At 42.8% G+C, this 108,709-nt stretch overlaps 3 protein-coding genes across 15 annotated transcripts; 2 read left to right on the top strand and 1 right to left on the bottom strand.

Moving 5' to 3' along the window:
* The first annotated feature begins 34,293 nt into the window (after nt 1–34,293).
* Nucleotides 34,294–80,099, top strand: UBE2E1 (ubiquitin conjugating enzyme E2 E1). 8 transcript variants are annotated; one of them, XM_061362688.1, is made up of 7 exons: nt 34,294–34,761; nt 34,859–35,041; nt 37,105–37,283; nt 39,339–39,389; nt 71,629–71,761; nt 78,034–78,181; nt 79,176–80,099. In XM_061362688.1, the coding sequence occupies exons 1-7, from the start codon at nt 34,612–34,614 to the stop codon at nt 79,271–79,273; spliced, it is 942 nt and encodes a 313-aa protein (XP_061218672.1). In that variant the 5' UTR covers nt 34,294–34,611; the 3' UTR covers nt 79,274–80,099. The 8 variants fall into 8 exon arrangements, with proteins under 8 accessions (XP_061218672.1, XP_061218670.1, XP_061218671.1 ...); XM_061362686.1 differs by having other exon boundaries at nt 34,597–34,761; nt 37,195–37,283; XM_061362687.1 differs by lacking the exon at nt 39,339–39,389 and having other exon boundaries at nt 34,597–34,761; nt 37,195–37,283.
* Nucleotides 80,100–84,129: 4,030 nt separating this feature from the next.
* On the bottom strand, nt 84,130–97,910 carry NKIRAS1 (NFKB inhibitor interacting Ras like 1). Of its 6 annotated transcripts, none has more exons than XM_061362695.1 (5): nt 97,797–97,910; nt 97,247–97,326; nt 96,488–96,614; nt 87,240–87,481; nt 84,130–84,475 (listed from the first exon to the last, which is right to left on the bottom strand). In XM_061362695.1, exons 3-5 carry the CDS (start codon nt 96,579–96,581, stop codon nt 84,236–84,238), a joined length of 576 nt encoding a protein of 191 aa, XP_061218679.1. In that variant the 5' UTR covers nt 96,582–96,614; nt 97,247–97,326; nt 97,797–97,910; the 3' UTR covers nt 84,130–84,235. The 6 variants fall into 6 exon arrangements, with proteins under 6 accessions (XP_061218679.1, XP_061218678.1, XP_061218680.1 ...); XM_061362694.1 differs by having other exon boundaries at nt 97,812–97,910; XM_061362696.1 differs by lacking the exon at nt 96,488–96,614 and adding an exon at nt 96,229–96,448 and having other exon boundaries at nt 97,812–97,910.
* A 38-nt stretch (nt 97,911–97,948) lies between these two features.
* On the top strand, nt 97,949–102,826 carry RPL15 (ribosomal protein L15). The gene is made up of 4 exons (XM_061362684.1): nt 97,949–98,062; nt 98,963–99,144; nt 100,361–100,497; nt 102,467–102,826. The coding sequence occupies exons 2-4, from the start codon at nt 98,973–98,975 to the stop codon at nt 102,770–102,772; spliced, it is 615 nt and encodes a 204-aa protein (XP_061218668.1). The 5' UTR covers nt 97,949–98,062; nt 98,963–98,972; the 3' UTR covers nt 102,773–102,826.
* The last annotated feature ends 5,883 nt before the right edge of the window (nt 102,827–108,709 follow it).

Here is a 108,709-nt window from a genome sequence, read left to right as displayed (position 1 = left end):
AAGACAACTCTAGACGCATGGAGACTACTTAAAATGAGAAAGGAAGTTTCTTCTCTTCACTGATTCAGAGGATTGTGTGTAACTGGCTGATATTTCTTGAACATCCTGATTAGTGCCAGGCTGGTCACAGCTATGACAGGGAAGATAAGTTAGGTGGGCTTTGAAAATCACTCTAAGTGACATGAGTTAGCACAGCTCCAAAGTGCTCTCAGCTGTGCAGGAGAGCAAGTAGAGGAACAGCGAAGAAGAGCCTACAGACATATTCAAGCTAGTTGCTGTTTTGCTAGGCATAGCTCGACTGAAGCTGTATGAACTCAGTGAGCCGTCTTCACTGTCTTTACTTATGTGGTATTGCTGTATGTAAATCATCAGGCTGAAGGAAAAGAGAAGAAGCTGCTCTCAAGAGAGTGACTTCCTCACTGATAAAGCACAAAAAGGAGTGAGTCACTGGGCACCCTTTACAGAGCAGTAAATAAATATAGTGCAGTCACCTGTTACTTAGTTTTGGTATCAAAAGCAAGAATTAAAGCTCTTCTCTGTCCCAGTCTGGTTTCTCCCTTGGGCATGCAGCACCAGCTACCTCACAGGCAGGAAGGCAGGGAGGCAGGCTCCCCTTCCGTTCCTACCACTCTGGGACTTGCATGATTGCTGCCTTACATATATGACTCTGCACAAACAACATTCTGCTTGTGGGCCAGGGCCTGCCTCCCCCTGCTCTCTAGGAACGTCACTAAATCAGTGCCAGCCTTGGCATGAAGCCTGGCTCCAACTGTGTCGTCTCAGTCTGTGTCATGAGCCGCTGGGGCAGTGGTGAGGTCGGGGACTTTGGAAATGGAAGAAGAAATGTTTTTCTAAAAGGAAAACCGAACCCAAGAAAAGGAGATCCTTCCTCCTCCAGCCAGATTTTCAGTGCTCTGCCACCTCGCATGGGGCAGTAAGCAATTTCCTCCCCTTTCAGCTGCTGCTGACACATGGCTGGGTGGTTTCCAGCCTCCTCTGTGCACATTGTTCTGCAAGTGTTTGTCTTAGCAAAGTGCAGAGCCAGCCGCACCTTGCAATTAATAAATATGTGTCAACACTCAGTGCAAGCCTGATTATTATCATTACCCTAGAATTAGAGGGTTGGCACAGCCATGGAGCCGCCCGAGGGCCTGATCCTGCCAGGTGCTCAGTGCTTTTCTTTTCCATTGGCAGCAAGGAGAGTGGAGGCCAGGAGGGAATTACAGGATTCAGCCATCCAAGGGGTGATTTTTTTATTTAGTCTCAAATTCTAAAAGAGATTATTCCTGTCAAGAGAGAGGAGCAAAGCAAAATTAATAGCTAGGGGCCATCCCCTCAACTGCTATGAAGTAATGCCACTCACTTAACTGCAATGGATCACTGCTGACTTACATCAGCTGAGAATGTGTTGCTGTGTTGGTAAACATGAAACAGAGATTGTAAAAGGAAATTAATAATAGTGAAAGCTAACCCAAAAACTGAACACGTACGCAGGGATTCCTCTGTTGACTACAGTGCAGCTGTGCGCGATTTGAGCTGAGTTTCTAATCCAGCTGGATCCTGGCAGATCTGAGAACTCCCCATTTTATGCTTGGAGCTGTGCCACTCTGGAGCCGGGGTCACACCCACATATCCAGAGGGAGGATCTGAACCCTCGGGTCTGGCTATGATTTGCACTAATGCCTCTTTTCACTGGAAACACTGCGACATTTACCTAAGGACCTAGGAACTGCTAGAACATTAAGGGAACAATGGAGGCAGATCGTGAAAGGCAGTTACCTTCCTGAAAATGCAGACAGCAGATATTTTTAAGACATCTCCACTCCAAAAGTATCTCTTCAGTCTAAGTGCTTAACTCTCCTTGATTTCATCAACATTGTTTCTGCACCAATACTTTGCAGAATGTGTACACTTGCTTATCTGGTTTTCAGGTACTTTTGTAACTTGATGCATTGGTTTTGACTGAGATAATTTTCTGCATAGTGGCTAGTATGGGTCTCTGCTTTGGATTTGTGCTGGAAACAGTGTTGATAACAGGAATGCTTTAGTTATTGAGCAGTGCTTGCACAGAGTCAAGGCCTTTTCTTCTCACCCCACCTCACCAGCAAGTGGGCTGGGGGTGCACAAGAAGATGGGAGGGGACGCAACTGGAACAGTTGAACCAAGGGATACTGCAAACCATATGGTGTGATGCTCAGCATATGAAGCTGGGGGAAGAAGGAGGAAGGAGGGGATGTTGTAAGTGATGGCATTTGTCTTCCCAAGTAACCATTACATGTGATGGAGCCCCGCTTTCATGGAGGTGGATGAATACCTGCCTGCCCATGGGAAGTGGTGAATGAATTCCTTGTTTTGCTTTCCTTGTGTGTGCAGCATTTGCCTTGCCCATTAAGCTGTCCTTACCTTAGCCCACAAGTTTTCTCACCTTTACTCTTCTGAATCTTTCCCCCATCCCACTGGGGAGGAGTAGCTGTGGGGGACTCAGTTGCTGGCTGAGGTTAAAACACAACACTTAAGAAAACCTACCTCCCCAGCAAGCAGGGGATTGAGCCGTCCAGCAGAACTTGGTTACATGCTAAGGAATAGGTGGTTCTTTATCAAAGCTGCTGCATCAAGGGGTTGAGGATTGAGCTAGAAGGATGGAATTGAGCATGTCCTTGACAGAGTGGTAGCCTGGAGTACTGTCAGATGTAGTGGTGTCTCCATAGGAGTGCAGGAAAATGTGCTCGCTGCCATTTTCCATCTCTGTTGGTCTGAGCATCTTTGCATTATTTAGAGCAAGAGAAATGCTGTAGTGGGTACTGGTGTGCTGACTTAAATGGAGAACATTCTAAGAACTCTGCACAGTCCTAGGCCTGGGGACTGCTACTTGAATAAAACAGAAATGTCAGATCCTCCAAGAACTACCATTAGCAGAGAGGTCTTTACCCCAACTACCTCTGCTCCTTTCTAATCTATACTGCACACGCCGCTATAATATCAAGGCCATTCCTATGAGATAAACACAAAAGCAGGTGAACTGTGCCCCATACTGAGCTAAAGTGAAGCATGTTCAGATACAGCAGGCAATGCTGGAAGGCGTTGTTATGGTTAGAAATGGCAGGTCTGTTGTATCATGTAATGCTGCAGTTCTTATCCAGTTTCTACAGTCCAGACCTGTCTGAGGAGCATGGAGAAGCATCAGACCTCTTTGCCAGCTGTGGACCTGACTCTTTGCCTCCATTCATATCTCCAGCTTGCTTGACTCACCTTGGCTAACTAGTACTATCATCAAGGTCCTCCATGTCTCCTGTCTTGATTATTGTAGCTCCTGCATAAGACATTGTTAATCCACCTCTTCATTTTCCAAGCTCACACACTTAGTATCAGTGGTCCCTTCTATGTAATAACACCAAGAAATTGCTTTTCTCAGCTTACCTCACAGTGGTAATTGTCATGATGGTCCGGTACTATTAGGCATGGACCCACAGTTTCTCATCCCTACAGCACTGTTAATAAAAGTTCCTGAGATCCATCAAACAATCCAAAGGTGATTAAATACTCTGAATGATATAAAATTTCTGTTTCTCATATGATCAAAACCCACGTTCTCTGTGAAAGGCATTGAGGACTACCTCATGTTTTTATAATACCTGTTTGCATTTCAGCACAACAACCAAAGCATAGGTCCTGTGCGTATGGCTGTGTCAGACATTCTGAGCAAGGTAACAGCTAAGTGACCTCCTGGAAATGCTGGGTGCTGCCCTGCATGGCTGTGTCCTTGTGTTCAGCTGCCATTTTCTCAGGACAGCAGAACCCTTACAGAGCCCTGGGGCTGGCACTGCCACAGTACATAGCATGGCACTGTTTAGCCTTCATCATCTATGTCTCCTTGCCCATAAACTACGGAAAAAACAATCTTGTTATTTTCCTCATGAAATTTCTCCCTGACAGGTCTCTTCTTATGACGTTTCCAAAAAAACCACAGCCTGAACTCATTTATGGTTGAGCTGTTACACAACCAATACTGCTCCTTGCTGCTTATGAGACCTCATATTCTTCTTACAAACTTCTCCAGCCAAAATACATCCTTTTCTCCTTTTTTGTTTTGATCTCTGCTCATTGAGTAGGATTGGTGTGCAAGCTTTATGCTAATGAGAATAGCATTATATTTAGAGGGAGCTTCCTTTTCATTCTGTGGTAAGGCAGCAAGAGCAGTTACAGCTAGGGGTTCCCTCTTTTCTCTATGTTAAGCAGCTTGTGATTGAAGTTAGTTGATTTGTTACTTGTGTTCTTTAATAGAAAGAGGTGTGATCTCCAAAAATGCATTGGCATAGCTGAAATTTTCTGTGGTGCCTTCTTGCTTTTGGATCACCTGGCCTTCCATGAGAAATCAAATTCTTTCAGAAACTAGGGGAAGGAGGGACTGCCTTACAGGGAATGCAGAAAGCAGGTCTTCAGCAAATACTGCATGGCTCTTTCTTGATCACTGCTACATCACCTGAGCAGATACATCATTACCCGGGGAGCATGACACCTCTCTCCATCTCAACACTGCTTTCTGGGACTTAGCCTGACCCTTTGCTTTGGTGCCTGCAGTTGGAGGGCCTGTTCTGCACTGGATCTCAGAGCCACTGGCTTTAAGACCTTGTTTGTTCATTTTAACTATAGGAGCTCATTAAATGAGCTGCTTAAAGCCTAGATCCTCAAAGGTGTTTAGGCACCTAAATCTGGTTAAGCCTATTGGGTCCAAGGAGCTGGGTGTAGTGTCCTGGTTTTGGGAAGGGGAGGAAGGGAGGGAAAGGAGCAAGAGGCAAAATGTGCATAAAAAGACCAAATACTGGAAACGAAGGATGTTAGCTCTGAATTACAGATCTGAAGGAATGGAAAGAAAATTAATGTATCCCACATTTCTTCCAGTTTCTCAAAATATACTGGGACAAACTACTCCCTCCCCAGTGCTCACATGCCTTTGTTTTCTGTCCTAGTTGTTTCTTTTCCTCAATGCTAGTGTGCCTCTGACCATCAGCCCTTCAGGCAAGGACTGTGCTCTCCTTCATGTCCAGAAAGTGCTTAGCAGACCCTCAGTAAGTGAGAATGTGCCTTTCAACACCGGCCAGGTAGTGCAAGGATTTACTGCCCTGAAGCACCACACAATAGGAAGAGCACAGTGTGCAGGCTTTGGTTATTGTTGGTCTTATGTGCTCGTAGACTGGTCTCGGCTCCTTTTCCTCATGACAGCTGCAGAATAATGCAGCTTTAGCCGTGGTAGTCCCTGATGAGCACTTGAATTTCAGGGGGACTGCTGTGGTTGTGCATAGGCATGATTTCTACCCCAGAGATAATGACTTCATGCGTGAACCAGGCTACTTCCTGGCCCAGTCACATGTTGGAAAACTGGTTCTCTTGTTCAGGAAAGAGTTGAACCTCTAACAGTGGTGGTTCATCTCCGGGGCCCTTTGCTGCAGCTCAAGAGGCTGCTGGTGCTAGCCCACATTGAAGGATGCAGTGGGGTGTGGGATTGTGCTGCATGGCTGGGCACCTATATAGCCACACCATGCAATCTCTGACAAAGCTCGGCACTTAAGAAGGGGCATATTGTATCTTTGGCAGGCATAAATATGTGCTGGTGCTTATCATTTATGAAAATAAATGAATGAACAGAGATATCTGTTGTTGCAGCCCCTGAGAGTGCATGGAGGTGAGGTCGGCAGGCAGAAACAACAGCTTCTAGCTCCCTGTTTTCTCCTTGTACCAGGCTGTGTCTGACCAAAACCAGCCTCTCCCCCTCCATGACGAGAAAGCAAGTCAGTGCCCATAGAGCCCGTTGAACTGGAGCTGGGAGGAAAGATTGATTGAGACGTGACAAAGGAAGCTCTGCGTGAGGCATTCCCAACTGGGGTGCCAGCAGGACATCTGCCCATGAGCCCTGTGGCAGCAGCCGCCTTCCCCGGACCTCTGGAGACACTGGGAGAATTTCTTCCTCCGCTATTTTTGGGCGGCATCTGCGTCTCTCACCAGCCGTGGATGCCATGGGGCATGGTGCCAAAGAATCAGCAGCTTGGCAGCTTCTCTATGTGGACTCAGGAAATATATTCTGGATTATCTGTACCATCTGCCTCTCACAGGTGTTCATCTGGGAGGAGGAGGGAGGAGAAGGGCACCTCAGGGCACCAGAATCGATCAGAATGTGTTTTATAGGGCTATACTCATTGTGGCAGCTGAAGGAGGAGGAAGAAGGAAGAAGATGGGTAGTAATTTCTACATTGGAAAGATTAATAAAGTTTACTGTGTGGTTTCACTGAAACTGGGCAAATCTGAGTCCTTACCCCTTGATCTGCTGGGGGACAAAAAACCTGGTTTCCTTCTGGGTAAGTTTGGCGAGGAACCATGCGATGTGTGCCTTGTTCATAGGTAAGTGGAAGTTTGGATTAAGCATCCATAAGCTGTGGGTTTGAGTTTTTGTCAGCTATGTCAGAATGCTGCTGTCTCTCATCAGATACCACAAAGGTCTCATCCTCCCTTACTTATTCATGGTTAATCATTAATATTTTCCTGAAAGTGGGACTCTACTGGTTCTCATAGGACTACAAAGACACATTCATAAACAAAGATCTCATTTGTGAGGAGATGGAACCCTGACGGCAGTGAATGGTTTGCTTTCCAGCGTGCTACAGAAACACCAGTTCCTGCCCCTCCCATGAAAAGAATTTGCTGTGGCAGTGCTGGCATAGACTGCACACCTACATAAACCATGGGCTGCCCACACCGGCAGCACCAGCACCCACTGCCTGCCTCACATCTGGGGACAGCAGAAGCTGGGGCCGCTATACCTGCAAGGCTCCAGGTACTGCCTACTGAAAGAGGGCAACTGGCCTGTGTTACAGCTTTGGTTTAATCTGTTGCAAGGAACTGATTTGTCTCCGCACTAAAGCAGAGAAAGAGAGGCAGGAAGGTATTTCTGTTTGGAGTAACCTAGGTAAGTCTGGCCCACATCTTGCCTAGTAGGTGCTGCTGCTGTCATTGTTACTGTGGGTGTTGGAAAAATGAAAGAACTGGGGAAGGCCATCATCACTCCTTTCTCTGCCCCCTGTGTAATTGCTGGTCCAGCATCTCCTTTAAAGCCTGCAGAACTTGTAGGGATGGTTGAGCTTCCCACAGTGGCACCTCCACTCCCATTGCCTCCAGAACTTTTCATGGGAATGGACCAACTTTACAGGTACTTTTTAAGTCATAGAGCTGTGCAAGTCATGAAAGATTTGCATGGAGGAGAAGAAAAAATCACTCTCAGCTCCTCATCTGCAAGCTGTTGCTACACAAGAAGGTAGTGCAGAGCTGGTGTGAGGAAAGAGATTGTTGTTTCATGTGGTTTCCAGATAACTGCCTATAATACATATGATTGCAGCTGACTTTGTGATAACATATTGCTACTTGTATTTTCTTTAAAGTGCAAAAAGCTGTGTTGTCTAATGCAAATGAGACTGGTAGTGGAGAAACAAGCTCACAGCACCTCCAGTAGCAAGGCTGATGACTAAGAGTATCACCTTTCAGCTACAGCTCTCCTGTTGTATCTATCATGTCTGGAGCATAAACTATGTCCTTGAACAGTAAAATACGGCCCTTCATCATTAGCCACACAGTTTTCTAATCCCCAGGCCTGAAACACTGGGCTTTCTTTTCATACATACAGCATTTTTCAACACTCCTGTTTCCACACAGGCTCTCAGGAGGTATATGATGCCCACCTTTTTGGTTGTTCCCTACCACCGTGTTTCAGGTCTAATTGAAAGTTAGAGCTTCTCCACTAGCAGCATCATGAACAAAACAGAGTCCTGACCCAAGCAATTTTATCTGAATACTCATGGCAATAAAGATAAGTAATAAGAAAAAGCAGCTTTGCTCTTTCCAACTAGACCAGGAAAACCAGGATAGAGCTCAGGGAGGCTCATAATGTATTCTTAGTATATCATCTATCTGTATTGTACAGGTTTCCAACAAGCCCTAGTTTTATTCAGTATATTAAATAATATAAGTGTTTATTTCCTAGTGTGGATTTTCTATTTTTAGCACTACATTTTTGTTCTCAAGAACAGAATAAAAATACTCCATACCCTAATGGCTGTTTATAGGGAATGTAGAAAGCACAGAAACTGAGACTCAGAAATAAAATTACAACCATTTATAGATAGGACAAGGTAAAACAAATTGCCATATGAGTACTGCTTATATGTCTTCTGATGTAAATAAAGTTTTATAAAGGCAATAATGTCTTTAGACACTTTGTCATTTTTAATGCTTTTTGTGTCACTTCTTTTGGGGATAAAGGAAAGAGAGCAAATATCATGCTACTCCTTGTGAAAAGTGCAGACTGACAGTATTGAAAATAAGTAATACATATCTGTGTCAAGCAGTATAGAGGCAGAAAAGCCTACCCAGGGTGTATTGAGTGGAGCTGCACAATGGGAGGAGAGAGAGCTACCTGAATGCTCCCCTGCTCTTGCCTGCTTCTGATGCTAGAGGAGATCCTAGTGTAACATGGGACAGCATCTGCCTCAGTTGCAGCATGGTTCTGTGCTAGCTACCACAAGCATCCCAAGACCATATAAGCTACAGTCGTGTCTGACTCCCCAAACGTTTGCATCCTTACCTTGTGTCCTCAAGCTGTGCCTGATCTTCAAGAGCACCTGTAAGTTCAGTTGCTACAGAGCTGAACTTTACAGAAGTTTAATGAATGCATTTTATAAATGAGATTTGCCCATATTACGTTTGCATATCACAACAATAAATTGCATAACTGTAGTGCTGGTCATTAACAGATGTCTCCCCAAGGTTCCAGGGTCACCAGATGATGTACAGGCTGACTGGGCTGATTTTAATCCCAGGGGAAAAAAAAAAGATAAAAAGAAAACAATGACACAAGGCTCAATTAATAATGAACTGGAGGACTGAAATATAATTATTGTCAATCAACAGTTGTGGAACATGGATCAAACAAACTGAATATACATATATACATATATATATCTATGTAGCTATTTTTACCAGTTGATATGTTTGACATAATACTTCGTGCCATTCTGTTTAAGTTTAGCACTATAAAATTTCCACAGACTATGCCTACAGTGGACTGGGAAATACACTATTAAGCTTTCAAAAAGTAGTAGTAGCTGTATGACACAGTATTGGGGAGCTCCTACCAGGTTTCTGTAAGCATCAACATAAGATTGAGGGCATTCGGCATCTTAAATGCCCTGGTAATGAATATAAATTCATTGATAATAATATTTGCAGATGAGATAAAGACAATGATGAGGACAGAGCACTCATACAGGCTGACCAGGAGTTTAGCAATCCTCGATCATTCTATCAAAATATGGGATTATGCAGTGAAATATAAAGTAATTAATTTAGCAGCATGCAATCAAGCCGAAGTTACAGACTTGGATCTGAATGGATCTGAAAAAGATTATGGCAGTAAAGCAACTGAACACGTACTCCAAAGGTGATCCTGTGATAGAGCATGAGCAGTTTTACCATGCGACTTCTAAACTGATGATTAGTGAGTAGGACTAAAAAAGTGATTGTACTGGGTGGAACACTGGGACAAGTAATATTGGAATACAACATCTGGTTTTGGTGTCCACATTTTTAAAGGATATTTGAAAAAGGACAGAGCCTCTAAAAGGAAAGAAATATTTGCAGCAAGAGATGCAAGAACTTAGCGCTTTAGCTTATTGAAAAGCATATTGAAGAGACTGAATTGTAGCACAGAAGTATCTTTGTTATAGGCAGAAAATAAAAGGGTTCCCCAGTGTAGTGGAGAAGACTGTAATAAGAAATAGAAAATTGGCTTGAAACTAAGGCCAGGAAAATTCAAATTAGAAAATTGGTTGGTTTTCTTTATTTTTGTTGCGATCAACCACTGAAACACACAACGAAAGGAACAAGTCATTCTCAATCTCATGGCATCTTCAAATCAGGCTATGCCTTAGCCATATGCAAATTATTGGCTTCATGTAATACAAACACAACTGCAAGAAATTTAATGGCCTGTGATGCATAGGAGGCTATACCAGATACCTAATCATCCTTTTTCACCTTAACCTCTATGCATCAGTGAATAAAAGCAATGAATTCTGCTAACATAGAGAGACACTGCCAAACGGTAAAGGATAAATGTGGTACTTTGGGAACCAGAGAGTACTGGAGGGTACTTCTAACAACCAGGAGCTTGTTACTTTAGTTATAACTTTACTTTTCAGTAATAATTTTAGAGGGCAAGAAATTAATTTATTTTTGTGGGGATTCCCATTGCTAAATTCTCCTACCAGCAAGCTTGGAAGACAAAATTTCTTTATTTCCTTCCTTCAAAATTTATGTTTTCAATACATTCATTTCAGCAAATGAATATCTTCATTTACTAAGCAAATTAAACAAATCATCTGGAGGTTTCTATTATCTGTGATAAATAGATAATACTAATCCCAGTCCAAAGACCATTGAAATTAAAGGGAGTACCTACATAGCTTTCGCAGTGGAAGTTTTATCAGGTTCACTGACATTCAGACAGTCATTATGCAGTTTTATGGTATCCACATCCAGTTACTAGCATAGACTTCAGCTATATCAGCCTAGGTCTGGATGCACACCTTGGGAACCAATCTGCATCACTGATTCAAACTCTGCACACTGTAGGCTTTATTTGGGGGGTGTTGTTTGTTTGTTTGTGTGTTTTTCACAAACCACCCAGAAGCTTTTTAAAATGACATTAAAAATTCTGTTACCCATTTGTGGAGCAAATTGTATTTTACCAATAGCCAGGTTATTCTGTAGATACAGTATCTCTTCCACAATGACAAGAGTGCTGACTTGCATCATAAGGTTTAGTTTCACAATATCTGTATCAAATAGTTTGGGGATTGATCTTCCCAGTTTTCACCAAAAGCAAGGGACAATATTCTAGAAGACGGGAAGGGAATTCATCCTAATAGTCTTCATTTAACTCCCACAATAAAAATGTCCTTTTCTGAAATGTTCATTTTTGTCTGTCATACTTGCCTCTCTGCTTCATCAAACCTTGAAAACTCAGCCTTTAGGTGTACCTGAAAAAAATGCATTTAAATAAAGATCTTGGATGTGGAATGTTAAAGCCAGCTTTACTTCTGCTGATTTCACTGTTAAGTCAGATTTTCTCATTTCTCAGCAGCAATACTGAATATTGTACATTAAATGCATTAGGAAACATATAATAAGGCCCCTATTCTTCAGCAGCTGTTTTCTATTACCTGGCTGGTTATAAAACCAGCAAGAACATTATAATAATACAATGTTCTTGCCTCTAGCTGATATGTAAAAAGACATATCCACTGTTCTACGTACATTACCCCAGCACACCTCTCATAGCCAGCACAGCATCAATAATAAGAACAATAATAATAATAACAACAATAATAGTAGTATCACACTAATAATAATACTTTATATACTCCACAGGCAGAAGAATATGCACCAGTATTATGATGAAGAAGGGATTTACCTAATAGGAGATTAACTGGATGACAAGACAAGAGAATAAGATAGGAACATGTGAATCCAAGACACTTGGAGACTCTATATTATAATAAAGTCTCTAAATAAAAATGCTTTATGTATTTAACTGATTTATGAAATTATATGCACCTGTATATATATTTAATACACATGGAACCTTTGCCTATTCAGAAAGCCTGACAGTACTTATTTTATTCTGTGATTAAGTAAACCCTGTAATATTGCTGTGTTCAGGTCCATTCGAAGTAGACCAGCCATGCTTTTGCTCTGTCAAGGGAAAAAGATAAAACAAAACCAAACCCCCAGACCTATAGAAATACATCACTGATGCATTAACTCCTACTGGGGATATTTTGTCTGCTGAGAATGACAAACTATCAGTAGAAAGTAGGCACTTTTTTTTTTTTTTGGGGGGGGGGGGTAGGGAGGAAAGAGATGCTGCAGAAAGGAAGGAGAATTCACAAAGCTTGAAGCTTGTCATAAATTAGAAAACCTGTGCTGAGTTCTCCATCCTGTACTGATACCTCTGTGCCTTGAGGCCACACAGAGCATGTCTAGTGTTTCTGGCCCCTCTCCAGTAGCTCTTCACCACGCAGCCATGTTGTGAGTCTCTCAGATCTGATTGTAATGAGGAACCATATCGAGAGCGAGCTGAGTGAGATGTGAGAGACAGCAGGATAATATCTGCCTTTATTAGGGGACAGATACTGCCTTGAAAAACCAGGACATGGATCCCTGCCGTTAGGATATGAACAGAAGGATTATTAAATGAATGGGTGTCATAACAGAAATAATAACGCTAACCTTTAGTTTTCATCAGTCTTAATGTTGTTCCCTCATTATAATAAACTATTTACCCTTTGGCCTCATTTTATGCACATGGGAATCAGATTATTGCCTCATAAAACAAAGGAGCAGTGAGATTATTACTTAAGTAATGGCCCCAAACATACTGTTAGCACAGTGTCATGGACTGTTGCTATACAGCAGAATAGTATCACTCCTTTCATTAAGGCACAGTCCCAGTAACGTGGGTAGTGGAGCAGGTAGACATGTCATGGTGCGAGTGAGCACAGCTTCCCATTCACCCTTGGAGCAGTCAATCCCCAGAATTTTATTCCCGCAACTTGTTAAACCCCAGAAAGCTCATACCCATTTAGAAGTGATAGCTGCTGCCTCCGTGCCAAATTGCCTTATCAGTTTTAGATAGCTGATCTTACTCCCCCACCCCCCTTGTATTTGCTGATAAAATGTTTGCACACTGTTACATGGTGAAATACAGAGCACTTGAGGAAAGAAAAGAGAAAAAAAAAGGGACCTTGATAATTTAAGAGTTGGCATTTCAGAAGGAGAATGTCAAGTAGTTTAGATCTTGTTAATGTTGAAACCTCGGGCTCTTCCACCCTCCTTTTTCTCAGGTTTAAAGCAGGCAGAGTGATCTCATGTTAGGGGTGCGTAGTCAGATATCTCAGTTGGGGATTCTTCTGGTCGGCTTCAAGCACACAACAGTGACTGAAGTCCACGGAGACAAGGATCTGTGGATGTAATTCTGGCATTGTCTATGCTTTCATTTCTGCCATATGCTGGCTCCTCTCCTCCTCTGCATTCATCGTTGCTATTACATTTATCTTGGGAGAAAGGCCATTGTAGGCTGCATATTTATTAATCATTCTTACCTGCTTCTCTTTTTGTTCTTTGCTCTCATTCTTTTCAGTATAGGGGCACAGAAAGACAGTAGCATATCATAGCCGTATACTTGCACAGCACTTTTTTTACCCACAGATCTCAGTATGCTCTACAAAGATAATTGCTAATACAACAATTATCATCCCTGTTTCTCAAATCAGAGAGTCAAGGTTAAGAAAGAAACCCAAGAGCACACAGCAGGCCAGTGATACAGAGTGGAAGAGGCCTTAACAGCTTCCATGCAGTGTGTTGTGTCTTACACTATGTGCTTCTTAAGCCAAGTAGCCTGATGGAAAGGCCTCTCTTGCACTTAATTAGAGACATTTGGACCAGCGGAACATATCCCTTTAAGTGTCAGTTCTGAGAGCTGCAACACTGCATGTTTTAGTGGTGCAGTGTAATATTATCCACACTGTAGCTATAGGGTTAATTTCTTCTCAGGACGCTGCAAACCTCCTTCCCAACCATGACTTCCCACAGAAATGACTAGGCTGGCTGGGTAAGCAGGCTCCAAAAGGGATCAGTAAATTAATAGATTTGCATCAAGAGGTTTAGGAGAGGTGACTAACCCCCTGATTATTAGCAACTACCTCTAAACACCCCTGCCTCCCAAAGCTGAGGTCCAGCCACCCTGGGTAGGCGGAGATTTCCCCCTAATACACAGACACAGCAGCAAAATTCTGTTTTCCCTGGAAGTGGTGGTGTCTGCATAGTATCCCACTGCTGATTTTCATATCTCCATTTCAGCTTTGTTTATCTTCTAAGAACAGCTCTAAGAATAAGATCCAGATATTTTTTTTTTTTTTATATTAAGTGCTGATGAGGATGGGAGTCTGGATGTCTCAGGGATTAGGTAATGGGAGAGAGAGTCTTTGGCTTGAAGTCACTCATTCAGCTGTGGCCAGGTCAGTCGCATGCTAGCATTTATGTTGCCTGCTATCCCAAGTACTGAGGAGTTGGTGGTCCTATTCTGATGTGTAGTTTAAAAGGAACATTTTACTTGCAATGTCAAGAAGATTTACTAGCAACAAGGCTGAGGGGTACATGAGCATGGAAAATTAAGCAGACCTGAAACTTCTGGGCTGTGCCAAGATTTCAGTACACTGGAAGATGCTGTGGATAATGATGACCATGCTCCACATCTCTTGCAGGTAATGGATCTAGGGAAAAGCCTTCAGTGCAATCAATTCAGCACCTTTTTAAAGGTGGCATCATCACTTTAAAAGAGGCTGAACATTAGTATTTTTTGCCTTTGGCAATTGAAAGTTTCAGTCAAGATTTAACAGACCCCTTTTTGGCTCAGACCAGCATATGAACTCCATGTAATTTGGTATATTATTGTCTCTACTGGAAATATTCTGTGATTTCTTTTCCCTCCCAGTATAAATACAATATCTGTAACGCAGTATTCACTGCCACTGCCAGGGCCTTGGACAGTTGTGAGAGGAAATGTGAATTAGAAGTGGATTTGAAAAAAAAAAAATCCTTTCCTTAATGGTACCTTTGTAACTGATTAGATTTGGTAATGGACTTGCAAATGATGTTTAAACATTAATCTAAAAGCTCAATTAGGTAAGGTATTATGGCACAGCAGAGATTTCCTCCACTCCCCCAGCAAGTGAAAAAAACCTTGGAAGTGAAGACAAAATCAACTTCTTTCTTGTCTTTTGAGAGGTTTAGTAGAGATTGTTACTGAATTAATGAAATACTATTGATTCAGATATCCTTTCTAATAAGTAAAATGGAAGGGGAAATGTGTTTCCCACAGCAGTTTCATACTGCAACCTGCGACACCATTTAACCCCCATAGGCCTGAAAATCCCCAAGCAAATAAGACCTCTCTGGAGGTCATCTGCTGACTGGAGATACCTTAGCAAGACATCCGACTTTTTGGAATTAAATCTTAAGATTTCACTTTGTACTAGGAGTCATAAAGTACACTTTTCAGTATGACCAAGTTAATGGTCTCCACAGTGTTTGCTCACAAAGATGCAAACTCAAAGTTGCACTTAACCACATGTTTAAATGAGGATTAAGCATATTATTAAAGTTAAGTGTATGCTTAAGTACTGCTCAAAATAGAAATGCTTTCCTGAATCTGGAATAGCAGTGAGGAGTAATTCCTTCCACTGCAGGCCTTGCAGGGTGGAATGCCGTAACCTACATTATGCAGGAGGTCAGACAGGATGGTTGACTGCAGTCATCCTGTTTGGACCTCCAGCCTGTGAACAGGACACGTTGTTGACCAAACAGTAACTTTCCAACTGGACTATGTCCAGCACATGTTTAGAATCATAAGAAGGAAATAAAGACAGGCTGGTGTAATTAAACACAGGGGAGATTTTTTTCCCATTTACAAGCTCCAGCCATCAGTGTTTTGGATAACTTGTTCTATTAAAAAGCTATCTTGCTGCAATGTATTTGAACAATCACTTATTCTGCTTGTTCTATTAAGGTTGCTCTAAAATTATTCCACCGAGTATTGCCAGCAGCTTTCAGACCTTTAGCACACAGCATTAAGTAGAAATGAATAAAGACTTGGCTAAAATAACACACGGCGACTCATTCAAAAGGCACTGTCAGTACATTTTATACACCTTTCCTGCCACTCTGCTTTGTTTATCATATTCCTCTGAGAAGCCTGAAAATACTCAATTCTTCCCACTGGCATTTGGTCCCTTACACTGTGCAAATAGAGGTGGTCTTTCATGGCAGTGAAAAGGAAGAGCCTGGCTCTTTCCTTTTAAAGAGTCTCAGCTTGCATAGTCCATGGCTCTGTTAGACCATCTTCTGTGTAGATCAGCAGTACAGATGTCCCAGTAATTGCTCCTATGCTCCATCGCATGTGTTAGAGGGAGCATCTTACATGCAGAATTGGTAGTCCATATAAACTAATGATTGTGAGACTTTTAAATATTGGCTTTTTGGGAAGTAATTCTTAATATTTGCTTTCAGGCATGAGAATGTCCTCATAGTACACAAACCCAGGAGATGTTTGTTAAAGAACTCAACTACCCATGTCTGTTTCCTGCACAAGAGCCATGTTCAGTGAGAGACACTCTCCCCACATGTACCTAGTGATGCCTTACAACAAAAGACATCCTTCAGCTACTGCAGGAGGACCATTTTGCTGGCTGGGACTATTCATCAGTGGAATGACAGCACTGACAATACCTCAGGTATACAAGTGACTAGCATCAGCTCATGTGGTGGGGCGAGCACTGAAAAACTCAGTGTTAGCCATCCAAATAACCTCCTTTACATGTGGGCTGACAGCCTGAGCTGCACCACTTGGTGTGACCTGGAAGGCTTCTCTGGGTAGTGCTTTGAATTAGAGAATTGCTTGCCTCTTTCCCCATCTTCTTGCACTCTGGTGTTTTTACAACACATTCATCAGAGCTCGCCCTTCCCCTCTCACTGTCATTTAGCTGCCTCCGGAGCAGCAGGAATGTGGAGCCAAGGAATTATGTACCGATTCAGTCCTCTCTGAGGTAGCACCAACACTCTGCCAGCTTTAATTACACACACACACACACACACACACACACAGAAAGAAAGAAGTTTAGAAATGTGGGGGCTTTTTGTAAGCCCTAAAGTCAGATTCTCTTCTCATTTATGCTGGCATCCATCAGGAGGATGTCAAAAAAAGCTACTGAGATCTGGTTTAACATACAGTCTTAATTCCTTTCCAGGTCTCCTAACAGAGTGTAGATGCCACTACAGAACTGTTGCCTGGAAGTAGTTGGTAGGACCAGCTTCCATCAGCCTAAGGGCTATCTCGTTTCCCACTGTCCTCTTTCCTGTTTCTCCACTTCTGCCTCACCCAGACATGGAACCATCCAGAGTGACAATTGTTGGCAGCACCAATCTCTGCAAGAAATATGTTAAAACCTAGCCCAGGAACATTGCAGGAAACAAAGTTGGAATTTCTTGAATTCAGGAAGAAAAACCATCCAGGGCAACTAAGATTCCACAGTACTGTGAGGTGGAGGTTAGAGGGATTTCACAGATCTACTGAGAGCAAGGCTCTCTACCAGCATTACTTCAACCATCTTTAAGGAGAAAAGTAACAGCTGGTTAATAGCATTGCGTAACACTTCCTGACAGTGTTTGACAAAATGGGAAGTGGAAATTGGACGTTTTCTCAAAGATCATTGCCACTATTTTACCCACCAATTCTCTCTAATGAATTGTGTGATACAGCCCCAAGAGACCTTGCTTGAAGAACAGTTCTCCCAAAGAAAGCTTCTGTGAAAGCAGTTTTTGACAGGTTTTTTTCTGGGTTTGACAATTTCCTTGGCATGAGACACCCTCCTCCACCCTCTCACAAACCCATGCATGAGTGCTGTTCACTCTCTACTTTCACCATCTTTATGTGAGAAGAATTAAAATCCCCCTGGAAGTTTTGTGCCTCAAACACAGTCCTACTAAGATGAATATTTGGGGAAAGCCTGAAGTGCTTTTGCAGTCTTTGTCCCTCAGTTTCATGGTAAATCTGACCTGTATATTTGAAGAGACACCCTGTTTCACTAAGGCTCTGGGTTCTCAGAGTACATCAGCCCTCATCTTGAGCTGATGCAGATTTCCGCTTTGATATACTTACAGTGATTTGGCTCCACCAGGGTCTTGCCCTTTATGTTTCCTTTGAATTAGTTTTGTGTCAGCTCTTTCCCTCAGAAACAGAGCTCGGACTCCTCCCTGCGTTATGAGGCCCAACAAATAGCCAACAATGAGAGAGGAGATTGTGTCCATCCCTTGGCCCATTTTAAAAGGGAGGTAGCAAGACTGACGATTCATATACTTTGGGTGAAGTATTACAGAGTAACATGCATGGTACCTTGCTGTTGGGGTCCAATGTGTCTGAGCACTATTCTATTTATGTGGCACTTTAGAGACAACGTATTTGAGAATGATTTTAGCATACTTGTTGCAGGGCATACTTAAGGAGTTGAATTTTGTCTCCATACTGTACTACTTATGCATGTGTGCCTGTGTCTATTTTTATATGTGTATATATACTGCAGGCACATTGCTTTGGTTGGCTGCTCTTCAGATTCAGGACACAAAAAATTAACAGTTTCATAATTCACTACCATCATTCATAGACCTTTCCAACCTCCTAAACGATAACTGCTGTCTGTTTTGTAAGACCACACGACAAGGACCACTGCTTCGTAATGGTGCCTCATAACAGTGAGTACTGAAGTTGGACATTGCATTAAACGGCAAAATTGCAGCCAATAATCATGGCTCAAAGCATATCTCTGACATAAGCATAAATATTTCTCATTAAGTATTATGGGAGAGGAATATAAAAATCTTACTTGGTCTCCCATTGAAGCAGTAAACAGCACAGCCAAAGCACCTACTACAAACAGCTCTGTAAATCTTTCTATAACGTATGGCATCCAGCACAGAAGAATTAGTTCATCATCATGTACATCTATGTTTTGAGGAAAAAAATAGGTTCCTGAGGAACCAACTCTAAACGTTTCTGGAGGTGCTCAGCCATGGGAATCTCAGCACCCTATCTAAGACCTCAATTATTCTGCATATGACTGGAAAACACAGCTGCTTCCAGCAGCCAATGCAGTGATATAAAACATGACACCTTAATCCTTCCCAAGGCAGATCTCCTTCAATAAGAATTTGGAGTCTGTATCAGCAACCAGTTTGGCCCTTCAAAATAAGATGTCAGCATGCAATTTTCAAGGCAGTGCCCATTAGGGATTTGATTCTGTGGGATATTACAGATAATTAATCCAGATGTCCCTGGATTGCAAAAAAATAAATAAAAAAAAATAAAAATCATGTTAGCACTTCTGTTAGTTACATCAGTACAAAATCTGTGTACAACCCAAGCCAAAGGTTTAGGATTCAAAGTATTCCTATTGGATGGTGTTAGTACATGAGAAATTAATGTATTCAAAACTCTATTCCAGGCAAGATAAACCATAGTTTAGCACTCACTAAGCCAGGCTTCAGTTCTGTGTTGGTCACCATGAAAGAGGGCAGAGAGTCATGTGTGGCTCTGCCTGCACTCCAGGCCAGACAGATGTGAGGCAGCCAAGAAGTCCAAGTGAATTGTGTGTATTGGATCCAGTGTGCTGTATTGCACTCCTGATGAGTTTTCCACTTCCAGTCTTGGAAGACATCCTTATCCATATGGGGATTAATTATGCATCACATGCTCCTTTTGCGATCAAGAAGTAATATCAGCATTTTCCTGCAGCTACAGAAACATTGATAGTCTTGTGGGTTGACATCTTTTCCTACAGCTAAGTTGAAGAGGTAAGGGGAAGGGATAGGAGACATAACTTGCTAGAAATGTTTCTTAGATTTAATTTCCTTAATGCGAGCTATGGACTTGCATTCAAGATAATTAAGTCAAAAATATCACATAAGTAGCTCACATAGGCCTCCTAAATTTATACCGATCACATAAAAATGACCAGTTGATTAGGGATGCTAACTATCTACTATAGCTTCAGTACTCAGCACTTTTGAAAATCAGGCCACTTGATTTAAGCAGCTAAACAGGCACATTGGAATGTTTTGCCTTAATTAGTTCCCCAAAGCTACATAGATTATTAGAAAAATAACTAAAGAAGCACTTTTATTCAGGAGCCAAAATACAATGCAGTGTTAAACTATTAAGGGTAATTTGCATGAAACGTGATATGTACACACGACTCCTGCCATTTGAACTTTACAGCCTTGTTATAAAATATGGCTAGTAATAATTTTCCCCTTGTAATACTCGGTAGGTTTCTCTTGCTTTGGTGGATATTAGGTGAACTCTGTAGGTAAAATGAAAACTGCAAATGAAGGGTAAGGTTGTGTAGTGAGTGGATAAAATACTTCCGATTATGGCGCTATGATAAAGACACAGCTGCAAAGGTTGCAAATCATTTTTCATTTTAAGGTCAGTGTTCATGATTCCACTTACATTTTTAGATAGGTTTAAGAACGAGGTTCATTCTGTTTGAATGTATCACAGGAGTGTATCTGTAGAAAGCTTTCTGTGCCTGCAGAGAACTCTGCTCCTGTGCTATAGCAAGGGAAGATACAACCCACTATCTGGGAGAACTGCTCGGGAAACTTTTTAATTTGGCACTAAATATTTTTAATCCAATCTAGATTCTTTCTCCTCCAGCTGAAGTGGGAGGTGCTTTTTTTTCTAATCAAAGGCCCAGCTAGCACGCCTAATGAAGATCATGAGCTTAAATGAGGGGAAAGGTATTTTACCTTAGAAAGATATCTTGTGAGAGAGCGCTGGATTTCAAATTTGGGAATTTTCATGGAATTTATACAGGAGACTTACGCCAGCACTTAGAAGACTGTAAAATAAATCTCTCTTAAATGTATCACTACAGTATTAGGAGATTAACTTCCTACAGGGCTGCCTGCACTGGGAAAAATAACATCCATTTTAAAGACTAAGATCAGCTTCAGTACTGGTAGGCTGTGTGCAAGGGTAGACAGGACTTGGTCTTATCCTTCCGTCAGGAAAACCTGCTCGCACTACTGCTGCTAAACCAGTGCTAGGTTTCCTCGTGGCTTAGCTCCAAAATAGCTGATGTTACTTTGGTGTTGATGAATGCAATCTGAAAGCTACAATTTCCTCTGCATCCTTAGCAAGGACTGACTTCAGAAAGGTGCTTTGTAGGTTGGGAGTTTTTCCAGATTCAGCCCTCAGCTGACTTCTCACAGAAAAGCGTAAAAAAAGAAAAGGGGCGGTGGGGAAAGGGGTAGTGCCTCCAAGTCCAAGAGGAATTCTTTAGGAAAGCATCCCAAGTCCATGAAGCTTGATGTTAACTTGGGCTGAGCCTTGCCTCAGGCCTAGAGGTATGAAAGTTTGCACATGAGACCAAACCGTGTCCCCAGTGTTCCATGTAATAACACACACTTGAATATTCTTCTCCTGAATCTATACTGAAGAAAAGAGCTCAATCCTGTGATCTTGTGATTTTATGATGAGGCCAGTAGTTGATGTTTTTCTGTCTCACTTTCAAAAACAAAGGCTTTCCCTCTGTCATGGCATTGCTTCTGGGTTGCCTAGCAGATATACAGCTAAATTCAGTGCTGGTGTAAGCGGGCACAGCCTTTTACACCTCAGCTGATTTGAGAAGCCTACATCGGCAGTGAACGTGCCTCAGTCTATCAGAGTGAAGGTGTTACCTTCAGTGGAAGAATCTTATTCATCACTGCTAGCTCTTCAAACACATACGAAGATCCACCCGCTCCACTGTTTTCTGGCAGCCTCATCGCCTCTCAACTCCGCTTTAATTTAGATTAATGCTCCGTTCTAGCCTCAAACCCAAAATACCCCTCTCCCCATTTTTCCCTTTGGGGAGGGACTCGTGAAGGGCCCCCGGGGCCCTCATCCGCAGCGGTGGTTTTGCAGCGTTGCTGAAGTCCCCGATTAAAGCCGGCGCGCTGCGAGCTCCCCCTTCTGTCGCCGTACAGCTTCGCTTGGCTCGGCTAGGCTCCGGTGGTACTTGCAGGAGAGCAGAAGGATGCTGGAGGGGATGGTGGGGCTAATTTTGAACGAAGAAATCTCCGGAAAGGAATGGAACACTGCCAAGGGAGACCTGGCATTGAAAAACTGGCATGTCAGAAAGCAAAGCAGCTTTATGTTGCGCTCTAGAGCCTTCATGGGCTGGGATGATAAAATTGTCTGGCACAGTGTAACTAGCCTTTGCCAGAACATCACTTATTTTAAACAATTGCATCTTTAAGAAGGAAATGAATGCTAAAATTACAAGAAAATCCCTTGTTCCTCTGCTATCTCTGCATCTTCGCTTGTAATGGTTTAACTCAAAGGGCTTGGGATCTAAGAAGGAGAGAACAAAATTTTTTGAAGACTGTAAGCTTGCCCCTGAGGCACAGAGGAAGAGAGCACAGAGTAGTGCTGAGAGAGGGCCCCGCATGCATTGTAGTCAGAACAGTTTTCCTCAGGCTCCCTCCATCTATGTTTTATAGCTGCAGCATGTATTTATACAGCAGCAGGATGGGCAGAACCCTGCATACTGTATACCAGGCATGAGGGATTGGAGACCCACATCCAGAAGCATTTTTGCTGTGGATGCTACTGAAGCTTATATTCATGCACAACATCTTGAGAGCATTTTAAGAAGGAATGGGTTTTCCAAGTGAAAACTCTGCTGAGAAATCCTCAATAGTGAGTATTGCAAGACATGAGGCAATCACTGAAGGTCTGTCCTTTGGTCTGACATTGTTTAGAGCCCAATCACATGGTGAAGCTGAGCAGAACAAGTCCAGGAGTTTCCTCTCACTCCTTTTCAGACATAGGATGAACTGTGAACCAACTGTTTCAAGTGCTCAGCTGTTTCCTTGTTTACAAATCAGAGGCAACAGTCATTTGGAGGGAGGGGGAAAGGGAGAAATTGCATTCAGGCTCCTCTTGAATGTGAGCTGAGAGCTGTAGCTAAAATGGAACAAGAGGAGCATCAGTTGGGGTGAAAGTGAACCTAAGCACAGGACAATTTCACCTGTGTCCTTCTGCAGCGTCCCACTCCTGGAAGCACCCAGAGGATGATCTAAGCCATGGTGGTAGGGTGAGGAGGAAGGAGGAGGCAGGGGTGTTGACACACAGGGGAGGAGGCTTATCCCTGAAGCTAAAGTCATTCATTAAATCTATACATAGGGTACAATGAATCAAGAAGCTATTCATTTAAGACTGGAGGTAGGAGTAAAGAATTCAGTACATTACTTGTGGGCTTTCACCAAAGCTTAAGCCAAAGTCTGAGAGAGAGCAATGTGTTTGCAGTTTGCAGCCCAGACAGGGAAACCTGGCACAGCTGAAGTAGCACAGGGTAGAAGTTCTCAAAAAAATCCTTCTTCTGTCCTCTCCTGTCCCGTCTCTAGAATCCATCAAGGCCATTCATAGGGCCCTATAGACTGTGAAGCACGTTTAGACTGTAGGACAAAACACAGTTGTTCCTCTGAGCAAAGACTGTGTGAGTATGTCTGGATGCAAAGCATTGTGGGCTGGAGTTGTGAGATGAGAGATGCATATATGAGGGAGGGCAGAAGGAGAGTATCACACAGGCAGAGAGGAAGACAGCTTTATACCTGGTGTAAAAGTTTTAACTCTCCAGACCAGGGGTATGAGTGGTGCAGTTTAGAACAGCCATAACCTCCATTGGGCAGTTGTGGGTACTCCATATACCTTCTTCTACTCCCCAGTCTTTCCATGCATGCTGCAAGCACATCCCCTATAATAGGGTCCAAGAGGGACTCACAGATTAAAATCTCACCCCTGTGAGCTGCTTCAAAAGACCTTTGAAGGTGTAAGTACCTTCAAAACAAGTCTATTGAGAAGTATTTACAGTGAGAGCCAGACCCTTCCTCTTAGTCAGAACTCTACATTAGACTTGGTGGTTTCAGTTGGACACTCATGTTACTTATTACAGTTTCTGAAAGTAAATCAGAGTTTTAATCTTAGAAATAAGTGGTGGGGAAGCCTTCCAGCCAACAAAGCGAGGTTTGACTCATAAAGGAAGAAAGAACCCTGTTGTTCACAGGCAGACTCGGAAATCAAAGAAGCCAGAATCCCCACTTCCCCAGCCACCACCTTCGCCAGCGCTGCCTTGGCACCAGGCTCCAGTCCTGAAAATGTGAGTGGGTGGAGTTGTATTTGCAGGCTGGAAGGAGTTCCTGAGCTGACATGCTGCCAGGTCCAGCCTTTGTTAACTGTTGCTTGTGCTGTCAGATGCTGTGATCCTAACGGGAGCATTTCTAATGCAAAAATTAAGAAGAGGCCATTAGATGAAGCAGGAGCCCTGGGACAGTTTGTAAGTCACAGTTAAGAGAGAGAGATCTGGAGGATTTGCCAAGTTCAAAGGTGTTCATTATTAATATTCCAGTAGCTGACTTGATGGATTGTCTCTAGACTGTATCCCCTTATTCTTTCTACCTTCTCTCTTAAAGACAAATGCTTAAGACAAATCTCTAGATAGAGGGAAAGACTCTGTAATAGATTATTTCTTATTACTTAGAAATTGGTTAATAATTTACTAATTCAATTTCAGTGTTTCATCCCCCGCTTCAATTAATCTTTAGAATATAAAGTAAATGCTGTTCTTTGTTCTTCCAATGCTAATGAAGAAAGAAACTAATGAGGAGACCTGGCCTTGATACCTTTCTTAAGATGATTTAACAGCATAGGAGTTAATTTTCATTTTTTAGTCTCGTATTTACTTCTTAAACACAAAATCCACCCATAAAAATGAAAGCTGTACAAGCTGGTTATGAGCCCAATTTCAAGCATGTTAGGCAACTCTTACTCTAGTAAAATTCTATTTATTGGCAGAGTATTACAAAAATCATGCATACCTATAACTCTTCCCTTCTGCAGATAAATATTTCATACAGATACTTCTTACATATTAAAATAAAATAAGATATAGGAACTTTTGTATAGCGATTCAAACTGCTGTCTACCGCTCTGGAATGGTGCTTTCAGATTTAACAGATATAGAATGATTTGTTTCTAACAAATTGTATGTGTGGCTCTGTGGTCATAATGCGTTTCAAAGAGATTTTTTTTAATCGCATCTGTCAGGAATTACACAAGTATAGTCAGTCCAGCCTCCTGACATCCCTTCCAGCCCTGTTTTCTGTAATTCTATTACCTTTTGTTTATTTCTTTTCTTCTGTTGTCTTTTCCTTACCCTATTCCTCTCATCAGCACTCTGAGAACTGCTTCCAGCTCTGCCTATAGCACTGTACTCAGTCACAGACTGGAGTCTGTGATTGATGGCTGCTTGTCTGCCAATGCACAGGTGCAAATTAGGAAACCAGTTCATATTCCAGCCAACAGACTTTTGTTCATGCAGTGTGTTGTGTCATCAGTGGCAGGGGTTTGGACATAAACACTTAGGGCATTAAATGACACGTTCTAGTGTTTAGATACTTCTTGCCAAGTGTGATTTCACACCTTGGGAAGGACAAAAATATCTGTCAACAAAGCTCCAAGCAGCAATATTTCTCTATTTTCACTTACCACAAAGTCCTTTTCCTCAGAAGAAAAATTATCATAGTAGCATGTGGTCAAAGTTGATAAGCTTACTTAATGTAATTGCCACTGATAACGGCAAGAAAACAGTCATTTCCCCCATACATACATGCTTGCTTAAGCCTGTTTTATTACAGAACAAGGGTAGTATATTAAGCCATTTTACTAGCAGAACCAAGATCCTTTCCTGCAATGAAGGAAAAGTGCTGTGCAGCATGGGCTCTGCTATGAGGAATCCTGTCAGTCAGGACAGGATTCCTCACAGCATGCTGTTGGCATTCCCCATGAACAAGAAGAGCACTCAGATCTGTGTCTAACTAGAGTTTGCTTCTGAGGGCTGTGTAAGCTCTGCTACAGGTCAGCACTCATGAGCTTTTTGTCTTTTGTCTTTGCACAGGGGCAGGAAATTCCCTATGCATCTTATTCTCTACTTTGCTTCTGAGCACAAGGGAAGGCAAGGCTTGCTGTATGTTTTACTTTACAGATTCCTAATTCTATGAAGCAAACGCATGTACACAACACAGAGCAGATCCCCAAATCTATTAGAATTGTGAATTGTCACAGATCTTTGGCAGTAGGGGAGAAAGATTTTCCAAGTGACTGAGTAAATTGGTGCCTCCAAAAGCATTGTAAACTGATCCATTAGGCTTGACTTTGAACTACCTTTATTCCAGCATAAATCTGCAGTAAGCCTGCTGAACTCAATAGAGTTATGCCAAGGCAAAATCAGAATTCCTCTCTTCACTTTTTTTCTTTCACTGTGCTAGCTAATCCCATAGCTGTAACGAAACCAAAAAATCTATATATACAAACTCCATTGGCCAGGCTATCTTATTGTGAAACCTCCAATATATCCCAACCTTATAAAAAATCACTGAAGTGTGACACTGTCCTCTCTCTTGCTTTTCTGATAAGCAGAAAGGAAGGGCTGCCAGTAGCACAGAAACTAGAAGACAGGAAAATAATATTTCACAGCAGGGGAAAAAACATAACTGAATGGAGATGAAGGCAGCTAAATTAAAGAAATCCGCAATACACGGGTAACAGGGCCACAATACAACACAAGGCTGCTGCAGAGACATTAAGGCAACTAAAAGATTCTCCTGATGACCATCTTGGAGTTGCAGAAAGCAGCATCATCACCACTAACGAGTTCCTTCCAAAAATATGCTCCTATTCAATAGCTTGGTTTAAAACAGATTAAACTAGAATCTTATTGACTTCATCAGTCAGTGCATGGGGCCTGATGAGTTTAAATAAAAGGTAAACTGGTGAAATACTGTCATGATCAATGAACCCACTGTTTCCCACACTGCAGATGACTGTACTGCGTTGTTTGTCATGTGTCACACTGTATATTTAGGAGGGTATCATCTTTCTATGACATCAACAAGAAATAAATGGGCATCTTTTGAGATTAGCAGATGTTTAAAACAAAACTAATGGCAGAATTTAGAAGTGGTGTCAAAAAGGTGTTAGTCCTGTCTCTGCTATTTGAAAAATGTCCAATTTCCTTGCCAACAAATTCCTAGGGGAAAAAAAAAAAAAGGTAATATTCCATTTCATTATTAGCTGTTTTTAACAAATGAGATGAATATGCCTTCCATATTGGCCTATCCTGTAAAGACTGATGGTAGTTTGTAGTTGCAATAGACAAATTCTGAGATTTGCAGTGCAAATCTCATTTCTGGGGACACAGCAACTTGTGTGTAATTATTCAAAGAGCAAGAGGATTTGTCTCTGTCCCCCTGACTATACCTGGTAGATAAAACACTCCTGACATCTGTTGTTCGGCGTCTTTTTTCAGCCTCAGTTTGTAAACCAACCCTCCCAGGGTGTGGTATGATTTCCACTCAAAGAGCCACAGAGCTGTGCAGTTTTACTGATACCTTGAACATTGTATTTGGTGTGGGAGGCATGTCCTTATGACATGCTTTACGCATATACACATGACTGCATTCTTACCGGCCATGTGTCTCTAGGCTGGGCAAATGTCTTACTAAATCAGGTTCCATGATGTTGATTTTTGGTTTTTATTTGACTTGGGGTATTGTTCAAAAAAAAGAAGTTAAAACTCTTGAAACACAAATTAAATTTATGCAGTTATGTTATTGTGTCATGTTCATATCATGGTAATGCCTAAATACCAGTTATGCTGTAAGAAGGAAAAGTTGATGTCCAGAGGGCTCCTGTATTTATCGTGCTAACTGATGCAATAGGGAGTGTCTCTCAAACCACAGGCCACTGTGGACCAGTGAGGCTGTAGAGCATTTGCTGTGTTACTGGTCCCTTGAGAGAAAACTGCCTCCATGGTCATTTGCAAGGCACTTCAAGGAGCAGCCTGTAAGCCTAGAAGAAGCCAGAAATAAGAAGAAGGAATTAACATAATGACATTTGCTACAGAAGTAACCACCATACCACCTGGAAAGAAGGGTAAGAAGGAACTGATTGTCCGTTTTGTATGCCTTCCAGATGGGAAGATGGGAGGGAAAAAAAAAAAAAAGCTTGGCTGATAGGACACACCGGCCAGAATTCAGGGAATCACTTGCAAGAAGTTAAGAAAAGCCAGAAACAAGGAAGCTTATAAAGAAGAAAAAGTGGAAAAGGCAAAAAAGCAGATAGCCAGGCAAACATGGAGAAAGCCAGTGCTTCAGGCTACGGGGAAAGGGAAAGAAAAGGAAAAGCCAAAGGGAGAGAAAAGGTGCAATAAATTCTTTGAGAAAGGATTGCAAACAAAGCACCAAAGCCAAGGTCCTCCTGTTTCAGTCCTAACTCAATGGAAATGTCAAGCAAAAGGATTGACAGAGCAACTTTGTTACACCACGGATAAAGTTTCCCAAAGCATGTCTGTGCAGCAAAAGAGGTGACTGTATCATGTAATGTTATATGATTACACCAGTATAGCTCCTCATGTGAACACTCTAGAAGTGAGTCTTTCTCCAGTTTTGACTTTTATGCTCTGGAAATGGTTTCAATTGAACTGGAGATGGCATTTTTTAGTTGGGACAGGAGTTCACATGTAGACTTATGCTTGTTTAACTACACCTGCATAATTGCATTGATGTGAAATGTGCCTCTGTGAACAAAGCCTGAAATATCTAGCTGCCCTTCAGCCCATGACATTCTTCATAGCAAGAAGCCACATTTCCAATGTTCAGATCTTTTATGATTGTATGGGAAGAAAGCATAACAACACAAGGGTACTTAACAACAACAAAAAAAGAAGTCTTTTACAGATGTTCAGAATTGTTTAAGATTCCTAAGCTTGTACTTCATGCAAGCAGTTGCTGAAGATGCTACATGGAAGTCTTGTGATCATGAATATGAGAAGAGATAATGAGAAAATATTACGTATGAAGTTTTAGTCCATGCTGTGAATACTTCTATAACCTTTGGCATAATCTGAGAGTTGCCACGGGCCTGTATCAGGAAGAAAAAAAGTAGACAATGGCATTTATGATACCTTGAAACGAAGGGGTTTTTTTTAATGCTGGAGTTTTAATAGCATACGTCTTTTTGTCTTAACTATGGATTTTACGTGGCAAATGAAGATTGTATTATCTCCCAATATATATGAAAAATATATAATTCAAGCATTAAATGCTAGTAATGGTTAACAATCAGATGTATGTTCTATTCTTTGCTTCCATGTGCTGGTCAGACAAAATAGAAGAAAAGAAATGCTATATACTGGTTTCTCAAGAACACAGCATCAGGGATCTGTAAAAGTCTGAGTGATTCTATTGCTTCCTTTTGAAGGGCTCTAATAATAAGGAGGCCTAGGGAGAAAAATTGCAGTTGAAGACCATTGAAGTCTTGAACTGTAGTCAAGCCACAGAGTGAAATTACTGAGCCCTGAACACCTTTCCTGATCTTTCTCTGTTGAGAAGAACCTTTGTTAGATTAGGAGGCAGAGGTTGAAAGACTCAATTGAAATCCTCACTAAATATATTTTCTGAGAAGTTAGGACATGTGGATTTTTTCCCCACATGGATTTACAAATCCACAGAATTGGAGCAGACAGGGAATCACTCAATTTTTCAGTAGAAAGAATAAACTAGAATATTACCAATTCAGCATATGAGCAAGCAAAGCAGATTTTCTTGCACTAGCTCATCTGAGCCAGAGTGACCCATGCTGTGACGCTGAAAAATATTTGAAAGGGCAGAAAGAAAGTACTGTAGGTGTAAGTATTATTTATATGGTGAGAAAGCTTTTGTCTTGGATACTAGAAAAATAACTTTGTCCACTTATTGCTGAGTTCTTAAAGAGCCCATGCAGTGCAATAGACTGACATTTTATTTGTCTTATTGCAGATATGCATCTCCACAATATGTGATTTTCCAGGGTACATCTTCAGAGTCTATGGTCAACCTGTAACATTCTGGTGATGGTATGAAAAACACTGTCCTTTTCATCTGAATTTATCAAAGCACCCTACAAAGGCAGAGGCATAAACTGAGTGTACACTATTAATAAGCCATACCTAGCAGCTTTCCACTCTAATTATTCTGTTGCAAGTCAGAGACACTCTGAAGTTAAGCTTACACCAGAAAAATATTTATTAGGATAGCTGTGCAGGCAAGACAGTTGTACAGGCAAAATGCAATATCAGGAGGTGGAGTTTGTGCTGGTCAAACAGTATTTTACACCAGCTTTTCCTGGGCCACACCTGGTATTATGCCAGCATAGGAATGTCACAACCTAACCATCTACTATTGTAGTGGAAAGCTTCAACTAGGGATTTAGTCCAGCAGTAGCAGTTACCATTGGCCATATAGTGGTGACAAATAAAGAGCAAAGACAAGTTTAAATCATAGAATGATAGAATGGTTTGGGTTGGAGAGGACAGGGATCACCCAGTTCCAATCCCCCTCCCATGAGCTGGGACACCTCACATTACACCATGTTGCCGCAGGCTCTGTCCAACCTGGCCTTGGGCACTACCAGGGATGGGGCATTCACAGCTTCCTTGGGCAGCCTGTGCCAGTGCCTCACCACTCCCACAGGAATTTCCTGAAAATTAGCATAAGAACGGCAAAACTGCATATTTGCTCATTACCATTGCCTCCAGGAGTCCTTTTGACTGAGTCCTGTTGGCCAACACCTTTCACCTCTCCCAGGCTCTTGCCAACAAGGAGGCAATTGCCGTGAGCAGGAGTGATTGATGGTAGTCCATCTACTACTTAATCAAATATAGCCATTCCACTTTCTGAGTTTCTTCTGGACCTGAGTACTGCTGCCAAGGAAAAGTGATATGTAGAAATGGAAAGCTGATCATGATCAATAAAGCAGCAGTTTCTGTAAACTGAAAAAGAGGCAGAAATAAGAAAACACTCTGAACTAGGGAAGCATGCAGTGCCAGAAAGGAGTATGGAATATAGTAATCCAGGGAGCCTGTGTGCTGCAGAGACAGAGTAGAAAAACAGAGACAGCTACTGCAAGGGACCACTAGGTAGGCAGCATTCTGAAGAAAATCAGATCCATCAGGTGCAGAAGGAAGAGAAAGGCCTAATGAGTGGCTAAGAGTGAAGTCTGTATGTGCACCTCTATTGACACTTTCAGTCTAACTCCTGATTAACATCGTTCTCTTCTTTTACAGGAGGGAAAATGAGGATCAGAAATATGGAGTCACTGCTAGAGACATAGACAGGGAAAGCATCCTGTATCTCTCAATCCTGATTGCCAAGTACTAGCTATATATCGGGCAAACTGAGAAAGCAGTGAATCATCATATCTTCAAGGAAAAGCAATTTTAAGGCTCAATCTCATCACTGGAAGCAAGGCAGAAACCCCTGGAAATACATCTCATGAAATTTCTTACAATGCTGTGAGGCTGAATTGGTCCAAGCATCTTCAGGTTTTCAGTTACCAAAAGAACCAGACCATATACCAGGACATGCATAAAAGAAACACATTAGAAGATATGCAGCTATCCTTCCCTGCTTAAGCTTTCAGAATTGATTGCCAGCCACTCTCCACATCCGTGGGAGTCTGACCAGGACTTTAACAAGGCCAAAATATGTAGCAGGTCTCAAGTCCTTCTGCCCACTCAACAGGCTCTCTGCAAGGCCTTCAGAGAGCTCCTAGGACTAGTCTCAAACAAAGCTAAAACCAAGCAGCAAGTAGCAGGGGTCTAACAATGAGGCCTGAACTTTGCTTCCATGACCAAGTCCTCTTTAGCACTGGAATAAAAGGAGAGGAAACAAGTAATTTTCTGCTTGTGGACCCTTTCATTCGTCTGTGAGAAACTGAAAAAGATGTAACTCTAAGGACTAAGAGCTGTATTGTGTGAGAAAATTACAGCAAGGGAAGCTGGACTGCATCATTAAGTTATGGCAGGATAACTGTGAGCAGGAAACTGAAGGGTGACCCTGTAAATTCACTACCCTTATGTCACATAAATGAGCCACTTGTGTTTTGACTGTTACATTTGCTCTCATTTGAATGCAGTTCCTTCCTCTTTTGGCCCAATTAACTTTATTCAAATAGCTGTGTCATAAGTCCTGAGTTTATAGCTTTTCCTTGCTACCTCACCTTGTATGACAGTTTGTCATCAGAGGACTGTGTGAGATATCAGCATGTTTATGGCTTGCAAGTGTGACATTATCAGCAAGCTGACATTAGGAGAGCCAAACAGATGACCATTTCTTTTCTGCTCCCCCACAAAAGGCTTGATGCAAAACTCACTGGAATTTGTGGAAATATAAGGGGCTTTGGCTCAGCCTCAAACAGACCAGCCAGGAATAATGCTGAAAATGTATCTGGAACTGAGATGGTACAACAGGACTAATCCCAGTCACCTTCCTTTCGCAAGAGGCTCACAGTAATTTGAATTGGCTAGCTTCTGTTGTGAATTAAGCTCAAAGCCCCAAAGGCAACTCAATTCCAGTCATCTAGCTTTGCAGCCTCATCCAAACTTGATCCAGAGGGAAAAGTGACTAATCCTATTCAGTTGCTACACTGAGCTAGTGTCACCAATTAAAAAAACTTGGGGCTCAGGGAAAATGAATAATCTGGGTCAGTCTTCCTCTGCAAGTCCTCTCCTCAACTAATAAAGGAAAGTAAGGAGACAGTGAGAGAAGGCACTGATAAGAATTAAAGTCCACTGATAAAATGCGCACACTTCACAGAAAAGGAAGCAGATCAGTGAGGTTTTGTCAAAACTCCCAAAACAGGAAGAGATTGGATTAGAGGAGCTAGGTCTCGTGTTTGCTGGAAAAAGGATCATGTTCTACATTCACTTGCAGTTCTTCAGTGTCCACATAGGGCTGAGAGGACAATCGTGGGTGGGAGCAAGGCAAGCTGCAAAAACATTTCTGGCCATAAAAGTCAGCTTCTTGGCTCCTCTCTCTTCAGGGCTATGGGTAGCACAGGAGAACAGCCCATTATCTGGTCCTAGCCATGACCTAGGAGGTGAGTCATAAAATGGGAGTTGCCACTGTAGCAGCTGCTTAAGCGATGACATTACTAGGTGCTTTCAGCAAATGCATTTTTGGGTAGGCTTCAAAGTAAATAACCACTGCTGCTGCTTATCATAATGTTACTTTGAACAGGGTTACCAAGGACTGTGTGCTGCAGAAAAGGTTAGTCTGCAGATAACCCCCTACCAAGGTTATTAGCACAATAAAGGAAAACCGTGTATGTGATATTGTAACAATCTCTAAGTTTTCCCTGCCCCTTACAATAGAAGTAGAGGGCTTTCATTATTAACATCAGTTGTCTCATTTGACTTTGGTGCAGGTTTCCTGTGTTGACAGGAAAGGGATGAAGGTTTGTTTCTGATGAAAGTGAAGATTTTCGGTTTTAAAAAAAGTTATTCTATAAGAGGTGAAATTTATGAAGCCTGGTTACCTTGCTTGGTGTCTTCTCATCTGCATGCCACCTGGCGTGTACCATGCTATATCACCAGCCCCGTCCTCCACAGCCCACTGGCGTAGTTAGGAGAATGCTGACAGAATGACCGGTTGCTGTTAAATACACAGGAGCTGAATTCTGCCCCCCTTTCATCAGTGAGGGGCATGAAGTGATGAGATCACCTGCCTTTATGTAAATGCCTGTTTTCATTACATTTATTATGTGTCTTTGAGGCTGTTGTCAATGGGAGAGATGCCAAAGCTCCACAGCTACTGAAGGGAAGGATGACCATGGCTTCCCAAGTGCTATTCCAATAGGTCAAACTGCACAGGTTGGCTCTGTCAGCAAGCTTTTGGAGGATAATTCACCGAGGCAGGCCTAACACATGATACTACAGGTGATAAAGACTGAAGAGGAAGGCTAGCAAAAAAACCCAAGAATCTCCAAAACCCCCCAAAACCAAAACAAAACCACACAAAGACCAGGAAGTGTGACACTTCAATGGAATTCCCTCTTTTGTCAGGGTGACTCTGACAGTGTCACTGGTGTACCTAGCTAATGCTCAGTCTAATGGAAGACTACGCAGCAAGTTTGTGGGGATTATATGTAGTTTGGGTATTGACCTAGGAGAAATGAGGGGCAGAAAATGGGGGAGGAGGCAGAAAGAGTGAGAATGAGGAGAGAAGCAGCAAATGCAGAGGTCCAGGAAAACAGAGGAGAGTGACAAAGACTTTTGCTGCGTGGGTGTCCTCTCCAGGGCACTTCTGGCTCAAGGATTACTGGATATAAACATTGAAAGATCAGTGCCACAACCTTGTGGTGAGTCACAAACGCGTGAAGCTGCTGTCCCACGGCAGAGAGCCTAGCATCTCCAGGCTTACAGCTGGCCTAACACCCCTTTCCTTCAGTTCCCAAGGGTCCCCAAAAGAAGCTACAGGCATCCATTACCCGACACAACCGGGGGGCTCCCGGGAGCAGGCAGCGCCTGGCAGCGTGGGGTGGGAAGCCAGGGCTTTAGGAGGAGCCCCCCTCGGCTGCCCCCTGACCTCCCAGTCGCTATGAAGAGGAAACGTCCAGCCCCGGGGTGTTCCTTCCTTTCCCCCGGGTCCCCCGCCGCTCCGGCAGCCTCAGTTTTGCAATGGCGTCCCCGGGACCCCCAAGGAGTCATGTCATGACAGCGCTCTGTCGAGGCAGAAGCCGTGCTCCTGCGGGTCACCTGGAGGTCCTCCCTCGGGAGGAAGAGCGACAATGCAAAGTCCCGTCCATTACCGGGGTGCGCGGTATTGACAGTCATTGTATTTTCGGCCACTGAAGATACCGAGCAATGCGACAGACGACCCCTCGATCGGCGGCACCGAGCCAAATGTGCCCGGGGGGAGGTCGGTGGGAACGCCGGTCCCCATTGTCCCTTCACGAGTGGATCCGGCAGCGCCGCAGGAGCACACGGAACGGGGGGGACTACGCGTGTGCTGCGGGCGGCGGGTCGCTCTGGCCAAATGGCTTTTCTCCGTTGGGTGGGCAGGGAGGGAGAGATCGACAGGCAGAGGCGCGGGGAGATGAGTAAAATGCCTCGCAAATACAATACGCCGCTGCGCCCTTCCCGCAGGCTAGCTCCCTGTCAGGGGACTCGGGAAAATAAAAGAGAGGTGGGGAAAGAATCCCTAATACTTGAACCTTCGGGAAATTGAAGGGGGTTTTTCCTGGTTCCGTTGCCAAGCCCAGGATTTTTGTTTTCTCTCCCAGCATGCGTTGATGACATCACGAAGTGCCCCTTCTTTGTGTGTCAGTGATGTCACCAAGTGCAGTGTGGGGGACAATGGAATCCTGAACTCCGGGCGAGTGGGAAGCGGCTGCTCCTGCTGCGGGTTCGGCGCTGAGCCGGGGGAGGGAAGGGAGGACACAGCTGCTGCTTTGGGGCTGAAACAGGTGAGAGACGGGGAAAGATGCCGGGGATTCCTTCCGACTTGTCCGGGGGGGGTGGGGGGGGGCGACTTCTTTGGGCTGGGCTCTTCTTTTTTACACACACCCCCCCCCGAATTCCCCATTATTGCTGAGACAGGTGAGAAGTTGCTGCTGTTGTCGAAGGAACAAAGCAGGTGAGGCAGGGAATAAGCTTTGGGGATGAAACAGTTGTAAGAATAGGACGAAAGCGAGCACACACGAGCGCACACACACACACACACACACACCCCGAAGCCTGGTAGCCCCACTCAGCATTAAAGAAGCATCCCGGGAGCTTGCCCCAGCTCCCAGCCACCTGCCTCGACCGCGTCCCTGAGGGGCTCTTGCACGGAAGCAGAAGCAGAGCCCGGGAGGGTGTTTATCCCCCCGACACCCCTGCAGGTTACTTTCCAGAGGGTCTCCATTAAAAACTCCAGTCACCCTCCGGGCGCCCCTTTCCCGCTGGAGCAGGATGGGGACACGCGGTGCTCGCGGGGACCCCCCCCCAGCCCCGGCCCCGGCCTCGGCCTCTGCCCCGCGTGAGGCAGCGGGTACGTCGCGGCCCCGCCGCCCCTCAGCCCCGCTCGGCGGTGGGGGAGCAGCCAGGGAAGCCATTGCCTGTTTAATAGTTGCTGTTGCAGCACTTCCGCTTCTCTCCCAGCGAGAGAGACACGAGTGGCCAGGCCCAGCCGCACCGAGGAGGAGCAGCCAGACACAAAGGGAGAGGTAGGGGGACGGGGCAACCCCCCGCTGCCCTCCCTGCCGGCCAGCGGGGGTAGAGGCGAGGGGAAGGGCCGGCCGCGGCCCGGCGATGGGGCGGGAGGCGACAGAGCTGGTGGGGCAGGGGGATCGCGCCCGGGGCTGTCAGGTATCGCTGTCCCCTTGGCCCTGCGGGCCCGCGGCCGGGGAAGCTCGGCCGGGCCCCCCTGCTCCCGGCGGAGGGGCGGCAGCGCTGGCGGTTCGGCGGGGGCAAAGGGGGCTCGCCGGGGGCCCTGGGGGGGAAGCGGCCGTGTTCCGGCTCCCCGGGCCGCTGCTGCCCCTCCGCCGCTCGCCCCGGGCCCGCGGCTGCCCCCCTCGCTGCCGCCCTAACTCTCCCGGGGTGCCCTACCTGCTCCCCCCCCATCCATCTCGACGCCTTTTCTCCCCTCTTGGGTGCGGACCTGCCTTTGGTACCCCACCGTGCTTGTCCTGTACTGTGCCCCCTAGGTGCTCGCATGAGACTGGGCTGTCTCCCCCCGACACCCCCAGGCATTCTCCTTGCCACCGGCCTCCCCAGGCCCTGTGCTCTCACCCTTTGTAGGCCCTGGCCCTTCTCCTCCCCCTGGCACCCTCCTCAGCACAGACCCGGTGTTCCCTTCCCCCTTTGCTGATACGTCCCTCGGTGCAGAGGGCCTCAGGGGATCCCTTCCATGCACTCGACTCCCTGCTTGGCCATTCCCATTTATTCCCCCTCTTCCTTCCCCCCCTCCCACTCCCAACACCCAGTCCAGCAGGCAGGGGTTTCCCCACCGCAGGTCACAGATCCTGGTTCGGGGTCGCCCCCCTGTTGCCAGTGATGCCCCACTTCCATTTTAGTGCTGGCGATGGTCACCCCCCTCCAGCTCCATCCCTTCCCACCTCCCCCACGTGCCTCCCGGGAACCCAAGGGACCGGAGCTGTTCCATTTTTATCTCCTACACCCCTAGGCTGGATAGTGGTGGGTGGTGATGGCTCCTCTTGTGTGTGCGGTTTGGGGGAGATTAGAAGGAATTGCGTTGAGCTTCCCTGATCCTCACAGTCGTCCTCCTTCCAGTCTCTTCTCTCATTTTGCACATGCTTTCTGAGAGGAAGCTTTAAAAGTCTTTTCCCCTCCTGATCGTCGGTGTTACTAGTGCAGAGGAGGCTACTGCTCCTGCTGCTTTGACCGTGGGGGCCTGAAGAGGAGAGGGAGACACGAGGACCCTTTAAAAGGAGCATGGCCCAAACACAGAGCGAGATTGTCAGCAGCCTTTCTCTGTGTGTTTGTGTTCACTGTTTGTTCCCCACGCCCCATGGTGTCTCCTCTCCAGGTTGGGGTGTGTGGTGGGGGGGTCGCTATGTCGGATGACGATTCGAGGGCCAGCACCAGCTCCTCCTCATCTTCATCCTCCAACCAACAGACAGAGAAAGAGACAAGCACGCCTAAGAAGAAGGAAAGCAAAGTCAGCATGAGTAAAAACTCTAAGCTGCTATCTACCAGTGCCAAGAGGTGAGGCTGCAGTCGGTTTTTTCATCAGTTTGCTGCTTCTTCTTTCCTTCTTCCTTATATTTTGCTCTGTTCCCCACTGCTCCCTTCCTGCTCCCATTCCTCCTCTCTAGCCCTCGAGATCAGCCTTTCCACATGAAGCTGCCATTGTCTCACTTTTTTCAGACTCTTGGTGCAGCAAGTGTCTGCCCAACTTCATTGCTCTCTGCTCTCTCCTCCTGCTTCTTCTTCCATCCCAAATATTTTACTGCCTTTTCTTCCTCCAGGCTGTTATTCTGTCCCTCAGTTATTTCCCCCATCTCTTCCTTTTTCCTTATTGGCATCACTTATAGGGATGGTGTAGGATTGGCATGTAGGACCTTAATTCCTTCTCTGCTGCTGAAAGCTATGTGGTTCTGAGCAAGGCATTGCATTTTGATGTCAGTTTCCCCCTCTGTAGGTTGGGATTGATCTAGAGTGGCTTTTTGCTTCTTTGGGGATCAGTTAATATTTGTGAAGTTTTGAGTTTGCTTGCTCTGTGGTAGTGCACTCGAATGCAAGTGGTGTAAGATAGCCCCAAATCTTTTCCACCAAGTATTACTGTTTTGCTGTCTGATCATCACTTATATCTAAAGTTGTGTGTATGGTTGGCTGTTGACTGGAATAAATAATCCACAACAGGTCTGCTTGTAGGCATTCTGCTCTAAAGTAGTCTGGAATAATATGTGCATAAGGAACGGATGCCTGCATAGAACAGTAGTTTCAGAACAGCTACGTCAGTCAGATTTCTTCACCTGGACAGACTCTTGGAACCACTTAGGTTTTAAAAATTATCCTTTCCCATTTATCTGTGTTTCTCCTGGTTCAACACCATCTTTCTCCAGGGAGCTAAACTGACAAATGGAAGTTTCCAGGCAAACTTGCAGTACTTCAGCAAGAACAATAAACTGCCTCACTGAACAGTTTTGCCAGGCAGCACAGAAAGGGTGTATTTGTAGGTGTTAAAAAGTGACAGGGATTAAATGCAAATGCCCTTCAATGCAACTAAGTTCTCTGTGGCTTTGTGGAATTTAGGCGGTTTGGTTATTCCAGATCTCCACTCCGCAAGTTCCCATGGCAGATGTGACATAGGTAGTGGCAAGTGGTGTTTATTATGTTGTGCCCTTAACTGTTTTAACCTTCTGGTTGTAAGCTGCCTAATATGACAGAGGCTGTGGCTCTCATGTATGAGGCAAAAGAAGCTGGCTGAGCTTAAAGGAGAAGGGAGGCAGGCTGAGTGCTGGGTGGGGAAATCTGGAGGGGAAGCCTGAGTGGCAGTAATGGGACTCAAGGGAAGGGGATGATAGCTGGTTGGGCGTTTTGTGGCAAAAGCAGGGCGAGCCCAGAATAGTCTGGGCAGAGAGGACAGGGTGTTGTCTGAACATGGTGAAGAGAGGGAGCGTCTGGAGTCCTGAGGGAAGGGACCCAGGGATGTTATGTGGTTTTTGAGGGTGAAGAGAGGGGAGAATTTAAGGAGGCAGGAATGTGCAGGAGCTTTGGAAACAGATCTTCACCTTCCTTTAAGTGTCCTTGGGAATGGTGCAGTTATTCACTCCCTTGGGGATGGTGTTTTTTCTCAGGATGGTGATGGGAAGCTGAAGGGGGAAAGGGGGGAGGCAGTTTGGCAATGACTGTTTCTCTCGCCTCCAGCAAGACAAAATTCCTTTTCAAAGTGCCGTTTCCTCCTAGCACTTGGTGCATCACATTTGCAGAGGTTTTCCCTCATTTACAGGCTGGTTGGCAGAGTGAAGCAGACAGTTTTTTCCACTGCCCCTGTGTGGCTGGCATCCTTATGGGAGCACACAACTGCGCACCTGTCTGGGTTCAGTGCGCTGTCCCTGGCTGCTTTTCTGCCAGTCTCCATTACAGGGTGCCTGTCCTGCTTAGTGTGTTTGGACTGGTGGGAGGCTGCAGCTGAGAGTGCCTCTCTCTAACCCAGTGCTGCAAACACAGGGTGACAATATGTGTGTAAGGTGTATGTGTTAACTGCTGTCCCACACAGTGACTTACCTTTGTTCCTTCTCACTTTTATTGCCACAGGATTCAGAAGGAATTGGCTGACATCACCTTAGATCCACCCCCCAACTGCAGGTTGGTGTCGATTCCTTACCTGAGGAGGGTGAGGGAAGGCAAGGGGCTGAAGTGTGGCTGCGTGTGTTGGTCAGAGGCTCTTGATAAAGCAGAGGAATGGCTGTTCAGGTGGCTACAGTACTCTTGTGAACGTTTGGTTGGCATTAGTTTCCAGGTGTGGGGGTCCTCCAGAGATTATATGTTTTGATGCAAGTTTTTTGTTTTGGGGATTGTTTTGGTTTGTGGTTTGTTTGTTTTGTTGCTTTTTTAAACAATTTGATTTTAATCTGTTACATTGTATTGTGTATCTATTTCTGAAACTCACCTATGAAGAAGAGTGTGAAAACTTTCTCCTCATTTGTTTTTTTTCTGGTTTATACATCTAATGCCTGACTGCACTAATCTTATATAAATAAGAGTCCTGCCAAGGATCAAGAGAATAGTAAAATGCTATGAGCTTTTTAGCTCAGAGTGTTCTGTTGTGAACAGTAACTTACAGTGGAAGAGAAGTGCGAATTCATCGCTCAGTGAGTGCCCTACAGGAGCACACATGTTAGCTGATGAAATAAAAAGCAGGGTTATTCTGCTGCCGTTTATGGGGCAGCTTGTTTTTAAGTATGTTTAAGAAGCTTGTACTGTTTGTTTCAAACATACAGCAGGTTGATTTCTTTCATTGCATGATGACCTGCCTGAGCCTCTTTGCATTTGGAAAGGAGATGGTACTAGTGTAATAGCTTTGGTTGTGCTTGCTCATTCAAGAGGAAAGTGGCTCTTGGTGTGGCCTGTGTTTGCTGCAGTTGCCAAAGCACCACTCTGTTCCTGTCTTCTTGCGGTGGCTGAGATTTTGAGGCCTTTTGATGTTGGCAATAGCAGAAATCAGAGAAAAAGCTGTTTATAAATAGCTGTTTAAGTTGGTCTTTTTTACTATTGAGTTTCCACCAGAAATGTACGATAAGCTTTTTATTGAAGATTTTGCTTCTGTTAGCCTGCAGGGACAATTAGCACAAGAATTAGCTTGACAGGTGCAGAGCCATTCTTTTGGTATGAGTCCCAAGGATTGTAATTAATGAAAGGAGGGATGGGATGAGGCATGTGAGTGGAGGTCTAGGCTGATATGGGGATTTTTGTGCTGTTTAGAAGATAACTGATGATCTCTGAAATCTTCAGTCATGACAGTATTGGTTTAGTGACAGTAATGACTACCTGAATATTACAGGAATTTCCAGCTTGTGGGCTGGAGGTGTCTGTCCTGTCTGCATCCTGGCTTTGTGTCAGGATGAAGTCCACATGCATTCCCCTCCTCATCACATGATAACCTGATTTTCGTGGGAAAGAAACCCAGAAGCACAGCTCAGTAACACAGTGTGACTTGCTCTCTAGAAAGGTGACTCTGAATGATCAAGGTGCTGGGGCCACAGTCTAAACTTTGCAGTACATATATTTATGTAAAACATATTTATAAATATTTCTAATGGTAAAAATTAGTTCATAGTATAAGTAATGGTAAATCTTTGCCCATAATGCAGTTGCAAGTATTCTGCATTCCTTACGACCTTCAAATGAGTGACAGTGAAGGCTGGCAATTCTTGCAAATAATATATGAAACTGGTGTAATTATTTCTGTCTCTTAGTATGTTGATAGCTAGGAAAACGTGAGTGGAGGGATTTGTGTGTGTGTATGACCCGACGAGTTTTGGTATTGTTCATCTTGGGGTGAAGTCATACTACTTCAGTAAAGACAGTGCTGAGAATGAAGAAGGGCATCTCTGCTTATGGCTAAAGAGGCTTAAATTGTGCAGTGAAGCACTGGGAGTTTGCTTCTATAGCAGCTGGTTTGTAAAAGGGTAGGCAGGTAGGCAGGTGTCGATTGCCACAACAGTGAGTTTCAGCTATTGCACTTCTACCTTTTGTGGAAAAAGACATAGAAGTAGTCAGTTTGTGAGCATGAGGAGATCTGTGAGCAAGAGACTCTGGTTGCTGCATGATGTTTGAAAGTTACCAAAATTTGCTTTCGGGAAGCCTGCGAACAGTGTCACTGCTTTTATTTATTTTTTTCTCCCTTCACATGCACATTATTAGCATGCTCAGAGGGAAATATTAAATACATAGTTACAGAACTTAGTTTAAGTTTCCTGCCCTTGTGACGTCACTTATCCTTGCCTTTCCTTTGACCCCCCCTGCCTCTCATCTCTGCTGCCTTTGTGCCCCTACAAACCTTTTTCAGGTGTCACTGGAGAGCATCCCTCTCCTTTTGGGCATCTTACTCTCTTCTGCAAGACTAATCTCAAAATTTATCTGTTCAGGGAGCTGTATATGATACCAGGTGCTGCCTGTTCTCCTGTCAGCATTAGGGGTGCCAAAGTCTCAGAAGTCAGATTTGAAAATGTATGTCTGAAACTGTATCCTGTGTTACCTTGGAAATGTCATATTCTTTTCCTACTGGGCATTTGTTCTTGCACCCCTCACCACCACCTTTGTATTTTCCCCTGTTCTGTTCTGTGCTGTGCCCAGTGTTTGATAGCAGTTCATTGTTGGCTGTGCTTTGATTTTTTGCCTCATTGCAGAGTGCAGTGGTTCTTCCAATCTTATAGCAGTAATAGGAGTTCAAGGTATTGAACACATCTCAGAGCAGCTCTGCATATATTTTCTTCAAGAAAAAGCTTTAGGTTGTAAATGATTTTTAATAAAATGGTTTTATTTTTCTTCTTATAAAACAGCACATTTAAGATGCAATTAGAAATAATGACAACCATTTGGTATTTCAGATAAAACAGCTTAAAACCAATTTAGTTTCACTTTAATTTTTGTAGGTTGCAGTGACCGTATTTTCGTGTGTGTAACCCACAGATCATCTGTCTAAAAAAAAAGCCAACCCCAAAACCCAAATCGCAAGCACACTCAGCACCCTGTGATTGAGCAGCTGTGTGGGTTTTACATGTATGTGGGTAATATGAGGGGAAGTTTATCCCAGAACTTCCTCTCCCCCTCAGTAGTTTCCCTGCTTCTGGTTTTACATAGCTTATTTCTGTCCCTCATGTGCTTACCTGTGCTCATTCCTCATTGACTGCTTCATCATCTCTTGTAGTCCTTTTGCCCTTCATGTCTCCCTACCCCGGCTGTGATTTGCTTTTATGCAGGCTCGTACAATTACTTGTACAGAGGTGCAGAATATGTGCATGAAAACACAGTCTATGTTTGGCCTGCATTCAAAGGATAGTTTTTTGAACTTGAAGACATTTTCTGAAAAGATATGTTTAATGCATGTCAGAGATTTATGGGTTCCTGATGGAGGCAATGCTATCCTCATAAATGTCCTAGTGTAGTGTATGTGTGCATTTGTCTGCTTCTGGATTTTATTCCTCTTTACCATTTTCAGTAGGCTGGCATTCTAGAGCTCTTTAACTTCTTGTCCAGAAGATGATTTGACTTCTGATATTAATACTGGCTTATGAAGTTAAATGTGGCTTTCAAGTTCAGAAGTCGGTTAGTGGCTAATATGAATTAGAGAATAATTGTTTGGACCTAAGGTGTTTTAAATTTTTTGAGTACCTGGTGATTTCTTCTCCTACTGTGTATTGTATCAGAAAATCATAACTCTTGTTTTGTAACTCAAGGTACCTAGAGACTGGTCTTCTGGTCTTCTGTATATGTTGGTGATGGAGGCGTATGTTATGTCTTTGCTTTGGGTCATGGGTGTCTGCATCCATGCCTGTCTGCAGTTGTCAAAATGCAGCTCCATCTTGCTATGTAGACAGACCTGATCTTTGTAGGTAACACACTTGTAAGTATTGTGCCAAAACTTTATTTGTATCACTGTGACAAAGTTACCAAAGCTTTAATAGAATTTAACTAAAGCCTTACATACTGTTTATTCTCTTTGTCATTACTTCGACCTCTGTATCTAAGCATCTCCTGATAATAAATCTGCTTATTGCTGTAGGGTTATGAAATAAATGTTTTCCCCTTTTAGAGATGGGGAGTTGGAGCAGACAAAAACTAAGTGATTTCTCCAAGGTCACGCAGGAAGTCTATGGCAAAGTGGAGAAATGAATGTAAATCTCCTTTGTTTCAGGCTAACTTGCAGCTGAGCTCTTGTGCTGGAACTGTGCTTATTGGTTGTGTTATGAAGCAGGGCTTTGAATTTGTGCTTTATTGGGTGTCTGGTATTGACTGTATGTAAGCGTGGTAATTTAATGTTATTTTTACCGTTAGTATTGAGGGACCAAACTAGATATTAACTATAATTAATGGTTTTTAATCTTTCTTATCCAAACTGAAACAAGTTTGTCTCCACGTGGCTCATTTAAGTCCATATAGGCAAGGCCAGCTGTTATTTAAGCAAAAATCATTTTCAGACCTTTACTGAAGGAGGCATTGCCTGCAAGGCTTGCCATTGCTTCAGAGTAAAATGCTATCACACGTTCATTATTTAAATAGTAATAAAATCCAGTTGAGTTTCCTGGCTCCTTCAGCCCACTTTGTGTAAATTCACAGAATAAAGACCAGATCTGCCAGAGAGTCTTGTGAAACTTAACTGTCAGCACTTAATAGATACATGTCTCAGTGTAGATGGTGGGGAGAAATGCTGTCCATTATAATGTGTGGAATATTAACGGTTTTCAAAACTTGGCAATGTGGAATCAAGTTTTCTTGGCTAGAGAGAAGTCTATGGAAAATGTGTGGCTCAAAGGCAGTTTTGAACTCAATAGTTTCATATGATAATTAATACATTTCATCTACATACCATGAAAGTCTGGCATTTGTTTTGCTTACATTTGTTTTCATAGTGCTTGCAGTTTTTTGCAAATGTATTTTCTTGATGCCTTCAACTCCAATGAGGCTTTAAGTGCTTTTGCTTTTAAATCTAGTGTATTATCTAAGGATGGATTGTCACTATTAAGCTGTAATATAAGTGTCACTTTTATTATTTTCAGGCTTGGAATAGCCCTTCTTGGACATAGTAATATTTTAGCATAAACTTTCTGGTCTTACATTTTGTAATTAAGAAGCTTCATCTTGGTATGACTTTATTAATGTGCACACTCAAATTATTAAATAAAGAATGATACAAATGCTTGTGTTTACTTAACTGTAGAAATAACAAGTGGAGATCATGCTTAATGAAAACTATCAGCTTACAAAGGTGGGTTTAGCACTTTTTACCCCCAACACTCCCTTGCTGTTCTGAAACAGGAGTGTTTTCTGTGACAAGTTTCCAGCCGTATGATAGGAGGGACTTTCATAATTAGTGCTGTGTGTAGTTGAAAAATATCTTTTGTCATATAAACCAGCAGCAGCTCAGCATTCCCTCCCCCCTTTGTTTGGCACGTGATCCCTGGAGAAATAACTCTTCCTTTTGAAACGGCTTATTAACTAATTTAGAGATCCTCCACAGCTGTGGATGGTCTGGCTTGCAAACCATACAAATAATACCGTTTCCACACCAGGTGAATTTGAAGTATGTGTAGGTAGCAGCTCCTGCAGGCGAAGTCCTCTGCCTGGCGTACTCGGAAAATAGCTGCAAAGGGACAGCTTCTTTATTGTGGATTTATTAGTTAATATTACAGGAATTCACCTTTGTGAAGATATTCCTGGTTTTATTTATTGGCTTCTTTTAAAAATCAGAACTGTTGTGATGGCCAGGCTGCTTGGATGCTGTGGTAGGAGCTGGCTGATGGCATGGTAGATTTTGTTTGGCACATCCCGGCTCAGTAATTCCCAAATGAGCTGCATTCTGTGCTCTTGCATGCCAAACATCAGAAAGATGAATCTTGAGAGCGGCTGTGAAATCATATCATAGCTAAGAACAAAGAGGATTGCAATCCCTTCTGTGCACACTCTCTTGTATACCACTTAATTTTATTATTTGACTTTCAGGTTTGCTGCCCTTGGAGGGCACTGTGCAACTGTGTTTAGGATGCTGCATATGTGTTTTATCTGATAAATTCTAATATTTCCTCTTGGTTATACAGTCTTTGGTTTGGTTTTGTTTCTGTTATATTCCTGCTCTGATTGTCTAGATCTTTATATTGGATATGCCTATAGCAGTGGGTTATGTGCCTGGTTTTGTTTTAAGAAATATTCCTGAGGTATATGTGCTACTTCATAGACATAAATGGGAAACAATGTGTGTGGACTGTTTATACTGTAAGGGCTTAAATCTATCTTGTCTTTTTATATGAAGACAAAATCATCCACAGAGAACTGGCTAGTCTAAGGGATTGAGAAACTGATAGGGGATGGTTTTGTGTTTGAGCACTTAAGCAAGGGAGGGTTGCTAGTGACTGAGAGCTTTGTGGTTTCTGAAGAATGGGTTGGTATTGAAAGCCAATAAGATGCAGCCTGACAAGATGTTAACTTTGGCCCCACTGTCAAAGGGGGTTATGCTGGGAATGAAGACAGAGCTCACCTGTACGGTACAAGTTGGATTAACGTTATTGATGAGTTTGTGTATAGCAAAACTTCTGCAGCTTCTGCCTGCAGCCTTCTGTAGTTGTACATGAAAGACCAGCCTTCCATACAGCACCTCTCTGAAAGTATTTAATGTACTAAACAAAAGTATCTTTTTATGTGAATGGGTTAAGAGATTATTGCACATCTGTGCAGACTTGCACACCACATACAAAGTTAAGGGCTATGCCTTTTCCACCAAAGAGTGCTTTAAACTAAGTTAAATTAATGATGTAATTTAGTCATTATAGTAGGATCTTGCCAATCTATACATTTATTTGGATGAAATAAGTTTACACTTATTTTTCCCTCTGAGGCTTAACAGTGGAGGTTTAAATACTTCATTGTTTTACAAGATGAACTAGAGAACATATCTTGTTAAGTACTATAAATAAACTACAACTGTCAAAATAAACACTGTACAGTCTGGAATTCGGAGGGTTTTCTTGTTTTTCTTGCCAGTTTGCAAATTTCAGCCACATGCAATTGGTCTTCCAAGGCATTTGTGGAAAGTGTAATGGTTACTACAGTGCATTTAATGTGTATTTTCTGTGTGTGAGGGGCTAATTGGCATTGCCAAGAGAACTGAATGCCAGGGATGGAGCATTCACAACTTCTTTGGGCAACCTGTTCCAGTGCCTCACCACCCTCACAGTAAAGAACTTCTTTCTCATATCTAACCTGAACTTCCCCTGTTTAAGTTCAAACTCGTCACCCCTTGTCCGATCGCTGCAGTCCCTAATGAAGACTCCCTCTCTGCATCCTTCAGTGCAGAATTCAGGCCTTGATTCCTCCAGGGGCTTCAACTTTTAGAATCAAAAGTAAGTGTAAACCAAATCAGATCAGTGTTAGCAGATGTGTTTTGTACTTAAGTCATATCGGTGTAAATGATTGCTTAAGAGATTTTTTGTCTTTTCCTCTGGAGCTGCTGGACTTGCTAGAAGTACAGAGAATCTTGAACTGGTACTGAGGATCCTAAAGGCAATAGTAAATACTGTGGGCTAGAGGGGACATGCTTCCTTGGGCAGACGGGCTGCTAATATTTAATGGTCTCTCCACTGTGGGTATCTGAGCAATAGATTTTTGCCAGTGAGCTAATTCCAGTGCCTGTTACGGAGAAATTAGGAGAGGGGCTTTGGGGTCTGTCTCGCTTTTTTGCCTAGGATCCTATGGAGAATTGCACACAGGAGTAAAAAGACCCCCAAACGTTATAAGTTAATTCTGAATAGAAAGTATCTTTTCACAATAGGCAAATTGACAGAAAGAAATAAAATACTTTTGGTATGGGCTAAGAACTTTGTCAGAGATTTTGGAGACAACAAAGCTTCAGGGGAGTAGTGGCTGTTATTATACAAGGAAGCCCATCAGGCTATCTTGAAGGTTCTACATGCAGTTTGAATATCTTCACTGAAATGTTAGGGTGCTAATTTAGGTGATAACTCTTACGGGTCTACTTGAAGTTTTCAAGTGGACAGTGTCTAGAATGTTTTAGGGTGTTGTTTCATATTCTGAACAAGTGTAGACTGCTCTGAGAAGTGGCCTACAAATAGGGGTGAAAGTGCAGTAGAACTAATTAAAGCAGTGACTGTTGCAGGTGGCTTTGAAAGATTGCTAAAATGCATACAGTTGTAATATAATTTTGAAGCAATTATGTCAGTATGGTAGTATACCGCAAAAGGTCATTTCTTAAGGAGTTTCTGACCAATAAAACTGATTGTTGTAATACTATATTTGTATGTTATTTCCTGTATGCCTTGGTAACCTTTTTAGAGAAGATAAATTAGGAGATGCACGGAAGCATTTATAGTTGGTGTGCTCCTTGACTTCTTTGTAAGCTGTTTATTGATAAAAATTGTCTAGTTTTGGTTTTAAGTAGTTTGGTTTTGAGTAATTTGATTAAATTGAGTAGTTTGGTTTTTAGTAATTTGGGAATCTCGTCATGTTTTGTAGTGGTCTGACTTCTGATAAAAATATTTATGCTCACTAACGCTTGAAGGACTGCGGTAGAAAGGGAGAAGAGACTGAAGGCTTTAAATAGCTGTGCTGGATAAAATCTCAAAAGATCATGAATCTGACTGGAGTTTTCCATTGCATTAAAGTTGTGGTGATATTTTCCTTCCTACTTCAGATTGAAATTTAAACGCACCCTAGTGATCTATGAAGTCAGGCAAGAAGGTATATAGTAGTGACAATAGTGACCTAGGAGATCTAGGTTTTGAACACTGCTAGTGTCAGGCCTTCAGCTGCCCTGCCGCTTGTCTTTTAGTTGCATCTCTGGATTGAAATCTCTAGTGAAAATTTAATACTTTCTTTAGAATAGCATTTTTCTGATTTTTCCATCCCCTCCCCTTATGACATTAATCAGATTGCAGGTATTGGTAAGACTGAGAGAATGAATAAAAAGCAGGTGAGGAACAAAAAAGGACATAAAACCGCTTGAGGCAGATGGTTGTTAGGTTCCTACGGAGAGCAAGATTGTGCAAGGTGTTAATGGTGACTGTAAGGGACAGCAGAGAGAGATGGCCCATCAGGGTGGCTGAAGCAGTTTTGCAATGGTGGCTGAAAGAGTTGCAGTGAAAATGGAAGCAGAAACAGACTCTTTTTCTGCTCCAGCAAGTTAGCTCTACTTTCTTACTGTTTGCTGTAAGAATCGGAAGAAATGGGGCATCCTCCTCTTGAATGAATGGGGAGGACAGTCCATGGGCCAACCTCTGCTTGGGCATGGGTGATTTTTTTAAAACATGCAAGCATGCGAGCTGCAGCAGGTTTATGCTGTGGTGCTTGCATTGCACCCCCACTTTGGAAGCAAAATATTCATATAGCAATAAAGTTAATGAGCTTACACAATGTTATGCTGTTTAAAATGCTCTGTAAATCAAGAAGGCACAACCTACTATTCCTTGAGGAATACACGTAACAGGTGCCCAACTGTATCTTTGCAGGCCTTCTTGAACCACGGCATGAGCCACATGGCTCTTGAGCCATGGATTGTCCTCCTAAAAGCACGAGTGAGATGGTAGGAGTGGGAGAAGAAAACTGGGGAAGTACTAACAAGGAAGGTTCAGAGAGAAGGAAGAGCAGATGTAGAGGGACAGGGCAGAAGGGGGAAAGAGAAACAAGCAGGCAAAAAGAGTAGGAAGGCTCCCAAATAACTTGGAACTCAGTCAATCCTGATCAAATAAACTAGTACTAAAGGAAGGAAGTTGCCAAATTAATTTGTTGAAGGTTCTGTGAACCTGAATCTCCCCAAGGAGCACATCTTGCTTTTGTAGCTATTGGAAGAGAAGCATGGCAAGAGTTGTTACTCAGTAAATTCCATAATACTAGAAATGGAGATAATCACTGAAACTGTTAAGAGATCATTTTAGAATAGATTTAAGTCCTTCTAGCCAGTAGGCAGTGGAGTTCTGGAAGTTGTTCTGCGGGAGATTGTGGAAGCAGATAGTATCAGCAAAGATATCACTCAGCGATGGACTCAACAAATTCATGGGCAACGGGTCCATAAACAGAGAGCAAAGTCAGGAATATACCCTTTAGCACCCCTAATCTAGTGGCTGTGGATGCTGTGGGAGTAACAAGGGGAATGGATTGCAGACAGTAGCCGCAGTCATCTGTTCTGAGGAGTACCTGCTTTTGCCACTGCCAAGAATAGGGCACTGAATTAGATGACTCCAAATGGTCTTTGTGAATTCTTTGAGGAGTACCCACAAAACAACCTGCCTCCCTTACCCTGTTGTCCATCTTTCCAGCCCACTAAGTTCAGTTTTTCTCCTGTTTCCTCGTTCCACTTGACATTGCTTTTAGCCACATAAAATGTTCAACTTCTGCCCTTTAAGGAACTGTTCTTTCCTCTCTTTTTATGCTTTGCCATTTAAAGCAAGCCCTTGTTTCCTGTCGCTCAGCCACTTCTGGCTTTTGTGAAGGAAAATTAGCACCTTAATGCGTTTGTGTTGCTGAATTTGGACTGTAAAATTTTCAGGGCAAAGCACTTCTTTCATTTCTGTCTGTGTTTGCAAAGTGGTATGTAAATTTCCAGCAATGTTTAAATGTTCTTTAATAATAAAGTAGGTTTAGTCCTTGGGCTTGTAGATGTCTCCCTATCCCCCTTCCCCAAAAAATGAATTTCTGCTTATGTTCCCACATTGCATTTCTTTTTCCTTATCTGAGGTAAATAAGTGAGTTGTTTTATTCAGTAGCTATTCTATTATCTTGAATATGTGATTTGGTTATTTTCCGGTTTTATGCACATCAAGGTTATCACAGCTGTTACTGTGTGGTACTACTGCATTGTAATAGGATAATGTGTTTTGAGATATATTAGTATTGTTTTTTTTTTTTTTCTTCCTGGGTAGTAGCAGAGAAATAATAAATGTGTCCAATAGCTAATCTCTCTCTTTGCTGTCTTTGTGCTCCTACTTCACCTTCCACCTCAATAACTAGCAGGACTGTAGCTGTTTGTTAGGGAAATATTAGTTAAATTGCAGAGCTATTACATGTGCTGAGACATTCAAATTTAAAGTACTTAGTATTCAGTGTGTGTACTCCTAATGACTAGAAATACTATGTTACATTGGCAGGTTTTGTAATGTATCAGGTATGTCTTGTACATTGTTTTTTCCACAGAAGATGCAAATTTTCTAGCTCATAGATTGTGTAAGCTGTACTTTCTATGTTTCTTTACAAGGTTTTTTGCTTTGCTTTTCATAATAGAGTCTTACTTAAGAGGAGATGTAAAGTTCACACAAATAATTTAGCATTGCGATTGTTTGGGTGCATGTTTCACTGCAGTGAACTAGCCATTTAGGACATATTTAATAACTGGGAAAGACTGCAAAAGAGGGATTGGATAGTGGAGCCTTTGTATGGTAACACTTTGCAGCGGGGGTGCAGTGAACTGGCAGGGTCGAGCTGTAGCTGCAGAGTAAAGGGCTGAGGGTAAGGGAGGATGTGCAGTGACCTCTCTCGTGGCTGAACAGCTGGATGGGATTTATTAGTGATTCACAGCTTGACTTAAAGAGACATAAAGAAGGAGTGCTGATCAGGGTCTGGATCTGGGAAGGAGACTTCTCTGTTATGTAGTGAAGTCTGCTCTATTTGCAGCAGTCTTCATCAGTTCGTAGTGAATGGGGTAAAAAGAGATGGAGCTAGAACTGATGGCTGAACTATGACACATTAGGAAAGAGTGAAAATACAGAGGGGGGTGAGATGTGACCCTTAAAAACAGAGAACAAGGGAAAAGCATTTTGCCAGATCCCTTTCCAGTAATAAACCTGCCAGTCTCTTGCACAGATTCTCAGCTCTCTCTGTGCTTCTTTCCTAGGCATGCTCTTGATTACAATCCAGTGTGTCCCAAGTCACAGTGTGGTGTAAGTTCTGCAAGAGAGCTAGCGTGCCTGTTCCAGCCCATGGGAGCTGGGCCTCTTTCTGCAAACCATCACAGGGTCGTAATGAGCAGTGTTGGTGTCTTCTGTTTCATTATCCTGCTGAGTTGAGCAAGTTCTGGTCCCTTCTCTTTCCTGATAGCTGCACTGATCCTTCAGCAGTAAGCCATTATATGTGTCAAGGTCTGCAGCCCATGCCTATAGGGAACTGAGGAGACAAGGTTGTCCTGTTGCCAGAAAGAAAATATTTCTGAGGAATCAAAAAATAAACAGGCAAAACTATTCTTGTTCTATTAATTTACTTGCAAATAAAGTAGCAGTGATCAGCTCAGCTACTGAATGTGTATAGAGATTTATTTCTTTTTTTAAATTGCTTAAGTGTGTGGATCACAAATCAGAGGAGTTTGATGAAAGGGAAAGAGGAAAGTGTTTTTAAATTAGTTAAATGGGCAATTGGGATAATCCCGAGAGCAGGGTAACATAAGAATTGACATTTGTCATCCTACTTTGGTCATTAGAAAAGTTTATTATCTTCAAAGGTTTCTAGTCAAGAGTATGCATTTAAACTTCACTTTGGGGAAATGAAGGCATTTGGCATGTGCAGTAGGTGAGCCTGTGTGAGCATTTATACAGCAGACAGCTGTATGCCGGGCAAATGAAAGATTCTTTGGTCAGTATTTTTACAAATCCTTTCATGTACACATTGAATGGCACATCTGGAAAGTTATCTAGCTGCTGTTTTAGTAAATGGCTTCTTTTCAGAGGGAGAATTTTGTTTTCTGGTTATTAAAATAGTAATGGAATTGTGGTGTTTGCTTAGATTGTCTTTCCTGGAACATAACATGTCATATCCTAATGACACACTAGGTCAAGTGCTGAATTCAGTCCTTGCTGGATATAGTGAATGAACTGTATCTGGAAATAAGCAGTTTTGTATGTCCCTGTTCATATTACTGGAGTTCAAGTTCACTAGAAGAATTGTGGGTTTTAATGTACAATATTTATGATTTACCCATTTTTTTCTAAGAAAGTGCTGGCACTGAACTGTGTGAGCACCTTGCTGTTTTATGTATAGCCAGTGATTTTCTCAGGTGGTTATACACAAAGAGGGTAAGCATTTCCTTTTTTTTCTTCCTTTTTCTTTGTTAATCACACTGAGGCAGTTGGATGGAAGAGGTTTTGGCTTCTGAAGGAAACATCTCTCTTTTTGTTTAGTGTTCTGAGGTTTATATAGGGTTATTCTCCAGTAGGGATTATATAATAAGATTATGAAGTTACGGTTTCTTCCCAAGGGCCACGTACGTGATCTCTGGTCAGTAGGGAGAAACTCACACTTTTGACCTTTCTGTCTCTTTGGACCCATTGATTGTTGGGCATAATGATGCTTCTGAAATGGCTTAATTGTTCCATTTGTGCTTACTCTGTTATTGCCATTTGATGCTGTCTCTCTACACACTGCCAAAAGCCCATGGTGTATTACATTTTTATTGTTATGTAAAGCAGCTGTAAAACAAACAGTGTGGTTGTGTAAGTGTATTTGAAATCTTTGCTATTGGCTACTTCATTTTTCCCCTTTATGTCTCTAGCTTTTACATTTATAGTTTTGCCACCACAGGGAGCTAATGAAAAGCAAACATATAGACTGTTTGTTTAATAATAATAACAATAATAATGCCATGCACACACTCATATTGCTTCCTTATTCATATTTATTATCTTGTTTCACAGTATAAGAAAAGCTAAGAGTTGTGCTGGGGTGTTTTTTGGTGGGAGGATTGGGGCGGTTGTCTTCATGCATTGGTTTGATTGCTGCATTCCTCCGATTTTAGGGAACTTCAACAACTGTAGAGCAAGTTAGCATATAGCAAACAAAGGCAAGTGAAAGATAAATGCATTTACAGTTAGACATTGATCCAGATGAGGGGAAGTCTGAGCTATTTTGTTATTTTTAATACTTGCGTGCCCTTAGGGAATCAGTCCTGTGTGCCTCCCTAGGACATTCACAGGATTCTGAAAGGTGATGTATTTTATGTGTTCAAGTTTCTCTCTACAAGTAGTACTGAAGAAAAGGGCTTAAATTTTCCTCTTTTTTTTGTTGTTGTTGTTGTTCCTGTACCTTTTTGGTATGTAGCAGAACTGCATGTTTCAGTAGTAAAATTATGAAATGCACGTATTTATTAAGGGTCTGATTTTCAACAGTAGCTGTTTACAGTAAGAGTACTTGTTGAGATGATGAGTCTCTTGATCATTCTTTACTCTAGTGGGAAAAGCGTGTAAAAACAGTACGAGAGCCACGAGGACAGCCTCTCACACAACTTTTCATCCATGCTGGTCACAGCTGCTAAGGCATTTTTAATAAATAGACCTTTCCTTAGTTTAAGCTAGTTTTCTTCTCTAATTGAAGCTTGCATAGCTTAGATCCTGCTTTCCACTCTATTTGGAAAGACACATGAACTCAGTCACCATTGAACCTGCCTTCTTTCTGTAGCCTGTGCCTGGGGAGGCATACGTACTTGCTGAGGGTCTGCTGTATTTGGATTAAAGGAACAGAAACAACATATAAAGATTAAAAGATACTCGGGAGGGTAATGTGTACTTGAATTTTGCCAGCAGCTAAAGGTAAATCCCTTATAGTAAGGAAAGCTCTAAATAGTGCCTTTCAATATTTGTTTTGCAGTAGGTGAATTTTCAAGAAAAAAGAAAATATAATACAGCTGCCAGACTTTAAAATAAATGAAATAGATTTTATCTTGGTTTATTCTGCCCACCATTTCATTTTGCAAATTATGAAGTAATTCGTAATAATCTACAAATTTTGGAACAGCTGTACAACAGCTCTAAGAGAACAGTGTTGCATCAGGTCTGCTTCTTGTTAGTGGTGTGTGTGCAAATAACCCTTTTACATTCACTTACCAGAATGTGGTTGTATTTCTGAGAAAGAAAAGGGTTATTTTTTCTTTTTCCTGCCCCAAATGTGCAAAAATAGCTGTATGGAAAAGAATTATTGTAAGAAGAACTTTCCTTTTCTTCAACATTTAACTTGCAGAAGTTCACAGAATACACATTTTCCAAAACTTTGAACATTGCATCACAGAGGAGAAGCACACACAGGCAAGCCTTAAGTATGGGCAAAACAGACACCAAGGACTTGCCACATTAATCCCAGTGATATAAAGGGTAAGGCCAAACTTCTTGTTACTGCAAGCAAAAGTTAGCTGGGAGCAGTGCTGTAATGTTGTGTATTCTTGTAATCATTTTGTAACGAAAAGAATATACTTCTAGGTCTGCCATTTTGGAAGACTATACTAGAGTGTGTGTTCTGAAGAAATATCTAAGCAAAGGGGTTGAAGTGAGTTAATTCTCTTCAACCTTGGCTCATCTTTCTGCACATCTGCAGAAAGTAATAGTAGCTGTTCATTTTAACTGCCACTGAACTGGGTTACTATAGCTATGCAGGCATACAGATTTTGTGTATGTACATGCATATTAGCATGTTTATAACACATGCATATATACTCAGATTTTATGTATGAAATAGTGCCTATGATAAGAATGAGTTATAAGTGTACCTTTATCACCCAAGTTTAAGGTGTATGGCATTTTCAGAAATCTCAGTCTGAATGTCATCACACTCAATTAGGAGACCTCATTTTGTATTTCACCCACCTGGGTTTCTTTTTTCCATTCAGTCCTTCTGTCAGCAAGTCAGAACTAATTGTGCTCTTGTGCCCTTGGCTAATCACAGCAGACTGGGGGTTTCACCCAGTCTTTGCTGAGTTTTGACTTGGAAAAATGAACTTCTTAACCATGTAAGAACACTTTGTTTCATAAATGTTTCATTGGTGAAAATATACCTTTAAAAGGATAAAATAAAATCTGACCCAAATGACATGTGTTGTTAACAGGAGTTTCTCTGCTTCAGAAATTCATTTTCAGGTCAGCAAAGCTGGTCACATATAGCCTTTTCACATGTAATCAATGTATATTAATGATGCCAGTGTAAAGATCAAGGATGCCATGATACTGCAAAATGAAGCATTGCAATGTAAGCATATCTTCCCTCAGGTACAATGTCGTTTCCATTAAACATAAGAACCACAGGTTTATTCCAAATGAAGAGGTTGTAGTCCTTATTGAAGTAGCATAACGTAAAAGGACTATGATCTTGGATTTCTCAGATCCATTGGTTTGGTATTTATTCTTGTGATTTTCAGTACCAAGACTGGGAGAGAGGTTGAGCCAAAGTCATGCAAATATCTTTCATGCATGCTCTATGAATACTTGACACATGGCTAAGATTTCATACAGAAACTGCCAGAATTCTGAAGTATTTTTTTTCTGCATTCTGTTTTTATTTGGGTGATTTGATGCTAGTTTCTGTGCAGCTAACTGCAGCAGTGTCTCTGTCACTAGAAGGTGAGGAAAATTGGAATTGGGCTCATTAAGACACAGTGCAGGCTGGCACTGGATCTAAGGGTCGGTAACACTTGTATTTACGCATCAGTTGTATAGCTGAGGCAATACAAAAACTGTAGTTTCTCTGGATTGTCCTTTTCTGACATGTGTTAACTAAATGGAGCAAGGTTTCTAGTGGAATTTTAACATCAGTGTCATCTGTCTAATCTGGTGAAGTCTCTCTGAGATCTACTTGCACTGCTTTATGAGTTTAATGCCTCTATGTAGATGTCCCTATGTTACGAAATATCCCTATTTTAGGAAAAGTTTTGGTTGAAGTCATGCTTGTGTTTGGTGTAGCTTTCACCTAATCAATGGTAGTTAAATACAAATAATACAGGTACGCTCTTCCTGCAAGTGCCCAGAAATATTATTGCAGAACTGTGGCATCAATCTTTTTTAAACCATTCTTCCTGACGGTGGCACCTGAGAATTTGCTTATGCTCACAGAGTAACTTGGAACTGTTGACTGTAACTGCTTCTATAACGAGGTTTAAGGTAGCATGTTGAATATGTGTGATACCAGAGGTTCAGGTAACATGACATGTAAGGTTCTCTTACTTTGCTTTTTTTATTGTCCATCTCCCTCGCTATCATCTTCAGCCATACATGCTGCATTTCATCTGGTTAGAGGTTGTGGTTGGTTGGTTGGGGCTTTTTTTCTTCCTCAAATATAGGTATACCAGCGTTGAATAGGGGACCATTTTTTAACACTTGTAGTATTTGTTTTCTCATAAGCCTCTTGCTCAGAGTTCATATGCTTTTTTACTTCCTTCTTCATCTTTGTCATATTCTCCTCATAGGCAGGCAGGTATACTCTGGAAGAATGCAGAATGAAATACTTCAGTCATTTACTTCATTCTGCACAGAATACTAGTGTAAAAGAGAATAAACTGGAAACATCTGTTTTCTTTTTCTCATACTAGAAGAACAAAGAGATGCTCGATTGAAATCAAAGGTGTCTAGTAATAAAGGAAGGTATTTTATGTGTCTTTCACACATATAAACAGTCTATGGATCTTACTGTCACAGGAAGTCATTGAGACCAAGAACATGACAGAATTTGAAATAGAATTGAGTAGGCATGTGGCTATCATGTATGTTTCAAAATCAGTCTTGTTAATTATGGTGATTTTGGAGCTATATTAAACCCATGCTCCTAGACTTAAGCAAGTTTATCTGGAGATGTTATATCTGAAAAGCACACTTTTTTGTGTTCCTTTGAGTTGAACTTTCCTAGAGACTAAAATTTACTTGAATTCTGAGCATTTATTGGAATTATTTTTGTTCAATCCCAGTTTGTACATATACAAGCATTTTTTCCCTCCCTTTGCCACATACACACATACACACCCATCTTATATCTACTGAGGACTGGATATCCTCCTCACATATATTCTGTCCCTTTCTGTGCCACTATTCCATGTATCTGTCCATATCAGCTCACCCCAGGAAGGAACATTATGGATCATGTCTGATTAGGTTGCACGGAATACCTATGGAAATGACCTACAAAGTGAGCAATAGAATCCAAAGACTTATGAATGATTAATGCCTATGCAGAGCAAGAGCCACAACATTGATTAAACTTGAGTATGCTGAGACGAGTTAAATCACTGTATTTCTGCAAAGGAGGTGATAATGGTAGCAGGTTCTTTACCATGTCTTGGTTATTTTAGTAAGTGGCACTTCAAGTTATGGAATTAATTCCACAGAGTGGAAAAATATCAGGAGTGAAGTAATAGAAATGTTAAAAGGTTTGACAATTTAGTTGACATTTATGCCTGCAAATCTCAGCAGGGCTTTAAAGCACGCAGTTCTTGTGTGTTGGGGGCAGGGAGGAGAAATATCTTCTAAATATGATAAAGTTTTTGCTTTAAAAACAAAACAAAACAGAAAAAAAACCCACAAAAAACCCCACAAAAACACAAACAAGAAAAAACAACCACCCCCCCCCCAAAAAAACCCCACCAAACCTGCATACATGGAATCAGAAAGAAAATTAAAAAATAGTTGAGCAAAAGCCTAATAGAGACAATAATTAGAAATCCTTGTGCATTAGCCAGAATATACTTGGTCTTCAGATTCTCTTATTGGGAGTTTAGGAAAGGGGACTTGAATAAATCATGTGGATTCAAAGGAAAGAACCTTAAAATGTCTTCTATAGAGAAATTCGGCTCTCTGCAGAGCTGTGTGCTTTCCTTTGTAAGGTTGTGCTCTTCTGTAGTTATCTAAGAACTACAGTCAGGTTAATGACAGAAGCAAAGCTTATTGCTTGTTTCTAAGATGCTCAGCAGCAGTATTGATTGATTACAAACTCTGGGAGTTTATTCTTCCAAAAAGAATACAGTGTTCTGGCTTTTTCATAGGATGCACAAGCAACAAGGATGCTTTCAGAAGTGTCTTTGCTGACAGTAAGTGTGCGAATGAGGAATGCCATAATTACTGACTGGGCTAAGTGTAATGAAGCAGACCCCCAGTCAAAGTGCTTTGCAACGATCTGGCTTTTGCAGTCACTAGTGGGTTTTTCTTCAGGTTCCCAGAAGAGATTTATCTCCTGCCTTGCATACGAATTTGTTCTGCTAAATTTGATGGAAGTTTTGTCATTGTCTTCAGCTAGCCCAGACTGATACAGAAGAATTGGCTTCTAGACAGATAACTTGACAAATGTATTTGCTTACAGGGCAGATCTTTAGTAATGCATGGTCTGCTGCAAACTTCTTATTTTGACAGTAGGGAAGAAACCTGCTCTTTACTGGCTTAGTACTCATTATGGGCACACCTATGGTGGTACGTCTTCCCATTGTGAAAAAGGAAGGGCAGTATGTTTTTCTGGCATTTGAATGAGAAAAAGGCTTAATATGAATGCATACAAAATGCTGTCTTTTCCATCAACTTTTGTGTAATGCTGTCCACTGTTTCAAAAAGAATATTGGAGAAGTATGTGAAGTTTGGAGAAATCAAAATTATTAAAAAAGAAATTGGAATTCTTATGTGAAGACAGGAATTGTTTTCTTCAGAAAATAGACTGAATATTTATTTTCCTTATTTTTATTCTCTAGAGAAAATAGGTGGGAAGCTTGTCTTCCTCTGACCTCTAATACAAGAACAAAGGCAAATGGAATGAGATTAAACAATAGAGAAATTGGATTTATTTTATTTTTTACAGAATGAAATTAAACACAGGGATTCCATGCTCTATTACATTGCTGAAGCCAGGAATTTAGCAAGCTTCTAAAAGACTCAAACTTCTGTGGAGGGCAAAACCAAACAGATTTACTGCATCTTATTTCCCTTGTTTCAGAAGGGAAACATTATTTGCTTGTTTTGCAGGCTCAGTCAGTTACCTCTGAGGATGTTGCTAAGGTAGGGAAAAGCAGAAGACCTGGCACGAGCCTTCCAGTGCATATCTCTGCCCCATTTGACACTGGAAACCAGTGAGACACAAGGTGTTGGAATATGTGGACTTTGTATCAGATCCAGGGTGGTAATTTTCTGTATTTCTTTTGATAAGCTGGTAGAATTCTGTGACAAAGAACTCTACTACAACTCTACTAGAGTCACTAGAACAACTGTGACAAAGTTTGGATTTGACCTCTGATCAAAGTCTCTGTAGTAATACTACTTGTATTATGCTAATGGGCAGGCTGAGCTTTATTTTAACATTGTTTTATAGTAGAAAAATCTGTAGAAAAAAGTCTTTGTGAGTTATGTTATAGAAGGGTTTGTGCATTATGAAGCACACACATATGTATATGTATAAATGTGTTAAATTAGACTAATTTACAAAAGTATTTCCTGTAATGGTTTCATCAAATTAGTATCTCAAAGAATTGTGTTTTAAAGCTGAAAACGAGTGCGCGCATACTTTGGTGTCTTACTCTAGTATTTAATGTTGACGTTGCCTGATCAAATTTCAAGTTGTAGTAATATTAACTCATGGCTTTTAAATTATGTTTGTGACATACAGGTTTACATACTTTTATACCGAGTAAATTAAGAAGTCATTTTAGTATTGGCTAGTTTGCTACTCTGTTAGTCATCCTACCATTGGGATGATTTTTTTGTGTGTGATCTGTTTTACTCTGCTATGACAGGCATATGCTCAGCAGAGAAGAACGATTTTCAGTTAGCTTACCTTAACTGGGAAAAACAAGAGCTGTTGGTTGTCTTCTCATAACTTTTAATTGCATTGTATTAAAACCTGGATATAAAACAAAAAATTATTAGGTGACCTTCCTGAGTTGAGATCTGGACATACAAACTTGCATAGTGATATTTATGTATTTTATTTTACCTTGAGAGTTCCTTTGGGATTGCCTAGGCTGCCTGAGGGATTTTCTAGCATAGTGTAAATAGTGTAAATATTTTTACATTGTAAGCATACTGCTGTTTGAACATCTTTATTTCACAAGGAGTATTTGAAATGCCTTTTAGTGAGAAAATCAAAGTGAATGAAGCTGTAGTGACTGAAAGCAAATCATTTGTCTTTGTTCTTACAGTGCTTTTCCCTGCCTTCATACCCCAAATCCATGATTTGTAGCTAATGATAGATTTATTCCTCTTCTTATGTTGTTATGTATGTAAAATTACATCAAGCGTGGGTATTAAGGCTGTCAGTTCTTCCAGGTGGTTTGTCATGCTACTGTATGCTATTATGCTGGTTTCCTATTTGTGCCTAATTAGAAGTAACGTGTTTCGTTTTTCTTCAAAAAGATGATACTGTAAAATGAGGTGCAAGCTGTACATCTATCTCTGTGTCAGTGTTACAGTTCCGTAGGCATGCTTCTTTATTTCTGCTGCCACCTGCATGGAATGGTTACAGCATAACAGAAGTGGTGACAGCTCTCAAAACATACCCAGGAACTCCCTCCTGATCTTGTCACTTTTTCCTTAAGGTGTTACTTGTAACAATGCTCAGGTTAAAAGGTTAGACAGTGTAAACAGCTGTCTTTAAAACACACACATGGGTCTGTGAGGTATGCTTTCCTCTGTGAGGTGTGCTTCATGTCTCTGGGAAATATAACAGACGATCTCATGCTAGCACTGCTACCAATTAAAATATGAACACCATCCAATAAAGAAATGCGATTTACTAAATGTCACTAAAAAAACTTTGCTGAACTTCATGAGTTGCACAGTGGGTTTATGAAGAAAATATGTTTGAGGGCTAGAAAAGCCTCCAGATCATGGAAACATTCCTTGAAGTATTATTTAACATCAGTGTTGTTAGCTGATTTCAGTGTAAACTTAACGTGCTTATTTTTCTTTTCGTAGCAGTGAAAGTTTGAGTCTTTGAACATGATCAGCTGAAGGAGCAGAGTTCCCAAACTGTGTGGAACCAAGGATGATGTTGATGATGCCTGGACTCACCATGTTCCCTGGCAGTTCCCTTTTACATCCATGCTGTGGGCCTCTTCTCAGCACACTTAACTGCCACTCTGGTGGTGTCTTTCCAATTACGTTGCTAAGACCCCTCTCTTTGGTAGACATGAGGGAGGAGCATACACCCATGTTGGCTTTTGTGTGTGTGAATGTGGTGTGCTTTTTATAAGACGTGTAAGTGATGTAATGCCCTATGCTGAAACTCTTACTCCCTGGCACTTCATTGCCTTTAATGTTTCCTTATGTTCAAGAGATAATTCCAGACAGAAATGTGATGAAGTGAAGGAAGTTTGAAAGTCAGTGATGTGGGGTTTTTTTGCTTTGGGGGGAAGTTACTCAATGTCAATTGCCAAATAGGGTTCTGGAGAAAAAAAGACAATCTGTGAAGTAAGGACAACAAAAACTGCAGGAAGCTACCACAAATGCATGTTCAGGCTGTCTTTACACATGTGAATACACTATCAGAGGATCCAAAACTTATTTTGGGGTTTAAATCCTTTGAAAGTTTTGTTTTGTTTTTCAAGCTTTTGCCCTCATGTCAGCTTCAGAATAATATTTACATATGTATCTGCTACAAGAAATGCTGATTAATTATTGTGACTGGCTTGTGTTTGCAACTGTTATTAATGAGAACAACTTGCAGTGGTATATAAACAGTTTTTAGTGAGTGCTGTATAGCTGGCTGGCAGCTGTGCTGTATTAGAGTGTAGATAATCTTGTTTTACTTAGAAAATAGTAAGCTCTTATCTTGGATCTCAGATAAAATTTCTAGTCTGTGCATGTCAGTTTCAAAACTCAAAGGAGGGATTTTCAAATTCCTTTCCTGCTAGGCAGCGTTGGTAGTAGCTCAGAACTGTGAAAATGGGGAAGGAGATGCTCTGGATAGTGCAGCATAACTGAGAATAATTTGTTTATATGTTGAGATGAGTATCCATATTCTGGTTTGGTATTGGGTGTTTTGTGTAGCTTTGCTGTTACCTCCTCCTGCAGTGAGTTAGGTGACTCCAAATGCAGTGATCTTAATTTATTTACTGAATGGCAAAGAAAGGAAATTAATGTAAAGAGTTTCATGTAGTCAAAGAAGAAAGGAAAGACATCCAGATCAGGTTTTTTTTCTCTCTAGGTTTCATGCCTTGTTAAGATACATCCTTCAAAACATACTATATTTTGATTACTGGTATCAGCCTTGGTATGCTGCAATATAATGGTGGGAAACAATAGAATGATGTGAAGCCAAGATAAAGGGATGACCTAGTTCTCTAGTTAAGTGATGTTGACTCTAATGGGAAAGAGACTCTACTGGTTGATTGGCTGATGGATTTGTTTTAATTTGTAGCATGTGTTTAGGGGAAGTAGGTAGGTGGTGGGACAGGTGTATCAGTTTTGGAATATGTGATATATGAGCAGGGTTTTTTCCCTTAGGTTATGTTATCTTGAAAGCTTGAAGTTGCTTACAAACCAGCAGTCTTAAAACACTGCATCATCTGTTCTGATTAGACTTTAAACAGAATTCCTGTAGTTCAGTACAAGAGAAATGGGAGTGTGTCTCTAGTCTGGCAATGCATTGTCTGCTGTCTTTAAAATAGCCCTTTTCTTCCCCATTGAAGCAAGAAAGCTAGTTCAAAGACACAGCTGAGTGAAGACACAAGAACCACGTCCTTATTAGTTTGAGGAGTTTGAGTCAAGTATGCTTTCAATTTTCAGCATAGCAGGGGTGTCTTGCCAAATGTTGCACGTAATCTTTAACATTCTGGGGCCGGTTTTTCCAAGGTGGTTTGTAGCTGCTGTTGCCCTTTTGATGTACGTGATTCAGCATATGCAGTTCTTGATCTACAGAATCGCGAGTTACATAATTAAATCAATAGGGCAAACTGATGATAAAGTCCAAGATAACCAGTCCATTCTGTTAGCTCAGTGCTGGATAGGTAGACTTAGCAAATTGGTGGGATCTTTCCCCCTGTCGTGGTTTAACCCCAGCCAGACAGCTTGTTCACCTACTCCCCCCCCCTCTTCTTGCCCTCCCCGTACTCCTGGAGGGATGAAGAGGAGAATCAGAAAGAATGCAACTCCCACAGGTTGAGATAAGAACAGTTTAGTAAATAAGGTATAACACAAATCACTGCTGCTATCACCAGTAATAGTAATGATAAAGGAAATAACAAGGGAAGAGAATACAACACCTCATCACCAGGCGACCGATAACTCGCCCCGCCCAACCCAACCAAGCACCGACCCATACCGCCTCCAACCCTGCAGACCCCCTAGCCCTTCCGGGTAACTCCCAGTTACATCCAGGGCATGATGTGCTGTGGTATGGAATACCTCTTTGGTCAGTGTGGGTCAGGTGTCCTGTCTCTGCTTCCTCCCGGATTCCCCTCCTCCCTGGCACAGCATGAGGCTCACAAAGTCCTTGGCCAAACCAAAACATCATTTTTATCAGCTCTGTTCCCAGGCCGAAAGTCAAAACACAGCACTGCACCAGCTACCAAGAAAGAGAAAAATGACTGCTACTGCTAAACCCAGGACACCCCCCTCCCCCAAACAGGGGAAGTGACTTTTGAAGAGGCAGAAGCCTCCAGATTATGTAGGTCTAAACTTAGCAGTTTTACAGTTGATGTACTACAGGGTGCCTAAATACTTATGATGTGCTGGGCTTTTTTTTACCCATTTATTGAGACCACCTTTCATATTCCTACACTGACAGGGACAGAATAGGAGATGGGCATTGAGGACAAACACAGATATAGCTCCCAGCTTGATTCTGGAATGGCAGGCTAATTGGGGTGGCTTTCTATAAGCCTTAGTGGATAAAGCATGGTATTTAGGTGAGAGCCTCATATAACTTAATACATCATAGTTAGGGCTGCGTCTGGGGTGAAGTGGGTTTCATTGAACTGTTTTGTTGTCAGAGAGGGCAGTTTCTTTTCTGCATCTGATGAACCTACTATGTTCCATAACTGCCAGGAGGAAGCAGAGCTTTTGTTTTCTTTTGAGGGGTATGCCAGGTCTGAGATAATGAGCTTTCATGTTCGTTAATAGCTTTGATTTTCTTTTACTGTCTTTAAGTAAAAGACTCAGTGTGATGCTGGGCAACCACTTGAAGAGTGTGTTTGCTTTATGAAAGCATTAGTTACAGAAAGGAATAGGTTTACTAGTTATATTTCTATACCAACTTCCAAAAACCTGGAATGTGAAGAGGCCCTAAGCAAAAGGTGTAGTTGCAAAAACTGCATTTGTGAAATTGCCTGGTTTTGTTTACCAATTGTAAATTACACATCTGTGCCATAAATACTAAATTTGGAAATGAGGTCTGATGATATGAAGGAATTTCTGTCCCTATGTTGGCAGCTAATAGTCCAGTTGACAAATGGCAGGAAGGAAGCATGTAAAAATAACACAAGGTTAAGTTGGCAGAGCACAGTTTCTGCCATCACATCATCTTGTCATTTTAAGTAAGTCATTGCTAATTGTCAGGCAAGTCAGATTCTCTTCTACTCTTTCCTAATTTGTTTTATTCTTTCTTGTGCAGGGTATTGTTTAATGGGAGATGCAAGGTCAAATATAAGCCAGTGCATTTTAAGTTATTTAATTTTTGGTCATGGTGTCAAGCTGTAACTATGAGGAGGAAAGGAAAATGGATTTGCACACAATGAAAACCATTTAATTGACTCCTTAGTTTGGCATTTTCTGTATTTGCATACTGTACATACTGAAGTCATAGACTTGCAGAAAAAGTCTCTCTGCAGTCATGTTAAACACTGAAAATGTTCCTACACATAGTGGGACAAACTTCTAGTGCTTTGGGGTGGAGAAGGCTAGGAAGAAGCCTCTGCAAAGGAAAACAAGGCTTTGAAAGCTAAGCAGGCTGTATTTCTTTTCAGTTTTGGAACCAATTCTGAACGGATTAATTTCTCTTGAACCTTTTTTGAGGACTTGCTCCTGAATTGAAGTGATTATTGTTTTAAACTAAATAGAACCGCAGCACACTCTTGAGAATATCATAAGTCTCCTTCTGACCTCCCTGTTAACTGAGATTTCATTTTAAATCTTTGAAGCCTGGTTTAAAAATCAAACTGTACAGAGAAGTTATTCAAGAGAGTTGGCCTTTTCACCAAGTGCTTTAGGAGTAAATTCACAATAATGTTTTGCAGAGACTGAAATATTTCAGGTGGGGGTCCTGAATTTGCAAGTACTCCTGGGCATTTCTCTTCCCATTGTAATTGTAAAGAGTGAGATCTTGGCAATGGTAAGGTGCTTGGTAGTTGTGATGTTATTGCAAAGTATTTTTTATGTGAACTGGAAAACCTAGTGAGTTGGGTTGTTTTTTTATTTTCCACAAAGAAATCCCCCTAAAACAGATTTCCTTGAAGTCTCATAAATCCCTGCATAACACCTTATCAGCTCCATTATCAGAGTTATTTAGTGATTTAGTTCCTTGTAAGCATGTAATTCACTGCACCATTTATCCACCAGTTTAAGCTTTGTGCAATATATGTACAATTTTTCAAACCTCCCCTCCCCAGTTTTACATTAGTCTGATACTTGGGGGAAAAGCTTTCCCAGATGCTAGAAAAGAAATTTTGTGCGTGCTCTTCTCTGTTAGAAATGTGGGATTTGTAAGGTGCTTACTCTTGTGCAATAATATTGTGACTGCTGTTATTTAAGGCAGAATATATAGAGACTTCAATGAGTTACAAGAAAAATAGTAATACTTATTGCTTTGTGCCTGAAAACCTTGCCCCTGAACATGCATTAGAAGGAGAATTAAGTTCTGTTTTCTCAACTTTATAGTTTGGATTTCTCTAGCAATAGAATGTTCCATCTTTGCTCATTACGTCTCCCCTCTCTCATTTGATCCTTATGCTTTGATTAAAGCCAGCTGCAACTTTTTCTCTTGCTGTCTTTTCCACATGTGTGTCATTGAAATCGTAGGCATTTCACTTACGGTCAATCCATCAATTTTAGCTAACATTAACACAGAGGAGCAGCTTGCCTGCGTGTAATGACACAGGGTAAAAACTATCATTCCAGTTCACATAGTCATGTGGTAATTCAATGTATTACCTTTAACTTTGCATGGTTGCCCAGGAGGAGTTTTGTTGTGTTGTGATTTCTTTCTTTCTTTTACTTTCATTTTCATTTTCAAGCTTTGACTAAAACTGGGAGGCAAAAAAATGATATCCCACTTTTAAATTATTTGTCTGAAAAATGGCAATTAAATGGATCACCCAGGGTATCCTTTTAACTACCTCTGTCTGGTATGGTTGAATTTCTTCCTAACAACTGTGTAACATTCTAATGCTTATTTTGCAATTGAAAAACCTGTGTATGTTCTGTACACAAGTCTTTGGATTGCACTGTAGCATTCTAAGCATAGTGAGGTCCTATCTGAATGGAGTGTCTCAGTGCTGTAGTAATAATAACATATTTAGGTAGCTAAAGCATATGCTATGCATTAATATGAAGGTTTTGAAGTGACATTGCAGTCAAAGGATTAGCTTCTTGTTTGTTTGGTTGGTTTTGGCTCTGTTCTTTGACATTCTCATTTTTAACACTGTTTGCTTAAAGATCTGGAGAGCAAAATTTCTTTGACAAAGGGATTTTGTAAGTATGTGGTTTCTCAGTGGCTAAGCTAGATGAGCTGTTCTGACCCTACACCTGCCTCCCCCAGTGAGCCAGGATTGCTGGGTTTGCTTTGCAATCTCTGTGCTGGATTCAGCCTAAAAATGCAGGTGAGCAAGCTCAGCATGGACCCACTTATGGACTACCAGAAAAGAAAGCGTATTTACCCTGGGGTCAGGAGTGGGGTGGATTAGGAGGGAAAATTAGTGTGCACCAGAACAATATGCTGCCTCCCTGCCAGTCAAAAATTTTAAAGCATTTTGGGCTTGCATGGATAAAAATAAAAGAAGGAAAAAACATTCAACTCAGTATTTCCTAAAGCTGCCTAGTAGGGCGATGTGCACATCACCAAGGTGCCATTCCGCGCTCGGCCTTTCACTGTTCTTTGCTACAAAATAAAACAACAAAAACTTGGTGTTGCTGTCAGCTTTTAATGGCACAGCTTTACATTGGAGATCATCAGATTCTCTGGCACCTTGGAATTCCCATGTGCTGTTAGTATGTTGTTTGCTTTCTGGTTTGAGCCTTTTGGAAAAGGTCATGTCTGCAGTGTTTTTGGAAATTATATTTATTTTCCACAAATGTGCAACTTCAAAATAGCTTAGCTACTTGCATCAGACTTTTCCTGTTCAGGGCAAAATAGCCTCTAAAATAGTTTCTAGGGGATATGGAGTAGTTGGAGTATGAGTTTGTGGTTTCGTTACTTGCAGTTTGAACTGAACATATTTTAGTTTTTCATTAACTGTTATTTACTTCAGCATACCATGCAATTGCCCTTCTTCCCATCACCCTGACGGATGGACATCTCTGGCATTTTTAAACTACTCTGCAAAATTAGCTGTTCATAGAAATATGTGCTGCTTTGGGTATGTCACAGTATTAACCTATAGCATCGACTGATTCTGATTCGTCACTACACTGATCTGCTGTTGTGTGTTTTCTGTATCTCAGAGAAGAGGAACTGAAGTATTCACCAGGCTGTATCATCACTAGAGGAAAAGCTTATGTTATATTATCTTGGGTCAACTCCTAGAAAGGACTAGGTAGTTTCCAAATGTACTAGCAAGTTGACAGACAGTGGACTCTTTCTGAGTCATTCTGCTGGAAAGTACCAGCAGTGTGTTCCAAGGGATTTTTGTACATTAAATATATGTGGTGAATACCAAAAAGTCCTGCCCTCCCTCTGTGGCATATGCATAATTTGAGTGATTTGCCCAGGGATGCCTGGGCAGAGGGAGGGAGCTGAGTTTGTGTGTGCAAAGTATCAGGGTGGTATCATGTAATTCAGGCCTGTGGTGTAGGTTGTTTCTCGCTGGCTTACTACAGGAAAACCACAGGCTGGCTGTTCTTGCAGACTGTCTGTCATTTGGCCTTTTCAATACATGAAAAAGGTGTCTCTGTGTGTCTTTTCCTGAACACTTAATCTCTGAGACAGAGTCCTATGTTTACAGTTGCTCAATACTGCATGGCATCTGAGCATGCAGCAGATTTACATGGCCATCATTCTGCTTCCCAGCCTTTGCTGCAGGCATTTCTAATTTACCTGTTTGGTTTTTAAATTGAAAAGAACATAGTGCCTGTCAGCAAAGAGAGGCACAGGAAGATAAGGTTTTTCCAAAGTGACAAAAGGCTGGTTAGGACTTGGTCCAGGAAGAACTTCGAGCTTCATCTGACCTGTGCCAAGGCTTTCTCTCGATCTCACATTTATCAGGAGGATTCAGACTGCTGCTTGTAGACTTGGAAAGTTAAGTAGTCCTTGAACAAAAACTACCTGTGCACTGGGTAGTTTCCTAAGGGTGCTATCCTCATAACATCTGTCCAGAGGAGAAGCCCAGCAGCAACTTGGGAATGATCAGGAATAGTTGTTACGGGGGGTACAGCGCATCTTTGCTAAGCATGTCACCGTTTTTCCAGGGAAGAGAGTTCTCAGTTGCACTCTTGTGTAACACACGCTGCCCAGTATGATAATGATGGGTTGGGATTTTTCCAGGTTTTTGGATGTCATCTTTTGCTCTGCATTACTAGTTTTTGCCTCATTGCTTTCTGTGGAAGTGAAGAGGTTGTCGACTGTTGAGCTCGGTACGGAAAGCTTCTGCTCTCATACTCTTGTCTTGCAGTGGAAACAATTTCTATTTAATTGGTTGAAATTGTCTTCCCAGTGGTCATATATTGGACAGCTTCAAAATGCTGCATTAGATCTAGACACTTAATTTGAGCATTGGTGACACACAAGCAAAACAGCAGCTGTGCCTGTGAACCCTGTATCTACACACCAGTGAATTTCTTTCTGAAGCAGAAATTGCAGGAATTTTTAAACAAAGAGTGTAATATTTAACCTTTGACAGTTTTTGTGTTTCCACCAAAAGTTAATGCCGCTCTGGTCTGGAATTGTCACTTTTCTATTAAGCACTAGGTCTTCTTGAGCTGCTTGATATTACCTAATCCTAAACTAAATCCAAGCAATACTGCACTCTGAAGCTGACTTACATCTTCCTCTTTGCCTTCCCTTTACATATTAACATTGATTTCTTATAAAAATTGAACATCTATAGCTGTTTCACTCTGTTAATTCAAGTATGTAAAGCTTAACAGGTAAGCTTAGTACATCACTGTTAAAGCCTACTGGTGTCTTACAAAGATGTTGCACTCTCTTGATACGGAGGTCTAGCAGTATATTACTTTCATGCAGTGATAGCTCTAATTGGATACCTAATAGGATACAAGAGATTTCAAAGACTATCACAAATAATAATAGATTATTTAACTGTGAGGTATTTTTATTGTCAGTCCTTTGGGTTGAAGCTGGAAATAAAATGCAAAATGTTGCAATATCTCTCGTTGGTTCAGGGGGCTGTACTCAATGCTAATAGCGCATCACATTTCTTGAGTGCTCCCAGTTGGCAGTTCTCATGATATAAATTCCAACAGTAAATGGTGCTAACAAAGCTCAAGTACCTGTTCTATTCAGTAGCTCCACCTTTAGGGGAGGGAGGGGAGGATGATCACGGTAGAACTTGCAGTAATGGCACTGTGTCAGTAGGTTGCTGATGCGTACATAAAGGGGTAATTCCTTGGAGTGGTGGCTAAGGGTGCCCCAGAGAGTCCTTTTCAGTAAGTTACATAGTTAAGCTGATGTCTTTGAAGAGGTAGAGCTTCCTGTCAAAATACAGCTGTCTTCCAGTCTAATGCACGAGTGGTAGCTGGAGAGTACTGAGTGCCCAAATATATAGACCTGCGTAGGACACGGACAAGTCATTAAGGTGGAGTGGGATGCCAGGAGTGTTCAGGGGGACTGGCTTTTACTTTAATTTAGTACCACTGTGTGGGGGTTTGTGTTCTGAGGAGAGAAATCTTTCCCTGGTGGCTAGTGTGTCACTTTGCAGAGAACCTGTCTCCTTTTATTGCTTTCTTACATGCTTTCCTTGCCTGGAAGGATGCTTTTAGTCATAGTCTCACTGTTGTGTTGAACTATTTAGCACCAACATATTGAGAACTTCTAGTTCTAGTTTAATCTGAAAATAAATTCTTAGGTTTGATAACAGAATTAGCTCCCTTTCTCTCCCCTGATTTTCCCCTGCTCCAAGAACATGCTTGCCAGCACTGCAAAGAGCGGGAGGGGGGAGCATTACTCTGATCAGTGTTGCTACATTGTGAATTTATGTATTTTAATTGTATTTCTATTTGTAACACTGTTACTAGTACCTAGCAATTATTCCGGTTCCCTTTACAGTAATCAAATGCATATTGTCATACATATATTGAATGTATTGGATTGCCTTTCTTCTCAAGTAACACTGCTCCATGATTGTTGTAACATGAAAAGAGCTTTTCTTTTTAATCCTTCTGTCTTACATTAACCTTGTTAGAAGAATAGAGAAAGAAGAGCAAGGCTGGTTTTCATTGTATTAGGGATGTTAAAATCCAGGCCCTTACAGAGCAAGGAGAGATTTCTGAAGTCATAGCACATCCATGATGGAAAAAGCTGTGTCAGCACCTCCCTGTATGCAAAGGGAGTGTTTTTCAGCTCTGGCATCTTAGAGATAAAATACTACCATAGCAGCAGAGAAAGGAAGAGGTAGCAATGGAGTCCTAAACCATTAATGACTTTGTAGGTTGAGCTGTACTTAGAAATGCTCCATGACATATGGCACGCTACAGAATGTAAGTGTCTGAGGATCTCAGTAAAACTAATTTCCAAAAAGCAGGCATTTTTTTTCTGCAACACCTTTAATTTGTACTGCTTTTGGTGAGCTGCTGGCAGGTTAGGGAGAACCTGGAGTTACACAAAGCTGATTTGGGAAAGTGCTGTTTTAACTCGACACTGTGATCTTAATTCCCCTTACAAAAACAGTCCCACAGTGCAAACAGTATCAGTGGGATGAGTTCATGTGACCTCATTTTAGAAATCAGTGTAACAAAATGATGAAAGTGTAGAGAATTTTGACATCTAAGAGTACCATCCTGTATTTGGCTTCCTTCAGTTATACCATGAGTCCTGGTTTAGCCATTTTAAAGAACACACAATATTAAAAAAAATCAACATAAGTCCTTAATTTATTTAGTATGGTCTCTGGGGTACAGTTTTATAAAGGCTGAGCCGGAAAAGTCATTTCTGAAATACAGTAGGAAATTGTTCTTTAAAACTTTCTTGTTGAGATTGTGTAGCATGTTTAAGAGTAGTTCTGGGCAATGCTGCTCTTACAAATGTCAGGAGAGAGAGGCTGAAAACCATACCCCACCTCTAGTTTCTCAGCTTTGCTAAACAGTCTGGAGCACTAATAAGCCTAGGTAAGATTTCTGAGAGTTTTGGAAGCGTTTAACCTACTTTTAATCCCTGTCTTTACTTCAGGTGGTGTATGAAATTAAACATTGGAAACTTGCTTCCATATCATACTTGAAGAATGTAAGAGGTCATATGTATTTGAACTGTGGTACTATCCCTAAACCGTTTGGTTTTTTTCTCTTAGTGCTGGCCCCAAAGGTGATAACATCTACGAATGGAGATCAACCATTCTAGGACCTCCAGGTTCAGTCTATGAGGGAGGTGTTTTCTTCCTTGACATCACATTTACACCAGAATATCCTTTCAAGCCTCCAAAGGTAAGAGACTATAGCTGGCCTTATAAGCCATGAACACTCAACAGACCACTGACTAGCAAATGGTGTTAATGGAATGCAGCCCATTTGAAAGCCACTCTAAGGACAAGCTTAAGCTTACTTCAGACATACATTGTTTTCTGTTAGCTAATGTTAACTACTTTTACATCCTCTTGATCACTGTTTTAGAGCTTGCTTTCTTTTTCCCTGCTTCTGTTTATAAGAGGCCCTACGCAATTAGTGCAAGTATCGGTACAGGACTGAGAAACTAAAAAGCAAATAAGCTTGGGGAGAGGAGAAGGGATATCAATACTTGTTTCTCAAACCACTCAGTTACCATAAGCATAACAGTTATATATGTTTTGGTCACTAAAGTAGTATTTAATTTTTCTGTTTTGTTGGGTACTCGCGCTGTTCACCTACTCATACAGTACAGACTTCTTCTGTAGGTGTGCTATATTTGTGAAGCTCTTACATTCCAGTGTTATGTTCCAGTGCTGCAAGGCAAAAACCAGTGCACATGAATGTTATCCTGTGGTTCACATACTTGGCCAGAGGAAGAGTGTTGGGTTACAAGAAGAGGTGGTTGTGTATACATTTCATGTTTGCCTTGTATCAAAAGCATTTATGTGCATGTTTAACTTTCTACTTAAAAGTTGTTGCATTGATGAGGTAAACACCAGTGACCACCCCTTCTTCAGACTGTTCTAGTCTGCTGTAGAACGACTTGCCATAGTTGAGGCCATCTCAGCAGACAGTGCTGAGATGGTCATACCAGAAAAATTAATACAAGCTAAATTCCTAAATTAAGGAAACTGACTGTTCTTACTAGCATAACTTCAGGGTTTCTGGTAATATCAACAGGACCTTAAATTCTATCCCTAAGCTGGGGCACCAGTTCCCAAGCAGCATGGTCTGCCCTGGGACATCTCTAGTGATTTCCCGCTGATGCCTGTCCATTCCTCTTCAAAAGTTTTCTGGCAGCATAGATGGTTCTCTTGTGCCTTGTGTTAGAGTTCAACTCATTTCAGAATAGTTTTTCATTATTTTGTCTGAATTAGTTTGCATGGATAATTTATTGTCCAACCAACGCTATGCAATGCCTTATGTCATGAGCCCAGTAAGCATTCAGAGAGGCAGCTTTTACCTTGCCGTGTGTGCTTTGCTGCAGCTTTGCTTTCTACACTACAGGTTAGAAGCATTTATTATTTTGGCCTTATCCAGCCCGATGCCTTAAAAGACCATGTTATAACTACCAGTGGTTTTGAGACAGCCCTATATGCCAAGTTCCCTGATGCAGAACCAAAGATACAGATTTGTCGTTGTGGCTCAGCCCTGCTTTCTGCTCTGCACTTCTGACAAGAATCTCTTTGCCTTTATCTTTGAATCTAAGCCCTCACCCAGAGGAAAAAAAGGGTGGGATTAAAAAAGAATCAGTCATCACTTATTGAGGCCTTAAAAGACTAGTTTAGTGGAGGTTCACTAATAGAATGGCACTTTAGGTTTAAGTGAAGAACCTGTTTATTTTTCAGACTCTTACAGCAGCTCCTGTGTTAATGCCTGCACAAGTGTTAATCAATGATAATGTGGAAAATATAATATTGCTTCTGCTTTATTGCCACTAATTTGTTGATTTCACATTGACCAACTGCTTGCAGTGACCAATGAATATTGCTTGTGGGAAGTGATAGGACTAATGTAATTACCATAGCCTTCCTAGAGCTGTCTTTTGTGGCAAGAAGGAAAGAAATAGCTGCTTGAAACAAAGGCAGTGTATTGTTTTGATGATAAGCACTGGTAGAGCAGGTACCTCATTGAAGCTCATTTCAAAAGCCTTCACCTCTGAAAAGATGAAGCTCTCTAGAGACTAGTTTCCTAGGCAGTCTTCATTGCAAAGTCTTGCAAGACCAGTGGAAGAAAACTTGTGCTGCCTCTTTGAGTCCTCGGTAATTCTTAGAAGGACAAACGCCATGTGGTCAATGAGGATCCTAGAGATGTGTGATGAAGGATATACAGGTGCAGCCTTTGAGAACTGAGTCTAGCTTCAGCTGAGGGTTTGATTTTAGTATGTTGGAGCAAAGTTTTGAGGGGAGGAGGTTGCAATAGGAGAGCCAGAGGACTGTGCTAGAAGTGATATTAACATTCGTGGAAGGATATAAAGAGGAGCTGCACTGCTGTACTTGAGGCTGGAGGATTTAAAGGTCTTAAAATTAGACTTGGAAATGCTCTGCATGGTACAAGAACTTCAGTGGGAGTAATCTGATACAGGACAGATAGTCTCTCTCCTGTCCTAAATATGTATAATGGAGTTATTTTGCATTTATTGAGCCTTCCATCCATCTTTGAAGATGTTAGTGTTAATCTGGTCTCTGCTTTTATGTTTTCTCATTTTGTGTGATATTCTGGTTTTGCCTTTGTTTTTCAGATAGCAATTGAATCAGGCACATGCTGGGTGGGCCTGGATTCAGGAGAATCCAATAAACAAGTGTAATTGGAATTTCAGAGTTAGTCCTCAAGATGATTACTACTCTTTTGTACTATTATAATGGACCTTTCCCCAAGAGTTACATCATACTTGGGTTAGATTTCATTTATTGAGGTGAAAACAGTAGCTTGTGTTCTTTGATCATTTGTATTAATAACCTCTAACCACTTTTTTCCCCACACTCCTATTCTGCTGCTTGTGTAAATTAACCTCTGCTATCACTTCAGGGTAATGTTAAGATTACCATCTTCTGTGCTTTTTCAAAAGCTGTGCTACTCTATCTAGTTACTGCATTAAATGTAAGCTCAGGTGTGACATTTCCAAAGGACTGTTCAGTTATAGTCTATTTTTCTGCTATTCCACTTGCTGTTCTCTTTACCCCAAATACATTGTACTACTTTCTAAGGAGCTCAGTTTCTCTTGGGTTTGGTCTGAATCTACTAGGCTTATGTGATACTTCCCCCTAGCTTTTGTACCATCAGCAAAACCTGTAAATGGCAAACAGCTGGACTACATGCATCTAACACCATCCCAGTTGTGACTTGCTGCTTAAGTGAAAACAAATGTAGATGTCGTCCTACAGTGCTTTGGTTAGGTAGTGCTCCTCTAACTGGAGAAAACTGATTTTGGTGCCGTGGATATAACCCTTATATCTTAAGGTTTATTAAGGAACCAGGCTGTTCGGCAAATAATCAGGAGTCTTCTTTCTTTCTTTCTCTCTTTCACCTCTTTCACAAATAATAATTAAAAATTAAGCCTTATTCTTAAAGAACTTTCTGCCTTCACAAATTAGAACTCTTGACCTCTCTGTTAATTTGGTCCTTATTGTTTCAAATTGGAAATGCTCCATGCTTCCCCCTCTGGAAGTGTTTTAATCTGTTAGAGTTACTACCTCACCTACATTTAGAAGCCTTCTTGGAAAGAGACCAAAGCTGCAGGTCAAATACAGAAATACTGAGCAAGCAGTGGGGCTGGGCTGGAGGCTTATCAGCACCTGGGGCACAAACACTGCCAGCAACTGCGAATGCCACTAACTTCAGTTTTGCCCTAAACAGTTTTGGTTGGGGCAGGTACGGCAGGGTTGGATCCGCCCTCCGCTCAGGCTGATGTATGTAGAATTCCACATACTGTAGGGAGCCAGTGCTGCTTTTCCTCTGAGGGTTAGATGATCTGTGAACCAAAGGTTACTTTGGCTTCTTGCCTGCTTTACCTCCAAGTTTCCTTAGGTAGAAGGCAGCAGGGGTTCTTGGTTTCAGAGTTGCAGCTTGTTACAGAAGGAAGGGGACACATCTCCACTCTTGCAGTCATTTTGAAATTCCGACCCATAATGTGCAGGAATGTAGGGATTTGGGGGTTTTTTGCTCATTTGCTTCCTGTTTTAATCTTAAAATCCAAGCATTTTACAAGGAACAAAGCAGAAAGTGTCCCCAAGCATGCAGCGTGGGTGTCTCCTGTGTGACAAGCTTCTGCGAGCCTGAAAATAGACTGTGTGCTCTGTGCATTGGGAGCGTTCTTGGAAACACGGCATGGGTGTAGTGCACAGGGACAGGGATACTCCAGGCACTGGTGTTTTGTAGCTGTGCCACCTCGCTGTGCCGGTGAGCAGAAGATCACGGGCAACCTTTTTGCATCAGGGTGCTAAAAACAAGGGTTGGCTGGGAAGTTTCATGTGGGGGCTGGTCTCTTCTTGAGAGAGAGCACTAGTGTGTTCTTTTCTTACCAGTGTGTTTCACAAATACCCCTTTGGCCTATAAACAGACGATAAAACCTGTGGGTGTGGGTAGCTGACAAATTCTGAGGATTTAGGGCATGAACCCGCCAGCCTTTATTCACACAGATGATCCTAACCCACACAAGTCCCACCAGATTCATCCAGTGAGTCAGTAAGGCTTTCTTGCAGGTCCCATTTTCTCCCAGAAACAGCTCGTGGTGCTTTTGTTTCCCATTCGGATAAGTTCTGTGGCAAGCTGCCTGGCTCACTCACATCTCCCAGATTTGGAAATAATAGCATCCAAGCAACTCCCCCAATTGCTGAGCTCTTAGAAGAGATGGGAGCTGTGTCCCAGCCTGTCAGGTGGACTGTATGTGTCCTTGGGAGCCCAGTGGGAGAAAAAAGCTGGTGTTAAAGCCCCAGGCCCCTGGGCTGCTGTGAGCGGAGAGACAAAAGGTGATTAAAATAATAGTAAAAACCCCAAATAAATAAAACCTGCTCAACCTGGATTTCACAGAGATCATAAGCACCACAGTTGGGAAGTTGGTGGTTGTTTAGCAGGGAGATGGCACAGCTACAGGTTGGGCAGAGAAGAGATTCAGAGCAGCCCTGCGGAGAAGGACTTGGGGGTGCTGGTCGATGAGAAAATGAACATGAGCTGGCTTCAGTGTGTGCTTGCAGCCCAGGAAGCCAACTGTATCCTGGGCTGCATCAAAAGGAGTGTGACCAGCAGGTCAAAGGAGGTGATCCTGCCCCTTTATTCTGCTCTCCTGAGACCTCACATGGAGTATTGTGTGCGGTTCTGGTGTCCTCAACATAAAAAGGACATGGATCTGTTGGAACAAGTCCAGAGGATGGCCATGGGGATGATCAGGGGACTGGAGCACCTCCAGTATGAAGATCGGCTGAGGAAGTTGGGGCTGTTCAGCCTGGAGAAGAGAAGGCTGCGTGGAGACCTCATAGCAGCCTTCCAGTATCTGAAGGGGGCCTATAGGGATGCTGGGGATGGACTCTTCATTAGGGACTGTAGTGATAGGACAAGGGGTAATGGGTTAAAACTTAAACAGGGGAAGTTTAGATTGGATATAAGGAAGAAATTCTTTACTGTAAGGGTGCTGAGGCACTGGAATGGGTTGCCCAGGGAGGTTGTGAATGCTCCATCCCTGGCAGTGCTCAAGGCCAGCTTGGACGAGGCCTTGGGTGATATGGTTTAGTGTGAGGTGTCGCTGCCCATGGCTGGGGGGTTGCAACTTGATGATCTTAAGGTCCTTTCCAAACCTAACTATTCTATGATTTTATTCTATGATTCTATGTATTGTCAGTCGTGAGCCTGTGCTGAGGCTGCAGTGATTCACACGAGGGCCCATGTTCCATGTCTTGGTTCCCCTTCCTTCGGATGGGAAACCTGGGCCATCCATCACCTGTCCCAGTGCGTCTAGCACTGCTCAGGTGTAGCTGGAGGGGCTGAAGGCAGTGGTGCCAGCCACGTGCTCCTGCGACTTGTGGTTATTTATTTACTTTAAGGCATAAAATCAACGAGGTTGGAAAAGACCAACCTTTAACCCAGCACTGCCACATCCACCACTAAACCATATCACTAAGGGCTTCATCTCCATGGTTTGTCAACACCTCCAGGGATGGTGATTCCACCACTGCCCTGGGTAGCCTGTTCTAATGCCTGCAGTCAGGCTCTTCGCGATTAGCCTCTGGTTTCCAAGATGTACTAGGCTGTATGTTCTGTTTGACGCTGGAGCTACAGGTGGGAAATGCCTTTCCAGTGCAGGGCGGCTGCGGTCGCCCGAGGCCGGGGTATCAGGGAGTGCGGCGGCTCGGCTCGGCTCGGCTCGGCTCGGCCGGTCCCGGCCCTGCGGGGGGCGCTGTGCTCCCGCCAGCGGCCGCCAGATGGCGGCAGCGGCCCGGCCCGGCCCGGCCGTGTCCCTGTGCTGTCCTGCAGCCTGGCCGCGGTCAGTGGCCTGAGAGCTCGGTCGCCTGCGTGGCCTCCGTCCCTTCGGTGTTAGCCTTTCAGTTGAGCTCGTTGTGCGGCGACCGGGCACACCATCTAATGCCTGTTTCTTGCAGGTAACGTTTCGGACAAGAATCTACCACTGTAACATTAACAGCCAAGGCGTCATCTGCTTGGACATTTTAAAAGACAACTGGAGTCCAGCGTTAACCATTTCTAAAGTCCTCCTCTCCATCTGCTCCCTCCTCACAGACTGCAACCCAGGTAAGTCTCCTGCACAGCCATGCAGGCCTCCCGCTGCCTTGCACCCTGCCTGGCACCTGAATAACATGGCCTTTATTCATCTCACCCTGTGGATCTGGCCTCCATGCAGCACCTTTCCTTCTGCTGGGCAGCCAGAGGGCTGGAGGTGGAGGAGGTGATACACCCTACCCACCTGCTGGTTTTGGGTGAGGGCTGGGCACTCTTCATTGGTCTGCAGAACTGTAGTAATTCAGTGATGGAGCTAGAAGAGCTACAAACTCAGCTCTGAAAACAAGGGGATTAGTCTTTTACTTTCCATTATCCATTTAAAACCAGTGGTCAACTATGCCACAGGTAGTCCTTGCTGCTTCTCTAACCCAGTCCTTATCCACACCAGTGAAGAGGAATATGCCTTGGTTTCCTAAGTCAACGGAGCCTTGGGCAACCTATTCTAGTGTGAGGTGTCCTTGCCTATGGCAGGGGGGTTGGAACTAGATGATCTTGAGGTCCTTTCCAACCCAAACCATTCTACGTTCATATGTGTCTTCTAAAGATGAAAGGAACACCAGATTTCACACTATATTGTGTATAATGAAAATAAATTTACAGGAAAAATAAAACCTCTTCTTAAGATCCGATCTTTTCTAGAAGGCAGATTTATATTGGTACAAGTACGCTTACCAATGAGTATGTTCCAGGAACTTTTAGAAGGGGTAAAATAAACCTGAAACAAATGAATCAGTGAAAGCCCTCAGTAATGCAGAATATGGTTATTGGATTGTTGTCTTTTAAACTCCTTGAAACTTTAATTGGCATTTTGCTCTTTATTAAGTACTAGATCAGTACATCACCATAAATACACAGAAGCCAGTGAAGATGCAGACCATCAATTCAGCATATATAAGTGCTGCAATGTAGCTATGTGATTCCCCTGTATTAAATCCATGTTTCAGCTTTATTTTCAGGTTTTTATTTGGTAGCTTGTCTGAAATAAGTGGTTTGTTTTCTTTTTCAGCTGACCCCCTGGTTGGAAGTATTGCCACTCAGTATATGACTAACAGAGCAGAGCATGACAGAATGGCCAGACAATGGACCAAAAGATATGCTACATAAATAAGATTTTTGTGAAACTCTTACATTATTTGTCTGTGATGGAAAGAGCTGCTTATGATTTTGAAGGGGTGGGGGGAGGGAGGGTGCTGGTAAAGAGTAGGGTATTTCTATAACAGATTTTATTCAGTCTTTTATTTCCTAAGATTTTGTTGTTGTAACTTAAGGTATCTTGCTACAGTAGACAGGTAGGATTGGGAATAGCATATTTTAAGACTGTAATTAGTTCAGCAATATTAGCTCACATATAGTACCGAGGAGAATGTAAACTTCCTAGACTTCTTTGGTTTTCAGTTTGCTTGCAATATGTAAAAGATTAAAACAGCTTAATTTTGTACAGGTACATATGTTGACATTTATGTAAAAGTCCTTTCAAGACTCTACACACTGTTTTTGCCTTTTGTTTCGTTTAGGTTTTGGGGGGTTATTATGTTCTGGGTTGGGTTTGGGGTTGGTTTCTTTTTCCCTTTTTTTTCTTTGTAAAAAGATGTTGGGATTGTTTTCCCCTATGGAGGGCACATTGGTATTTAACAATCCTTATTAAAGACTGTCATCTCATGATCTGTGATTACGGAGAGGTGGATGTATGGCCTCATATGTGAAATGAGAAGTAGTTAGTTATTATTTTATAAGCCAATCTATCTTTGTGAAAAGAATAAAGGTCTTAATCAGGATTTACGGCAACCTGTAGTGAAATACCTTAAGCTGTTTAATTGTAAGGCGTGGAATAGGAGTCACTCAGTGGATTGGTTGTATGTTGTGGGCTACTTAAGTCTGCATTTGTTACTGTGCTAATAAAAAGATGTTTAAAAAAAAGAAGAGGACAAGATTTCTGCTTAGTGCCTTGCTTTGTCATTTTTCCAGAACAGCATCTCCCAGTATGCTTGAGGATTACAATAGGAAATTATAGCCTGTTAAAGGTGTTAACGGAGCAATTTAGGCAGTGCTGTGCTCCCCTCAGCATGCCTTTTGCAGCCCCAGTGTTCCTGGAGCTGCCATGACCTTCAGATTAGGATTAGGCATGCCAAAATGCCATTCAGATTAGGTTTAGGGTTCAGTGAACCACAAAGACTACAGCTCCAAGGTGCTGGGACCTCACCCTCAATTCCAAGATGCTGTTCAGATTAGGGCTAGGGTGCAGAAGAAGAGAATATCTTCATGGTTTTACCTGGTCTAGTGGAAGGTGTCCTTGCCTGTGGCACAGAGGTTGGAACTAGATGATCTTTAAGGTCCCTTCCAACCCAGACCATTCTGTGTTTTTCTGATGGAGTGGTCTGTTCCCACTTGGAAGAGAAGGAATCACCTATTTTAAGCTGGCAGAAGACACCTTAAAGGAGAGTAAAGGAGACTTAATCTGTAGATCCTTTAACTACTTAACAGAGATTATCTCCTGGAGACATGGTGTTTACGCTATGGTGTGTAGCAACAGTGCAGTTAGTTGTAGATACAGCATTTTTGACTGTTCCTTTAAAATAAAGGCTGGAAGTACGGATGCCTTTTCACATGACTAGTACTTCACATTGTTGCATTCTTCTGAGTGCTATGTGGTCATCTGCAATTTCATATTTGTTTTGGTATTTTACAGTAAATTCTGTATATATTTTATATATATTCCTTCCTATCTATATACATTCAAATCTAACTCTGCCCAAAGTAATCTGTTAATTAGAGATACCCTTTCTTTGCTGGGTGGTTGTGTAAACCTCTGTTCAGCTGTGGTCCTTTGACACAAGGTGTGTTTTGGTGTATGAGATCCCTCAGCTGCTTGGCTCAGCCTATCAAAATTATTGGTACATTATTACATCACACCGGGAGCATCTCTGGCAACAGTTTCCTCCTCTCCTTCACTGAATGAAGAGATAAATGGCTTCATCTCAGTTGGTTTTTGTCAACTCCTTGCTTTGTGCTACCAGGACACGCTAAATTAGCTGTTGTAGCTGGCCATGGGGAGGGAGCTGATTTGGGGTGACTGATCAGCACAGTTTATTCAGCAGGATAGAAGTTTAAAAGCAACAGAGAAAAATGATTCAATTTACTGATTTATTTTTCTGTTTTATAGTAATTTTTCTCCATTATCCTGTGAAGGGACTGTCTAGCTTTGTAGTAGGGAAGTGATCCCAGTGACCTAGGACAGGTTTTGAGTCAGTGGCATAGTAAGAACAAGATACATATTCTGCCCTTTAGCTACTACATTATATTATGTACTTTACTTATTAACCCTATGTAAAACTGTACTACAGTGAGTTTAATTCTTACTTGGTACCAGCCACTGTGTGTGGATTGCAGAGGAGATGCTACATTTTCCACCACTTGTCAATAAAATACTATGGTATTTAGAAAGGAAAATTGATTTGAGTATGTAAAAAGCAGCAGAATAAGCCTATGAAAGAAAACAGTGGGTAGTGGTTGTTTATGTGAATGCCCAAAATTATTTCTACTTGTTTCTAATGAATTTAAACAAATCAAAGGTAACATGTTTGCGTCTTTGTAACCTCTTTGGAAAAATGGCCTTTGCCATTCAGACGATCCTTTTTCCTCTTGCCTTCCCTAACACATTGTCAAGTCCTGAGTGTCCAGGGGAGCAAGTGACCCAGCTGATCTTGTACAATACAGCTCTGGCAGCCTACAGGTGACATCAGTCTTGGCAGTTGAATGGGCACCAAGTCTGCAGGATGCAGAACTGGACAGGAACCAGTCACCTCCGTTATTTCCATCTCCACACATTTTAAGTCAGTTCTTGTCAACCGGCACTCTACTGGCTCAAGAGTCAGCTTCAGTGGCAATGTGCAGTTAGCAGAGGTCTTCGCTTATTTTGGTTGATCAAAGCTGAACTGAGTCCCTTCTGAAAGAGGGGTTCTACAGAGCTGAAGAGGAGGAGCATAACCAATTCCTTGGGGAGAGGTTGCAGCAAGGAGATGAACCACTGCTGCTCTGAAGTCACCCCGCTTCCCTAGCGCGCAGGCAGATGCAGTGTCTTCTGCGTAGGGAGAAGCCTCAAGAACACGTGTGCTTGGTAGGAAATGAGTGAGGAGGGAGTGTTGTTCTGCAGCATCACTGAGGACAATGACTACTACTAGCCAAGTTGAGGGAGGTTGTGTTATAGTGCTTACTCAGCTGCAGTGTTGCAATGGAAACAATTGTATGTTTCTAGCAGGGCATTACAGGAGCTTGCTCATTCATAATTGCTTTCTTATCTCATTCCTTGGCCGCAGCAATCCAAACTGTATTGAGCAAAGCACATAAACAGCTTTGTTTACCTTCATTATAAAGGTAGGCATCCTGCTTAATTTTTAGTGAATTGTAATGCTGCTCTGACATCATTAATGCTGATGGACTTCATGTGTCAGTATTCAGAAAGAGTAATGCTATAAGCACACAGTTTAATTGTGATTATTAAGCACACTTCTATTTAGCAGTTATGGTATCACAGAGCAAATATTACTCATGGTTTTGCTGGCTTACAGTGAAATTCTCAATATTTATTCAAAACAATATTAATTTAGTGGAAAATGGATTTCCATTACAATCTCAACCCCTGGTCCCTTTGGGTCAGGTTATAGGATTTAACATTGCAATGAACTCCTCCCTTGCTCCTAGCCTAGCTATCAACAAGGAGTTTCTGCAACAGTAGTTCCCATAACATGCAACTCAAGTCCCAGATTCCAACAACTTAAAGGTATTTCCATTACAATGAGGGAAACTTCAGCTCACTCCCTCTCTCCACTCTCCTATTCATATATAAAGAAAAGCTATTATCAGTTAGTGTAAGAGGTTGTTAGATGCTGAAAGCTGTCCGGTCTGTGAACAGTTGCTCATTCTGTCCCTCTCTATCCAATTTTGTTTAGTTCACTGACAGGCTGACCTAGAACAGCAGGTTCCTACATCACAGGTTTACCAGCATGGAGACTCAAACACAGCACGTGCAGTTATGCTCCTGCTGCTGGACCAAGGCCATGTGTATGGGTATTTCTGGGCATTTGCCATGGGGATGTACCCAAAAGGCAGCATCCTACACTCTCACAAAGTAATACCACTTGTTATCCAGCCTGTAGCTTCATACTGAGGGTGGGTTACTGCAGTTGGGTTGAATGGCTAGGTGGGAGTATTATGCAATACACTAAGCAGAGCCCAGGCAGCACCTCCTGCATACAAAATTGCTCCGTTTAGTTTCTCAGCAAAATTATCACTTATGTGAATGTGACTGATTTGTACTGGACATGCTGGAACAAAACCACGTACAGCTATGTCATCCTTCAGGTCGCAGTTAAGCTAATGAGCACTCTGAGAGCTTCTCTGGTTTGTACAAATAAATTCCTCAGCTGAAAGCACTACTTGCCAGACTGCTGACAAGTTTCCTGTCAGGGTAGATCTGTTCTAGTATCTCCCACAAGATTTGGGGTTTTTTCTTTGTTTTTATCTTTCAGACAGTAGCAGAACTTCAGCAGCTCAATCTGCTGGTAGTAGTTCCTCCTGCTCCAAAACCTTCTGCAACGACACACTGAACTCAGCCTCCTGCAGCATCAAAAAGCCCTGTGGCCCTGTTTAGAGTCAAAGGTAAAAGGACTGTTGCCATTAAAAACAAATCCTCTCTTTAGAGCTGAATGCTTTATTGCAGCCAGTACTATTTGTGACTAGAGGCTATAGCTCTGCAGGGGGATTGCTTAATAAGCTTGTTGATTTGTCCCTCAACATAGCTGTATCCAGGCACAAAGCTCCAACTAGAGAGGTTTCCATCCGTCCTACCCTCCTCCATAACCCTTGCTGCAAGATAACTCCTCTCATGAAATGCTTTTTAGGGCTTTTATCACCAGTGACTTTACCAAGCCAAGTCCATGAGAAGGAAGGATACCTCTTAGCGATAAGCTTGCAGATTTTATTGCTGAATGAGATTATTGCTTTAAGTGAAACTGTGAGAAGCATATGGCACAGAAAGGACTTAGACTGTGACCTGGCAGCTTAGGTAGCTTAGTTATCACAGTTATTCCCTTTGCTCTTCCTTCCAGGCAAGGGAAATGTTGATTTGTTCTGGGACTGGGAGAGTTTGCTAGCTAAGAAGGTGAAGGGCTCAAGCAGTGTTTTCCGATCTGTTACAGTCACTTCCCACAGTCTCACTTTCTCAGCCCTTGCCCATTGCTGTGCTGCTTCTGTTTCCACTTGCCTTTGGTCCACGAGGTCAGTTTTGTTTCCCAGGACAATAACTGTTACCTACAAACAAAACAAAAGCGTAAGCTTTGTACAAAATGTATGCACCACTCACAGCTCTTTTCAACAACAGGCAAGTAGCAACACAGTTCAGACCTGTTCTTTAACTCAGCACTAGCACAAGATAAACTGTATGTAGTTTGGAAGATCAGGGTTTGGGATTCTAATTAGCCTCATCTACATGTGGGCTGGGAGCTGGTTTTAATCATAGGATATGCAGAACTTCTCCCCCCCCCCCCCCCCCAGTTCCTTGAAGGGAAGCAGTGCCCAAGAGAGCCAAAGTTAAACAGCCCTATTCTCCATTTACTTGGCAACTGACCTGCCCTATACAAATGATAAGAACATGACATCTGAGTAGGTCAGAGCAGCAGATGCTTGAGAGGCGGTGGCAGCAGAGAGAGCCTGGACCCCACAGCTGTGGATTTTGCCCAGCTTGTTTTAACCAAGCCCACAATACAAATAAAGCCAACTGTGCCAGAAGGCAGCCTGTGCCAGCAGCCCGGGCAGGCTGAGCTGTTCAGCCCAGCCAGCTGTCCACTCCTGCACGCATGGAAAGCCACCAGAGGGACCTATCGGGACACTCTTCTGTTGCTGCAAGGGTCAGATAAGCACCAGCACCATCCTCTCAGAGCAGTTTCAAGAGCAGCTGGTTAGCTAACTAGGGCATCACAGCTGTTTCAAAACACAGCCTGAGCTGTAATGATCCATCCAGTGACTTCTGTATCACCAAGGAAGTACAGTGTGGCTGAGCTCAGTGGTACTTCAGTTCTAGGAAGTGCTGAAGGTGGTGCTGGCCACTTACAGTTACTGCTCCTGCTATTTACATTAACCATTTTCTAAAAACATGTTACCAGCATCAGCTCCTAGGGGAAGCCATGCTTATATTTAGAGTTCAAGGTCCTTGGTCAAACTCTGGTCTCAACTCTACACTAGTGGTTTGACAAAGATAAAGTGACAAATTCTTCTTTGGGGTTTTTGCTCTGGCCACACCTGCTTGCTCTTTCCTGTTCATCAAGCTAATTACAGGATGTCTTTTTTTAGCAGCTAGAGGTGTTTGTCCTGTTCCTGTGAGGTCTGAGGCTTCCTTTCCTTTCTATAGCAGCTCATGGTGTTTGGGAAAATGCGTTTTCCCTCTGAGAAAGCTTTGAAAGAAGCTAAAATCTTCATATGCATTTACCACATGCTTCAACTGAATTTTACCTATGGTTAAACTCTGTCAGTATGAGAGAACACAAACTCTATTTAGCATAAAATTTGGCCAGGCTTTAAGGTGGGTGCTGGAGAGCAGAGGCAAGGAACCAGCCATCGGTGCTGTCATCCACCATGCAACAAGCGACTGTGTCACTCAACAAGGTGAAGTTCTGCCAGCTCAGAAGCGCCATGTGAGATAGATCCCTCATTCAGTTGAGGATGCTTTCTAACACAGCCCAAGCTTTGAGCCTGCTGTTGCTTTTTTAAGCTAGGACTCCTGAGCTCACCTTCTGTCTATGCTTCAAAGCCTATTTTATATCGACTGTAAATCACAGAAATAAAACTAATTTATCCAGCTTATTGTGGGCACCACTTTCTCAACCATGCCATCCTTAGTCAAGATCAAAACTTTTAAGCTCTGCCAGAGGATAAACAAATTGGCTGCTTTCTAAAATACCTGCGTGCAACAAGAGAGGAGTTCTGGCAGGTAACGCAGAAGAGAGAGAGACATGGATCCTGTTCGGGCTGTGATTCGCTGTCTGCATTACAACATGCTGTAAAGTAACTCATGGGGCCCTCAAAAAAAACAGCACCTGAGCAAAACTTCCTGCTTGTCCACCTTTCCTAGCCCTGCAGGGGAGTTGTGATTGACTCCCAGATTCCTGCTATATGTGACAGCCTGCAGCTCACACCAGCCCTACAAGCTAATGTAACTCTCCCATGACGGCACATTTGGCTGCTGTCAGCCTTGGAGCCTGCCTTCCTCCACCACCCTAAGTGCTGTCAGTACTGAACAAGATATACTTTTGGAAAGTCTCCCCCTACCATTATCCAATTAATTCTTCATGAGCTTCTATTATTTTTTTAACAGCATAAACCAGACATTTGGAAAGCTGTAGGCTAAAGACATTTACCAGGAAAACTACTCGAGAATATAAAGATACTGTAGGAAAAGCCATAATGCTAATGCCACATGCAAGTTATATTTGTTTAGCTAAGCTGGAACACTGTCAGCTGAAAACACTAGCTGCTTTCTAAGGGAAAATAGAGCAGTCATTTCACACAATTGAATTGATTCAATATGGTTGTTAAAATACATTAAAGCTGCTTTGCCAATTGACTAATGTCTGGGAGACCCACTGTCAATTACACTAGTTTGTAAGCCATCAAGTACATGAATACAAAACAAACAAAGATAATGCCCTTCGTAACATTATTCTATGCACTTGACTTCCCATGTACAATATCTAAAAAAACATAGGAACTGCACTGCTGTAGACCATATGTTTTATTAGTCATAAGTATCCTGGCTGGTGCATTCAGTTAACTGAATTTTAGCTCAGTAGATGAAGTAAGGAGGAAAAAAAACCCCACATTCTTTTGCATGACTTGCATGGCATGTGAATTAGGCTTCCCCAGCATGAGAAAGCTTCCTTTTGCTGGATTGCCCACGGCTATGGGTACATTCACTTTCTTTTGTATGCAAGTTTTAAAGAAACAAACTCTCTGCTTTGCAACCTTAATTTTCTATCACTGATCTAGCTATGAGCCAAGCAGTTAAGCACCGTGAGTTTACCTCCTTTTTGTCTCTAAAGACGTCAATCTCCTTTTTGAGCAGTTCCACTCTTTGGAAAGCTTCGAGGCTGGTCACAGCATACACCAGAACGAAGCCATCAGCGACAGAGAAATAGTGCTTTGGCACTTCTACACCCTCCTGCAGACCCCTGGTGTCATAAAGCCGTAACTGTTCCTTCACGCCTCGGTCTGTTTCCACCGATGCCAAATACACATCTTCCATTGTGGCACCCTCTTCTGAACCTGTTTTAAAACAAGCAGGAAAGTTCAACTGGTGGAAGTACAGCACCACTATAAGAATTATTTGAAGTATAGCAGACTTTTACCCAACAATAGCTTCCAGTGCATGTTTTCCAGAGTGACTTGACCTGGACTTAGTCTTGCCTGACATCCCCGTGAAGGACTGTATTCCTAGATCACTGCACCAGCTATTTACAATAGCGACACTGCATAAATACAACCATCTAATACATGAACACATGATTGTGCCTGTGAAATTATTCTATGCAACATGAGCATTCAGGATAGGATAAGATATATAGCTCTTCCCCTAGGTTTCCCAAACTCCAGCCACCCAGCCTACCAGTTCTGTGCCAAACATGCTGCAAATGGACCTGCCCAAACATACCCTTTTGGAAGAACAGCCAAGGAACACCAGATAGTCAAGTACTAACATCTTGAGCCTACTTCTTTGCTTCATACTGAGCTGGATCATATGGCAGAAGCAGAAGCCAAAAGAATAATTCTGGAAATGAACGTGTATTGGTGGTACAATTAAGCAACAAGTAAAATCAAGCCAGAAAAGGAAGGGGAAGTTTGCATGCAAGCAAAGTTTCATGTTATATTTACTCAAATACACAGTGAGCTTTTCCCACCCCTTAAGGATTTAAAATGATTCAGATTTGCTAATGGAAGCAAGCTCATCTACTGTGAAGTAAGAGCACACACAAGGTAACAAGCTTTCATATATATATATATGTATATGTATATATATATATACACCACCTGCTCCATGGTAACTATCTGCAGACTGGCTCTCCTTGCTTCCTCTCCCGATGGTAAATGTGAGGTAATTCAAGACCTCTTACTTTGAACTAATTAAAATTACTTTTTCCGAGGCAAACCTGAAAACACATAGATCACCTTAGCTTTGCGTTCCCCCTGGATGTGGGTGCATAAGGTTACAGGTCCCAACAAACTATGTACAGTGTCGCTGAGCCACTTTCAGAGTTGATTTTAAGTATCCATATAAACCCTCTGCAATCCACCTTTTTGCCTCCATTGCACTCCTGTGTGCATGAACTGTTTGCCTTTGCAGGGCTACAGCAACTAGTTCTGCTTTATTGTCTTTGTGTGCCAAAAAAGGGCCATATTAGTGCATTGTTTAAGAAAACACCAGGGATTATTTGCCCTGTGAAAATAAGGATTTTTCTACATTCAATGACACTATTCAGAGTACTTCACATTGACAAACAAGCTGAAGCATTCCACCCACGCTGACGGTTTCCCATGATGTATGCAGCATTCCTGCGCAGGAAAGTGGCACAAGCTGTTCTTTTTGCCCCTCTCTGTGCAGTCATCATAGATCAAACTCTTATTAGGTTTGCAATGAATTAATTTCCCTCGCCTCCAAATATAACCATGCTAATGTGCAAAAGCAAAACTGTGAGCAGAAGGACAAAACAAAGGTTAATAAAAAGAGAAGGCATAAACACATTCCGTGTAGCTGGAGAATGTGTTACAAGGGCATTTCTTAAGACCAAAGTAGTAATAAAGCCCTTTCTGGATATAGCACTCTTCTATAGATAAAGCACTATATTCTTGCTTTGCGTCCTTGTGTTGTACAGAAGGGTCAAGGAAATACCTAGCATCAGTAACTACTACTTTGGCAAGAAGGAATGAACCATAAGTATCAAAGTTTTCTACTTAGAAAGCAATAACGTTGTACAGGTTTTTACCTCTAAATGATGCACTGTAATTCAGGAGTCTTTAATATATCCACCTTCTCCTCCGATGATCTCTTTTTAATGGCATTAAAAGTAGCAGTGAAAACTATGTCTTTGAACAACCTACTTGAAAATTAAGGAAAAAATTGAGACCCAGCACTTAAGTCAGCAGAATAGAGCAATAAATTTTGATGTGAAATGGGGAGGGGACTTTGGAGGCAGCTGGAATTTATGTATCAGTAGCAGATTCCAGAGGTAAAGCTTCATCTATGTACATTGCAGGAGGGAGTATATGCAAGTAGATTCCTAAGCAAACACAGATAATTTTTAGAGGTACCTGTGTCACCATATTCTAGGCCCTGCTAAAGCCCAGACCACATGCTAGCCACAGCATGCAACAATATTTACAATTCTTGTCAGTACCACCCCAGTCAAACACTTTCCTGTTCTCCATTCAAACATGGATGGGGCTTGAGCAACCTGGTCTAGTGAAGGTGTCCTTGCCCATGGCAGGGGGATTGGAACTTGATGATCTCTAAGGTACCTTCCAACCCAAACCATGCTATGATTTTATGTGCCAGGCAAGCTGTTGTACTAGCAGCAAAACTAGCTAGGAAAGCCTATTGTTCTAGGAGGGTGCCTTTTAATACCCCATCCTCCTGTCACAAGGATCCCAGTTCTCCTTTCCTTCCCTGGCATCCCTGGGCATCCTCCCACCTGCACTAGCTGGGTGGGCAAGGGCAGCTTGTGCTGTGGAGTGACTGCCCTGCAGACTGCTACTGGCTCAAGCAGATTTCCCTTGCAGGAGAGTATTGTCATGTGCCCTTCCTCTCCTTCCTGCTATCAGTTCTTCTAAATTTACAGAAGCATATTGTGAGACGTCCACTGCTGTGACACAGATGAACGGGCAGATGGAACTAGCTTTCACGTTCCGAAGCTATGGGGGGAAAGGGGAACTAACAAGAGTTGCAGTGAACAATCCTGTGGTTTCTTTGGAAACTAAAGATGAAAAATGTTAGGGAGGGAAAAGAAGAATAGACAGGAGATTGATGCCATTCTCTAGTGCCCACATAGCTAGTGCAAGTCTTGGGAGAAACAGAAAGGTTTTCATCTGTGTTGCCAACTGCTGCCACAGAGGAACTGCAAGGGGAAGCTTCAGTCATAAACTGAGTGGTGTTTCAACCCCTGGTGGCTTCCCAGTCAGGAAAGGCTCAATATACTAATGAATACAGCACACAGCCTGGGCAAGGCAGAGATATTGCAAATACTAAAATATAGCAAAATTTCAAGATGGATGGAATTTCAGAAGTTCCTCAGGGACTCTTGAACATAAAGTCAGAGCATGTTTTGTGTCTTCTAAGGGTACTTTTTGAAGTCCTGTATGTATTTTTACCTTCCCTTTTTACTGCGAAGGCCTCCTAAAGCATGCTATCCCTTGTGTTTGTAAACTGCAGGATAACAGGCTTTGCTTTCTTACATCTCAAATGACAACGTATCAGAGTTCCCCTGACTTGGTGAAGAGCTGGACAGGCCTCAGCAAGAGATGGTCTATTTAGATGTAGCTGCTTGTTAAGTACTGGTCCAATCAAGTAGTGGGCACCATTCTGACCCTTAGTTGCATACATTCAGCTCCATTTTCATCCATTTCTAAAATGTTAAGCTGGCTGCAGCTCTATCATGAGGTAGTTTTGATATAAGAAACAAAGATACAAGAACACGCAATTTGGTTAATTAGCCTCCATAGCTTTGGATCTGTGAAAGCCAAAACCTAAAATCCCTTCAGATGAGACCAAATGAGGCAAATTCTTCCATTATGGGTTTTACCACAGCAATATATGTTTTCATTCCTAGCTGGTAAGATGACTTGAAGTAGCTACTTATGAATAACCAGACCACACCAGCTATTTACACAGCCAGGAGGCAGAGATAAGGAAAATCCACAGGAAGCATTCTCATCTCCTCCTGTTGAGCTGATAAGGGGCCAGAGATATTTTAAAGGCAGAAGGAAGACTCCTTTCTGCACCACAACTGAACAGGGACACTGCTTAAGGAAAAACACCTATCCTCTTTATGGACATGTCCCATGCCAAAGTCAAACCAGGAACTCAGCCCTCCCAGGAGAGCTTAGGCCAAGCAGAGCAAGCCCTAACAACTCTTTGGCCTGACCGTGGCAATCTAGTCCCTGCATGACTCAAAGCTAAGTCTGCACCCATTTCAAACATCTGCTTTCAGGTTTTGTCTCATTCCTTGTATCAGTTTAGCCAGAGAGGCTAACCTGCTTAGTAAGGTTCCATGCAATTTAGACCTGGAGGGTAGGGGGCCCCAAGACTCTTCATTGCTATTCAAGGATCACCTGCTACAAGCTCAGGAGTGTTGCATTCCCACTAGAAGGAAGTGCAGCAGGAGGGCCAGGAGACCTCCTTGGATGGATAAGGAGCTGCTGAGGAAAATCCAAATGAAAAAAGAGGCTTACAAAATGTGGAAGCAAGGACAGGCGGCCTGGGAAGAGTACAGGAATATTGTCCGGGAAGCTAGGGACCAGGTTAGGAAAGCTAAGGCCCAGTTAGAATTAAACTTGGCTAGGGATATTAAGGATAACAGGAAGGGATTCTATAGGTACGTAGCAAATAAAAAACAGACTAGGGACAACATAGGCCCCCTCAGGAAGATATCAGGAGAGCTAGCTACACAGGATTTGGAGAAGGCTGAGGTTCTGAATGACTTCTTTGCCTCGGTCTTCACTGGCAAAGGCTCTGACTGCACCACCCAAGTCTTGGAAGGCAGACGCAGGGACTGTGAGAATGAAGACCTTGGGCCCACTGTAGGAGAGGAACTGGTTCGAGACCATCTTAAAAATCTGAACGTGCACAAGTCCATGGGTCCTGATGAAATCCATCCACGGGTCCTGAAGGAGCTGGCAAATGAAGTTGCTAAGCCACTGGCCATCATATTTAAAAAGTCATGGCAGCCAGGTGAAGTTCCTGACAACTGGAAAAAGGGAAATATAACCCCCATTTTCAAGAAGGGGAAAATGGATGACCCGGGGAATTACAGACCAGTCAGTCTCACCTCTGTGCCTGGCAAAATCTTAGAGCAGATTCTCCTGAAAGGCATGCTAAGGGACATGAAAAACAACAAGGTGCTTGGTGACAGCCAGCATGGCTTCACTAAGGGGAAATCCTGCCTGACCAATCTGGTGGCCTTCTATGATGGGGCTACAGAACTGATGGACAGGGGCAGAGCAGTTGATGTCATCTACCTGGACTTGCGCAAAGTGTTTGACACTGTCCCCCATGACCTCCTTGTCTCTAAATTGGAGAGACATCAATTTGATGAATGGACCACTGGGTGGATAAAGAACTGGCTGGATAGCAGCATGCAAAGAGTTGTGGTCAATGGCTCAATGTCCTGCTGAAGACCAGTTACGGGTGGTGTCCCAGGGATCGGTGTTGGGACCGGTCTTGTTCAACATCTTTGTCACTCACATGGACAGTGGGATTGAGTGCGCCCTCAGCAAGTTTGCCGATGACACCAAGCTGTGTGGTTCGGTTGGTACGCTGGAGGGAAGGAATGCCATCCAGAGGGACCGTGACACACTTGTGAGGTGGGCTGATGCCAACCTCATGAAGTTTAACCATGCCAAGTGCAAGGTCCTACACCTGGGTGGGAGCAATCCCAGGCACAGCTACAGGCTGAGCAGAGAAGAGATTCAGAGCAGCCCTGCGGAGAAGGACTTGGGGGTGCTGGTCAATGAGATAATGAACATGAGTTGGCTTCAGTGTGTGCTTGCAGCCCAGGAAGCCAACTGTATCCTGGGCTGCATCAAAAGGAGTGTGACCAGCAGGTCAAAGGAGGTGATCCTGCCCCTTTATTCTGCTCTCGTGAGACCTCACATGGAGTATTGTGTGCGGTTCTGGTGTCCTCAACATAAAAAGGACATGGATCTGTTGGAACAAGTCCAGAGGATGGCCACAAGGATGATCAGGGGACTGGAGCACCTCCCATATGAAGACAGGCTGAGAAAGTTGGGGCTCAGCCTGGAGAAGAGAAGGCTGCGTGGAGACCTCATAGCAGCCTTCCAGTATCTGAAGGGGGCCTATAGGGATGCTGGGGAGGGACTCTTCATTAGGGACTGTAGTGATAGGACAAGGGGTAACGGGTTAAAACGTAAACAGGGGAAGTTTAGATTGGATATAAGGAAGAAGTTCTTTCATGTTAGGGTGCTGAGGCACTGGAATGGGCTGTCCAGGGAGGTTGTGAATGCTCCATCCCTGGCAGTGTTCAAGGCCAGGCTGGACGAAGCCTTGGCTGACATGGTTTAGTGTGAGGTGTCGCTGCCCATGGCAGGGGAGTTGGAACTAGATGATATTAAGGTCCTTTCTAACCCTAACTATTCTATGATTCTATATGTTACTTTATGCATCTCTGTTTCTCTCCCCTTTTTGCCCTTTCCTTTCTCATGCTAGGGCCCAACACAAACAGCCACTCTTGCATTTTTAAAGCCCAGCACAAAGGTGTGTAGCACTACGCATTGTTGCTCACATGGTCCAGGAACGGTTATTCCATTCTGGGGGTATTCTTCCCTCCTGACTACTTTCTGCTCTTTGACCTCAAGCAATCTTAGTGCCTTTGCAAAAGTGCCAGCTGCTGACCATGTAAAAAACACAGAACTTAGGGACTTAATCTGTGACAAGCCAGGGAGAGCTGGAGGTGCACATTTTCTAGGAAAAGAAAGCACAGCTAGGTTTACAGCACCATCACCAAGTACGCAGCCAGGAGCATAGGCTCAAAGCCAAGGGCTTTATATAGCAACCTGAAACCTCCAAGGACATTAATCACTTCCCTGATAGCAGCTGTGCCACCACTCCTTTTGACAGCAAAGTCAACAGGAGGCACTTGAGCACTGACATAGACTCACAGATGATTACAGTCACAAGGAGATCCCCATGTCAGTGGCTGGGACACCACAGAGGTTGGCACCAGACCCTGTGCTGCTCTGAGCCTATAACCAAGTTTGAGCATGCTTCTTGTTACTATGAGGAGGATATGGATGCCATCAGGAACGGAAAGACTCCATGAGTTGGCTCCCTGGCCCTCAGACCAGCCGCAGAGCTGCTTCTGACGTCAGTCAGGAAGCACAGGTTTTGGAACAGCTTGTGTCCATGTTGCCATACCCGGTGGGCTGCTTTACTGACTGGCTCTGAACAGACAGGCTTTCAGCAAACACACTAGTCCCTTTCGCCTCCTGCCAAAGAGGCCAGCAGCCAAGACGTACATGCCAGCTTTCTGGAGCTCAAGGATCAAGATTCAGTAATCACGTTTTAAGCGTGAAGGGGCCACCCCTGTGATGATGGCACCAGCAATGAGTCTGTGCAGTGTAAAGCAGCTCAGCTAAGGAGCAGTCAAAGACTTACTGTCATTCAAACTCTGTCCTTGCCCAGTAAGACCCTTACAGTGGTGTCCTGCTTCTGCAGTTCGAAGGTTAAATTAATAGAGATCGGAGCAGTAGCTAAAGATCTTCTGGGAAGCATTTTCAGCAGCCATACCTCAGGCACCCTCGGCCAGAACTGTCTGTGGGCTGAGGAAGAGCCAGGGAGGATGGTGACCACTCAGCAGGACTGCCAGAAACACCAACATATCAGTCCATACCCCAAAATGTGCCCGATGGCACACGTGCTGGGCCGTGGCTGCTTGTCCCTTGGGTCTTCAATGGCTCGATATGAGCCTTTTGCATACTCTCATCTTAACTCTGCTATTTTCCCTCTTTCTCTAAATGTCTTGGGAATAAGATTTGATCAGAATAATAGAAAACAGGAGAGTACCTTCCTCCTTGTCTCCTCTGCTATCAGCTGCTCCTCCCCTTACTGTTAGCTCCAAAAACTAAGAGCAGTGTTGTGGGAAAGGAAAACTGATATTTTTAAGGAAGGGAGGGGGGAAGTTCACATTGCACAATGGCCGAGTTGGAGCAGAGCATTCAGGAGTGACAGAGGGACACCGCAGCTAAACCCTGGGCACAAGGCCTCCCTCCAGTTATGTCAGCCAGTACTCATGACGCTGTATAATCATGTACATGACTGGCTCCATAAATAGCTCCTCTGATCAGCAACACCCTAATATCCTTCCTGCCTGGGTCATTAACAGGAGCCCGGGGCAGGAAGTAATGCGAGGCAATATGATTTAAGTAATGTGGCCTTGCTCATGCTGCTTGGGTGTCTGTTACACCACCCAGCCCTGTGCAGAGGAGTGGCAGCTCGGTGGCAATGGGAAAAACCTTTAGCTTGCAGGCTTTGCAACCTTCACGCTGAAAGCTGCACAGGGCTACATGCGTAGGGCTCGGTAGGATGCTGGGAACAGATGTTACTGCAATATTAGAGGAAATCCTTTGAAACCAATGCATGAGCACGCAGTTCTGTATCACGCTTTGCCAGCAAATTCCTCCCATCCACATATTTTAAAGGCACAGTGACTGCAAAGCACCATTCTAGAAACCCTAGTGTTTATCCAATAACTCATTCCAAGTCCACTTCACTTACCAGCCCAAGGAAAAGATACAAACTGACTAGCCATCTTCTGTCAAAGCCCTAAGATTCTCCCCTGGTGCCAACACCTGTTCCTAGTTGAGGCAGGAGTATTTTGCCAGCCTGCTGATCATTGTGCTTCCTCTCTTAGACAAATCATGTGAAAACAGAGGGAAACAAGATGGCTTTGCCTTCATTACCTTTCTTTTGTGCACAGCAAGTCTTCACACACCCCATGCTCCTCTCCCAAGGCCCTTTTCCATGGGAGGATTTATTTCAGAACTCCAAGCTTGGCCCTTGAAGTTCAACACACAATGTGGGACCTACAGCTGAACTGGTTTTCTTTCCAGCACTTTGATTAAATATCAGCCAAACCCAAACAAAATAAAGCTTTAAGAAGACTAAATAAAAGTCTGAACAGTCCCTTAACTCATCAGATGACATCTATTTACTTTTCAGGCATCTACAGCATCTTGCACGGAATGAGATATTTCTTATGTAAACAGGCAGCAAGCACATCACCTACTTTTCTGTTTGTTTCTTTCTAAGCATTCACGTATTTTCTAACCGGGAACACCACAAAAAAGGTTCTTCTCCAAGCCTTGTTTAAAAATGGGTAAATAAGGGTTCTATGAATTTCAAAAACTGCCCAGAGATGCAACAAATACACGTTTATTTCCTACTTCACCCGGTGCAGTTTGCAGTCCTCCTTTACTGTGTTTTTGGGAACCACACAGAGCAAGATGCTGGAAAAGGAAGCAAAACAAAGCAAAAAAAAACCTCACCAATAGTGTGCTTTCCATAGAGAAGCTGCTCCAAAATCGCAGTCTTTCCCACCGAGGCCATTCCACACACCACCACCTTGTAGCCCTTTCCCATCTTTCCCAAGAGGGCAGAGTCAGCAGGCGAGCCCTGTGCAGACACAGGAGTCTGTGAGCCTGGCACCAGGCACAAATGAAGCCCACAAAAGGTGAGAGGCAAAGTGGGAAGCAGCGGCTGCTGGGAGTCACAGCTCCCCCCCTCTCCCCCCGAGCTGGTATTTTTAGGACTAGAGTTTCCTCCCACACTGTTTTCTCAGGTTTTAGGCTGCTGCCATATTGCTGATGATGCTTGCCCGCAGCCTCAACACTTGTCCCATCAGGCCTGGGGAGACTGAAGCTGTGTTATCCCTCTGGGGCAAGGCCTGTGTTTGTTGGTGTGTGCATGCTGCAAGGCCTGCAACGCTGGCTTCATGGGTTTGCAGTGGGCCTGATGGTACCTGGTGGTATCAGGATGGCTTCTGTAACTGAAGCAAAACAGCAGTATCTTCCCTTTTATTTCATACATAGAAAGATTCTAGCTTTTACAGGCTATGAGCTCGAAAACAGAAGTGTTAAAGGCAGAAACACAGAAAAGCAAATGCAAAAGCAGGGCTTTCATCTGCTTTAAGTCAGTTTGGATGCGTGGGGGTTGGTTCTAGCAGGAGGCCTCCAGAAGCCGGCCATGGGCCCTAGCTCCGAGTTTGTTGCTCAAAGCGGTTTGCCCCAGACACAGCTGCAGAGTACCTTGTTAGGACTAGGAGGGGCTGGCTCTGTCCTGCTTCAATTCCAGGTTAGCCGGGTGATGCTTCACAAGCCAGGGTGCCCTGCAAAACATACACCAAAAGATAGAGAGGTCAGCCTACCGCAAAGCAGGAGACACTTTCAGTCAGGGAAAGCCTAATTCCAGCTTTGATTCCCCACTACCTCCATAGCAGAACACTGAGGATGCTGCAAAAGCGGGACAAAGTCCCCTCGGCACCAGGCCCCTTCCCTGGGCCTGACAATTCACTTCTGCTAGTGCCGGGGGAGAGGGGAGGCACAGAAACGCTCGATACGCTGGAGAAACGGGAGCACAACAGGAACGGGCAGAGCCAGGGCCCCGACCCCAGCGCGGCAGACGCTCACCTTGTCACAGAGCCCTTGTCACAGAGCCCTTGTCACAGAGCCCTTGCCGCAGAGCCCCTGAGGCCTGCGGCACCGGCGGCTAGCTCCCTCCCCACCTACCCCAAAGGCTTTAGGGCTGTTTTAGTTCCCTCTCCCCCGTTATAATTTAACTGTATGACGTGTCTCCCACCTCCCCCCCGCGCACCTGGGCACAGCTTCCCTCGGGACCCCAAGGAGCCGGGACCAGTCCCGCCTCTGCCGCCCATTGGCAGGCGCGGGGGCCGGGCCCGGCCGGGGCGGGGCGGGGCGGAACGGGACGAGGAGAGTGGCCCGGCGGTTCTCCCACTTCAGGACTACGCTACCCATGAGGCATCGCGGCCGCGGCCGGAAGCCTGATGCCGCCGCAAGGGGTTGTGGGCAAGAGGCTTCTTCCTTTCCGGTGGTGGGCGCCATCAGGTGAGGGTAGATTTGAGCTTGGCCTTTCCGTCAATCCGCTTCTATCCCGGGCCGGACGTGCCCATCCTCCCGCCCCACTGCCGCCACGGCGGGCTGCGACGTGGCTGCTCCCGTGGCAAGGGGCTCTCTGCAGCCCGCGGGTGCAGGGAGGCCTACGAAGGGCCTGTGGACTGCGCCGTGTCGCGGCGGGCTGGCTGCCCGCGGTGTGGGGCGGGGAGAGCGGCCGCAGCGCTGGCTGGTGTGAGCAGGAGGCCGAGCACCGCAGCGCAGCGGGTGGTTAGAGGTTGTACGGTCTGGGTTGACTCCGGGTTTGACGTGTTCTGTGTCAGTGTAATCGTAAAGATGGAGTTGCTTGGGGCGGGAAGAGCTGGGCCGTAGCTGGGCAGGTAGGGAGAATAGGGGTGTGGAAAATCACACGTGAACGGGCCTTTTTTTGTGCGCAGAAGTGAGTTGCCTTTTGCTGATGGTGACTTGGGGGGTGAGAGGGATTTGATGGAGTTCACTTCCAGTTGCTGGTTACTGCAGCTGTATGAGAGCTCAAATGTTTTTAGGGGCAATTAACCCATGTGAGAATAAAGACCACACGACTCACACTCGTGCTTCCTTATAGATATTTACAACTTGTTTCAGATGTTAACTAGATTCTCACATACACATCTCAGAATTTCTCAGCTGTGGACTTTAATGCTTAAGAACATATGAAAAGGAAGAAAAAGCCCCATGTCATGTTGGAGACTAGCCATGTGTGAGCCATGGTAGCAGACATGGCAGTGGTATAAAGAAGCTTGAGAGCATCCCATTTCAGTGGTTCTGCATATATGGTTTCATGCAGTGTTCCTCTTGGCAGCAGTTCACATTTGGATGTGGTGCATGTTACTTATTGACCTCTCCATTCAGCAGGTAGACGAACATGGGTGCCTACAAGTACATCCAGGAATTATGGAGGAAAAAGCAGTCAGATGTGATGCGGTTCCTCCTGCGTGTCCGCTGTTGGCAGTACCGCCAGCTCTCTGCGTTGCATCGAGCTCCCCGGCCCACCCGACCAGACAAAGCTCGCAGGCTGGGATATAAGGCCAAGCAAGGTAATGAGATGTAGAGGTCAAGTCTATGGGCTTCATGATGGAGTGGACTGGTTTTATGTCAGTTTTCTTCCTTCCTTAAGTGACAGCTGAAATACTCCCCAAGAAACGGGTGTCCTGCATAAAGTGAACTTAATGTTATAAATGTGTTAAATTGATAGCAGTGACCACAGCTTAAAACATTACTTCATGTAGCTTTGAATTCACATCTTCTGTGGCTGTTTTGATAGATGGAGATCAAGTGGGATTTGGCTTTGTTTGTGTGCTGTGTTACTGGTGCAGAGTTGACTGGTGCTTTTGGTACCTTCAGTTTGAGGGGTGTTCTTTCTCTGCCCAGGTTTTGTCATGCATTACTCTGACTGTATTACAGCTGCATGTGCTTGAGTAAGCAAGACGATGAGCAGTTACTGGTCAATGAGAGAAAATTGGGGAAAATGGCCTTCTGTCTGTAACTTGAGGGTAGATTTAGATAAGGTATTAGGAATAAACTCTTCTCTGTGAGGGTGGTGAGGCTCTGGCACAGGCTGCCCATCAAAGCTGTGGCTGCCCTGCCCTGGCAGTGTTCAAAGCCAGATTGGACAGGGCTTGGAGCAGTCTGGTCTACTGGAAGGTGTCTCTGCCCATGGCTAGGGGCTGGAAGTAGCTGAGCTTTTAAGAACCCTTCCAACCCAAACCACTCCATGATTCTATGAAATCCTTGAAACAGTTTGAAATGTTCAGTATAAAAACAGAAAGAGAAGAATCTACACTTCTGTTACTGATTGTAAAGTTTCAAAATGATCTTCCTAATTTTTAGTGAGGAGATTTCAGCAAGGCTTGTGGATGGCTTGTACTTGCTACCATCAGAATATGGGCTGTTGTGTTCCGGGTGGTTGTTTCTTTGAGTGTTTTGGGGTGGGATGGTTTTTTGTGTTACAATGTAGCTGTAGCTGTTCTTAGCGTATGTGGAAGTGTATCATTAAAAGGTGCCCTAAGCTCTGGTTTGAAGCTGAAGAACAGTTGCAACAAACAGGACATCACTTCCCTTACTCAGTTGTAATGGAAATAACAAAACCATTTTGTGATGGCCACCTCCAGTTGTAGGTTTTGGTGCAGACTGGTATAGTGACCTAATTCTGCAGCATTTCATGTCAAGTTTTGGGGGTTGGAAATACTGTATGGTCGTCAAAATTGCTACACTCCAGAATTCCTCTAGTTCCTAAGTTATAATTTCTTTTAGGGTATGTTATCTACCGTGTCCGTGTTCGCCGTGGTGGTCGTAAACGCCCAGTCCCGAAAGGTGCAACCTACGGTAAACCTGTGCATCATGGTGTTAACCAGCTGAAGTTTGCCCGGAGTCTTCAGTCTGTAGCAGAGGTGACTATTTTGGTTATTGCCCAAACACTTGGCTTTAGGAAGGTCTTGGTCTGTAAAAGCTGAAAATACTCAGAGACAGAAAAGAAACCCAAACCAAAACCCAAGTAACTCGTAAAAGATCTTGCATGCTGATGGCAGGAAACCCTCAGAGTGCCTTGGAAAGCTCTATTGAGCCAAGTGAAAAAGCTGTTTACAAATCTTGTCTGGGGGAAGTACTACGTAGGTGTTTTATTGAAGTTCATAGTGTACACTACTTCTGAAGTTTGCCACAGTAATTCTGATGAAAAACAGACATACAACCAGTATAAACCCTGGTAAAAAAAGGGTAAGGCTAAAGAAATAATTCAGATATGCTCAAGTCTGATTTCACTCTTCACTAAATCCCACCTCTCTTTTCTGCCATGCTGTATGTATTACCAGCTTTAGGTAGTGGTCCTTTTACATAGTACAGAGGAGTTCCTATCTTAAAGCCTGTAGCATGCCAGAGACCTTCTGGTTCTTCATTAAAAACTTTGGTACCTCCCAAGCACCAAGCTTGGTAGCTAACTTGTTTTTAGGCAAGATGTTGTTACCTGCCAAAATACTTCAAACACAAACTTCCATTCTGTGAGATCTTTATAAGTTTTGTAAGGCCACAGTAGTAGTGTTGGCGTTAGAATTAATAATAGTCTGTACTCTCAAAAAAAGAGATGGAAGAATGAAGACTTCTCTTGGCCTTTCTGTCTTAAGCAGAAGACGTCTCTGTTCCCAGGTCTTCAAAATTATTCATAGCTGACTTCAGCAGTTTGAATATGGTGGGGTTTTCTAAAGTGGGGGAAACAAACAGAAATGGGACATACTAATTTAAAGGAAACACAGTTTAAATTAAAAAGGCAATTCTGTGTTTTGAGTGCTCATGGTATATTCTTCATGTATGCTATTCTCTGGTAGCCGAGAGCCAACTACATGCTCACTTGTGGCAGTAGCTCATGGAAGAAGTTATTTGGTCTCAGTTTTAATTCAGAGTTCTCTGACATCTTCTGTTTTGGAAGAGGTATGTTTTTCAAACAGAAATGTAAAACTTCCGCTGCAGCTCCCATCCCCATATAGAAGCTGTTTGATGGTGTTTTAATGTTTAATACATGTGTTGCTTTCACCTGCTAGAATAAAACGAGGACCTGATAGAATTTTATTACTTACACAGAAAATAGGCAAGTGTGGTTTACCAGAAGACTGGAGCAATAGGTTGGGATCCCATTGGGATAGAAGATGGGTGGGCTTCATTGGTTCATATTTTCCCACAGTGATGATCAAGTTGTATGATTAAACCCACTTCTAGTGTTCAGGTAAGGAGTATTCTTGATGGGGAGGCAGATGGAGTTGCATAATCGGTATTTTCTGCTTTCTTCTGTTTTCTAAACTTAAGACTCCTCTTTTCCAACCACAAGTGAGGGATAGGAATAGCAAGCACTAACGTGCCAGCAGTGGAACAAATACTTGTTACATCAGCTCTTTCTTTTCTCCTGTCAGTGTAGGCTTATTCTCTGCAGAACCACCTTTCTCCCCTTTAGCTTTGGATATGCAAACTAATCAGTCTTTCATGACTGCAGCCCCAAGTGCAACTGGTGCTCTCCATCTACTGTGAAAGTTGCTTTTAATGCTGAATATTTACTGATTGTGTGCTTCTGTGTACAAAGTAGCTCTTTTATCCACCAAGCACCTTGCTCCTTACATACCTTAAAACCCATTTCACACCCATTTAATGTAGGAATCCAGTCAGCCTTTTTTTAAGTACAACATTTCTTTCAGCTGTTACTTTTTCTTGCATCTTTGCATCTGGAAGGGGAGCAGTTCTTTGAGGAAGACAGGGTTGCTTGGGGCAAATTGAAATTTCTGGCACCTACCAAACTTTAGGTTTGAGTTTCATCTTTCTGCATGAAGAGTGCTCTGCATCCATGATTTTATATCCTGCATTCATTTTTCCCTCTAGGAACGTGCTGGCCGTCACTGTGGGGCTCTCAGAGTCTTAAACTCCTATTGGGTTGGTGAAGATTCCACATACAAGTTTTTTGAAGTGATTCTGATTGATCCCTTCCACAAGACCATCCGACGCAACCCTGACACCCAATGGATCACCAAGCCCGTCCACAAGCACAGGGAGATGCGTGGGCTGACATCAGCCGGACGGAAGAGTCGTGGCCTTGGCAAGGGCCACAAGTTCCACCACACCATTGGTGGCTCGCGCCGTGCTGCCTGGAGGAGACGCAATACGCTGCAGCTGCACCGTTACCGTTAATTCCTGTCCATGTAACGGTCTAATAAAGCTCATGTGGGTTGTTGAATTTAACAAGTGCTTCTGCTGCTTCTTGGTTTTTGTGGAGAAATGTAGGATTCTCCAGGAGTTAAGTCATTGCCATAGTTTTGAAAGGCTTTTTACAATGTAATCTGATGTTTGTGAACCTTGTAGCCTTGAGCTTAGAGTTCGGTGATGGGTTTCACTTTTGATTAAGACAGAAGGCGTGCAGTATGAATTGAAAGCCATCAGGCTGGTCTGTATTCTTTATGTTGGTCTGAGTCTATAGGTCAGGGTGTCTGTGTTCAGTGCTTAGAGTGAAGGCCAGCTTCGATCTTGTGCAATAAGATGTAAACTGCAAGTGCTAGTTTATTTGTTACAGGTGATTAAATACTAATGGCAATTTTATTTTTCAAGTTGCTTTTGTATGTCGTAAGTGTGAAATCAGCTCTTGAACCTAACCTGTGTTACCAGCAAACATCGGCCAAATCAAATAAGCACAGAATAAAAAGGTAAGGCTTGCCAAGTTCATTAAAGCATGTGTTATCTTAAATGCAGACACTTCACAAAGAACTGTACAATCTTTTAGGTTGAATAATAAAATCCTGACTGTAGGGTAGGTATTCATTTGTGCAAGATACCAGGCTGTTCATTTTATATTTTGCAGTGGAGACAGTGTCGTTTAGATCTGCCTTTTGACACCAGAACAGAAAACATTTCTCTGTTGTTGAAGAGCTGCATTCCAGTTTACTCTGTGTGGTTAGCAGGAATAATCACATTTGAATGACAGTTATAGATAAACATATTTTGGGCTTCATTCTGTGAAATTACAGCATAATCCGCCAGCATGAAGTCAGCTTGTACATAAGCAGTGCAATTTCTGGTGAATTAGCTGGACAGCTGTACTTGCTTCCTCAGGTTTCGTGCCACATCGATTTGGTAGTGATGGGAAAAGGGATTGATAGAAGGCCCAAGAAGTGGCTGTGTCTTTCTGGAGCTTCAACTTAGGATGTGGAAACATACTGGAAAAAGAAAGTGCTGGGACTGAAATGTGAAGATTTGCCCTTCAAACAGAAATTAACTGATTTTGCTCTTTTAAGTTCTTAAAGGAAGATAGTAACCTGAAGAAGAGACTTTGTTCTTAAGCCAGGAAGAACAGTTCAAGGGGCCAATCATTTCATGGGTTTTGGTTCAAACAAGGAAAAAAAGATCATTTTCTGTTAAAAAGTGCTATCTGCTTCTAAAAAAAAGAGATTTTTATTGATTTGGGGGGTTTTAGCCTTCCCAGTGAAATAACGTAAGCATCCTTGAAAGCAGCTCCTGTGCTACAGGAGAGGACATGGATGTTTGTAGGAATAAATTTGGTGAATGAGGTCTCCCCTGAGGGTGATACTGTAGAGGAGGCTGATCTCTGCCTTTTGTAGGTGTGAGGATCTAAGGTGGTGCCAGTATAACCAAGGTGCCCATTGCTTTATTTACAGGGTAGCAACTTTGAGTCTGGTGACACTGCACTAGGTCTGGTTAAGTTGTTCAGGACCCTTGACATTGATGGGGAAAGGTGATGGCTGGCGACTGGGCAGTTGGCACTGGTTCTGTTTGTCCTCTGACAGGGTACAGAATGTCTAGCACATGGGGGGTGTCCTGCAAGAACTACCTGGGGTTTCCCCTCACAGCCTGGGGAAACCAGGCTTAGAGAGAGGTTCTGCGATCTTTGCCTTTTGTGCTTGTGCAAATTGAACAGGTTGCAAGCCTATGTTCCTCAAGAATTTGATGAAAACCAGTTACTCAGACTAGTTCTAGTGAGAGGCTGTTACTTGAATTCATCCCTCCTTAGACACTTAAGAGCTCGCCTCAAACAGGGATACTAAGCTGTAGCTGTAGGAGGGCAGGGGGGGGATGAGGAAGCATCAGAAATTTCACTAGTGAAATTCAAGACACAGAGGAATCCAATGATCTCTTTCCAAGCCACAGTTGAACTGCAGAGAAGCGGGGCTGTGTGGTACCAGCCTGTTTCAGCCTGACATTGGGTGTTGCTGAAAAGAGTCGCCTGTGTTTATTAGGCTGTATTTCGCTTTTGTGTAAGCCACCTCAATTAACTAATTGCTTAGCTTTTGGTAGGTGGTGAGGGCCTGGCAGATAACTCGGCCACTATTAGAAACTAATTCTGTCCTCCTGAAGGGTGTGATATGTGTAAACAGACCATGTACTTTAAATAACCGAGTAGTAAACTCCCATCCATGTAGCTAATAAAGTGCTCCTTAATTGGCAACATTAGCTAAGTTGAAAAGCACAGACTTGCTAATTTGTTAATCAACAGAATAATTGTTTCCTTCCATTGTCTCCAAAGCACTGGGAGTCTCTGCGAGGCAGTGGTGTGTTGCCTGCAATAGGCACAAATGCTAATGGACGAGTTTGACTCCTTCCTTGCAGCAGAAGGTTGTTGAATGGCGCTGGTGATTTTGTGGGGCTCTTAGAATGAAGAAATTAGCAATGGAGGAGAGTAGTAACTCGAGTTGCTCTCTCATGTCTATCTTTGTAACGCAGCAGTTACAAAGCAGTTACTTGACCCAGTGAGAAAAGCGATTGCATATGAATGGTCCCATCCAGCTAATGAATTAAAAAGTTAGACTCTAAAAATAGAGCCTGATTTCTACTCTTTTATCTACTCACTTTCCAGTGTGGGGAAAACCCATTGTCTCTTTTCCCTTGTACAGTTCTCTTGCAGGTCTGAGAGTATCAAGCCAAAATACCCAGAGTGATGGAAACACTGTTTCAGCCACTAGAAAAGCAATTTGTGTTTGAATTGGATGCTCCTTTCTGTGGCTTCGGGGAAGCACCAACTTTCTGATCCAATCCTTTTCAAGTAATTGCTTGAAATGTAAAGCTGTATGAAAGGACAGGGAGCCTGTGGGTTGTTCTCTTCATGTGTTAAGGTTCTGAGTCAGCCTCAATTTAATGATTACATGCAGAGTGTTTAGGTGGCAAAGTCTAGCTCCCTAAAGTTAGGAAGTGCCTGAGCTACACTGCTTATGTAATCTTTAATTTGGTGGCTATCCTGCTCTTGCCTCATTTGCCCAAAGAGCCCTCTGGCAAAGCCAGGACTGGAACACAGTTCTGGGCCTCTTGCCACTGCCTGAAACTTAAGACAGCATGCTTTTCTTCGGTTTCAAATGCTGTTCAATTATGTCATAAAACTAAAGGCTCTTCTGTAATGAAGATGACATTTAATCTCATTAGGTACTGTCAGCTCTCCATCATTCAGAGAAATGGAGACCTGGGTATCCTAAGGATCACTGAGCTCAGTGGGAGCAGATAAGTGATTAAAGTAAGCCTGGCTCTTTGAAGTTCAATGCTGTCTGAGATCGTGCCACCTTCTGAGCCTGCTCAAGTCTCCCCATGTTGCCTTCCAGGTATCAGGCTTTAGAAGAAACCCTTGCTAGTTAGCATATTGGACCCTGGCTGGCTCCTTAGGGGTTCTGCAACCTGTATCTTGTTGTGGAGGCACACTTCTGGACCCAAGCTGACCGACCATCCATGGGCAAGTTCAGAAGTTCCCTTGGAAACACAAGGATCAAGAGGCACATTGAAATTAAAAAAAAGAAGAAAAAAGAAGAGGACAAGTAAGCTGGATTCAAGTGGGGCTTGTTAGTGCCTTGGTGCTGACTGGTGACAGGAGCACATTGCAGAAGAGGGTCCAGCAGGTTCATCAGCCAGGATTGCATGGTGCAGTACCTAAGGTATAAAGCTGGCTGGACCCAAGACGCTTCAGCAGAGTAGCTCCACGTGCCTGCAGCTCTGGTGTCGATCTGCAAACCTGTCAGACAAGGCAGCTGCTGCACTGCGCTAAATGCAGAGCAGAAGGATGGTTCTCATGTGATACTGTGAGCTGTAGGCTGTGAAAGGCTCTATGTCCAGCACCCAAGCCCTCCATCTTCCAGCCGTCATCACCTGGGTGTATGCCAATAGCCAGAGCAGCAGCAGAAACCAAGACCCTATTACACTCTGTGCTGTGTTCACACGTGTAATGAAAATGAGTCGCCATCCCCAGAGAGCTCATAAACCAAGTGGAGGAAGTAGCTCATTAGTTCAGTGTTCACTCATTCATTTATTTATTTATACATATTTCTTCCAGCATTGTTTTTCTGTGACTAACAAGCAATTATTTAAACCCTTTCCTTGTATGGGAATGGGGGCACTTCAACTCATCCACTGTCATGATCCACCTGCCTCTCTCATGGGTTTCGTCATTAGTCAGATGAGTTTAGATAGCAAGTTACACAATGTTTACTAGTAATGTGTTTTGAGCTTTGTGTTTCAGTTCATTCAGAGCTACGTATTAAAGATGTCTTTTATATGTATATATATATATATATGTATGTTCTTTGCAACTGTCTGGGAAGCAACTTTGTCAATGCACGGTTAAACGAAGTCATAGCAAAGTAAAACAGAAAGCTTCGTATTATTTTCACTTTGTTTACATGTTATTGCTACAGGTGTTGATGAAGAATGTCTGCAACACAACATCTGCTCACAATCTTATTTACAGAAGAAAACACAAAGTAAGAAGATTCAGGCACACAAGAAAAGTCAAGGACAGATATAAACCAGTTAATATTTATAAATCTAGGAAAAGAGGTGGAAATGAAAGGAACTGTCTTGTTTTTTTGTAAAGAGATTCATACATATGTTACTTATACAAAACATGGAATGCAATTAGATCTACTGTATCTAGAGAATCTAATTCCCAGTCTTAATGCGGGTAGTTTTCTTTCTGATAGACTGCTGGTAGTTTGTTTATTCTTAATAGGTAGAATCTAAAAACCCGTATGAACTGATAGTTAAATACTAAGTTTTTCATGTGAATGCCAATGACTTGTACTAGGAAGATGATTTCTGCCTTTTATGTGTGATACACATTTTACATTACACTTGTTATTTGGGTTTTGTGCCCTGTTTTACCCAAGCAGCAATTTTAAAGGAACAGTTACACCACATCCATAGGTAACACAAAATGAATTAATTGCTGTGGTAGGTTACACTGGAAACCCAATTCTTATGATTTATATTGCCAAGAAGGAAAACAGGAGAAGAAATAGCCCACTGTGAACAGCTGAATCACTGTTCTGACTCCTGAGGCTAAATGAAAAACTCTGCCATTTTTTTTTCATTGGCTAGTTCAATAAAATATACAAGAATCATAAAACTATGGAAAACATATGGCACACATGAGTTCTATTTTCTCCAGTGATGGTCTCAGCCATTTAGAACTTTAAAATACCTCTCTAATAAATGATCTTGCCTTCTAATAGGGGTCGTGTTGGCAACATTCTGAAGTTTTAACTTATTTTAAGAAAAATAATGTTAAAATACAGAATAAAAATATTTGTTTTGAGCCTGAGTAATTGTTTTAGCCAAATTTTGACTGTGTGGAAATGAACTGCAGAGTGGGAGTTTCATCCAGATCGTAGTGAACACTGAAACTTGATGGTTTTTGCAAATTACCCTAAAATTATATTAATTACATTACAGTTTGAATACTGAATTGTATGGTCTTCTCAAAGGAGCTTTGTAGTAACAGTAAAGACTGAAGTGATTTTGTCGTATGCGGAGGAGTGAGACAGCAAACTGGGGAAGTGATTATCTTCCATCTTTCCCCTCTTTGGCCCCTGAAGTGGTTACCCTGGACCAGCTCCTTCTGCACCTACCAGCCAACCCAACCTGACCCATCCTGTTTCTCCTGGCTTTATTACAGCCCTGTGCAACAGGCTGCTGCTTGCTGCTGACTTGGCTCTTTTTTGTTGCTGTTCAATAGCAGTGAGGTTGCCAAAGCTGTAGTTGTTTGGGTTTGTAAAAGGTGAGCTTCTAAGCTTTGTGTGCCTACACCACTTTCAGAAGAGCTGACTCTGGCTGTCTGAGAGAAGAGATGGAGAGCAGTAGGTC

This window comes from Neopsephotus bourkii, unplaced genomic scaffold (assembly GCF_033783945.1).
Source record: "Neopsephotus bourkii isolate Nb327-2 ecotype Australia unplaced genomic scaffold, CSIRO-AGI_Nbou_v1 NB_1132, whole genome shotgun sequence".
NCBI lineage: Eukaryota > Metazoa > Chordata > Aves > Psittaciformes > Psittacidae > Neopsephotus > Neopsephotus bourkii.
This window is presented reverse-complemented; position numbering and strand designations above follow the sequence as displayed.

What these genes read in the sequence shown, in the direction of transcription:
- UBE2E1 (XM_061362688.1), top strand. Translation starts at nt 34,612, where the DNA reads ATGGCTTTTCTCCGTTGGGTGGGCAGGGAGGGAGAGATCGACAGGCAG. An exon ending in CTCGGGAAAATAAAAGAGAG is followed by an intron (nt 34,762 to 34,858) that starts GTGGGGAAAGAA and finishes TTTCTCTCCCAG; the next exon opens with CATGCGTTGATGACATCACG. An exon ending in GATCCACCCCCCAACTGCAG is followed by an intron (nt 39,390 to 71,628) that starts GTTGGTGTCGAT and finishes TTTTTCTCTTAG; the next exon opens with TGCTGGCCCCAAAGGTGATA.
- NKIRAS1 (XM_061362695.1), bottom strand. Translation starts at nt 96,581, where the DNA reads ATGGGAAAGGGCTACAAGGTGGTGGTGTGTGGAATGGCCTCGGTGGGA. An exon ending in CTATGGAAAGCACACTATTG is followed by an intron (nt 87,482 to 96,487) that starts GTGAGGTTTTTT and finishes GTTTTAAAACAG; the next exon opens with GTTCAGAAGAGGGTGCCACA. An exon ending in TCTTTAGAGACAAAAAGGAG is followed by an intron (nt 84,476 to 87,239) that starts GTAAACTCACGG and finishes TTTTGTTTGTAG; the next exon opens with GTAACAGTTATTGTCCTGGG.
- RPL15 (XM_061362684.1), top strand. Translation starts at nt 98,973, where the DNA reads ATGGGTGCCTACAAGTACATCCAGGAATTATGGAGGAAAAAGCAGTCA. An exon ending in GGGATATAAGGCCAAGCAAG is followed by an intron (nt 99,145 to 100,360) that starts GTAATGAGATGT and finishes AATTTCTTTTAG; the next exon opens with GGTATGTTATCTACCGTGTC. An exon ending in GTCTTCAGTCTGTAGCAGAG is followed by an intron (nt 100,498 to 102,466) that starts GTGACTATTTTG and finishes TTTTCCCTCTAG; the next exon opens with GAACGTGCTGGCCGTCACTG.